Raw genomic sequence first — 144,179 nt, forward strand, 5'->3', positions numbered from 1 at the left:
CAAGTTCAAGGCCAGTCTGAGCTACACCTTCATGCGCTCGGTGCTTAAGAGCAAGGGCCGTGCTTGCAGAGGACCCAGGTTCAGCTCCAGCTCACAACCGCTGTAACTCCAGTTCCAGGGGATCTGATGCCCTCTTCTGGCCTCCACAGACACCAAGCACACACACAGCACACATACGCACATGTAGGCTAATACTCACACACAAAGTAAAGATGAATAAATTGGAAGTGAAAGTGAAACTGTTTTTTTCTACCTGCTCTATCTAAGCTAGAGTCTTCTCGGAAACAAGGTAAGGTGACTGTCAAGGGAGACAACTTCCTATCCCTGGGAGGTATCAGCGTCTGGGTGCTTGTGGCAGTCAGGACCACAGCACACAGAATGCTAGAGCTGATGACCTAATGGCTTCGGTGGTGACATGCATCACTCCCTGGGTGGCCACATCTGCCCAACAGCACTTTTCCATATGTGGAGTTCCAGATGTGGACAGTGTGAGGGACGAGAGGACATGAAGGGCTCCCGTCAACCCTTTCTGACCACCTACGTAGGTCCTCCATGGTCCCGGCGTGCCATGGGGAAGCCCTTATGTTCGAGCGATGCTCCACTCAGAGGCCACTGTGGGGATGCGGTACATCGTCCAGCATCCTTCATGCTTCTTCCAGTGTAAGCCACACCAATGTCTTGTTTCTCGCTGAATAACAAACATGTTTTGAGTCCCTGCTCTTAGAAAGCTAGAGTACATACATTTATAAACATTGTATTGTATACCAAAAATACACATCATTTTAAAAAGGTTTATATGTATTAGCTTTAAGTGCGTGTTCATGCATGTGTGTGCACATGTGGGGGGGCTGTGCACATGAGTGCACAGAGGTCAGAAGAGAGGTCAGAAGAGGTCAAATCCCTGAAGTTCTATGTAGCTATGAGCCCCTTGCTATGGGTGCTGGGACCTGAACCTGTGCCCTCGGGAAGAGCAGAAAGTGTTCTCAACTGCTGAGCCATCTCTCAAACCCCCAACATATATATCATATACTTTGTCACTTAGGAGAAGGATAATAAGAGAGAGCTAGAAGAACACTGTGATTTGGATGTGCCCTGTCAGCGCCCGTGTTGGAAACTTCCCTCCTAAGTGCTTTGAGGAGAGACCTTTCATAGGGTCGAGGCTGCAAGGGCTCCATCTCATGGGGTGGGGGTAGGGTGAGTGCCAACACCATGGGCTTGGGTTACTGTCTTAGTTAGGGTTTCTTATTGCTGTAAAGAGACACCATGACCACAGCAACTCTTATAAGGAAAACAGTTAATTGAGTTTACAATTAAATTAACTGTAAGGAAACCTCCCTTACAGTTTCCGAGGTTCAGACCATTACCCTCGTGGTGGGGAGCATGGCGGTATGCGTGACAGGGACAGCTATGGTGCTGGAGCTGAGAGTGCTGCATCCTGTAGGTAACAGGAAGTCAACTGAGACACTGGGTGATATCCTGAGCATAGAAAACCTCACACCCCCCCACAGTGACATACTTCCCCCAATGAGGCCATACCCACTCCAACAAAGCCATATCTCCTAATAGTGCCATTCCCTATGAGATTAAGGAGTTAATGACATTAGAATTACCACAGTTAGCTACTGTAGGAGTCCCGACATAGGTTAAATCCTGACCATTTACCTTGAGGGTGCCCTCTTACCTTTCAGCCTTCTACCATGGGGGGAAGTAGAAGGAAGGTCTTCGCTTGATGCTGGTCTCTTGACCTTAGATTTCCAAGCCTTCTGAAACATAAGAAAGAAATACTTGTTCTTTACAAATGAGAGAGCTAGAGCTAGAGACAGACAGACAGACAGACAGACAGACAGACAGATGGAGAGCGCGCAAACCAGAGTTGGATTGACTATATATCGAAAAGCATTCCTGATAAATTGGCACAACATTTTGGGTAGTTTCAGTTAAAATTCTTTCTTACTTGGCTGGATGGTGTTGGTGCACACCTTTAATCCCAGCACTCAAGAGGCAGAGACAGGTGGATCAAGGCCAGCTTGGTCTACAGAGTAAGTTCCAGGACAGTTAGGGCTACACAGAGAAACTCTGTCTTAAAGAAACAAAACAAAACAAAAAGAAAGAAAAGAAAAATTCTTCCTTACTCTAAAAATAAAACCTTTCTACTCTTTGGCTCTCTCTATCACGATTGAAAATGTGTACAGCCTTTGGCCAGCAATTTTACCACTAATATTTACTCTCTAGATACAGACCCTGTGGGCTTAAAGGCATGTGCTCAGTCTCTAAGAATGCTATATGCACACAGTGCATAAAGATACAGCGGGAAAAACACCAATGTACATCAAAAAGGACATGCTCGAAGACCTTCATTGCAGTCAAGGCTGGGAATGATTTGAATGCTCAGCCAGCAGATGACGGGATGGAATACCAGGCGGTTGTTCTAAAAGCTCAACCGTTCTTCTGTACTGATGGGGATAAACCTCAAATTCATGCTGATGTGTGTGTGTGTGTGTGAGAGAGAGAGAGAGAGAGAGAGAGAGAGAGAGAGAATAGTAAGCAGTATGTGCAGTATAATCCATTTATGTGCCAGTAGAGACGTGAACATATGGCTCTATTGTTTATTAAGAAAGTACGTGCAAATGGAGGTCTCTGGCTAGGCTGATGGCCAGGGGAGGAAGGGGGTTGTGGAGGTGTGTATACACATAAATTTTTTTAATTTCAAAATTTTAACCTATATATCACTTTAAAAACTTTGAAAAAGAAGACTTCCTAAATACTAATATGGGGTTCTCCTGGATCTCTCTCTCTCTCTTTCTCTCTCTCTCTGAGGTGGGATCAGCAAAGCCATTGCCCCCCTCCAGAGTAGCTGGGATCACAGACAAGTGTCACCATGCTCTGTTTGTTCTACTTTGTAAATTTAATTTTAGTTAAAACTCTTTTAGACTTATTTACTTTCTTTTTAAATGTGTATGAGTGATTTGCCTGCATGTGTGTATATGTACAGGGCATGTAGTATCTGTAGAGACCAAAAGAGGGCGCCAGATATCTTGGCACTAGAGATACAGACAGTTGTGAGCTGGGAACTGAACCTGAGTCCATCTGGAAGAGGTGCTAGCACTCTTGACCACCAAGTCATGTCTTAGTCCCTGGAAATACAGTGTTGGGACTGGAACCCAGAACATATACCATTGATCTTCCCCCTCTTTCTCCCCACACCCTCAGCAACTCCCAACTCTGCTGTCCAGATAGTAAGTGGTACTTCAGCAAAACTGAAGGTGTCCCCCACAAACCAAAGCAGAGAACAGCACAGGGTGGTGAGGGATAGGAGGGGCACGGGGGGGGGGAGCTGCCCTGGGTGACTCTGTGGGGAGGAGGGATGACCACGAGCCATGAGACAAAGGGGCATTTAAAGCAGTGAGTGAAGCTAAAAGGAAGGGGGTGCTGAGGTGTGTGGGGGTGGGGGCTTGGGGGTGGCGTGGGTTGTGTGTGAGAGACTGCAGACCCAGCCTGCAGACTCTAGTCTTGCTGCAAGCTCACTGCCCTCCCTGACTTGGTGGCCTGCTGGCCGAACACAGCCTAGTTTGCTGAACTCAAAGAGATCAAGGAAATCTCTCACAATCACCTGACTATTCCATACTCTCCCAGGTGTCTGACAAAGTAGGTTAAATTAGTTACACACCATAATCCACCAGACAGCCAGGGACCATTTTTCTTACTTAAGTAGGAGATGACCTTGGCTTGCGAAAATGAAGCTCTCCACTGGTCTTCTGGGTTCTTACAGCGTGGACCTGTTCACAGGGTGGGTGGGCAGAGGGACTGTCTCCTCTGAAGGGTGAGAGAACAGCTAAACAGCCCACCCTGGAGAAGCAGTCTCCTCATTACTGTGAGAGTAACGCCTGAACTGGGCCCAGGGCTGGAGCCTCCTTTCGTTAGGGATCCCTTCAAGGCCGGGAACTCGGAGAGCAGCTGGGATGTGGGAAGCTGAGGTTGGAAGCCCCCTGACCACCAAGGTTAAGGACTTTGGGGACCCAGATGCCTCCAGCAAGCCAGGTTAGCATGTTTTAACTCGGGTCTCAGCACGACCCGAGGCCTAACTACTCCGCTGCTGTCGTTTCCCCTAACCTCACAGGGATAACAATCTAGCAGAGTAGAAGGCTTCATGAAGTGTTAGAAACCGGCAGGCAGCCGGTTAGGGAGGAAAGGGGCCTGGCAGAGGGCGGTGGACGGATTCTGCAGGAAGTCGGCGTTGGTTGCAGAGAGCGTTGTTTAAAATACTTAACTGCCGGCCTGCCCAGTCCCAGATCTCCTGCTGAGCGTCGGGAGCTGCTTCCCGAGGCTCCCCTGCTGAGCCGCAGGCTGGACCTCCGGGTGTGCTGGGGAGGTGTGGGGCACTGGTGCTCACGCTAGACTCTGTGGAGAAGGGTCCCCCACCAGCCCCTGCGACGTAAAAAGGCTGTTCTCCCGGGACACAACTGGTCCCCGCGTGGAGTTAGTTGGCCGTGGGAACCTGGGACAGGGGTTCCCCCGCGTGGAGCCGCCGTGGGAAACCAAGGTCAGCGGGGGACTCTTGCAGAAGCTGGGCGCAGCTGGGTTCAGCATTCCGCCGTGCCTGCCCGTGCGGAGGACCCTTCTCCTTTGTCACGCGGTTCCCAGACGCGGGTGCACATCTTTCGGTGGACAGAACAGATGCCTCTCGGCGTGGAGGAATGCTGGGCTCGTCCTCTGGAACCCCAGAACCGCCGACAGGTGTCTGCGGAGGAGGATCCCCACCTGCTGGACCAGCCGCCAGCTTCCTTCCTCTCTCCAGGGCTGAGTCACTAGAGCATCTGCACGCTGCGGTTTCCACTTTCCCCCAAATGCATAGCTGTATGTCATCGGAGGCAGAAGCTAGGCTTCCCCTGGTGCGGAGACCGAGGCTGAGGTGACATGCATTGCCCTGGAGGTTATAGGGTGACTAGCCTGGTGGAGAAGCTACTTTTGGTTCCCACAGCCTGAAAATTCCCGTTCTGGTAAGGCTGGGAGTGGAAGAGTTCACTTCATTATTTTTATGTTTTTTTAAAAAAAATTTTACTCCAAACCCATAGAGGTAGCTTAAAAGTTCACATGTTAAATCTTTCTGAAAATCGCAAGGCTGTGGCTTCCTGGCCCATTCGTACCTCCATCTAGGCGCCCTCAGTGAACCATTGTCTCTGATTTTAGTTGCGCTTCTGGTGTTTGCAGCCCTCATTCGGAAACAATACATTTTAAAAGCTGTGTCATCAGTATCATAATTTTAGATTCTTACTTGTCTTGTTGCTATGGCAGTCAAGGAAAAGCTTTTCACCCTCCTCAGGCCTGCTTACTACTCAGTTTCTGTATTTCTTCCTGTCTTACCTGCCTTCCATCATGAGAGTTAACCTAATTAACAAAAACCATTTTATGCCTAGGCTTACATGTATGTAAGTGCATCATATGCCTGCACTCCCTGTGGAGGCCAGAAGAGGGCGTCGGATTCTAGGGAACTAGAGTTACTCATGGTTGTGAGCAGCCATGTGGGTGCTGGGAAAGGAACCTGGGTCCCATGCAGGAACAGCCAGTGTTCTTAACCTGAATCTTCTCTCTAGTCCTTCAACAATATTTTATGAGGAACTACAAAAGAATAAAAGTGCCCCTAACAAAACTGACAATTAATATTGTTAACTTGATAGGACCTAGAAGAACCTAGGACACCAGCTGCTGGGCATTCCCTGGAAGGGTTGTTTAGATTAGGTTGTGTGCAGTGGAAAAACACCTCACTTGTGGACAGTGGGTGCTGGCCTGAATGAAAGGGATTTTTGCTACAGCAGGGAGACAAGTAATTAATACTACAGTGCATTCTGGTTTCTTAGATGCTAAAATAGAATCGTGAGCCAAGGCTTAGCACATCCGATAAAGTTCACTGCTCAGATTTGCATTTTGACTATGTAAGTATTATCTGTATCCAGCTGGGACTGCATTTACACTCCTGGATATCTTTGCTGTTCTGACATTAATAATCACACACATACATCACACGCATATGCTCTCTCTCACACACAGACATACCATAATACATACATATATACCACATACACTACACACACACCACACACACACTCTCTCTTACACACACCACATACCACACAAACACACACACATGCACACACATACACACAAACACTACATGTGTGTCCTGGCTTTGCACTTGTGGCAATCCTCCTGCCTCTACCTCTTTGTGCGGGTGTCTAGCCAGCATGTTTCGTTTGCTTTATCTTTTGACTTGTGGCGTTTTTTGGTCTTTAGTGAGAATTAACCTCCAAACTCTTCCAATATGACGAACATGCTGAGCCTTCCCCGTGGCCTTTCTCTCTGATGACATCTTCCTTGTGTAGCCGTTCTGCTCTAAAGTCAGACTGGCCTTGTCCCTCCCTTAGCGCTATTAATCGTCCTCTTCTTCTGAGATCCTCATTTCCTGGCGCTTGCATTTTCTTCCTTGGCTTGTTTTAGCCTGGGTGTGGTGCTCACAGCTGCGTTCCCAGTCCTTAGGGAGTGGAGGAGTTCAAGGACATCCTCAGCTAAACAGTGAGTTCAAGACCAGCCTGGGCTAACTGAGAACCAAACCAAATAGGAACAAAACACACCTTTGTTTGGTTGGAGCTCATCCTGAAGGAGCTTTGTGAGAAAGGTAGGTAAATAGTTAGAGGTTTTGCTAATGTTTGTTCTACTCTTGCCGGCTATAGACAAGCATAGTTTGTCTTCACTAAGAGACCTCCCTCAAACTCCCAGCGATGGTTACTGACACTCAGGTGATGGATGAATCCTCCCTGTGGGTGATTCTCAGTGTGGCTCTAAGGGACTTCTGTGCCTGCTCCTGTATTGATCAGCTTCCCGAGCAAATCCTCCGCCATTCACCATGGGGTATAATAAGCTTTACCACTAAGCATCATGGGAGCCAGGAAACTACTTGGGCTCTAAAGTTTCTTTTTTTTTTTTTTTTTTTGGTTTTTCGAGACAGGGTTTCTCTGTGGCTTTGGAGCCTGTCCTGGAACTAGCTCTGTAGACCACGCTGGTCTCGAACTCACAGAGATCCACCTGCCTCTGCCTCCCAAGTGCTGGGATTAAAGGCGTGCGCCACCATCGCCCGGCTTGGGCTCTAAATTTTCAAGCGCACACCTTTCATCTGCTTCCCAAATGTGTGACAGTCCAGCTCTTAGCTGTGCCCACCTTTCTTGGACACAGTGCCTCTGTAATTCAAATTTTCTTCCCAAGGCCAGGCAGGAACAGTGGCACAGGGGCACATAGGAATGAGAAGAAACATAACTGTGTGTGTGTGTGTGTGTAGCACTGACTGTCTTGGAATTCACTCTGTAGACCAAGCTGACCTTGAACTCACAGAGATCCACTTACCTCTGTCTCCCAAGTACTGGGATTGAAGGCACGCATCACCACTGCACTGGGAAACAGACATTCTTAACAGTTTGTTCTCAGCACGTCTGCACCCCTGTGCCGTGGAGAGAGAGCCCTATCCGATTCTGCTAAGGTTCTGGGTTGCAGCTGGTTTGCTACAGACCTCCCTTCTGTGGGTTTAACTTTCAGCCTCATGCATTCTGTTAAATGAATCCCCCACCTGTTGAGGGGGCGAGGGTGGATCTCGTGGCCTTCCCCATGTGAGACAGAGCTCTACCATGGAGTCACACTCCTAGCCCGATTACAGCTCTCTTTCACCTGCATCCTGATTCTCTGGGATATTGTGAGAAATTGCCTCTGCTGCGGCTGGGTCTGGTCTGTTTTTCGGTGTGGGTGATTTACAAAGAAAAGATGCTCAAGTCGGATGTGGCGATGCACACCTATAATCCCTGCCCCAGGAAAGCTGAGACAAGGGGAATGTGAGTACAAGGCTAGCCTGGTCTACACGCGGGAGACCCTGCCTGGAAAAAAGCAAAGAAACCCTTATACCCAAACTCCGAGCAACAGCCAGTGAGCCAAACAAAACAAGACACGTTTTGGGAAGTTCAACGACATCTTGTTGATCCTGTTGACTTTTGGTGAGACCTTTTGCTATTCCGTCCCACAGTGGGCAATCCTGGCTGCTTGGGCTGCAGGGGTGGCAAAGCTTTGGCAGTAGCTGTGCAGGTTAGTTTAGGACACCTCAACACAAACCTGGGAAGAGAGAATCTCAACTGAGAAGTTACCCCATCAGATTGCTCAGTGGCCCATCCGTGGGGCTTTTTCTTGATGGCCGAATGCTATAGGAAGGCCCAGCCCACTGTGGTCCTAGGCGGGTGGGCCTGTGTTATACATAGAGGAAAGGTGGGTGAGCGATTGCTCCTGGTTCCCCTTCTGACTTTCCTGGAGCTCGGAGTTGTAGGCTGAAATGAACCCTTTCCTCCCCAAGTTACCTTGCTTTTCTGTTTCTGTTTTTTCTTTTCCCCTTCCATAGCAACAGGAAACTGAGCTAGAACATAGCTAATCCAGTTGAACTCCTCAGGTCTGCGCCTCTGACCTCAACATCTCTGACCAGGCTCTACCCCCCAACCCTGCCACCATTCTGAGACGTTAGACCTCAAAGCGGATGAGGACAAACAGCACAACGTAGCTTAGACCCAGTACTTTGGGCAGTTATAGGGCAAAGTAAAATTCCGAGAAGAAAAGCGGGGAGAATTCATGCGAGGAGGCCACGACAGAGCGACTGAACTGTGTGCTTGTAGAATGCCTGGCCAACACTGAGCAGGTTACTCAAGCCAGGCATTGTGGAACGGTGGCTACAGCCAGGCCCGAAGGCAGAGGGAGTTAGGCTGGAAGCCAAGCTCCACTTCACTCCCGAAGCATGAGTCCAGGCAAGAGGTTGAATTTCCCACAGTTCGTAGTTTATAGAACTGGAGGACCCCGCGGATAACCTCTACTTGTGTGGCGGTTGGGGGCAGGGACCAGGTGATAGTAACGCAAACTGGTGCGGTCCTTCCTTTCTTCGTAATTCCCGGTACCCTAAGAAATCCAGCTTACAGGGAAATGTTTACAAATCTCGTTCCGGTCAGTGGAAATGAGAGCAACCCCTGGCCCTGTGGTTCTCTCTCTGCTTGGCTGAGGGAAGCAAAAGACAGAGACGCCTCTCAGCCTGAAGAGTGTGGTCTGCGCAGCTCTGCTGAGTCATTGTCTGGGGTGTCTTAACTGATGGTAACGAGGCGCAAGGAATACCCTCCAACTGCAAACCTGTCTGTGTGCCATAGGAAGAATAGTCAGAAAATCCTCTCCCCTCCCTCCTGTGTGTGTGTGTGTGTGTGTGTGGAGATACAGAGAGAGACAGAGACACACAGAGACAGAGAGACAGAGACAGAGCTCATGGATAGACTGGTCTTAAATGTATAATCCTCTTGCCTCAGCCTCCCAAGTGCTGAGTTTGTAGGGGTGTGACACCAAACCCAGAAAAATGTGTTATTTAAAAATGTCATCTATACAGGGCTGGAGAGAAGGTTCAGAGATTGGTGGCACTGGCTACTCTTCCAGAGGTCCTGAGTTCAATTCCCAACAACCACATGGTGGCTTGCAACCATCTGTAATGGGTCTGGTGCCCTCTTCTGGCCTGCAGGTAGAACAATGTATACATAACAAATAAATAAAAGTCAGCTATGATGCTGGAGCAATGGCTCTGTGGTTAAGAGCCCTGACTGCTCTTTCAGAGGACCTGGGTTCAGTTCCCAGCACCCACATGACTTAACTCTAGTTAGAGATGATCCATTATCCTGTTCTGGCCTCCACAGGCACAGCCACTCATATGGCATATGTACATACACGCAGGTACTCATACATATAAAATAAAATAATTTTAAAAATCAGTTATATATTTAAAGTAAAATCTAAATTTTGGCAGAGAGTTAACTGCAATGAAGTATGCTTTTTTATGGTGTCAACCAAATTTGCCACCTATGCATAACGTAGAGAGAAGATGGCTGACTGATTCTCTGTCCTGAGCCTAGACTCAGCTACTTGATGTAGAGTGACCGGAAGTCAATCTGTGCCCCCGTGGCTTCCTTTCCATGTCTGCCCAACCAGGGCATAGGGAAAAGCCCAGGGCTGTGTTTGTCTTTTCCTGGACATTCTTTGTCACATTGGGATGCCTTTTTCCTTTATAAAAAAATCTCCCTGTGGTCGTAGTAGCTCAGGTTACTGGAGTCCTTGTGGCATTCAGATGTGACTACAGCCTTCTTGTGCAGGGAGATGCAAACTCAAAGGGGCCTTCTTCGGCTGGGTGTCTGGGATCACACAGCGATCTGGGGAGTTCATCTCTACCATGTCTGTCATTGGAGAAAGGGAAAACAGAGTTCTCTTTCACCCTCCCCACCCCTTCACATCTGCCCTCTGCTGCCCTGGAAGGATGGAGGCAGAGGAGACCCCAGCAGGTCCAATTAGCCTCTGAAGGCAAGCTGGGTTTGCCTCAGACCTCCAAAGTGGACGAGTGTTGATCTGAGCTTAAGGATCCCAGGATGGACATTCTGCAAGACTAAATTGTCAATGGAAAAACTTAGTTTTCTTCTTATACTGCTAAAGAGCAGGACTTTAAAAAAATGCATACAGCCAAGGATTGAGATCAGGGCCTTGTACTAGGCAAGTACTCCACCTCTGAGCTAGCGTCCCCAGCCCAGTAGTGAAAGCAACATTTTTAAAAATTATTTTTATCTCATTATTTTATGTCTTTAGGTGCTTTGCCTGCATGACCGTCTGTGTACCGTGTGCATGCAGTGCCCGCAGAGTCCAGAAGAGGTCGCCATATCCCTGGAATTGGAGTTACAGATGGTTGTGTGCCATCAGGTGGTGCTGAGATCTGAATCCAGGTCCTCTGTAAGAGCAACAAGTGCTCTTAATCACTGAGCCGTCTCTCAAGCTCTCAAACTGAGAATTCTGATGCCTAAGGTCCTGGGTCTGATATCCACATATCCAAATAAAACATTTACATTTGTGGCAATAGGGATCCACGCTAGAGACTGGGTATTGGAGGCTGGCACTCTACTGTGGGGGCCCATCCTTAGGCCTAAAAATGTTCCTGGTTTTGTTTTCTGGGGTACAAATGATTCTTCTTCCTGCTAAGGTTCTGCATTCGCAAGATCACCCCACAGTTGGACACTTCCAGGAAAGATTGCAGCCCCACCCTGATGCTCTCATGAGCTCCCGGCCTCCGGAGGTGCCACATAGGTCCCCATCAAGGCAGCCTGGGGCTCCCCAGTTCATCTGACATCTATCTGGCAGGCAATGAAGTCTGTCTGTCTGTCTGTCTGTCTGTCTGTCTGTCTGTCTGTTTTAGGGCCTTGAAGTGTCTGTGATGAGATGCTCTCTGACATCAAGGGTTGGCACTTCTGCCCCAGGGGGCAAGCCTGGTCTGTTACCTGTTTCTGTTTAGCCCATGAGCTAAAAGTGCATTTACCTTCACCTTTATTACGTGGTTGGAAAACAAAGCAGAAAGAAGAATGCTAGTTAATGGCATGTAAAAACATACGTGACAAGTGCCAATATAAAGTCCACTGGAACCTAGCCCTGCTAGCCATTTACTTCTGTCGCATTTGATACTATCCATGACTGCCTTCCCCATCTAGTTAGTAGCAGGTGTAGGTGGCTCAGAGGACACTACTTGGCTGGATAATCCTAAAAAAAAGAAATTCCCATGAGGCCCTTCCCAGAACGAGTTTGCCGAACCCTGTCTCAGTTTTGCTGAGGAATAACTTAGACACAATAAACTTCATCCACGTAAGAGTCTGAGCTCTGCCAGCTGTATAGCACCGTGAGACCACACACCAAGAAGCAAACATATCTTTTCCTCCTGAAGAAACCTCTGGAGTCCCTTGCCAGTCTGCCCCCCACACCTGAGCTGATTTGTTGTTTGTTTGATTGTGTGAACATGTCACAGACTGTTTCTCCACTCCCCACTGGTTGTTATTAGACTGTTTCTAGTTTAAGGCCATTGTGAATGAGGCTGCTATGAGCACTGATGGTTGTTTGTGTGGCAGATGCTTCAGTTTCTCCTTCATCAGTGCTGAGAAGTGACATGGTGACATATGTTTGGCTATAGTATCCGGCTAGTCACTGACTTCCCTGTTGTTTTTAAGATGGTGTACTTTGGCTGTCACGTGGGGTTCCCCCTTTTTTATTCTGCATGCGTGTTGGACATCTTGGTCCTACTGTAACCATCACTGGGGTGCTATTCACTCCTTGTAGCCCTTTTTCCTGATAGGAATTCTAGAGTTTTGGAAGTTGCTTACAATGCACTTCCTGTTTACTTAGGTAATATTATATTTTTCTAGAGTCTTTGATAGAATTGAAGCATAGTTATAATTATAGTTTTCCTTAGTTATAATAAAAGATAAAGTAGATATAAATATTGTAAGTATAATTTTTGCTTGATACTGTTTTGTTATATATAATTTTTCTGTGTTAAAGTTAAACCTTCCATTTTATTTGGATAGAAAAGGGGAGGTGATGGGGGATTCCTCTCTGTATTCTGTAAATATGTTTTATTGCCATTGGTTAATAAAGAAGCTGCTTTTAACCAATGGCTTAACAGAATATAACCAACCTGGAAAAGATATGGAGAGAGAGTAGGGGGAGCCAGAGAGAAGCCATGTTGTTGCTGAAAGAGAAAGACACCCTCACCCAAGCCTGCTGGAACTTTGCTGGTAGGCCACAACCTCGTGGTGATTAATGGAGATGGGTTAGCTTAGGATATAAGAGCTAGTTAGAAATACACTTGATAGAAAAAGACAAGATCTCCTGAGTAAATTGGGAGCATGGGGACCTTGGGGGAAGGTTGACAGGGGGTGGGAGAAGCAGGGAGGGGAACAGAGAAAAATGTAGAGCTCAATAAATGTCAATAAAAAAAATAGAAATGAACTTGAACTGTTGGCCAAATAGTATTGCACATTATATAGTTTCTGTGTGATAATTTCAGGTCTGGGCAGCCGGGAATGAACGAACAGCCTCTGCCTACATTCCCCAGCAAGCTCTGTTAGGTGGATAAAGTTCAGCTGCTTCAACTAAGACCATGGATGGAAGCCAAGAAAAATGCAAAGTTGGGAAAGGAGGGAGGTGTCAACTGGGGAGGGAGGTGTCACTGCACCTCCTCCCAATGTGGCCGTGTCATTCAAACCTCCTTTCTTTGCTTTCACAATTACTTGTCTCTTTAGTTGGTTTAGTAACCAAACCGAGATTGTTGGTGTGTGTGTGTGCGCGTATGTGCATGCATGTGTGTGCTGGTGTGTGTGTGTGTGTGTGTGTGTGTGTAAATAGAAAGGTGAACATCAGAGGTGAGGAAGAGCTCTCAAGGGGGAAAGAGAATAAAGGAAGCATGAAGCAAATCACGTGACACAAGCCAGAGGCCTACTTGATGGGAGGAGAGGACAGGAAAGCAGAAAGCAAGCAGGTGGGCTGGGGTAGCGCAGCAGGGAGGAGGATGACCCAGAGCAAAGTCTCCTGACACAGTGAGAACGCCACAGCGAAACTCAGTGCACTGGCTTTCAAAATAAACGAGAAAAGTTGTTCACAGAAGTTTCATGCTATAAAATTGTTACAGAAGCTTTTTGGTGTAGGAGGTCCTTCTGTATTTGTGTTGCTTTCCTTGGTTGAATAAAGAAACTGCCTTGGCCTTTTGATAGGGCAGAGCTGAGGTAGGCAGGGAAGACAGAACAGAATTCTGGGAGGAAGAAAGCAGAGACAGGCAGATGCCATGATTCTCCTGCCCAAGACAGATGGTGGTTAGACTCGTGCTGGTAAGCCACAGTCAATTGGCAATACACATTAATGGAGATGGGTTAAAGTAATATGTGAGAGTTAGCCAATAAGAGGCTAGAGATAATGGGCCAGGCAGTAATTTAATTAACACAATTTCTGTGTGATTATTTCGGGTGCAAGCTAACAGGGCAGCTGGGACAAACAAGGTTTCCCACTCCCTAGTACAACAGCTTTTTTTTTGCGGGGGGGGGGAGTCAAAACCCGGGCCCTGGCGACCCCTACTATCTTTCTTCTTTGGTATGGTCAACTCTTTGGTCCTGGAGTGAGAGGAGGGGGAGACTAAATAACAGTTGGGGATGCTCTGAAACGAGACAGCAAATCCGTTCTAGAAATCTACAGCAGACAGAACTTGCTGGCCGGTACCATGACACCTGCCCTCACACCTACAAGGGTCGAGTGTCAACAGGCGCATTGCCACTCTGAATGAAAATGGGATTCTGATGGAAGGAAGGCAAACCTGGATTAGTACCTTGCCAGACTTGAGAGAGCACACGCAATTGTTCCCTCTCTGACCCTGGCAAAGGCGAGGCATGCAGCAGCCTTCTTTGCGCATCCTGACAGCAGGGGATGCCTCATGGCTCCCTCTTCTTTACGGTCAGGAAATGTAACTGATCATCCCACGCGGCAGCATGTAACCGAGAGGAAATTAATGCCCTGGCTGTGGAATCTGTGGCCCAGTGTGCATTGAGGAGGATGGCGGGGCCTTTTACAGCAGGAAGCCCAGGATGGATGGCAACCCGTAACTGCGACATCAGAGAAATAATCAGTGGCTATCACTTCAATTGGAGAGAGTCCGTTTGCTCGGCTCACTCGGCTCCCATGTCTGCTGGACTCCGAGGAGTAAGTTGTACCAGCCACTTAACGCTGTCAAGTTTTATAGCAATTTCTATGGGTTACGTCTTGGGTTCTCGACTCAGGACAATTCTTGCCTCTTCTGTTTGTTGCATTCCTCATCCTTCCACACCACACTCCCAACGATTCAGCCAGTCAAGAAATGGCAATGGGGCTGAGGCTAGCGGGAGGCAACACCTTGCCACAGTGTGAGCCCCACCTGCCTGAGGGCATTTAGATTAAATAAAAAGGGACATACACTGACGACCAATGAAAGCCGCTGGGCAAATTAAGACAACACTGAAATATTTTGTTTTTGGTTTTTCAAGACAGGGTTTCTCTGTGTAGCTTGGAGTCTGTCCTGGAACTAGCTCTGTAGACCAGGCTGGCCTTGAACTCACAGAGACCCAACTGCCTCTGCCTCCCAAGTGCTGGGATTAAAGGTGTGTGCCACCACCACTGGGCAACACTGTATATTTTTAAAAACTTTATTTTGTGTGTTTAGAGATGAGGCTCAAAGCCCCTGGCCTTGCACGCCACTATTTATCTGCGGTCTACCTCCCAGGCCTGTGGTTTTGAGTCTGCTGATTGAAGTTCTCGCCTGTTCAAACACAACTATTTCAACTTTATTACATTTCAGAAGAAGCTCAGCCTTGGGGCTTGGCTCAGTGGATAAGAGCACTGGCTGCTCTCACAGGGGCCCCAGGTTTGGTTCTCAGCACCCACATGGTGGTTCACGACTGTCTGTAACTCCAGTTCCAGGGAATTCGATGCACTCTCTGTCCGCGGCAGAATAGGATACGATTTTCCTCCTTTGAATTTTTGTAACTCTTATAGTCTGAACTGCTTACACACAGTCGTAACTGTCTTGCATCGCAGGAGTGAGTGTGTGCTGTGTGCTATGTGTGTGTGTGTACGTGTGTACAGAGTCTCATTATGTATCCCAGGCTGTCCTCCTGCCTCCCTTTCCTGAGTGCTGAATCCAAACATTGGCTGATGTGCCCTGCTTGATTTGCAGTTGCATCTAGCGTTTCCTTGGGTCTACGTTCAGTCTCTTAGGTGAAATACAAAATGCTTTGGAGGAGCGACTATGCTGGGAATGGTGTTTGGGTTTGAGGATTGTACATCATTTTTTAAAAAGGACATCTTGAATGTTTAACTAAGCACCTTGGCTTTCCACATAAATGCATTCGCAAATCTGAAAACAGTCTTTTATTAGACCAAACATCTTTTAAAAAACCTTTTCCTTTAGAAGATGTTATTTCTATAGGTGCCAAAAGAAACAGTGTGGTGGTAATAAGGGCAGACACTTGTTGACTTCTGCCTGCGGAGGGAACGCTTTTCTGGTGGCTTTCCCTTGTAATAACTGTTTTCATTCTCCCAACAACTCAGAGAAACCGGACTCATTGCCTCCCTCATCCTACACCTAGGAAAACCAAGGCAGAGAGGTGACGTCATTGCCAAGGTCACAGCGCCAGGTTCAGGTAAGCAGGGCTAGTGTCCAGGGTTTCCCCACCACACACTGCGGCTCATTCACAGGACCGTGGAAGACGCGAGAATAAACAGCAGAACTGTAACTAGAGGCTGGAGGAGGCGACGCGGAGGCCATCTCAGGATTTAGGACCGAGAGGGGCTGATGCGGATCACGTCCTCTGTGAGATGAAGATGCCACATTCTCGTGAGTGTGGGAGGAAGGAGGGTCTGTTATCTGAAGGTCTGTTTTTGGATCTTTATCTTCTGATACTATGAAGAAAACGGTGAAGCCTTCCAATTGTCCTCTCTGTAGATGGGATCTCTGATTGGAATTATTTTTTTTAAGGATGCTCTACTCAAACTTGGATTGATGTAGTTTGCTGAGTTTTTCATTAAAAACTGCATTTTTATACCTAGCAAGCTCTTCATCTCTTTTTATCTCTGCGGCTAGGAACTCTCCCACGGGGGTCTTAACTTCTTTAAATATTTTAGGTTGCCAGTCTTCTTGTGTGGGCTCTCCAGGGAGCCAGTGTTGTTGCTGAGCCCTCAGAGTTGTCCAGTTCTCTCTTCTACCCCTCACTGGATGTCATCACAATGTTGCCTCATTACTGACTTTGTGGTCCCCAGGGGTATTTGTCATAGGCTATTGTGTGTGCTATCAAACCTTCTCAGGTGAGAGAGAAGCCTCTTCACCACTGAAATCTCCAGGCCATGTAGTAGGACCCCTAATCATGTGCAGCCGTATGCAAGGTGGGATCAAATACAATAACTCAGCGTATCCCAAGAGCATCTCGAAAGGGAACAGTGGAGGGGGGTCGTTTGGGATGGTGCCCTTAGGAAGAGCTCCATAAAAGTCAAAGCCCTTTATTGTCTGTTTGTTTGTTTTTTTCATGTTTGATAGGAAGAGAAGCAAATCCCAACATGAGTAGACAAGAAACTGTTCTTAGTTTTGTGGGGCACAAAGCTGAACTAAAGATATAGTTGCCGTCTTGAATTTGAGCTGCATACTTTCTAATAGGGCAACTTTCAATTTTTTTTTAGTAATTTTTTTTTAATCTTCATTTTATGTGTGTAAGTTTGCCTGCATGTCCATGTAAGTGCACCATGTTTGCAGTGCCTGAGGAGGCCAGAAGAGGGCATCAGATTCCCTTGAACTGGAATTTCACATGGTTGTCAACTGCTGGAAACACCTCAGAAGATATGAGTGCTGGAAACTGAACTCTGGTCTTCTGCAAGGGCTGTATGTGCCTTTAACCACAAGGCCATCTCTCAAGCTCTCTTCTTTAGGACAAATTTGAACCCCCACCTCTCTCTTTTGTAGCCTATACTGGACTTGAATTCGCTATGTAGCTAAGGCTGGCCTTGACCTTTTGACCCTGCTGTCTTAATTTTCTAAGTGTTGGGGTTACAGGTGTGTAGTACCATGCCTGGCTAGAAAATATTCTTAAGAAATATAACATTTATATCTGTAATGTACATCAGTGCTTATGTGGATTGTTCCTAAGAGGGAAAAAGAGAGACTGTGTACAATTTACAATACAACAGAGTTCAGTGGGAGACGCTAAGATGAAATACCGAATGACCATTTCTTTATTGTGAGTGGTAGAAATTGTATAACTAGCCACTGTTGGCTCTAGGATTCCAAAAATTTTAAATGAATTCCTAATGTCTTAGGAGCTGGAGAGATGGCTCGGTGGTTAAGAGCAATGGCTGGTTAAGAGCAATGGCTGCTCTTGCAGGGGACTCAAGTTCAGTCCCAGCCCTGGTGGTTTACAACAATGTAACTCCAGTTCCAGGGGATCTGACGCCCTCTTCTGGCTTCCACAGGCACTGCATGAATGTGGTGTACATACTTACAAGCAGGCCAAACATTCATGCACGTAAGATAAATAAATCTAAATCTAAAAAAGTAATTCGACAAGGGAAAGGACGGTGCACGTTGTTGGGAGATGACTGTCGTGGTAAGCACAGCGATGCAGGAGGGGTCTGCACGTCCCCAGACTTTCCACTGTGCTCCCCACTTTATCCATCACATACCAGTCAGCCATGCTTCCCCCCAACAGGGGCAGGTTTGACGGGATAATGAGTGTCCCTCAAAAGTACAGGGATCAAAGCTTGGTCACAAGTCTGTGGCACTGGTGGAATGCTTAGGAGAGGAGACAGGGGGGAAGTTACACTGGGGATGTCTTTGAAGGGAAGACTGGGAAGCTGACCTTTTCTGGTCTGTTGTTGCTTCCTGGATGTTATGAAGCAATATAGGCCTCCCCTGCTACACACTCCACATGCTGAACCAGGCCTACAGCAAAACACCGGAAAACTGTGGCCTGAAACCAGTGAATCCGCGAGTCAGAAAATCTTTCCTCTGTTTATGTTAACATTTCAAGCTTCCAAAAAATTTTTTTTGGGGGGTGCATATACCACTACACACATGTAGAGGCCAGAGGGCAAACTTCAGCCTATACTATTACATACATGTAGAGGCCAGAGAACAAGCTTTCTGAATTGGTTTTCTCCTTCTCTGTGTGAGTTCTGGAATTGAACTCAGATCGTCAGGCATGGCAGAAGTGTTCTTATTGCTGTCTTGCTGGCCCTAGGCCAGGTGTCCTGTCACAGTGGAACGCTGCCCTACATAGAAGGCCTGCTGGATTCTGTGATGGTGAGGTTTTAGGATTACTGGGGTTCAGGCTCAAGGTCCAGTTGCTAGGTGTCTTTCCCAAGTGACCCCAGATATACTGCATCATGTCCTCTGTAGCTACAACAAGGGGATAGATTTTTTCAGAACTACAAGTGATGCTCTTTTGAAATTGAGATCAGTAGCCATGGAAAATGCAAACGTGGTCTCCATAGCAGCAGGCCCTAGCCTAAGCTGCACTTTAGAGTGGACCAGAGAGGAGTGCCAGTTTTTCCCTGACTCAGGACTTAGGCTGTAATAGGTCAGTCTGATGAAGCTGACTTCAATCTGCTAGGACATCAGTAAAGCGCGCCTCTGCGTATGTCTGTGAGGAGATTTTGTCAGGAGAGCTTCCCCATACATGTTTCAGTCCATGGACACAGTTCTGCATGGTAGGGCCTGGGTGGGAGAAGTATGTCACTGGGGGTGTGCCCTTACAGCTAGAGTGCAACCTGGCCCTTTCTTCCATCCCATCTTTTCTGTTTCCTGGTCAGCCATGAAGAAAGCAGCTGTCCCCGTCTCATGCTAGCATCACCATAAGCACACGGAGCTAAAAACTATGAGATGAGCCCTGTGAAACCATGCCAACATCAGTAAGAGCTGGGAGATGGACCAGCGGTTAAAAGCACTTGCTGTTTTACAAGAGGATCTAGGTTTGATTTCTAGAATCTGTAGCAGGTAGCTCATAACCACCTCAACCACTTGTAACTCCAGTCCCAGGGGATCTAGTGCCCTCTTCTGGCCTCCACGGGCACTGCCTGTATGTCCCGCACACAATGCACATACATACATGCAGGCAAACACTCATACACATAAAGAAACAAAGTTAAAAAAAATTATTCATCCTTGCCTTTAAGTTGTTCTAGCAGACATTTTGTCCTGATAGAAGCAAATTATTCAGGGTAGAATCTAGACACCTAGATGCCTGAGGTTCTCTGAGGTCTACAGTAGCAAGGCTCGTGCTGCTGTAAGCCCCCTCCCCCACTGGCCATTGCCAGGGCACCTGTAAAGATGACAGACAGGAGATAGGCAGGTGACAACATGCTGCAAAATGACCGGATGGCCGCCATAAGATGCTTTGCAGGAGCAGCAAGAGGGTAAGTGTTGTGCCCAATAGTTAGGGAAAAGGCTAATACTTGCCTCCTCCGGGTTCCATCTCTGTCACACAGCACCTGGACTCTCCCCACAACTGTGTGCCTCTCCTATAAGCAAAGAAAGGAAGCTGTGGGTGACCGAGTGACAGCCCAAGATCACAGACTCACAGCGAGTAGCCTCGGGGCTAGGATCCAGGTTTCGGGCTGTTATTGCTTCTACAAACTGATGTTTGTGGTGGTCTCTGCAAACACCAGGGCCAGAAGCATGTCGATTCAGGACAGGCAAGGAAATGAGGTCTAATATGACCTCTGCAGTGGGTGCTGGTTCACATTTTGAGAGCCTGACACCAGGTAACTTATTTTAGGCATCTTTAGGCACAGAACAATATAGTGAAACCATTTTCCTGATAACAAACTCAATCCCATGTGCAGAATAAAATTGAAGACAGAATTACAATAAAATTCTTTGTAAAGTACATGTGACATATTCTATAAAGATGGTTTCTGTAGATTGACCGAGAAAAAGAAGTCATGACAAGGGTCTGGGGGAGGATCTGGTATGGTCTTGGCCACACAGATAGTGCAAATGTCATCAGGCTATAAACCACATCTGGCTCCCGGCCTTCTGGGTGGAAAACAGGTTCTATAGATTTCTCCCTTTGAAGAGACAACCCTGTGTGTTTAGCATTCGTGGTCCCCTAGTGCTTAGCGTGAGCACAGCGACCTCTGTACCTCCTACAGATACTAGGACAAATTAGAGTCTCAAGAAGTTCCAGTCATCCATTCTCACGCAGTGGGTCTCATTCACCCCGCTACAAAATGGGGCTAGTACTCCGAGAGCCATGAGGATAGAATGAGAAAAGAACGCATGAAGGAGCGCGGCCCAGTGGAAGCGGAAGCTATGGCTATGGCAGTCAGAGGGAGACCGCACACACAGTCTGAGGGACGCTTCTGTCCCGCTCTCGGGTCCCGGATGACCACAGTGTGAGGTGTCACTGCACACTGTGCTCTGTGGCTGTTTTGGGGCTGGCCTCTTCACCCATTTGCTAGGCTTTGAGGAGTTGACCTCAGCTGACCCAGCTTCCTAGGGTCAAGAAAGTATCTGAGGGGAAGACCCGAGTCTGTTTTGGTTTCAATTGCCTCTCCTCTGCTGCTTTGTGTGTGTGTCGGGGGGACAGTTTCTGGGCACTTCCTTAACACCCTTCAAAGTGCTCAATGTGCCCTCTCACCTCATTTTGGCTGCTTGGGGCTATTTGGAGGACCAGGATTAGCAATGGGGGTGGGGTACTGACTCAATCAATCAATCAATCAATCAAAACCTCAAAGTTCCTCCCTTGTCCTTGACCTAGCCTTCTGTCTTGAGTGTAGACCTGGATTGGCATAGCAATGTCTGCAGTTCCGAAGAGTTGAAAACAGGGAAATAAGTCAGAGTCAGGGTGAATGAAACGAGTTTTTTAATCACCATCCGCGAGACATTCCACCAGGGAAGACGCGTAGTGTTTTAAAATGGGAAGTGCCCACTGAGGCAGAGGTGTTTGAACACTTTGTATCCAGTTGGTGGCGCTGTTCCAGGAGGTGTTGCAGCCTTGCTGGAGGAAGCATGCCACGGAGGTGGGCTTCCAGAGTCTGCATCCTCTCCCCACCCAGATCACTCTCTCTGCTTCCTGCCTGTGGTGCAAGGCCTGATCTCCTAGCTTTCTGCTCTACCTGCCGTATGGACTCTCTCCCTCGGAACCGTAAACTGCAATAAACTCCTTCTTCCTCAAGTTGTCCAGGCATGCGGTGTTTCGTCACAGCAACAGCGACTAATGCAAGATGGCTTTTGAAGGCAGGCTGTTTGGACATATTTCTTATTTAGTACCAAGTGTTGAGGGGAGCTGGGGGCTGCATTCCTGCCACCCAGCTCCTGGCTGCCTGGCTAGCTTATGCCCCAAAATAACAACACACAAACTGTATTCTTTTAAACACTGCCTGGCCCATTATATCTAGCCTCTTCTAGGCTAATTCTCACTTAATGATTTAGCCCATTTCTAATAATCTGCGTAGCACCGCTAGGTGCGCTTACTGGGAAAGATTCAGCATGTCTGACCTGGCGGCTGGCTTCATCGCGTCTGCCCTGGAGAGCAGTGGCCTGGCATCTTACCTCACTTCCTCTTCCTCTCAGCATTCTGTTCTGTTTACTCCACCCACCTATGTTCTAATCTATGAGGGCCAAGCAGTTTCTTTATTGACAAATGACCTTCCTCCATCAATCAAGCGCTCCCCAGCATAATACTGCATAGGCAGTAGATATTCTTTAGATGTTGAGAATTTTGTCTGATATTTATGTTTGTCCATATTATATTTTGAGTTTATGAGTTTATGGCTGACCCTGTGATGGGGCCGAGGGCATGAAATTGTTAAGACATAGTCTTCATTATTAGGTACATATTATTTGACCAGGAAAACAGAGAAATGAGCTGGTAATTAAAATCAGTATATGTTGGGACTGGGGAGATGGCTCAGTGGTTAACAGCATGGACCTGGGTTTGATTCCCAGCACTCACATGGCAGCTCATGATCCTCTGTAACTCCAGTACTAGAGCATCTGAAGCTGTCTCTGGCCTCCATGGGCACTGCATGCATGTGCTGTTCTACATACACAGAGGCAAAACACCCGCCCATAAAACATACGAGAAATAAAACCTTGAGACAACAGTAAAACCCACTAAGTGTTATAAGGAGGATGGGGGAGGCACAGGGCGCTATGGGACGTAAGAAGAAAGACCAGGGGCCATGCAGAGGCAGGGTCCCAACAGAGGCTTTCAAGGCAAAGAGGAGCTGGCCAGGAGAAGCATTCCACTGGGGGAAGATGGGTGTGAGCACACACCAAATATCGGCCACAAGGAATGGGGCTGAGTTCTGTAAGCTGGGAGAAAAGGATGTTAATGAGTACCAAGAAGTCATCTGAAAGCACAAAACTCACAGTCAAACTCAGAAAATTGCTGGGTGGTGGTGGCACATGCCTTTAATCCCAACACTCAGGGGAGGCAGAGGCAGGTGGATCTCTGTGAGTTCTAGATCAGCCTGGTCTACAGGGTGAGTTCCAGGACTGCCAGAGAAACCCTGTTTCGAAAAAAAAAACCAAACCAAACCATAAAACAAAACTTAGAATATCTGAAACTGAGGTGTTGATGTGCACATCAGTTTGTTTTTAGGAAAACCATTAAATATAATAATTGTAACAATAAATAATGATAACACAGGCAGTGTGGCGGTGCACGCCTTTAATCCCAGCACTTGGGAGGCAGAGGCAAAAGGATCTCTAAGTTTGAGGCCAGCCTGGTCTACAGAGTGAGTTCTAGTACAGCCAGGGTGGCTACACAGAGAAACCTTGTCTTGGGGAAAAAATGGTAACAACAAAATAAAACCCTATGGCAAACAAACAAACAAACAAACAAACAAAGCCTACCACTAGAGAAAAACGCTTAACCACAAAGGTAGGAGAGAAAGGAAGGACAAAGAGCCTGCATGGAGAACTAAAAAGTGATTAGCAAAATGGCAGGAGAAAGACCTCGTCCATCAGTGACAGGCTTGAATGTAGAAAAGTATTGTGTGTGTGTGTGTGTATTTGTATGTATTTTCAGCAATTAAAGTTAATGTGCTAAATTTATATTTACCAACATGGGTGAATCTCAAAAAAACAAATGACATTGAACACATAGAAAAGGCAATTTCAAGGAAGCATAATATAAACTGGGCTATAGTGGTATAGCTTTTAATCCCAGCACTTGGGAGGCAGAGGCAGGTGGATCTCTGAGTTTGAAGTCAGTCTGGTCTACAGAGTGAGTCTCAGGCCAACCAGAGCTACCCAGGGAGACTATTTGAGGCCTTATCCCACATTGAGTGCTTTTTAAAATCAAGTGACTCAAGATGCTCAACTTGAACAAGGTGGGGTATGCAAGTTATAATTATAAATAATTAGAAACACAATATATAATTATATAAAGCTTGAAAATGTACAAAACAATATAGAATGCTTATATTATAGCAAACATTATCTTGCAACTGTAAATATGCATGCCACTTTAAGCAGTTTGGTTCTGTGCCACCTAGGAAGAGACTTGGTCAAGAGAACTTCAATCCAACCCAAAGGGCTAAGATGCTTTGCAGCAGATTTATTGATGCTAGTGCCTTAGAAGCAGCTAGTTACTTCATCTTAGCGCCCTATATGAACATCTCCAGCTCGGTGATTGGGATGGAAACCCCACTGGGACTGTTTGCTCAGGCCATCTGGGTACTGTGTGCCACACCGCTCAGCTGCAGCCCTTTGAGCATCTAGTGACTCCAGCACTAATGGCACCAGGGTCTTGGGTCATATGAGTGTGACACAAGACAGTCAACATGAGCAAGGTGGGGTATGAAATACACTAGAATCCTTGGAGGCCCCGGACTAGTTTCCATTTACACACACACACACACACACGTTTCTCAACAACCTTCTTGGGTGTCACACCAGACGATTCTCCCAAGAATTTTGCCGGTGTGCTTGTCTCTAGCATCTTGTGTGGGATGTCCTCCCATCCTTGGTTATCAGGTGAACTTGTGCATCTTTCAGGTGGTTCTGGCTTTCTATTAAGACATCCAGAGGCCCTCATCTGTGTAAAGAAACCTTCACACACCAGCTGGGATCACCATCTCATGACCAACAGTGGGGCCGTGAAGGTCATGGAGGTGGTCTCTGAGGATGCCCAGCTGTCCAGCCTATGGGCACGGGCACTGGTCGTGGGATGCAACAGCTAAGGGACACTGGAGAAAGCACGAGCAAAAACCCAGCACAGAACTGAAAGATCCATGCTTGTCACTTCAGAAGAGCATCCCTGTGCCTAGTGACATGGAGGGGCCGCTACTTTTCTCAGGTCTCTAATTCGTGAGCATTCTCCATGAGCCTCTGACGTCTTCGCTGACCACATCAGCCTGCTGCAAGGCTTTGGGCTGGGCAAATAATATACGTTTCTTAATAGTTTCTGTGATTTTATCCTATCCTCAAAGCTTCCTGTGTTGGCTCTTAGGAGTGGGCCCCTCCACAGGCCAAGCACACTCTCTCTGCAGGCAAAACATCTCCAGCTGGAAGGCAGGTTACGTACCCGGGGGACCCCTACCTGCGGTTACTTTTTCCATAGTGGGGAAATCAAAACAGTGCACTCTGGTAGATACTGACTCCCCTTGGACAACGCTGGTGTCCCTTCCCTGCAAACGTTCACCCATCCATGCCATCCATGTCCTTGATGCTTCTGGGGCTTGCGGTGAATTAAGGTACACTTGACTTTTGTATCTAATACAGTCCAAATGCTAAGGAACCAACGAATCTGCAGTTCAACAGACACCTTCCTTCCCACCCGTTGCCTCATACGCTTGCAGCAACCTTGGCCATCCCTCTAGGCCAACCTTCCAGAGGTTCACAAACACTGCAGTTGGCTTTTGGTCACTTTTTCCCTACTGGCTCTGGCTTTGCACAAATATTGCTGCATTTGTTTTTCGGTGACCTAGATGGGCTCACCCTTTACTTTCCCCTCTCTTGTCCCCTCTTGAGTGTCTTGGCATTTTACAACTTCACTTACAGGCTGGTCTAAATTAAAGATCAGGATCCACACGGGTGGCCTAAGAATCCCAAGGCCCTTGCAAGAATTAGCTTGTTCCTTAGCTCTCCTGCGAACACAGACTATCAGATCTGGTAGACTGAGCATCCAGTACTGCCTCACACACACTCAGTTCCCCTCAGTAATAATGGTCCTTCCCTGACAGGCCTTCAGCCTCGGATATTCATGAGTGCCTCAACCAGTGATAACCAAGAGTCCCTAATGACTCACAAGAGACAGGCCGGCAGAGCCTGGCTTTCTCCACATTGCCTCAGACGATGCAGCCGCTGTCTCGTGCCACTGCTTTCTCCCCTTGCAGCCATTCAGACTGATCCCATCCAGTCCCATATCCCACAGCCTCATCAGCAAGGCCGTAAGAGTCTCACAAGTCTTTCCCAAGATAAGACGTCTGGGTGCCGAGTTTTCCCTGTCATGGTTTCCTGGACTGGGTCTGCCAGGAAGGCCCTGTCTGCCCGATGAATTACGGACTTCTCCTCTTCCTAAAGGGCAGACCTGAGGGGCCTCTTCTATCACTTCCCCTCATTCCCCCTCACTCTTCCTTCCTCCCTGTTCAGTTACTCCCATGGGTTCCACGGTTTTCAGTCCCACAAGGGGCTAGTCAGCACAAATGTAATCTGTGCTTCTAGCTTTCCAACCCCACTTATAACTGGTAGGAGGCGGTAAGCCAACCCCTCCGTCCCGTCCTTCTCTCTTCCCATGTTTCCTGCCAATTCAGAGGCCAGAGGCAGCTTCACACACGCTTTTCTCTTTGCGATGCCTCCTTTATGTGGGCAAGTTCCTAGAGTGCGGACAGCTGAGCTTCTATTGCCTGGTCTCACCACCTACAACAAAGGCCACACAACCTAGGTCACAGCCAGCTTATGAAACTGTCCTAAGGCTGGTTACACTGGGGGATTGCAATCTGTTCTATAACTCACCGGTTGTTGTTAGGGGCAGCCCTATACTCCACAACAGACCCCAGTTATGGAGGAGGGGTGCCACTCGACACAGGGGCTGGCTACCCTGGGGGTCCTCCCCAGGACACTCTGTCTTTCAATGGAACAGCCGTGCAGACCTTCCCAGCCACAGCAGAAACAATTGTTACTACAGAAAGGCCTCACTTGGGTGAGGACACCTCTGCAGACCGTCCACCCTCAGAGGGCTTAGCTTCACTCGAACATCTTACCATCCACGGCAGGGACGAGGGAGCATCCCCTCCCAGACTTATCTGTTGTATCCCTGCTTAGGTATCAGCTGTGGTAGTAACTTTTCCCTATAGGAATACAATCTTGTTCATCCCTGATAGGGCACCAGCAACAGACCAAGGCAATTATTACACTCAAGTCTAGCTTGCGAACCAGAGTTTAACTGGAGCTACATATAGAAACATGGGTGAGGAGTGGCCTGCAGGAGCGGGAACAGCTTAAGACAAGCCACACCACTGAAGACCGCTCCACCCCATCTGTTTTTTTTTGTTGTTGTTGTTGTTGTTGTTTTGTTTTTCGAGACAGGGTTTCTCTGTAGCTTTGGAGCCTGTCCTGGAACTAGCTCATGTACACCAGGCTGGCCTCGAACTCACAGAGATTGGCCTGCCTCTGCCTCTCGAGTGCTGGGATTAAAGGCGCGTACCCCCTTATGTCCTCAGAGAGGAGCAGATCTCCTTGGGCACTGACTTGCCGGTCCTCCTCCCCTCTTGTGATGGAATGTTAGTGGGCCCAATCTTGTGAGGCTTTTCACGGGTACTCAGTTCCTGTCTCAGGACTGCAATGGCCATGTGAGGCTTGGAGGGACCCCACATACATAGCCTGAATAGTATGGAGTTCTAGAAGTTGCCCCTGCTAAATTAATGTTAATGCTGCTTTTGAATTCAGCCGCACTTCAATTTCAGACACAGCTAGAATGCAGCCAGATGCTTTGCCAGATGTAAGAGGAATGATGCTATCCAGCTCCTGACAGAGTTCTAACTCCAGCTTGGGATCCCAGGAGGCCGGCCTCACTGCTCGCATTTCCATCAGCATCCTCGGCTTTTCCACTCTTCACCACCAGAATGTCCCATCAGCTTTGCTCACGGTCTTTTAGGGTTTCTGTAGCTCTCAGTTCCCAGTTCTTCCCTATTTTAGTTCCAAAGACTCACAAACCACACGGTTTGGCTCATCACAGCAACTAGCCTGCTCAGAGTCCATTTTCTCCATTGATGACTTTCCTTGTGGCTATGATGGAATATCTGGCTGAAGCGACCCTTAAAGGGAGGATTTCGGCTCACAGTTTATTTAGTATATGGTCCATGGTGTGGGGAAGGCTTGTGACTGAGCTGCCTGGAGCTTGAGGTGGCTCACACTCATCGTGGTGGCTGACTGAGCGGCACTGTCAGCCTAGAGCGGGGTGCATGGGGGGTGTGTGCATCTAGAACCCTCTAGTCCCATGACTTTAGCCCTCAAAAGGGGAAGCACAGGTGGAGGGTGCATGGAGGGATGGTTGTGCATCTAGAACCCTCTGGTCCTGCCCCTATGCATTCAGACATGCTGGCCTGTGGCAGGCATTGCACACTCAATGGGTAGCACTTTGGGGGACAAATGAAAACAAGGTAGGAAAGTGCCATTTAAATTTTCCACGGCCAGTGAGGGCTTTTGGATGTGCTTTGAGATGGGACTTGAGAAAGGAGCGAGGCAGCCTGGACATAAGGGGAGAACCTCAAAGACAAGAGACCGGTGCACCATTTGCTTGGGTGGTTGTTCACGTTTGGAAACAATTCGCAGGAGCCCACAGTTAGGAGTTTGCATCGTTCTTGTACTTAAACCACTAAGACACAAATCCAGCAGACAGACTAGATCTGAGAAAGGGAAGAGTTTCTTCCCAAACCTATCACTTCAAATTCTTCATAGCTGACATAGAGCAAGACACCAGGACACCGAGACAGCAAAGGCTGTCGGGAGAGGATGCCTGGGTTGGTGTCTTGCTAGAAGGGAAAATAGATGCTCTCAGCTGCATTGAATGGAACCCCAATCTCAAGCTGCTTTTCTGCAACAAGCCACTTAGGCTGGACCAGGCTTCAGTGGATGCACTGAGAGGCGGCATGCTTTTCGGTTCAGTGGGAGAGAGTCTGTGTGTCACAAATTAAGGAACAGTTGCCCACGTTGGTCTGAGGGATGCCTCCACTACTACAGTAGCTTTCTGCAGCATACAAGAGCGCTTCGCTGCTGTCTTCAGTGGAGGGACCGTTACTCCAGCCTTCACAGTCAAATTGGCATTGATCCTGCGAGTTCTATGCCCATGGCACTCCAAAGTTTAGACCTGTTTTAGTTAGGGTTTCCATTGCTGTGAAGGGACACCATGGCTATGGCAACTCTTATAAAGGAAAACATTTAATTGGGGCTGGCTTACAGGTTCAGAGGTGTAGTCTGTTATTGCCATGGAGGGAAGCGTGATGTCACACAGGCAGACATGATGCTGGAGAGGAAGTGGAGAGTTCTACATCCGGACTGGCAGGCGGCAGGAAGAGGGAGAGAGAGGATGTGCGTGACACTGGGTCTGGTTTGAGCATCTGAAACCTCAAAGCCCATTCCCCCGTGACACACTTCCTCCCACAAGGCCACACCTACTCCAACAAGGACATACTCCAATAATGCCACTCCCTATGCGACTGTGGGGGCCATTTCAATCAGACCACTGCAGCAGCCATTTGCTCCTGGGTTTTCTATTCAGAGTTTAAGTTTGCATAAATACAAAGCCATATATAAGGAGACCCCTCATGAACTACCACCAAGAAGATTTTTTTTTAAAGTTTATTTTGGAAATAATTTAAATTCTTACCATGGGAGACAGTTCTCTTGATGGAGAACATATGTCTGAGTTTTGTCTCTGGCAGGCAGAAGAAGAAGCACAGCATGAGGCAGAGCACAATTTTCATTTTGATTGGATAAAGCAGAAATGCAGGAACGAGGTGTTGGGCTGTGCATTCCTTCCTCTTATCTGTTCTCATAATAGCCACAAGAAGCCATAGCGCTGGAGACAAAGCTGCCATTGTAGACATCTCCTTGGTGCACTGTGGTGTGGGTGTGGAGGTCTGAGGAAAGCTTTCAGGAGGCGGCGCTCTCCTTCCGCCTTGCTTTGAGGCAGGACCTCTCTTGCTCCTGCTGTTGTGTGGCGCACACAACCTTCTGGTAGATTTTCCCAGCGCCACCTTCTGGCTACGGGAGTGCTGGGATTACAGGCATACACCACCGTGTCCAGCTTTTTGATATGGACACCAGGAACTGAAAAAGCACCTTTTCTCCGAGTCAGCCCCTGGCCCTCCTTAGCATTTGAAGTCCATCTTCTGTACCCATCATGTCTCACCCCCACGCCCCCTCCCGGGTGCCTGGCTTCCCTGGTTTTCTTATTTGTTCTATTCTTCCTATCTGAAGAGTCGGGATGCTAAGTGTCAGACGAGTGAGGCAAATCAGACTCCACAAGAGTCTCAGAGTTAGTCCAGGCTGGACCACAGGACTATCACAGGACTGGGTCTCATTTGTCATAAATCTGAAGTCTAAAGTGGTCGCCCATGCCAGTTATGGCCCCTGTCTGTCTAAGACACACCCCACACGGCGTTGAAACTGCTTAGACCACTTGGTCTCATGGCATAGAAGAAACCAGAGGATTTCAACAGAATTTTGTGTAAGGAGTTGAGTGAACATGGAAGCTTTTGAAAGGAAGCTAGCTGCATGCAATAATCTCAAGAGGCAGCTGCAGCCTCCAAGGTTGCAGAACCAAGACTGGGAAGGAGTCTGGGTCATCAGAGCACAGAAGCTTGGAGGAGGGGACGAGGCAATGGGACTGGACTGTAGAAAGGAACACTGCCTGGTTGAGCTGATAGCTTGGGGCCAACGGTGGAGATAAAGAATTGTGCTGCAGCCAGGAGACCTGCCATCAGTCATCAGGTTCCCAGGCCCGCCTGGTGGGGTGATACACACTGCTCCCACACCCAGGACCTGCTCTACCAATGGGGAGAAGGTTTGGAGGGGAAAGTACCAAATGGCCCCGAAACTCCAGTTACCTTACCTTTGAGGATGCGCTCTGTACCTTCATTGCACGCCTTTCTGTTTAACTTTATCATGTTTGCAACGTTTGAACTACTAAGATGCTGGGACAGTTGCACACGCTGTAATCCCAGTCTTCATGGAGGCTGAGGCAGGAGGACCACAAGTTTGAGGCTAGTCTGATTCACATAGTTCCAGGCCAGGTACACGAGCTCCATCACATTGATGACCTGTGAGCCGTGGGCAGGCCATGACCCAGTGAGGAAACCGCTCCATCATGGGAGGACACGTAGCTCCAGAGTGGGATGCTTCTTCCTACTGCTTCCTCTCATAGAAACTTGACTTGCCAGGGACCCCTCTGCTGAATGCATGTGGGGACCTATGTCCCCAAGCTCCAAGGATATTTATATTAAAAGGTCACCGATGTTTTGAATACAGTTAATTCCATTTATTCCTGAGTTTGCTTTCTTACATACAGTCAACAAGGTTCACAATATTAAATGGAAAATTCCAGAGACAAAAAGGGGGAGGCGGTATCTCACTATGTAGCCCTAGCTTTCCTAGAACTCACTCTGTGGACCAGACTGGTCTCAAAGGCATAGAGATCTGCCTGCTTCTGCCTCCTAAGGATTAAAGGTGTGGCTCACCAAACCCCAGATCACTTCTAAGTTTTAGGTAACTTCATTATAGTACCATTATTTTAGTCTATACTTATGGTTAACCTCTTTGCATGGCTAATTTATATTCACAGTGTGTCTTTGGGGAAAGACAGCATACATGATTCATTACTGTCCACTGGTGGCCTTTGCACACAATCTTCCACAAACAATGGGAACTGTCATAGTCCCATGGGGAGGTGGTAGAGGAAAAGTGAGGGACCATGGATAAAAATATCCATTGATAAAACGTTTGCTGAACAAGCACAAAGATACAGTTTGAAGAGAGCTGGGTCTGGTGGTATCCTTGTGACCAGCTCTAAGAGGCAGAGACAAGCAGATCTCTGGGGCTCACAGGCTAGCCAGTCCAAACTTCTTGATGAGTTCCAGACCAGCGGGAGACAAGAGACCCTGTCTCAAAGAAACAAGGTGTATGGTACTTGAGGAATGATACTTGAGAGTGAATTTTGGCTCTATATATGCATGTATGCACATGTGCACCCCAATACACATGTCATCTATCTATCTATCTATCTATCTATCTATCTATCTATCTATCATCTATATACCTACCTGCCCATCTTTGATGGCATTGGGGAATACTTAGAAATACACAGAAAAGTTTGAAATATAGCAAGAAGAAAGTACAAAAGCCAATCAATAAGAAAGAGATGAGCTATCACCAGACAGAACAGACAGCAGGTTTTTATTTTATTTTATTTTTTTTTAAAGATTTATTTATTATGTATACAACATTCTGCCTCCATGTATGCTGACACACCAGAAGAGGGCGCCAGATCTCATTACAGATGGTTGTGACCCACCGTGTGGTTGCTGGGAATTGAACTCACGACCTGTGGAAGAACAGCCGGTTGCTTAACCTCTGAGCCATCTCTCCAGCCCTGCAGGTTTTTTGATAGGTGAGCGAGTGGCAGGAGATACCGTGAGTGGAGAGAAGGGGGAGATGATTAGGAGCAGAAGTGATATCTGGGAAGAGTTCCTGGGAAGCCTCAGTTAACGTTTGCAGGACAGGTAGGAGGCCAGTGGTAGCCACACAGGTGAACAGAAGCAAAGGAATCCATCAAGGATGCACAAGGCCTGCTTGGTGGGACCCTGAGAGTTGGGTGTCAGAACCAGAAAGAGAAATCTGCGCAGCTGCAAGAGCTGGGAGGTGAAACCCTGGGAATGGAATGGGTGTGGAGATGAGACCTTTGGAACTGGTAGAGGAGTTTGGGAATAATACAATGGGAAGATAGGAAGCTCTGAAGAGGACAAGGGTCATGGGTCACTACAATGGGTGACTAGCAACATCAAACATCGGAGGCCAAGAAGACCAAGACCCCAAGAGAAACACAGGACTGCATCAGACATGTTATATCTCCTTGTAAGAGTGTTAGATTAATTAACATTAACTTTCCAACTCCAGTTTGGGGTTTAGTTTTGTACAGTGTTAATTATCACTTTAATGACACAGACTGTGGTGGTTTGAATGAAAATGGCCTCCATAGGCTTATTTATTTGAATAGTTGGTCCCCAGTTGGTGAAACTGTTTGGGAAGGATTAGGAGGTGTGGCCTTGTTGGAGGAGGTGTGTCACTGGGGGGTGGGGTCTGAGGTTTCAAAAGCCCACAGCCTCTTAGCTTTCTTTCTCTCTCTCTCTCTCTCTCTCTCTCTCTCTCTCTCTCTCTCTCTCTCCACATAAGCTCTCAGCTACTGCTCCAGTGCCACGCCTGCCTAGCTGCTGCTATGCTTCTGATGGTGATGATCATGAACTAGTAGCCCCTGAAGCTGTAAGCAAGCCCCCAGTTAAATGTTTTCTTTTATAAGTAACCTTGGTCATGGTGTCTCTTCACAGCCATAGAATAGTAACTGAGACACAAAATATCCAGGGAAAACATGAAAAAGTTTCTTGTTGGTCGTTGTTCCTCCAAAGCTCTTTGGGCCTTTGAGGGTGTTTTTGGCTATGCCTCAGTGGCGAAGGGTCTTCATGATCACCCACCCTAGTCCACATGAGCAGCTGTCTGCTGTCTCTGCTGTCACCTGTTCTCAAATGGCTTGTCCCACTACGCTGATTTTTCTGGGATCCTGGCACCAAAAATCAAGGCGCTAGGCATCAGAATCTTGTCTTTGGTGTCCTTTTCATGGCTGCAGGTTGCACTACAACCCTGGCCAGCTGCCTTGCAGAGACAAGTGATGGTCATATGGAAAACTATATGAGGGATGAATGGATTACAAAAACCATGTGTTCAGCTGGGAGCAGATCAGTATCACTTTCTCTAGTAAAAAAGAATACACATGCTCATTACATATGCAGAGCAGTGGAGAAAATGTGACAGGTGACAGGTTCGAGTGTTGCTTCTCTAAAGATGTCATTCTGCTTCGGATTCTGTCCTGGATTTTATGAATTAATGTTGTCACTTCTGCTTTACAAGCTAAACATATACAGAGTTCTGGTTTCATTTCTTTCTCTTTAGAACACATTCTAGTTATTTTCATCTGCTTTCACACTTTTTAAAAATAATTTTTATGTGTATTGGTGTTTTGCTTGCACATATGTCTGTGTGAGAGTGTCGGATTCCCTGGAATAGAAGTTACAGTTGTGAGCTACCATATGTGTGCTGGGAATTGAACCCAGGTCCTCTGCAAGAGCAATTAGTGCTCTTAACCGTTGAGCCATCTCTCCAGCCCCTGACTTGATACTTCTATTAGACAAAGCACTCTCACAGATGTTGTAAAAGTATAATAATTGGTACCACTCTGAAGATAGATACGTCATATGCATATGGACTAAATCAAACCAATAGGGGGATAAAAACAACGATGTGAAAACACCGTGTGCGTGTGTGTGTGTGTGTGCGTGTGCGTGTGTGTGTGTGTATACAAATGCATATGGAGGCCAGAGGTACTGAAACTGCTGTGGCCCAGAACTCCCAGAGTAGGCTAGGCTTGGCCTCCCCTGTGCTGGGATTACAAATTACATTGCCACATCTGGCTTTTTTCTGCCCTATTGCTTCTGGATATTGAATTCAAGACTTTGTCTTGTGTTGTCAAGACAAACACTTTATGGACTGTGCCATCTCCACAGCCCCTGGGGGCAGAGGCAGAAAAACCCTGTAATTCCTGGCACTAGAGTTCCTTTGGGGAGGGAATTTTATCTATGTAGGAAAATACTTTGGTAACCAGGTTAGCCATGGTAGGTGATCATGAAAACACTGGCTGGGAGATGGAAAAATACCGCATAAAGAGAGGACAAAGATTTCTGCAGAAACTGTACTACATAAATGGGGGACAAGGGCAAGTTGTGGCTTCTGCTGAAGGGCTAGGAGTTGGTGGATGAAAATGTCATGGGAGGAAACAAAGGACCTTTAAGGGGAAGGATTTCTAATTTTATGTGTGTGTGTGTTTCATTAAAAACCACCTACTCCAGACCTTCAGAAAAATGTGCTTTGCCAATAAGCAAAGAGAGGAGATTGATTTTCGAGAGGAAGGGGAAGAGAGAGAGAAAGAGAGAGAGAGAGAGAGAGAGAGAGAGAGAGAGAGAGAGAGAGAGAGAGGCAGGTAAGATGTGAGGAAGCTTTAAGTGCTCAGAGAAAGAACTCTGAACTAGAGGTGACCCCGAGACTGTGTACCCCATGGACAGTACAGTCTTAGACTGGGTGTCCCCACAGAGGTGGGCAACGGACTTGAACCAGTTTTAACAAGGCCTCTGTGACAGGCGACTCTGACAAACAGTATTGTGTTTTTTCACCCCCCTTTTCCTTCCTCACCTTTTTGAGACAGTCTCACTTTGTCGCCCAGGTTGACCTCAAATTTGAGGTCTGCCACCTCCCTCAGTCTCCCAAACTCTGAGATCACAGGTAGTTGTGAGCCACTACGCCCAGGTCCACCATAATTTATCTGTCATTTTCTCTCTCTCAGGCTCTCACACATGCTAAGCTGGCCTTTAGCTCTGTGCAGTTGAGGTTGATCCTGAACAGCTGTCCTCCCGCCTCCAGCCTTCTGAGTGCTGGGGTTACAGGCATGTGCCACCACGCTCGGTTCTTGTGGTGCTGGGGATCAAACCCAGATTCGCGCACATTAGATAAAGGCTCTAACAAATGAGTCACATCCAGCCCCAATTTCTCAAAAGGCATTATGAGAAAACATCAAGGCCAGTTATTCGCTTCCCCCTTTTATTAATTTCTTAATTTCCTCATCTATAAAAGCCGGAGACTGGGCCTAGAATACCCTACGATTTCTACTAGAGCCGTCTCGTTACATTCCCTTTGAGGTATACTGTAACCGCCCAGCGGGCCAGTTATTCTAGGGTTGTAACCCGCCTGGCAGGTCAGTTATTCCAGGGTCCCCGAAGAGGCGCTATCTGAAAAGACATGGGCGGGAAAGAGGAAGAAGGCCAAGCAAGACCTGTTGTCAAAGCCTCCGTTTATTAGCGTCATGGTTGTGGCTTATATAGCCCCTGTATGAGGAATTTGGGTTGGGATGGGGGCAGGGGCATGGCCAGGGCAGGAAGGGATCTTGCAGTGATGGTCACAAGCCGACACTTGGTCACAAGCCGGTCACGAGGACACAAGTCCTTGGTCAGGAGGTCACGAGTTGACACACCTAGTGTTCTCTATGCAGGCGGAAGTTCCTTTTGTGATTCCAACCACAAACAGTTCTCTAGATAGTTGGAATGCGGGGCAGGTTCCGCTAACAGATAGCTCTCAAGGTAGTTGGGTGTGGAGTGGGCTCCGCTAACAAAGTCAATACAGTTGGAGTGTAGGCCTCTCTGCAAACATCCCCAGGACAATGGTCCCTGTTACAATCTTTGGGAAAATGGCTCCTGACAGTATACTTGAGTACTGTAAAATGTACAGATCTGAACTGTTCCATTCCATGAGTTCTGACACCTACACACACTTCCCTGACTACATCTCTAACAAGATAAAGCACTTTTTAATCAGTGCAGGACAACTACCCCCTCGGCCAACCCACCTTCAATGGCTAGCCACGTATTTTAACTGGATTAACTAGTATCTAAAAGCTACTAGTGATATGCCAGACCTTGATACTGCTTCATCAGCATTAAAGTTTCTCACAGGAACAGAGGGATATCTCCGTTTTGCAGATTACACGTCGGAGCAAATAGGTAAGGGGCCAGAGTCATCAGTTACCAGTTAGCCAGGACGCTGTGTGAGAAGCCCAGGTTATTAGGCCCACACTACAGTGACGATCGTGGTGAGTGGGCAAAGAACTGCCTAAGGCACATTATATATAGCTTTGAATTAGATGGGTGGGAATCAGGACCATTTACGAGTTCCAAACGAGTCCCGAATTTTCCTACAGGCTGTGTGCACACGCCATCTTTTGCAAAGGCTCGCTCCAACTCCACTACTCGAAAAACGGCAGGAGAGGGCTGAGAGCGGTCCACAAGGCTGGCTCTCAGGAAGGTCGTGTCCTTAGACCGAGGAGCCGCGCGAACGGCCGCCGCACAAGTCCAGTGAGAATGTGGCAGGTGCAGCACGCCCTGCACCGGGTCGCCGGGCTCCTCATCTTTCCAGGCGAGGTCTCTGTGCTCGCAACACCGGCCCCTGAGCATCCTGCCCCACAACTCTTCCTCCCAGGCTCCTCCCAGAGCTGACTCAGCCACACGCCCTCCCCGCAGCGCTGCCACGGCTGCCATGGCAACCGTGAGCCGCCGCCTCTCCTCCCAGGCCGCGAACTAACGGACTCCGGTTGGCAGCTGGCTGGGTACCGCCCCGCCCCATCTCTTTTGACATCCCTGACCTGCAGGATTTAGGTGGTGAGCCCGAGGGGCCGGCGTGACCGGGAGAGCAGGGCAGCGGCGCCCAGGTGGGCAGTCCCTGTCCGCATCCCTTTGGTGGCCCTACACTAGGCCGCTCCTCGGAGGAAAAATCCGGAGAGTCGCGGGGACAGTGGTCCCGATCGCAGGGCATCATGGGACTTGTAGTTCGATGGCTTCTCAGGCTCGCCTCCTGGGTTGGGTGATTCGGTCCCTAGAACTACAAAGCCCAGTTTTTTCGAGCGCGGTGACCGATTGATAAACTGGGAGCGGACCCGAGAGCGTTAATGGGGTTCTTTGTCTGCCGGGGGATTCGGGGTGGTCGCTGAATTGGACGGGGTGCGTTGGGCTGGGGAAGCTCAGGTGAGCCGCGGGCCTCAGTGCTGCGCTCGGGCCCCGCAGCCACAGCACTCGCGGCCCCGCCCCATCGCCACCGCGCGGGGCCTGGGCCTCCTAGGGCGCTGCCCCTTGGGGTGCAGAACTGTGTGTACGGCACAAGGTCTATGCGAGACCCGACGAACCCGTCATTAAAAGGCCTTTTGCCTTTCCCCGTGAATCTCTAGGTATTTCTGCTTATTTTCAAGTAGCTCAGAGCTGTTGGCATATTAAACTCATTCATTAGTGTGCGTTCAGAGGACAGTAATATTTAAATGGATAAGCGTGAGAGCGGATAAACGATGCCTCTGTTATCTGGCGGGTGTCTTTTTTTTTTTTAACCGTTTTGCATTTTCGTTATAAGGTTCAGTATTGTGGAATAACGAGCGCCCCTTCCCCCTCCGCTCCCCATTCATCAGCCTGAACGTTTGTACTTTGAAGTCTAGTTAAACTTTAAATGGTTAGTTAACTTTTAAAGCAAATAGTAAAAATTTTAAAGACCATATGTGGTATTATTTTCCTTAGTTATCCTAAATATTTTTTTCCCCAGAATTTCCTAGGGCCATGTTTTTAAAATAAAACATGCTATGCCACATCTTTTTAAAAAGTATTACTGTTTTAAATGTCGTGCTGTGGAATACAGCTCAACCACAAGAACTGAGTCAAAGGCCTAGTGGGAAGAAAGCTGACAGATCTGGAAAGTAGTCCTCAGTGCATCCTTTAAATTAAGGTTTTTAATAGATAGATAACCTCACATTTGGTATTATATGGGTAAGTTGGGACGTACTTGACACTGTTGTAGACTTATATTATTTTTTGTATGTATATTTTTGTATGTTAGAAATAACAGCAAAAATAAGACAAGGAGCACTAAACTTATTTTCTCTCAATTGTGCTGACATATTTACATTTTAAAGTATTTTTCTTTTTTTTGGATAAGGAGGTAAAATAGTAAGGCTGTAGAGATGGAGGAGAGGTCTTATATAGTGTAGAGATTTGAGGTATTATATTTATTCATTGAAATACATGTAAGACGATTCTACTGCTAGCTAATATGTTAAGTGGCGGAACTAAGGATGTGACTAGAAGGTGGCATCTCGTCCGTGGCATGCATTCATTTCCTCACGGTTGTGCGATGGGAACAGTCATTTCAAGAAGAATGATCCCATGTATTGAATGTGTATACACAGTGGTTTGCATTGAGGTCCTTAGTTAAGCCCTACAAAGAATATGTGAAGCAGTTTTTGTTACTTAGCAATGACGAAAGGGGTTTAGAGAGATTGTCCAAAGTCGTGAACTGGAGACTTCAACCAAGTGTGTCTAACTCATGATCCAACCACTGGTGTGCTTTCCACAACCTCTTAGAAGAGCTTGTTCTCCATGGAGCCCAGGGGAGACCTTTGGTATACAGTGCAGAACTGGTTCAAATGTAAACATTTTGTATCCACAATCATGAGGAATAGTGGCATGGAGTTTTCTTATGTCTGGTTTTAGAATTGATGACAATCTTCAAACATGAGTTGAAAATATTTTTGCCTCTTTCTGGAGAGTGTCTTTTGCTGTGGAATATTAGTTGAAGATGCGTTACATTCATTTATGCGGTGGAACATCTGTTTAATGCTGCAAAGATGTGTTGCATTCTTTTATGCCGTGTTTGTTTAACCCTATGAAATTGTGTTACTTTGCCTGTCTAAAACACCTGATTGCCGTAATAAATGGCTGAACGGCCAATAGCTTGGCAGGAGAGAGAAATAGGTGGGGATGACAGGCAGAAAGAATATATGGGCGGGGGGGGGGGGGGGGGGGGAAGCAAGAGGGATCAAGGAAGGAGGCCGACCAGTAAGATACAGAGAAGAAAAGGAAAAAGCCCAGAGGCAAAAGGTAGCTGATATAATTCAGGAAAAGCTGACTAGAAACAAGCCAAGCAAGACTGGGCATTCATAAGAAAGAATAATGATTTGTTTGGGTTTTGGGTGGCAGGCCCCCCAGAGAACAAAGAGTAAAGAGTAAAAACAACCACCTTTAGGACCCTCTAGGGCTTGCGTGTAGCTGCTGGGTCTGGAGTGGTTTGAGGAGGTCTTAAATAACAGACTCAGTTTCCCCGACTGATACAGGACAGGTGAGGTTACTCTCAGGTTCTCTGGAGTGGCTTTGGTGCATTGTGACCTCACAGATTTGTCTATTTCAGTAAGCTATCTGGTGAAGTTTGCAATGCTAGCCCTCCCTCAGTTCCAATTGGTAATGTTTCTCCCTTTTCCTAGCTAGCTTCACTAGAAGCTGATGAATTTTATTGAACTTTCTGAAAAATCTTTTGGCCACATTGAAGTGTTTTGCATTTTCTCAGTTTTTTTTTTTGTTGTTGTTTTTTCTCTGTGGCTTTGGAGCCTGTCCTGAAACTAGCTCTGTAGACCAGGCTGGTCTCGAACTCACAGAGATCCGCCTGCCTCTGCCTCCCGAGTGCTGGGATTAAAGGCGTGCGCCACCATCGCCCGACTTCTGTTTTTTTTTTTTAAAGTTTTGGTTGCTTTATTCACATTTTATTTAGAGACAGAGTCTCGCTCTAGCTTTGGCTAGCTAGAACTCACTGTATAGACAGGCTGTCCTCGAGACCCAGCTGCTTCAGCCTCAGATGCTGGGATTAAAGCCATTACCCAACTCCCTTGGCACGATTTCTTCTCTTTATTATGTTTTCCCTTTCTGCCTCTTTGGGGTTTAACCCCCCCTGCCCTAAAATGAAAGATGCGTGCGTGAGCAAGCACCAGCAAACTGCAGTCCAGGGGCCAGTACCCATCAGGCTGTTCTTGAATGACCCAAGAACTAGGGATCACTTTTGCCCTTTTCTAGTAGTTGAAGGAAAAAAAAATGATATATTGATCACTCATAGAAATGGAAGGAAATTCAGATTTCAGTATCTGTACAGAAGACCCTACATTGGGATGCAGTCCCACTCCGCTGTTTATGTACCGCTGATGGCTGCCTTTCTCTGCAATGGCAGAGTTGAGTCCTTGTGTCAGAGATCAAGTGGCATTTGCACAGGCCTGCTACAAGTACTTGATAGGCTGCCAGCCAAGTCTTGGTGCTAAACTTGACACCTAAATTATTAGTGCATATTCATTTCAGAACAAGGAAAGGTGGAAAATGCATTTGGAACATTTAGATGGCAGCGAGTCAGAGCACGAAGCAGTCTGCTTATGCAGTGACCCGGGGGCCATCAGTACACACCACTGTCACCAGAGTAAGCCAACCCAATATAGCCAAGCTGCATAAGACAGTCAAGGCCGGTTGAACCAGCAGGCTTTTACATGAATACCCGCTTCCAGGAGAATCTCTTCACAGAATTGCAAAGTGGAAATGAAGCCGCGCTGCCGGTCATTTACAAATGGCGCATTTGTTAGTCAAGCAAATCAGGGACCTTTGGGGAGCTGGATTGCAGTAGGCATAGAATTGTGTCTGGAGAAAATAAACTTGTTTAAAATGATTAGCCTTTTGGCATGAACGGTTGCTCGAAGCATTGAGGGCACCATTAATTAATTAAAAACCCAAGAAAATGATTTGGAGTGGTTTTCGTTGGCTCTTGATGAGATGGCAGATGTTAGCAACATTGCTCCGTTGTTTATTTGGGAAGTCAACGCTGAACTTGAAGTGATTAAAAAGTGAGTTTGCACAAACATTGTGTGTTGGGGGGCATCGAGGACACATACAGAGTTTTCAAGACATCAAAACATTTCCATACAACCTGGATCTTTGAAGATACATCATTGGAAGGGTGATTGTGAACAGCTGTGTCGAATGGAGATGAACTCCAGTGGACATGGTTATGAGGCAGGAAAATGTGTGCTAGATTAAACTTGTGGTCATTTGTCATTCATTCTTTGGTGTTTCGCAGATAATATTTATATCTTCCCATAGTCAAGGTCGGAATTCCCTTATGGAATTAGCTGTGTCAGGTCCATAAGTTTATGTCACGAGTAGGAGCAACACCTTCCCTTGCCTTAGCTGCACAGCCGCCTGCTGGCTTAGCGATAGTTAGGTTTTGAGTTTCGGGTGGAGGTGGGAAGTTGTCAGAATGAGAGGGACTACCCTCAGCCACTCTTACTGGATGCTATGTGGCTTGCTTTTTGCCATAAATTCAGTAATATTTCTTAATGAGTTCACCCTACACGTTCTAAGACAGAGCAGGTGCTTATATCAAAACCAAGACCGCAATAAAAATTATTGCTGTGCCAGTTAGTGTTTCTGCACACTCTCTGTGCTGTTCAGCTCTCCATATAGTCAGAAGACAAACAAGTACAGCTCCATTCTGCTCTCCTACCCCAAGGGTTTCTCCCTGTAGTCCTGGCTGTCCTGGAACTCTCTCAGTAGATCAGGGGGCTGGCCTCGAACTCAGAGATCCTGAGTGTGGGGATAAAGGCATGTGCTACCACTGTCTGGCTGACATCTCCATTCTTACAGTGGCTGTCAGTATTCTTCTGAGCTCAGACGGGTTTTAGCATCGTTTTCCAGACTGAGGCAAATTTTCATATTAGATATCCATTTAACTATGATATTGAAGTTCCTTTCAGCTTCCTCTTTAATCGGTCTTGAATAATCTGCAGAATGCATTGTTTAAATACTCTCTGAACAGTGCCTGTGCTGACTGGAAGTCACGTGGCTGCAGTTGCTAGCGCGATGTGGGAGGACCACACTGTCTTTCATGGCGTCGTTTAAGAACAGATGAAACATACAGCAGTATTAAAAACCAGCGCTGGTGGCATGCTGCTTGTGATGGATAACGGGGAGCACTAACTCAGTTCGAAGCTTTGGAGACAGTTGATCCTTTTCATTAGGAGGCCTGCTTTACAGAGTCACTGCTATCTATCGCTTTTAGTTTTATCACCAGAGAATATAGAAAGTTTTACCTTATAATTCTTTGCATAGTGTCCTCTATTTTGCTTGCTAGTCCTTAGAACTTAAATGCTTGTTTGAACCTTTATAAAAAGGGATGCCAGCCCTTTTGTTATATCAAAATATTTTCCCTACAAAATGGTATGTCTGTATATATTAGCAGAAATAATATAATTTGCCAGACAGCAACCTTAGAAGAACATAATTTATGGAGGACTTTGTGTGTACAGGTTTATTCACTGAGGCTAAGCTAGCCATAAAGCAAGAGTCTAGACTGTTGTGACAGATAGGAATGACTCATAGCCTAAAGGAAGAAGCCTCTGTTTGACTCCCACGATTTTGGGGTTTTGTCGATGGTAGGCTGGCTCCAGGCTTCCGGTCCTAACTACTAGTGAATTAGGGCGGAAGGGCATGGTGACAGAGCTGTGGCACCCAGAGAGCAAAGAGAAGACGCGTGCTTTTCTGTCTGGGTCCCTAGCCTGTGAGATGCTGCTACCCACATTCTGGGCAGGCCTTATCTCCAAGGCTGATTTTTCTTTGGAAGCATTCTCCTGGATAGACAGAGAGAAGTAATTTACTGATCTCCTGGGCGCTTCTTAAAATTTTTTTAAATGTATGTATGTGGTGTGAATGCATGTGTGTATGCATGTCTCTGGGTGCACATGTGTGTGTAGGTGCAATGGCATGGCTGTGAACAAATCGTGGTGGTCAGAGAGTGACATCAGGGTTCCCCTCTTTTGCTTTTTACCGTAAATGTTGAGGCATGGTCTCTCACTTGGGCCCAGAGCTTGCTGATTCCACTGTCTACTTTGGGAAAGTCAGGCTACCCAAACCAAAGCGTAATTTCCTAGGAAGGCAAGAAGAAATATTTCTATTTCCCCTATTAGACATTTAATTGGCTTGCTGTTCCAGGATAGTAGGGTGATTTGTACTTTTTCTAGGGCCCCTCCTCTGTCTTTCAGGAGTTTCTGTGCTTATGGTCTTGTGTAGAAAGTGTCTTTGCTAAGAAGCCTTGGGTGACTAGGAGACTCTGGAAAAGTCTAGAGAAGAGCCAGCGTTGCCTAGCTGAAGGACTGGCCTAGAAACCGGAGGCTCCGAGGTCATTCCGTGCATCAGAAGGATGGAGCCAGTAGGATAGCGTCAAACAGGATGGAGAGATGGCTCAATGGTGCAAGTAGAGTCAACTCATGAAAGTTATCTGGCCTCCTCTCCCTTATACAAAACAAATACACATTGAAGGAGAAGGACAGATTGAGATGCAGAAGTCTCTCACAGTTTAATTTATACTTCACTCTGTTGTGTGATGCAGTCATGGCAGCTGGATGATGATGACTTATAGGCTGTCCTCCGAAGTATAACCTCAAGTGGGGCTGAGGGTCTCAGCAAAGCAGCAAAAGTTAAGCTAACTTCACAGTATTCACATACGTCTTTGGACGTCATAAAGAAGTAGCGGGCAGAAAAGAATCTCGTGGACATATGGGATGAGTTGGTGGCAGTTAGAAATGGGCAGCACTCAGGTCCTCATCTCCAGTTGTCTGTCACCTCGGTGGCGCTCCCTGTTATCCCCTGGATGTTCTGTGACCTCCTGAGTACTTAGAGAACTGGAAATGTAGCGCAGTCTCAAGACTGTTTGACTCTGAACCAGTTCGATGCACATGTCACAAAATTGATAACTGTTTTAAAACCTTAAAAAACGCATTGCATTTTATTGTTCAGGTATCTGAAGGAAGATGAATTTGGCAGAGATCTGTGACAATGCCAAAAAAGGGCGAGAATATGCGCTTCTGGGCAATTATGACTCTTCGATGGTGTACTATCAGGGGGTGGTCCAGCAGATCCAGAGACACTGCCAGTCAGTGAGAGACCCGGCCGTCAAAGGGAAGTGGCATCAGGTAGGACGGCGCGCGACTGTTCCCTACACCATGGCGGCCGTGTTCTGTTAACATGAGGCAGCAGAGTTGGGAAATTACCAGAGAATTCACACGTTCTGTTATTGGTCTGAATACTGAACTACATCTCACATTTAATTCTATGTGCGGTTCTGATATCTACTCAATAGTCTGTGTATTTCTGACCACGCATTTTAATCTTTGAGGACACATAATTGTAGCTGAAGGTTTTCTTAATTTTTGAAAATGTTTGTGCTCAATTGTATCTGACAGCAAATTTTTAGAATTAGGTGTTTCTTGTTGCTGTCTATCCTTTCATTTTTTTCTTTGTAGTTTTGACCTATTTCATAAAAGTTTTCCTTGAAAGTGCCCTTACAAACACAAATGAGTTGGTAATCTAATCAAGGCATTAACATCGTTTCTGTCTTTTTGACTGTACAACTTGATTATATAATAGTACAGTTAATGCAAACTTGAATTATAATTTCCACAATTACTGTTGTAACTTAAAATCCTTTTAAAATTAAAAGTACAAAGTCTGACAGCACTTTGAAGTTTCCGTTTCCTTTGGTGTGTTTCCAGAGCCGCCCCTCATTTCTCTACCCGTCAGAAGTTAGTGCTCCCTAAGTTTTGAGGGAAAATGGGCTTGTTTTCCAACAGAAAATTCACCAGTTGCATTGAGTAAGAACGCCACACTAGCTGTGACTTGGGCTGAAATTCTTGGGTCTCAGGTTTTCTTGCCCTCCCAGGCAGGGTGCTTGTGTTTTGTGGTGGGGAGTGTTTCTCTGGAGAGATTCTCGTGCGCACTTTACGCGGGTCCAGCATGTAATGTCCTGTATATTGTGTCTTATGGCCACACATGCTGGCGGTCCCCTCCACTGGGGGTCTGCTTTTGTTCTGCAGCTCCTCGTGGCTCTTTTCAGTATACTGTTCCAGGGAATTTTTTTTCTGCTCTGCTTTGGAGTTAAGTGTGCTTTCTGGTTAAAAATTGCTCTAATTGTTAAAAAAGGAGTTTATAGGTACAACTTTTCCAGTCGTTGTTTGCTCTTGAGAGTTAGCATGGGTGCCAAGTTTGAAGACAGGACTTTCCACATGGTAGGTACTCAGTTATGTTTTTCAAATGTAGGGAAAGTCTTGACTTAAACTTTATCCAGGACTCAGAAGAGGTGAAGGCCCAAAGAGGCTGAGGTGAAGGGGTCATAAATAAGGGTGGGTGCTGTGTGGTCCTTAGCAGTGACCCCCAGTGACCAGTCTCTCAGGGCAAGCATTTCATCCTTGGTGACAGGGGCAGTGGGGGATGGGGATGACAATTTTGACCAATTTTATTTTAATCTCTAAGAATATTGAAAGATTTAGCATAGTATCTTCAATGTCTTGGGTGAATAACTTGTTCCTGATGCAAATGCTTGTTTTCAGTTATATTAATAATCAGCACATTCTTTACTAGACACAGTCTTCCCTTTTGTGAAGGGGCGTGCAGTGCAGCCCCGGCTCTCACCGCGCTCTGCGCCTGCCGCTCTGAATAGCTGTTTATAACGCATCTGTGACTCATTTGAACACTTTGACTAGTGCTAAGGAAGTTTACCCTCTGCAGTAATTTATTTGCACTTTGTGTGAACTTTGAACGGCTTCTAATGTAACGGCTCCTTTCTTAAGGTCCGGCAGGAACTGTTGGAAGAATACGAACAAGTTAAGAGTATTGTCAACACATTAGAAAGCTTTAAAGTCGACAAGCCCCCGGACTTCCCTGTGTCTTGTCAAGATGAGCCATTTAGAGATCCGGCAGTTTGGCCACCCCCTGTCCCTGCAGAACACAGGTAAGTGAGACTCGGTCGATAGGAGCTTCTAGATAGCCATGCTCAGAGTAAGCTTTATTTGAACAGTTTTGCAGAAGCATTTTGGGGGCTTATAGATTTAATATGCTTATCATGTTTGTTCCTTGTAGGGGTCCAGAGTTTGTGTTGGTAAAAGAAGAGGCAAATCCGTGTCATGCCCTTGCTTTCCATGGCCTTACGGTTGTCACTGTAACAGGTGCCTGACAGCGGTTAAGAGATGTCTTTTAGATTAGCACCACACCTTGGTGTTTGTTTGAGAGGACTGACCCCTTCCAGTGAGTGTGGGGAGACTGGATTCATCTGGTTTGACTGCCAGAGTCTTAGTGTGGATGGGACACCTGTAATTTTCAGTGGCCTATCATTGCTTAAAGTTCAGACTCCTCAGGGTGGCAAGGAAGGCTTTTGTTCCCACCAAAAGTTTTGTTTTGCTTCTTTGACCCTCTCCATCTGATTGCTCTCCTCCTCCTGTTTCCTGTTTGCTGTCTCTGCATGGGTTCTTTCTCCAAGGAACCCAGTAATTCATACCTCTAAGCTGCTCATGGTCCTCAGGGCCTGTCAACTGGCTGCAGCATGGGCTTGCAGCTGTCATGTTGCATTTTCTTGTCTCTCAGGATGAGAGAGCAAGTGATGGAAGGCAAGGGCCAAGACTGCGTTTGCTTAAAAACTGCACAGTAAATGTTCTTTGCTAACACAGAGGCTTGCCCATGGTAGGAGTTCAACACTGGCTGAGGAACTCCATGAAGTTCACCAGTTAGGAGACTGAGCCCTGGGGGAATTGGATGTGTGAGTTAGGTTAGACTGGGATCTGAGATCAGGTCTTTGGGCTTTCCTTGTGTCTCTTGCTGTGAAGTGGTTCTGTGGGCAGAGTGTTGTTCTATAGGAAACACATCTTCCTTTGCCAGTAGCTGAGGTCATCTGTTCAACTGACTGCTCTCTTGAAGTTTTCCAAAACATTTAAAGGATTGTGAAAAATGGTTAATATTTTTGTTGTTTTGTTTTACGACAGGGCCTTGCTATGTAGACCAGGCTGTCCTAGAACTTGTCATGTAGCCCAGGTTGGCCTCTACCTGTGAATCTTTTGAATTAACTCCTGAGTGCCAGGATTGCCTTCTGCACCATCGCAAACACCTAAATTCTTCCGGAATTCGCCTACCGAGTTCTGGTGTTTGTGATTCCCTAGTAAAGGCAGGCACTAGGTGAAGATTTATTTTTCAGAACAATGATGCATTTTTGGCCTAGGTAGCCCTCACTCCTCAGAGCGCACCATTTGAGAAATCATGACTGTTCTCTGGGAAACTCCAGAGTAAATACTGAAAAGAAAGGAGGGAAGAAAAGGAAAGAAGGAAGGAAAGAAGGAAGGGACGGTCGTCTGTCAGAGCATCACATTGTCCCTGTACACGCAGTTAATGGAATGCTTCACTTTTCCTGGAAGTCATTAATTCCAAAATCTACTTCTGGCTTAAAGCTAAGAGTTACTAGTAAATTGATATTTTAGAGCTCATGTTCTGAATTGTTAGGTCGCCTTCATTAATTTCAGGAGGCAACTCTAACATTTGTGACTCAATGATGAAAATTGTGGCTAACAATCTCCCGTTGATGATTGCCGACCTGGAAACTGTCACTTATTACCAGCTCCTAACTCAGCTTTCTCCTGCTGTTTGTCCTTCTGCCATGCCTATGACTTAGGTTGCATTTATGTCTATACTTATTTTCAATCCTATTTTTTAAATGATGAAAATAAAAGATAAACACACAGCAGACTTTCTCCACATTAAATTAAAAAAAATTTTTTTTCCTATGTGGGTGCTGGAGAGATGGCTCCGTGGGTGCTGTCTTGCAGAGGACCCAGGCTGGGTACCCAACATCCACACTGGGCGACTCATAGTCACCTCCAAACTGCAGCTCCAGGGGATCTTCTGGCCTCCAAGGCACGTGCACACATAAGGGAAAACGAAGTCTAAAGCACTTCCGTCACGTATAGCCCTTGTTCGCGGCGTGTGTCTCTGGTTCTCTGTGGATTAGAGACAGTGAATATGAACACGACAATCTGAGCATGCGTGCCACCTGGGAGAGAGGCTCTCGTTTCCACATTGTATTACTTTTGTGTCAGTACAAATACCTGATGGGAGCAATGAAGAAAGGCTCAGTGTTCAGGGCTTCGGGGGCTGGAGTCCAAGGCCACTGGGCGCTGTGCTTTGGGCAGAAGGCTTGTGTGGAGGAAGTACCTGGCGGAGGAGCGCCTCTGCTCGCCTAGAGACTGGAAGCAGAGGGGCAGCAGAGACGCCGGGGACAAGATCACAGTACACACTCCAAGATCACAGTACACGCTCCAAGATCACAGTACACGCTCCAAGATCACAGTACACGCTCCAAGATCACAGTACATGCTGGCCCTACTGGTGAAGGGTCCACATGGCCCTGTGCCTGGGACCCAGTGTATAACACATGAACCCATCTGGACGTTTCACGTTCAGACCTTTATCACACCTGTTAGTGACCACAGGAAAACACGGGACAACTCAAGAGGTTGTATGGTGGGGTTGGAGGTTGGGGGTGTGGAATGTTTATTATCTAAGTACTAATGTGGGTCATAATTTAAGACTCCAGGAACAGGCTCTGCCTGTAAACAAGCGGCAGTGGCCTGCCACGGTGGAGAATGCTTTAGTGACGTGCATGCAAGGCATGCGTTACTGAACCAACTCAGTCTGGTGCATTGAACGTGCGCAAAGATGACCAGGTCATCGTGTACTCTCAGTTAAAGGCCGTGGGAAGCTGGAATTGAACACCGTTTTATCACTTTAAACCTTGTGTTTCTTCTCCAAGTCATGAAACAAAAACTCCACCTGGAGATGATGGCTGCCTGGCAAGCTTCTTTAAAAAGACAGCTGCCGTCCCCTCCTGGGTCTGAGCAGCGTGACTGATGCCCACCTGCTCTGGCGCCATAGTTACTTTAACTCTGGACATTGATTTCAGCCTCTTCTATAGCGGAGTCTCTCCCTCACGGGATCAAATAAGAGAACTCAGTGATGATGACCAAGAGGTATAAGTTAAAGTCAATGGTCAGCTTTGGAAAAAGGAGCTATGGTATTCTTTCAGATAAATAATAAAAGAATGATGTAATTAACAATTATCTCATTCAGAAAAACTTCTAGTAATTGTATTTTCTCCTTAAAAATTCTGCATAAATCTTTAGTTTCTGGACCATGTTGGATAACGCCGGCAGAGAACATGCTGGGCTTTCACTGTTGACCCATGAAGTTGGTGTTCATTTTCAGGGGACCGGGTCCACTAAGTACGCACTGGCCTCTTGCTATCTCTAAGTGGTCTCTGACTTAAGTCCTCCAGCGACCCCACCACATATGGACTGTTCTAGCATGCTCATTTATTGCTGAGACCCTGATGTCCAGACAATGATAGTGACGCTAAGCTTGTTATTTTTCCAGAGTCGGAATTTGAACCTAGACTTTCCCAGTGCCAGCGGTCATATTTGTATCCATTTTGCTCTGTGATTTCAGCACACACATCCAGTGGCATTTGTGGCTACATTTTGATATATAGTCTGTGTCCTAATGTCTACTTGTTAAATTCTTACTAGTAGTGCTAGAATGAAGAAATTGAAAATGCTTAATGAAATAAAAATTAATAATTTAAATGTAATTAAAACATGTGCCTGTGGGAGCACCACACTGAAATAATTATTTTAGTCAATAGAGAAATATAATTTACTGTTTTCCTACAAAGCCTTTCAAAGTTGAAGTTGATGAGCTTGGCCTTGGCTGCTAAGCTGGCCAGCCGGTCTGACTTGGGTCTGGTTCAGTTTATGGAACTGCAGTCCAGAACTTGCTCTCCGCCTTCCAGTTTCGCGTCACAGTCGTGCGCACATGGCAGCTTCTGTCAGTGGTTTTGCCATGTTTTCTGCAGTTAGACTTTATGTGTCATGGATTTGTTGAGTTTAATCACGATCATGTTTTAACTCACCAGCAGCTACTTAGATAAATCAAAGCAGTCTTTTGAATAAATTAGATACATTGCCTTAAATCTGAGAAAATTGAGTTGTGAAAGTAGGGTCATGATGGGAGGTCAAAGCAATGGTAGAGTTAAACTCTAAAACAGAGAAGCCTTCAGATTATGTCCTTTGTAAGTAGGTTTCTTATATTAATGAAATGATTCCAATAACATTTTACATCTAGGCTTAGTGAGTGCATCCTCTGCAACAAGGTTTTCTCTTCTCGTGAGGCCTTAGACTGAGGTTGTCTGTAGCTAGGACTGGTATAGTCAGTAAAATACATTTTATTTCTTTTTGTGTATATGTCCGTGTGTGAGTGAATATACACACGTATGTCCGTGTGTGTGTGTGTGTGTATGTGAGAATGTGTGTGTTTGAATGTGTGTGTGTGAGTGTGTGTCCTTGTCTGTGTGAGTGCAGGTATAGAGGTGAGACAAGGACACTGCTCCCTCTGTGTGTGAGTGTGTGTGTGAGTGTGTGTGTGAGTGTGTGTGAGTGTGTGTCCTTGTCTGTGTGAGTGCAGGTACAGAGGTGAGACAAAGACACTGCTCCCTCACTCTGTGTGTGTGAGTGAGTGTGTGTGTGAGTGTGTGTGAGTGTGTGTCCATGTCTGTGTGAGTGCAGGTACAGAGGTGAGACAAGGACACTGCTCCCTCACTCTGTGTGTGAGTGTGTGTGTGAGTGTGTGTGAGTGTGTGAGTGTGTGCCCATGTCTGTGTGAGTGCAGGTACAGAGGTGAGACAAAGACACTGCTCCCTCACTCTGTGTGTGTGTGAGTGTGTGTGTGAGTGTGTGTGAGTGTGTGTCCATGTCTGTGTGAGTGCAGGTACAGAGGTGAGACAAGGACACTGCTCCCTCACTCTGTGTGTGAGTGTGTGTGTGAGTGTGTGTGAGTGTGTGTGAGTGTGTGTGAGTGTGTGTGAGCCCATGTCTGTGTGAGTGCAGGTACAGAGGTGAGACAAAGACACTGCTCCCTCACTCTGTGTGTGTGTGAGTGTGTGTGAATGTGTGTGTCCATGTCTGTGTGAGTGCAGGTACAGAGGTGAGACAAAGACACTGCTCCCTCACTCTGTGTGTGTGTGTGAGTGTGTGTGAGTGTGTGTCCATGTCTGTGTGAGTGCAGGTACAGAGGTGAGACAAGGACACTGCTCCCCCACTCTGCCTTACTGCTTTGAGACAAGGTCTTTCACTGAAGCTGGAGCTGGGCTGGGGGCCAGTGAGCCCCAGTGATGCTCCTGCCTCTGTTACATGACTACAGTCGCAGGCACGCGCGGAGCCATGGGGTTCAAACTCAGGTCCGCTTGCTTACATAGCAGATGTTACCCTCAGACCCACTGCTCTAGCCCTTAAATATTCTCTATTCATCTTAAAAAGTAAATATGGCAGATCTTCCTCCCAGCCTCCCTGAAGCAGAATTTGTATTTATTTATAATGATTGGATTCCATTGTGAAATACTGACCATAGTTAAACTCACTTCACCTCACATAATCTGCCTTTTTTTTTTTTCTTTTTGTAGTGAGAACACAAGGCTCTGCCTTAGCAGAATTCAAGTATGTAGTACAGATGGCTGGCTGTGGTCACCTTCACATGTGCTAACTGTCCAGAATTGACAGTGTCAGCTGCTCTGTGGTCTGGGTGTCTGCCAGAGCTCGTGTGTTGGCAGCGTATTCCCCAGGGCAGCATACTGGGAGGCTGGAACTCTGAGGAGGGATTGGCTCCTGAGGCGGGGCCCCGGGGTGGAAGGTGGAGTGCCCTCATGGTATAGCCGCTCATGCTGCGCCTTTCATCAGGGAGCCAGGCCGCACGAATGTCCTTGCGGGTGTGGGCCGCTCAGACCTAGCCTCTCAGCGCCCAGCTATGGAGAAAGCCATGTCTGCTCATTCTGAATTATCCAGTCTTAGACATTCTGTCAAAGTGGCACCTACTGGGCTGAGAAACCGTCTCCCTGTCCTTCAGCCCCCGGAGCCGCCATTCTCTTCCGCAGTCCTGTGAGCTGACTGTTTTAGATGGCGTATGTGCATGAGATCCCACACTTGTCTTTCTGCACAACGTCCTCTAAGTTCATCTATGTTTTTGCAAATAAAAGAACGCTCTGTTTTTATTAAATTTTTTCATTTGCTTTACATACCAATGATAGTTTCCTGTCCCCCTTTTTCCTTCTGTCCCCCTACCTCCCGTCCATCTCCCCGTCCACTCCTCCTCCTCCTCAGTCCTCTCTTTGTTAAAGCTGAATAACAGTCCACCTTTTGCTCAGCACATTTCCTGACCATCCCTCTGAGCTGTGTATGTGTCCTGCTGCTATGAGTAGGATTGAGGCAGACACAGGATTTCATGTCCCTTCCACGCCCCCATCCAGTTTACTTAGATACAGGCTCACAAGTAGGACTCCTTGGTCTTACAGTAGTTCTAGTTTTAATTTTTAAAATTTTTATTTTTGTTGTTTGTGTGTAGATGTTTTGTGCTGTAGGAAGACCTGCAGCTTGTAAGTACCCGCCTATTGGTGCGTGGCCTCTTATACTATATATGCCGATATAAAATCTGCGTCTGTCCCCTTTTTCCTTCCTCCTTTCCGCCGGATGCTCCTTTTGGAATGCAGGATTCAACTGGTCAAAAGGAGGATTCTGATTTGTGAGTTTACCCCCAAATAAATAACTGTTTCTCAATTCTGAGCTAGTATAGGATTTCTGTTCACGGCTTCACCTGGTGGGTTCCCCGCGACACCTGGAGCCCATGTGGGTTTAAACTCCACACCCACTGGGTGAACGGCTTGGTCCTTCCACGGCCCAGACAGGCTTGCGGTTGTCTAAGCGGTTTTTTGTAAAATCCCCGTCACAGCGGCGTTTGTAGCTGTCCTGTTTTACCACAATTAAAACATTTGGCAGTCTAATGTCTCCTCAGTACTTTGGAAATTGCTTCTCCTACCCAAGATTCAGCATTGTAGTCAAATGTCTCAACATTCATTGTATGCTGAATCCATTCATCTATAGGTGCTGATCTAAACCTTAAAGGCCCAATTATCTTTTTGCATTCTAAGTTTGCATTTTCAAAAGCCTGAGATTCAAGAAGTAGTCGTCTAGCTTCTGGGTCTGCTACTCCCCGTGATCCCATATGTGCAGTGCCCGCAGAAGTCAAAAGAGGGCGCTGGATTCTCTGGAACTAGAGTTAAAGACAGTTGTGAGCCACATGTCAATGCTGGGACTCAAACCCAGGTCCTCTACACTAGCTGCCAGCGCTCTTAACAGCTGAGCCATCTCCAGCCCCTGTTTTTAATTTTTGAGTGTCTATTGGTGTTGTTTATGATGGATATACAGATTATATGTCCATGTGGTAGATTTTAACCAGCCATGCCTTGTGGGGGACGGGCAAATGACATTGTATATGTGACTCTGAAGTTCCTGAGTCAGTTTGTTCTGTATAGGTCATTTTGTGATTAAAGCCCTAGTAGACCTTCTAATGCTATTTCCTCAAGACTTGGAGGGAGGGGCTGGGAAGAGAGCTGTGTGTAAAGGGCTTCCTTTGTAAGGATGGCGACAAGAGATTGAATCCCCAGCTCCCACCTACGACCTGGGTCCAGAGGAAGCACCCACAATCCATTGCTGGGAGCAGAGGTAGAAGAGCCAGCCGGCCTAGCTCAGTCAGTGAGCCACTCTGGAATCCACTGGACCTCTGGTGTGTGTGTGTGTGTGTGCACGAGCTTGGGGAGATGGCACAATATGTCTCCATGCACACTTAGGAGACTAGTTTTCTTTAAGTCCCTGCCCGAGTTCTTACAGATTTAATGTCAAGGCCGTTAGCACGTTCCCCTGGGTTCCCTGCTATCTTAAGTAACTGTCAACATTCAAAACAAAAGAAAAGAAAAAGCCCAGTTAGTAATGGAAAGGCTCCGCTAAGGCCACAGTCAAGAACTGAGAGGAAACTGCTGTTTCCTGTTGGCAAGTCCTTCGCCTCTGCTCTGACTCAGTTGTTTTCCTGGCATGGGGTGGAAGAGGCGGTTTGCTGTAGCACTGATCCGGTCACCCTCCAAGCTCGCCCAGTGTGAGGGGTGCATCACAGTGAGCATGCTCTGCAGCCCTGCATCAAACCTCGGGAAGAAGAGGGCTGCAGGAGCCATCTGCCACGAGCTTTGTAAACATCCCTCGTATGCCAGGCATTTATCTTTGGCGTGCAGGCAATATAGTTAACTCTCAGAGCCTGGCCTCAGGGAGGCTGGCATCTTCAGCGGGGCTGCACCAGGCACTGTGCACACCGGATGGAATGCGCGAGCGGGTATGGCTCCTGCCCTGGAAGCATTTGGTCTTGTAGGTGGGTGTAGAGCATGCTGGGTAAAATGGACTAACGTTGGTGACTGAGGTGACGGGGAGAATGAGAGCAAAGGGACCCGATAATTGAGAGTCCAGGCCAGGCTGCTGACTAGGAGCTAGAGGGAAGAACAGACCGTGGGGGAAGAATGTCAGTTACCCGAGAGTGTCAGCCAAGGGGAACACAGACAATTTAAGGTTGTTCTTCATATGATGAAGTAGGTTATTGCCTAACGCTGGGCCCAGCCTGGGATGGAGTTACACTATCGGCTGGAATATGGGACAGTCTCTGATTTCAGAGTGTGAGGAGACTGTAGGGAGCAGGGTGATTTGTCTCTGTAATAAATGGCATTTACTGAGTTCTTTACCTGGCTTAGAATTTAGTCTTCACAACCTCCCGTGACCACAGCCACTATAGGACAAGGGCTGGGAGTCAGATGGAATTTACCAGCAGGAGCTCACCTGCGGCTCAGCGCACAGCTTCAAAACCACATATCCTATTTGGATAGCTGAAGCATGCTCTGCTCTGGAGCCTGGGCCGATCTCAGGCTCGTGGCCTGTCTGGCTCGGTTCCCAGGCCTGAGACTTCATCTTGTCCCACTGCTGCACAGTTGGAGTGGACTGGCAGAGAGTGAGAGGCCGGACCCAGGAGGGAGACAGTGGATGACCCACTGTCAGGGAGCGGCCGCTGAGTGGCGGTTATGGGAAGCCCTAGAGTTATTTGCAGAGGGCAGATGCCTGGACAGCCTGCAGCGCTGTGCTGGAGGCTGTGTGGACAGATGATGCTTGGCTGAGAAGCACTGCTGCAGGGCCAGTGTCGGGTCTCAGGAGCAGTGGCTGGTGCAGCAGTGGGGACAGAAAGCTCAGTGGGGGCAGGCTGGCAGGTGTGGAGAAAGGGTTCCCTCCTGCGGGTACTGTGGTCACTTCACAGGAAGGGAGCACCTAGGAAGACTGTGTGAAGATGAGGGGCCAGGTGTCCTAACGGGTAGGGCATTCTGTTGGGCTTTGTTCTTGATTTTTAGGGTTTCATTCTTCCATATATATATATATATATATATATATATATATATATATATATATATAAGCGCACCGTAGGAAACATCTGTCTCTTGCTACAAAATACAGTGGTCACCTGAATTTTGAATTTTGGAAATCTAGGTATTTACTACAGTGACTGCCTAAAATATTTTATTAAGATTTATTGTAGAGATAGATATGGGGTTTAACCTGAAGGTCAGAAAAGTAAAATAGCCAGCCACTGGCTCTTATCTCTACCTCAGTCTGAAATGGTGATCTTGCCTCCAGGAATCTCAGAATGAGTCTGTGTGTGAGAGCTGTCTTCTCCCATTTTATATCCCTCTCTAGTACTGGGATTAAAGGTGTGCATCACTACCACCCAGTTTCTATGGCAAACTAGTGTGGCTAGTGGGATTAAAGGTGTGTGTCACCATTGCCTGGTCTATAAGGCTAATCAGTGTGACTGTTTTATTCTTTGAACTTATTTATTAAAATACAAATGAAATATCACTGCAATTTATTTTATGTGTGTGAATGCTTTGCCTACTTGTATGTCTGTGTACCACATGTGTGCCTCTTGCCTGTGGTGGCCAGAAGAGGGCATCAGATCTCCTGAGACTGGAATTACAGATGGTTGCGAGCTGCCGTGTGTGCTGGGAACTGAACCCAGGTCCTCTGCAAGAGCAGCTGTTCTCTTAACCACTCGCTGAGCCATCTTTCCATCCCCCTGAACTTGGTATTTCTATGTTTTAGAAAAGGCAGCTGAAAGTGGACTCTGCAATTTCTTAAGAGACCAATGAAGGCGTGAAGACAAGATAGCAGTGTCAGAACAAAACCATAACACATTTACACTTGGGCTGAAAAATCTTTGTCTTGCTCTCCTTTCCTGGCAAACTGCTGTCTGCTGTAGAGTGTAACCATCTCCCCTTCTCCTTAGTTACTAAGAATCCCACATCCCAGTCAGTGCAGCGCTGGGGCTGAGCTCCTCTAGACCACTCCTCCCCTTTTGTGACACTTCCCCTCTTCTAGCGCCTGTGACTTTTACACGGCCCCGCCCTTCTCCCTAGTCTCTAGTCCCCAGTTCCTGTGCCCCCGATGCAGTTCTCTTGACCGCAGTGGTACCCTCTGGAAGCTGACAACAAGACTGGGTCCTTGCCATGCAGCATCTTCTGCTCTAGGAGGGCTGCTGCCTTTGCAGAGACCAATTGCCGGCTCTGGGGGAGAGGTGTTTCCTCTCAGCTCTGCCACCCAGTGGCCCAGGGAAGCTAGCAGCTTCCTCCTCATTTTCCTCCCCTGTAATTGAGATCAGTGTGGCAGTTGCCTCTTGCGGTGCTTGTGAGAATGAAGCTGAGTAGTTGTATGGAGAGTATGAAGAGCAGCCTGGCCGGGCGGGGTGTGCGGCCAGGTTTGCAGCTTCCACCTGACTCCAACGACTGACCCTTACCTGTCTTTATCACGTGACTCCGAGAGGCCAACCTTGGACTTGAACCACTTGTACTTACTGCTACCAGACTGCACATGTGCTTATTGTTCACGGCCCCAGGTCATGTGATCTGAAGAACGGGGGCCTTGGACTTGATCAGTGCCGCACCCCCCAGCACCAAGAAGAACGTGTGACACAGTGTAGATGTTCCAGAAGCATTTCTCTCTGTTCCCTGTTCATCTTTCTGCTTTAGTTTCATCCTGGCTGATGTATATTAGTGGGTCTCACAGTGAAGGTCCCTTTAGTGGTAAGCTGCCAGATTTTATTTTAGAACATCTGTCTCTTCCTGGCGCTCTTATATGGTAGTCCAGGGCAGAATAGCCGGCTGGTATTTATTCACTGTGCTCTGATGACTAGCTAGCTGCTCTCCGCGTTTGTAAAGCTGTATGCGAGCACAGTGTAAGTCCCTGTTTGACCATCAGGGCCGAGGGCAGTGGTGCTGCGCCCCAACTGAAGTCTCGTGAGCTTGCTGCTCACACGGCCTGGAAGTTGTCACAGCCCCCACAGTGAAGCATGACACTGTGCAGTGATGTGGAAACGGACAAAGAAGCACAGAGCGGAATCAAGGCTGTCCTTGGGGACGCTGACAGAGTCTGTTACACATGTCCTATCCAGCTGCAGTGAGGTGGAACTGAAGACAGAGAGCACAGGCCTCCTTCCCAAAGGCTACCTACAGCTTGTTGAGCACTTTATTCAGGCCCTCTAGGAGCCCATCTGAATAGTGCGTGGCAGGACGAGCTGGGGGCAGCCCTGGAAGGCAGCCTGCGAGCCAGCTTAGAAGGAATCCTGTGACATAGCCACCAAGGCAGATGTGTGCACAGAGTCAACTGCGGTAGGGCAAGAGCCGCTGCTGAGTAGCAAGTTGAGAGTCAGAACTGTCTCAGGATTCATGGCCAGGCCTCATGGGCGAGTCTGGCGATTGCAGAGAGCTTGCGCACAGCTGTAAGGGCTAGCCTTGGGGATGGTGAGCAGAGGTCTCATGGGCGAGTCTGGTGATTGCAGAGAGCCTGCGCACAGCTATAAGGGCTAGCTTTGGGGATGGTGAGCAGAGGCCTCATGCTGGAGTAGAGTCTAAAAAGCTGGACCACGACGACAGTCATCTAGATAGCAAGCACAGCTGCTAGCAACAGGAGGCACTCGACGTGTGCTAAGCGGAGAGATAGTCTCAACTCATTTTCTCTGCCTGTGCCCTTGACTGCCGCAGGAAAGACATTTCTGCACGCACAAACACACAAACACACAAATCCATAGAGCAGAACTGTGCTCGACCACTGTCTGTCTCTTCCACAAAACAGAAACCTAAGTAAAACAGACCTGCCCTGTCCCAACAACGGCAGAAGCACTGCACTGGGAGACTAAAGGTTTGAGCTTTTGTTTTCTGTGCTAGATGGTGGACCCAGGTCTTGGTGCATGCTGGGCAAGCGGTCTACTACTGAACCGTGGCCCCTGACCTGTGTACTCTAGACAGCAATTGACCGTGTTAGTTCTCATTCTTCACTGTCTTTTCATGTTTTTATTTCGCGAACGTTTAAATGACTAAGAATGCCCTAGAACCAATAAGGTGACAAAACCAATTTCCAAAGTGTCTGTTGGTCATTTTGCAGTGACCGTTCTTCCCCAGTTCCTTTCCTGTGGACCCTGTCACACTATTGTTTGCTTATCTCTGTCTTCTCCTGGTGCCGGCCGGTGTTGTCATTAGCTGTATGCTAAAAATGGCTGCTCAGTGACTGCTGAGCTGGACCACATTCTGAGGATGAAGATGGGCATGCAAGAAGCCTGACAGACAGCTGTGCAGCTCTCGCAGCCGTTCCTCGTCCTAGCAGGTCCCAGCAGTGTGAGCTGGACCACACTCTGAGGATGAAGATGGGCATGCAAGAAGCCGACAGACAGCTGTGCGGCTCTAGCATCCGTTCCTCGTCCTAGCAGGTCCCACAATGTGAATATGCTGTATGCAGCGGCTGCTCTTCTCGCGGCTGTGACAGAATCCTGATGAAGAAGGCCTGATTTTGACTCAGTGATGTCACTTCATCATGAAAGTAAAATGTGGCAGTGGGAGGGGGAGAGGTAGGCAGAAGTATGAGGCGGCTGCTCATTTGGCTGAACAAGAAGCAGAGATGGCACAGGGCTGGGCTCTACCCCATCAAACCGCTGCGCCAGCCAGACCTCACTTCTTAAAGGTCTACAACCTTCCAAAGCCAAACCGCCAACCAGAGACCGAGTGAGACGGCAACCTGTGGGTGTCATTTTACATCAACCACAGCACTATAGTGGAACCGCAGCATCACAGGACTTCACTGTTTTCCCCTAGTGTATGGATCCTCAGCCATTTTCCTGTCTTGTCAAATTCGCTATTATTTTGTGCTAGCCTCTATGATACCAGGAAGGGAACTCTGGTGAGCAGGTGAATTCAGACCTCAAGCCTGCAGAGTACATTGCAGACGAAAGGTAGGAAGGATGCGAGAGCTGAAGGGAGGTCGGGAGCACTGTGCACTGCTCACTTCCAGGCGTGGCGTGTGCCCATGAACTCGTAGCATCCGTGATTCTGTGCACGAGATCTTCACAAGGTTGACCCTTTGGCACCTCGTCATGGAAGGGGGTGCTCATAGGGCTCCACATTTCCCTGATGGGGGACGAAGAGGCCTTTTCAGTGGTGTTAACAGGCGGACGCAGGCTGTGTTGCCCGTTGTTGGTGGTTAATAGTTACCCTCGTCAGAGTAATGGCTCTGAATGTGTCACCTGTATTTAATAATTGTACCAACCATTACACATTAGAGAAAACGGTGACAACTTCTTGAGTAAGATGGTATTGAACTACTTGCCTTTGATTAGTTCTTATTTTCCTGTCTTTCTGTTGTCAGAGCTCCACCTCAGATCAGACGTCCCAACCGAGAAGTGAGGCCTCTGAGGAAAGACATGGGAGCCGGAGCCCGAGGACTCGTGGGCCGAGCACACCCGATATCCAAGAGCGACAAGCCTACAAGTAGGGACAAGGACTGCAGAGCCCGAGGGAGAGACGACAAGGCAAGGCTGCGATTTGTGCCCTCAGTCGAGGCTTTGGCGGATGTTGTAATTGGTGTTGAGTTTGCAGGGTTCCTTAGGGTTTTTATATTCCGAAAGCCATGTGTAGTAAATGTACACAAACACATACACACACACACACACACGAACACGTAAGCACACACGCACGCACGTGTGCGCGCACACACACACACAGACACACACGCGCGGGGAGGGGGGTATAGATGCATTAGTAAATTAGACCTTATACAGCTGTATTACACCAAAGAAAGGAACACCAGGAGTAACCCTGGCTGAGGGTTACTGGAAGGCTCTAGGCACCTACTCCCCTTTTCAGAGTAAGAACCTAAGGGACAGGGCACTTCAGTTCTCTCAGGGTCAAGGTGGCATCTGAAGATCTCCCCTTCCCCTACCCCACTCATCATTAATGTCTGGATTTGATTTGAGGAAAAAAACCCACAGCTGAATAAATCTCGGGTTGTAAACGTGAGGACACGGTGATCAAGTCACAGCTGTCAGACGTTCACCCTGTTCCTCCGGACGTTATATATGGCTTTTCATCTGCAGTGTTCTGAGTAACTACCTGAGTCTTACTCTGCCATTGACATGCTAAGTACTCAGCCTATCCCTGAAGAGCTAGCCTGTCTCATTTCTGTGCTTGGTGAGGAGGTGGAAGAGAGACTCCGAGTCTCCGCCATGTTAAAGAGACGAATACGAACGTGTCAGGGTAGCTCGTAGTTGTCTCTGACCTGATCACCACGCCGTGCAAGCTTTAGCAGACATGAATTCTCTGGACTAAGGCTGACTTGACAGTGGTGACAGAGGATCACAGGGTATTTAGACTCCTTTGGAAAACATTTGGTTGGTGTATTGCAACATGCTTGATAAAAAAGAAATAAAGTAGTTCAGAACAATCAGGCTGTATGCCTATAATAAAGGTAGTAATTATCTTGAAAATATTTAGTTAAGTAAGTGTATAAGCATTCAGTTAGAGGCGCTCCTGTTTGGCAAGGAGTCTGGCCTTGTGGCCTGATGAGGTGTCTTATGACAAAGCTGTTTAGAGAACTTGTAACGAGGAGGTGAAGGGACCAAAGTGTATCTGCTTTTTGTTCCTTTGTGTTGGTTTCTACCTATCTCTCCATTAAGATCCCAGTTTTAGGCTCAGTGTGGTGGCACACACCTTTGGTCCAGCACTCGGGAGGCGAAGGCAGGCAGATCTCTATGAGTTCAAGGCCAGCCTGGTCTACATAGTAACTTGAGACCCTGCCACAAAAATAAAATTATTTATAAATATGTGCTTGTGTGTTCTCATAATCTAGTACATTTATTACTTTGTATATAGAATTCTGAAAGCCTTTTATATTCCAGACTTCATTGATATAAAAAGTGAGAATAAGAGGAATTTATTTTGGGCCCATGAAATGGCTCAGCAGGTAAAGGAATTTGTAATAAAGGCTTGGCAAGGGCTCCTAGTATATTTACCTTTTAGCTTTGTGTGTAGGATTGAGGGATGGAACAGCACATAGCAGTAGGAGAAACAGTGCTCTCCCTGAGTGCTAGGAACTTTGTTGTTTGCAGCCTGTGCTGGGTTCTTCGATCCTGTCTGAGTATAGCCCCACCTCCTGCTCAGTCTGAAGGTGTGTGGGACTGGGCTGCAGAGGCTCAGGACTGTACACCTGAGCTTTAAATCATGATGTGAACAGTGTCAAAGTCTTCCTTATTTTAAAAATTTTTTAATTAATTTTTCTGTCATAAGAAAACACTTTATAAAAAAATTCTGGTAAAATTTGTGAGAGACTGCATCCTTTTTCCCCCCATCTCTTTTAAAGCTTCTGATAGGCTTCAGACTAGGTCTGAGTTTAAAATGCTGGTTTTAAGCAAGCACCAATGATTTTGCATAATAATTTGTGGTTGAGGCTGTGTTTCTTTTTAATCCTGAAGGTCATGGGTTTGAATGGCAGTGTGTACCTTAATTTATTTAGTACACTTTTACTAGGTATGTGCTTTGTGTTAGTCATAAATATAAACTAATAAAGTGTACCTGCTATAATACTAACACTCAGGAGGCTGAGACAGGATAGTCACGAGTTTGGTGCCCACGGGCTTCATAGTGAGACTGTCTTAAAAAAAAAAAAAGGACCTCTGACTGATATCTGGCTATTTCTCATGGCTGACAGGCATGTCAGGAACAGCTAAGCCATGCTGTTGGCATCATTTGAATGTACTAGGTGTCAGTCTGTTTGGGATGCCGTCCCAAACACCAGGTCATTTTCTAGGCAGTGGAACCTCAGGCAGTGTCTGGTGAAGACATCTACAAGGCCCCACCTCTTAATGGCAGTATACCCTGGCCTGGCTTTTGATGTGACATTGGGAGGAACCAACGTCATGGGTTGGGTCTCTATAGCCCATGGAAAATGGAATTTTACTGTTTTGCCATTTAAGCATAGAGTCAGTATAGAAGTGTGCTGAGAAACATAAGCTGTCCTGCTCTAACCTGTGTTCTGTTTGAAAGGATGTATAACGTTAGTCATGAGACAGGAGCACTGGTCTCCAAGAGCTAACTAACCATACTCGAGAACTAGAGGTTTATGTAGAAATAATAAATGCTTTAAAAAAAATTAGAGAGAGCGGGCAGTGGTGGCGCACGCCTTTAATCCCAGCACTCGGGAGGCAGAGGCAGGCAGATCTCTGTGAGTTCGAGGCCAGCCTGGTCTACAAGAGCTAGTTCCAGGACAGGAACCAAAAGCTACGGAGAAACCCTGTCTCGAAAAAAAAAAAAGAAAAAAAAATTAAGAGAGGATATACTGAAAGTAAATATGAGGGAGTAGAAGGAATGGTTTTATATTATAATAAAAATAAGTTTAAGTCAGAAAACGACGATTCTCAAATTGTCGGCTAGCTGTGTTGGCTTAACTAATTTGTGGTTAATGGGCAGTTTCTGCATGACCCCTTTATTCTGGCTGCATGTGATTCTAAATAGAGGGCAGGTTCTACTCCTGAACTCACTGCTCAGTTCTCCAGCCTGAAGTGCTTTGTCTCGTTCTACATAGCAAACGGCCGTGGCGAACGCTGTCCTCATGGTTAGCCCAGGCGCAGGAATGCAGAGATGTGGGAAAGAGGACTGGGGTATTCTGCTGATGCCTGTGATTGATGACTGCACAGATGAGCAGGGGCTTCAGAGAGTGCATAAATCATAATGGAGTTGTATTATGAATGATAATCTCACATGGGATACTGATGTGTGTTTAAGAATCCCTTTTCCGGAAAAATAAATGTTCACATGTAATTCGTGCACATGTGCAGATTTGAATATCAACATAAGGCATGCTCATAATTTAGAAATAACAATCCTCCAGTGCTCCTTATAGACTTCATAGAACGCTTCCGCCAATTCGGGCCCACTCTCCTCTGTTTGGCCTGTGATTGCACTGATGGAGGAATGCACTGTAGACGTGAATGGTGGTTGATAATTGTTTTCATCAGTAAGACAGTAGTAAGGCCGTGAAAAATAAAACATCGTGGAATTTTACTAATTCGCCCACGACTTTTGTGACATTAACAAAGGATAATTTTCAAATATTGGAAGAATATTCACTTTTTGTGTTTTTATAATGTAAAACAACAGAAATGACATATGTGTATGCATGCATGTATGTGTATGATGTATGCACATATATACACATGTGTTTGTATAGGTGTGTGTGCCTATGCACGTTTGCACCAATGCATGCATGTATGGAGGTCAGAGGTTGACAGCAGGTGTCTCTGTCATTCTTCACCTTATCTTTTGAGACAGGCTTGTGTGGAATATTACTTTATGTAAAGATGTATTTCCAGCACGCAGAGGTTTGATTTTTAGTATTAAATGTTTCACAACTGACTTATAAAGTTCTTGAAAATTTAATAATTGTCTATCATAAGCCAAAAAGGAGCAGTTTCTGTAGTGACCCTTGTAGCTTCCTCGCCATGAGTGTGTCCATCCCAGGTCAGGAAAGAACACTGGCCCCTCGGAAGTCAGATGTCATGGTCCTTCTCTCTCAGTCTCTGACACTCCCCATTCCTCAGAGGAACCAGCATTCTGCCTTAGGATGCCCTTTAGTTGCACCTTGTTTGCAGCTACCTGTTCTTTTGAATGGGATTTTTGTTTTTAGCCTTCCTTCCTTCCTTCCTTCCTTCCTTCCTTCCTTCCTTCCTTCCTTCCTTCCTTCCTTCCTTCTTCCTCCCTCCCTCCCTTCTTCCCTCCCTCCCTTTTTCCTTCCTCCCCTTCCTTATTCTTTTCTTCCTTTGATTAATGTATGTTTGTGGGATTATTCTCATAGCTACATGCCATTGTGTACAGTTAAATGTTTTCTTATAAGTAGATTTTTGGGCTATCTAGTCTGGAACTGTTGAATAGTGCCAGTTTGGGTAGATTTTTTGTCTTCTTTGTGTATGGGCATCCATTTTTAGTGAGTGCACACTGGGGGTGGAGGGTGGGCTCATAGGAGATTGTAGGTTAGACATTGGGAGGTCACGTCAGATAGTTTTGCAAGCAGGTGTTAGCAGTTTGCACTGTAATTGGCAGAATGGGAGTTGCAGGTCTCCACTGGTGCCTGCACTCAGTGTTGCTGGTCTCTAGAAGGTGTGTTGTATAAATACTTTGTAACTTTGGAGACCAAATCCGTTCTTACGTGTATTGGTTACACGTCAGTGATGTGTTTTAAGAACTGTCTTATTCTGGCTTTCAGACATTAAACCATCCATCCAATTTTCAGTCTCACATCAGCTAATGTGCAGTGCTGTGGGGTTTCATTTTTGTAATCTTGCAACATTTTTATCTCTTTAACTGTGACTGAATTGCACATATGTAGGAATTGGTGCTATCTTTTTTAAAATCCACAGTGGTTTTCTTTGCCCATTTGTTATCATCTTAGTCTATGAGAGATGCGCTCTTACAATATGGGAAGGGTGTATCTCATCAGTGGGCTTTCCTCAGGGTGAGTTCATTTCTTTACTTCAGCCTTGCTCAGCGGCTGTTCTTCAACCTCTTGATTTTAGAATTTGTGCATTCTTATTGAGCTAAATTTTTCTCAGTGTCAAGGCCATCAAGCTGCCAAGGTTTGTGAGTTCTTGTTTAAATGTGGTATTTTATAAATAGGGAAATTGAATGTGGAATCTTAGTAACCATACTTAATTTTTTTCTCCTTTGTCAGAGACCCCTACTCAGGCTACCCGTTCTGTACACTACAGAAAGTGTAAGCCAGAACCAGGGAAGCTATTGCTCCTGGTCGGTTGGTCCTCAGCAGTCCAGGACACAGCTCATGTTCTCTGCTCAAAACCTTCCACTGACTCCCCCTTAGATTAGCAGCCAGTGTCCTTCTCCCAGCGCATACAAGCCCCGGACAGCCTGACTGCTGTTAGGACCTCTGTGACTGTGTCCTCAGCCCACTGCATGCCATGCTTCTGTCTGCCCCTGTTCTTGGAACTTGTGAACACAACCCTTGCCCATCTTCTGTGAATGTTCTAACCCTAAATACTTGACTATGTTTGTGTCCTGTATTCTTTGTGCCTAGAATTGAGTCTGGCACACTAAACATTGTAGTATGAGGAGTGGGCGGCTTCCCGCTGCCAGGCTGTCTTATACCCGGACTGGCAGGCTGCTTGTCATGCTGACCACCTGGCTAGTTTATGCCCGAAATAATCACACGGAAATCTGTATTAATTAAAATACTGCCTGGCCCATTGTTTCTAGTCTCTTATTGGCTAACTCTCACATCTTGATTAACCCATTTCTATTAATCTGTATTTCACCACAATGTCGTGGCTCACGGGGAAAGATTCAGCATGTCTGACCTGGCGGCTGGCTCCATGGCGGCTCTCTCTGACTCTGCTTTCTTCCTCCAAGAATTCTATTCTGTCTACTCTGCCCACCTAATTTTCTGCCCTATCAAAAGGCCAAGGCAGTCTCTTTATTTAATCAATGAAAGTAACACATAGACAGAAGACCCTCCTACCCCAAAACATGCTCATGAGTATCATGTAAAGAACATGCATATTGGTAAGCCTACAGCTTGCTGTGGATTGATTGTTATGATCTTGGTGTCCTGATAGCACAGTGCAGGGCACAGTGAGTGCTATTTTGCATTTATCTGCCTGCCTTACTTTGTGGAACAGTAGGGCTAGGTGGGCTGCAGTTTGGGGGACTTGTCTAACATTTCCTGTGTTTGCTTCTGCTGCTGGATGGAAGCAGCCCCCATATGCAGCAGCATTCCCTGTGAACAAAGTGACCACAAGCACTGGCCTGCAGCTGGAGTGCCCAGGCTGCTGTTCACGTGTAGACAGGCTGCTGATTTTGTTTCCCAGCTTTCTTATCTGGGAGATGGAAGAAAGAATAATTCATACTTCTTTCAGAATGAATATGCTGATATGTGCTAAGTCCCCAGGACACTGACACAGAGAGCAGAGGCTGGCTGTTAAGTTAACACGACAGTGGTAGGCTAGAAACGACATGAAAAAGATTGTACAACATTCATATTTTATAGAAGAGATACAGGGCTGAGAGATGACTCAGTGGCTAAGAACACATATTACTCTCCTAAAGGACTTGGGTTTGGGAACTTCAACTCAAAGAGGATCTGATGCCTCTGGCTTCCTCAAGCATCCGTGCACCTGCGCACCACATTTAAAAATAAAAATTTATAATTTAAAAATAAAAATATATAGTTGGCTGGGCAATAGTGGCACACACCTTTAATCCCAGTCTTTGGAGGCAGAGGCAGGCATATTGCTGTGACTTCAAGGCCAACCTGGTCTACAGAATGAGTGCCAGGACAAGCTTCAAAACTACACAGAGGAACACTGTCTTGAAAAAAAAACCCAATATGTATGTATGTATATATGTATGTATATATTTGATATAGCGAGACTGAGACTATAGTTCTGTGTTAAGAGTGCTTGCCCAGCATTTATAAGGCCATGGATTTGACCCTCAGATCCAAAAGAAAGAGGGAGGGAGAGAGAGGGAAGGAAGAAAGGAAAAAAGGAAAAAAGGAAAGGAATAATGAAGTATTCAAGAAATTCTGCACCTGTTTTTTGTCCTTGGAGCCAGGCAGTTGAGCAGGGTAAACTGGACATGGGAGCAATCACGTTACAGAATGAACCACAGGCCATCTACAGCTCAACTAAGATGTCCTTCTGACTGTATGTCATTCACTGCCTGACAAAAATGTTGGTGTCTTTGTTGAACAGGACCCATTGTTAGAAACTCCTGTGCTGGTCTGAAATCCACCTCCCCTGTGGCTCCATGCTGGTCCTGGCTTCTCGCCTGTGGAACAGCTGGTGGGTGGTATTGCTCCAGTAGCATCTCCTCAGATTACGTGACACACGTTTCCTGGATCCTCCATACGGTGTGACGTGTGAGGCATTTATCATCTGGTCTTCATTCCTCGGTGTAGCTCATTCAGCAGTGTCTCTGTAAAACGCACAACACAGATGCGGGATCTCAGTCACTTAGTCCCACAGTGTGAGGCGCTGCTAAGGCAAAAGCAGGCACTGTTTGCGTTTGAGGACGGCGGCATCAGTCATTGACTGCGAGCTATGAATACTTGATTCATCACCTGGAGCCTCATTTTCGTCAGACGGAATGACGAGGCATTACTCAGAAAAAATCCTCAAGGAAGTTGTCTTGATATGAATAATGTAGAAATCAGTAAAAAGAAGCCGTTTTGCTTATTGAAAAAAATGTGTATGCCAGCCTCCACACTGTCACAGTCTTGTTAATTCTGAGCTTAACGACGAGTGCGCAAGTCTAAGGAAAGAGTTCAGAGCTCACCCTGTGACAGTCCAGCCTATAAGTCACAACATCCCAAGTGATAGTTTTATTCCTTGAACACCGTCCATTTCATTAAAGTAGTGCAGTTAATTGGCTACTCCTACTCAGGCACACAGTGTTTATATTGCCTACCCTATTCTAATTCATGTTTGTTATGTGGACAGTTGTCTGCTTTTCCAGGTGATTGCATTGTGGCTTCACTAGGTTTCCCTTTCTCTCACTTCAGCATCTTGACTTGATTCGGTCCTCACTGGGGGAGCTGATCTCTGTGGTCCTCACTGGGGGAGTCATCTCTGTGATCCTCCCTGGGGAGTCGATCCCTGTGGTCCTCACTGGAGGAGTCTATCTCTGTGGTCCTCCCTGGGGAGTCAATCTCTGTGGTCCTCCCCGGGCAGTCGATCTCTGTGGGGATGTGTCGGGCAGGTCCTTCTGTGTTTCACACCCATGCTTTCTCCTCTGTAGTGGAAGGCATTTACCTCCATGGTTCCTTTCCTCTACCCCAGCGTTCTTCCCCACAGTAGCAGGTAGGGTCATCTAAAATGCAGGTCATATTATGCTATCCCATGCTTTTTTTTTTTTTTTTTTTAATTTAAAAACCAAACTCACTGCTGGCCATTTCTCCAACCTCTTCATTCAGTCACATTGATGACTTGTCCCCCCTCTCCTGGACTAGAGGCTCAGAGAGGGCAACACGTGCATCTTCATCCCTGCCCTGAAGCCACACTGCTTAGAGCTCCTTTCTTAGGATTCTGCAATTCCTGTTTCTTTGAGACAGTGATGGGACATTCCCTTGCTCTTGGCGTGTGTGTGTGTGTGTGTGTGTGTGTGTGTGTGTGAAGTCTCCCTGTCATGTGGACACTCATGGGAAATTAAAATTTAAACTGAATTTTAATTTGGCAAGTCTTAAATACAAAGGCTTGTGAAGGCTTGGTGGGAGTCAGATAGGTTTGTTTCTGTTGATGCCTGTTGCTGATTTGTTTCTAGAATACTCTGAAATGATCACAGAGTTCCTGGGGATTGGCTTGAATGCGGCTTGTAGCTGTGGCCTAGCTGTGTCGTAAAATGTGATCTGAGACAGAGCTTGTTTGAAATTCGTTGAGGTTGTTTGTTGTGTCGGTATGCCAGAAGTTTGCTCATTTTCAGAGCCCTTTTCAACACGTGCTATTTGAACTGCAGGGATATTGCTAAACATGCGCCCTAGCCTTGCTGTTAGACTGCCCAAGTAAGCCAATCTTTGTGATCAGGTCACCAGAACACTGTTTGGCTGTTTACCTAGTGGCTCAAAGACCAGAGCATCTGCCAAAGGAGCCATTTGGTTCCCTTTTGGTACTGACTGTGCCTTTCTGTTTTTCTCTGAAGTGGAATCTGAGAAGTCCATCATGTTCTCTTGTCTCCTCATCATGACCCTTTGCCTTTCATTTCTAGATCAGACGGAAAGGGGTACGGCTCTACTTGTTAAAGCTATTCTTGTGGTTGAAATCTGAGAAACGAGAGCATTTCTACATTCACCTCCTCTGCACCGAATGGATCCTGGCAGAACCCAGTAGAGCCGGAATTCTTACTTTTTTTTAAAGCTACAATATTAATAAAAGAATTTAGGATAGATCAAACATTTCCTTAGGTCTCAATACTATGATCGAAACGGGTCCTCTGGGCAGTGTGTCTGATAGGTACTGAGCAGGAGGAAGAGGCAGAGAGACGAGAGGGAGTTCGGATGTTGTAACAGTGTGGGGTGCTGTGGTGAGTAATTCTGTGACAGGGTCAAGAGAGCTGTACTGAAGGAGACCATCGAGTCCTGAGTGGCGACCTACAGTGGCCAGGGAAAGCTCTGGAAGCACAAAAGCCCCAGGTCCATCTCGCCTGGCCCCTCTATCCTGGCTGCTTGGGGATCAGCACTGAGGTGTTAAGCAGCTCAGTCTCTGTGAGATAGGAGAGCCATGGAAAGGCGTTGTTGTAGGGAGACAGGAAGGCTTGAGCTGTGTTTCCTTTCCCCACATTTGCTGGTGAGTTGAGTCTGACTTAACCTTTACACTTAACTAGCCAAAAGGCCGAGAAGCATTTAGCTACTTGGCTTTTTTGAGGCCCATTTTCCTTATCCATAAAAAAGGAAAAGCAGTCTGTGGTGTGGGGCTGGTACATCCAATGAGACACTGTGTGAGATATTCTATTTATTTATTTATTTATTTATTTATTTATTTTATTCTTTTTTAATTAAAATTTCCGCCTCCTCCCCGTTTCCCATTTCCCTCCCCCTCCTCCCACATATTGCCCTCTCCCCCCATGTTGAGATATTCTATCATAAGGCAAGGCTCACTAATTAATTCTCTTCTTGCAAATCAGTTATCTGTTTTCTAGCAGAGGGGCAGATCCTTTGTATCCAGTAAGTCAGAGGCAGGCTTCTCCAGACCGCCGGATCCAGTAAGGGTTAGCGGAGTCTTCCCTGCAGCTGTCCCTCAAGAACGGAGATGTGAGGGCGGCCACATAGGTTGACCAGTTGATCAGCTTCTGGTGAATTAATTAGGGTAGGATGGCATCTAAGCAACCAGAAGATATGGTTTTAAATAGTAAGATATGTATGTATGTATGTATGTATGTATGTATGTATGTATGTAGACAGAGTTTCTCTGTATAATAGCCCTGGCTCTGCTGGAACTCTCTCTGTAGACCAGGCTGACCTTGAACTCACAGAGATCTGCCTGCCTCAGCTTCCTGAGTGCTGGGATTATAAGTGTGCCCCACCCCGCCCTTCATAAGAAAATATTTTAAAAGAGATTACTCTGGACTGGGAAGATAGCTCAGTCCTAAGGTGCTTGCCCAGCTCTGCTTCCTGCTCTATGCTTATATAGACACCTAAACACATGGACACACGTGCACATGTGCGTACACACATATATACACGTATACACATGTACACATGTGCGCACACAGACAATTAATTCTATGTTGACAACTTAATGATATCAATTAAAGTTGTTTTGTTGCTAACCATACTTTTTTATTCATACCTCCAGGGAAGGAAAAACGTGCAGGATAGTGCGAGTGATGGTGAGATCCCCAAATTTGATGGTGCTGGATACGATAAGGATCTGGTGGAAGCCCTGGAGAGGGACATTGTGTCAAGGAACCCTAGCATTCACTGGTGAGATTCTTGAATTATAGTAGAGAAGAAAAGAGATCATAAGGGCAGGTTACTATGATTTGTCTCGCGCTGCCCCCATTTCTTGATAATGCCTTTGTCTGCAATAACAGCTCTGTCAGAATCTAACAAAGGAAACTTTACATGTTAATTTACTGTTGACATGCTGACAAAGTTTGCTAACTGCATAGCATGTTAAATTAGTAACCCAGTATGTTTTTACTGGTCATTCTTAATAGTAAGTATTAGAATACAGTTTTAATATAAGAATAATTTTGTAAGTAAATGAATTTGAAGTAATTAGCTTTGACCATAAATCAGAGGTGTCCCTCGAGTGATCATGCACCTGTTCTCTTCTCTCGAAGGGATGATATAGCTGATCTGGAGGAAGCTAAGAAATTGCTCCGGGAAGCTGTTGTCCTTCCTATGTGGATGCCTGACTTTTTCAAGGGGATTAGAAGGCCATGGAAGGTGAGTGGTCTGAGAGACTTGAAGTGGGGATGCTTGCATACCGAAGGGCAGCCCTGCTGCGGATCAGTGTGCATTGGACAGCTCACATTCCCCTCCACTCCTGGGTGTGAATTTGTAGTTGAGATGCGCTGCAGCCACACGGAAAGAGAGATGGGCTTAGAGCTGCCACACTGCCACCTTCAAAGTCGTGCGTTTTAGGTGCTGAGCTGGAGGTTAATTTAAAAAACATTTGGATGTCTCTTTCTGTAAATAAAAGTTAAGCAGATTGTGTGTCCCCCTCCCCCCCGCCCCATGTGTGTACAGGTATGTGCATGTGAGTGCAGGTGCTTCTAGAGATCAAAAGAGGGCACTGGATTCCCTGAAGCTGGAGATAAAGGGGGTTGTGAGATGCCCTCTGTGGATGCTGGGAACTGAGCTCAGGTCCTCTGCAAGAGTGCCACATTCTCTTTACCACTGAGCCATCTTCCCAACCCAGAAGGGTCACTCTAAACACTCCACAGAATTACAGGAATGGTTCCCGTTGGGTTCAAGAAAGGCTCTTTCTGAATGTATGAGAAGGCTCTTTGCTGCCAAGGTGATCATTTTCTCCTCCCTTTCTTCCTTCTCCTTCCTCCTTGCTCCTTACCTTTTGTTTTAGCAGACAGTGTCTTCTCTGTCGTCCAAGCTAGTCTCCAACTGTGCACACTGCCCATGTGCCAGGATTATGGGCGTGAGCCACCGTTGCTGCTCAGCCTGTCTTTTATGAGCTTATCTCTGGCCACTGCTGACCTGAAACACCTGGAGAAATCATTTTCATCATTTTCTTATTCCTCTTGCTAAGTGCACTGATCTCACCATGACAACTGAGTGTATATTTTAGGGGTATCCTTGTGTACAACCGCATTGACAGTTGACGCTAGTTTATGGGAAACATTTAAATCTAGTATGTTGCTTACTTTGCCTTTGTATTTTCAGGGTGTGCTGATGGTTGGACCTCCAGGGACTGGGAAGACTATGCTAGCCAAAGCAGTTGCCACTGAATGTGGGACGACCTTTTTCAACGTCTCCTCCTCTACACTGACATCTAAATACAGAGGCGAATCAGAGAAGTTGGTCCGTCTGTTGTTTGAGATGGTAAATGTACCATGTTTTCATTTCCAAATGCTGTTTGTCTGTCTGGGCCTATGATTCCTCATATCCAGGTCTTTGCACCTTGTGATCTGAACGAGCAGTGTGGGTATTGTTCTGGCTGGGATCCTTGGTGTGTCTGCAACATGTCTTTCTCTATGAGATGAAAACAGGCTCTTTGGTACCCTGTCCAGGGAAGGTGATTGGCAGTTTGGATGTCTAGTGTACTGATGGGATAGAAGACTTGAAGAAACCTAGCTAGAGACAGATCTGACATTAGATACTGATTTATTTAAAATTGCTTCCAATAAAGCCCCCCCTCCCAGTGAAAATTTCTAATCATAAAACTAGAAAGAATTGTCGGGTGTGGTAGTGTATGCCTTGGGAGGCAGACAGGTGGATCACTTGAGTTTGAGGCCAGTCTGGTCTATATTGCTAGTTCCAGGTCAGTCAGGGTTACATAGTGAAATCTGTCTCAAAATAATAATAAATAAAAAGTAGAAAAAAGCAATAACTGTCTATGTATCTTTCACCCAGCATCACCAACTATGTGAGTTTTATCTTTGGGCTGCTTTTTCCTGAAATGATTGTCAGCAATAAGATTGTGGGAGCAATTTGATGGACAAAAATTGTTGCTTTCATTTGCCACTGTCTTAGAATGCAACAGTTTCTTTAAAAATACAGAGTGCTTTATGAGCTCGCTGAATGATTACTTTAAAATGTTTCCACCAAGGCTAGGTTCTACGCCCCCACCACGATCTTCATTGATGAAATAGACTCCATCTGCAGTCGAAGAGGAACGTCTGACGAGCATGAAGCGAGTCGCAGAGTCAAGTCTGAGCTCCTCGTCCAGATGGACGGTAACTGACATTAAAGACTGACTCCACCATCACCCCCTTTCAGCCATGGCTGGACTCAGTGAGCCAGCAGGAGGCAGCTGGGGTTTATTTTTAATCACTTGCTTTTCACCCACTTGTTCATGCTTCTTAAGGACTTGTTAATCATGCACCAGTTCAGGTTCTAGGTTATGGAGCAAAGGACTACTCTGGCCACTAAGGAGTTTGCTGGTAGAGCCAAGGCTCTGAAGGTGTGACTGGGAGTCTCTGGGCCTTTAGACCGCAGTAATAACAAGGCATATTTACTGGCTTTGCTTTAATTTTCTCACAAGTGTGTAGTAGGGCCCACAAACCCTGGGGGAATGCAGATATTCTCTTATCTACTCATTTACTTACTTATAAGTCTTCCAGGACAGGCAGTAGTGGCCCATGCCTTTAATCCCAGTACTCAGGAGGCAGAGGCAGGCGGATCTCTGAGTTTGCCAGTCTAGTCTGTAAAGCGAATTCTAGGACAGCCAGGGCTACACAGAGAAACCCTGTCTGGAAAAACCAAAACAAACCAAAACAAAAGTCTTCTAACTAAGACTTGGGAGGTTTTGAAAACTATGTTTATTTTTCATTAAACATACCGTTTATCTTAATTTGATGAGTCATGGAGTCTTATGTTTACAATGAGTTAATACTTTGAACATTCTGTCTACTGATATATCTACTTATGGTGCTGAGACCAGAACTTGGAGCTTTGTGTCTGATAGACGAGCCCCACTGAGCCAATACCCCGGTCTTTCTGTGTTTTGATTTCTAATGGAAAATACGGATAGACATACTCCACACAATGATGGCTCTTTAGAGTTCCAGGGATTTCTAAGAGCATCAAATGTCTTGAGACCAAAACCTTTGAGATCAGCTGCTACACCAGAGGCAGAGCACTGACCAGAAGTCACACAGTGGTTCCTCTGCAGCAGAAGGGAACTCTGGGTGTGGAGTCACAGTGGTCAGGGTGGGAGGACTGCAAAGCTGGAGGCAGAGAGGCTTTGACACATGGCTAGAATTGCCCAAAGAGGAAAAGCATTTGGGGAGCCATGAAGAAGAGTTAGGGGCCTAGCACTTCTTTAGAAACAGCTCAGTCTGGTATTTGTGTGGCAGACAACAGGCAATTTAAGCAATCCACAGAGAAGATAAAAATGTGTCTAAAATATCCAGCAAGTGTTGTTTCTTATCATCTACCAGCTGTGGACTCAGTGGCTTAGTCACTGTTCTGTTGCTGCGAAGAGACACCACTAGCAAGACAACTTACAGAAGAAAGCATCTGACTGTGGGCTTGCTAGCGGTGCCACAGGGCTAGTCAGTATCATCATGGTGGGGAACCTGACAGGCATAGTGCTGGGGAAACAGAGAGGGAGGAAGGGAGGAAGGGAGGAAGGGAGGAAGGGAGAGAGAGAGAGAGAGAGAGAGAGAGAGAGAGAGAGAGAGAGAGAGGAGGGAGTTGTTGTAGGGAGAGGGCCGCTTGTTTGTCCCGGCTGCCCAACTAGCTTACACCCAAAATAACCATACAGAAACTGTATTAATTAAAACACTACTTGGCCATTAGCTCTAACTTCTTATTGGCTAACTCTTACATATTAGTTTAACCTGTCTCCATTAATCTGTGTATTGCGACATGGCTGTGGCTTACCGGCAAGATTCTAACTGGTGTCCATCTGGGGCAGAGGAGGATCCATGGCTTCTCTGACTCTGCTTTTCTTCCTCCCAGCATTCAGTTCTCTTTTCTCCACCTACCTATGTTCTGCCCTATCAACTAGGCCAAAGCAGTTTCTTTATTCATTAACCAGTGAAAGCAACACACAAACAGAAGGAACTCCTACACCAGCGAGTGGCTGAGACTGCCTGGGGTGGGCTTTGGAAACCTCAAAGCCCACCCCCAGTGACACACCTTCTCTAGCAAGGCCACACCTCCTAATCCTTCCCAAAAAGTTCCACTAACTGAGGCCCAAGCATTCAAACATAGGAGCCTATAGGGGCCATTTTCATTCAAAACACTTTACTTAGGATGGGTCCATAACATCACATGGAACACAATGCTAGGCACTGAGAGACCAGTAATGGCACTGTGTGCGAGGAGACCTGTCCCCCAGTCGGTGCACCATTTCAACTCTCGCTTATATATGAAAGGAAGGAATATGTTTTACTTGGGAGGAAAGCACAGCACACAACATTAAGTGTTTAAAATTGGGGCCAGGGCATCACTGAATACACATTCAGCCAGCAGGAGTTTATTGAACAGTGTCATGACTGCTTGTTAGTTGGACAGCTTTATTCCTCCTAAGAATGATTTTAAAAGGCATTTAGTAATAATTTATTTATTATGCATGTTGAACTGGGTTGCTCAAATTATGCTACTTTGATAGCCAATCATGTTTGTGAGCTCATGCATCAATGATATTTCACGGTGTATTGCCCAGAGCCAGTTACACACTCTCAAAGGTTTTGTTGTCGTTGTTTTGCTTTTTTGAGACAGGTTCTCTTTATTTTGTAATTCCTGCTGTTCTTGAGCTCATTACATAGACCAGGCTAGCCTTGAATTCACAGTGATTTACCTGCCCCTGCCCACCACATGCTAGGATCATGCCCAGATACAGTTTTTAATCTTTTTAATCCTATCATTTTCATTGTGAAGAAGCAAAACACTACAGTGTGTCAGCTGGCCTCACTTCCTCAGAAAGCCAACTAAGTTAAACCCAAAACTAAGAGGAAGAAAACAGCAGAGGCAGTTTGCAGTGGGAACATCAACAGACTAAGTGGACTGCAGTCTGAATTTCAGAAGCAATATGCACTCTGTCCTTACATAAAGATGGGAAGATCCCTGCCCTAGGTTATCAAATTCTCTAGCTCCTTTGCTTTGTTCTGTGTTGCTGTCTGGATTTGCCACTCCATCAGGGTTCCAGAGATGGTGAAGTTGTTTCAGTGAGGTTCATCAAGAGCTATGGCTGACACTTAGAGAGGCTGACTGAGGGAAAGGATCAAAGTGTCCGTCATACCACTGACAGCCTGTTCCCTTCTCCCTGTGCCCAGGAGTTGGAGGAGCCTTAGAAAATGATGATCCGTCCAAAATGGTGATGGTTCTGGCAGCCACTAACTTCCCGTGGGACATCGATGAAGCTTTGCGAAGGAGACTAGAGAAGAGGATCTACATCCCCCTCCCGACAGGTAAGATGTCTTCCCTTTACTGAACCCTGAACTCTGTCATTTCCTGTTAACCCTTTCCTATTTATTTATCTTTGTCTCACTGTTGCTTTGTTTGAAGGGCTTGGTGGCATTAGGAGGCCAAGCCGAGTGATGGAGGCAGAGGCCTTGCGAAGTCCTTTGCATTTCAGAGAAACCTTTAGCCCAGAGCAGTATCTGTGTTAAGTTTGATGGTGCTTGGGTTCTTACTCTAAAACTGCATTTCATAAACCCTGTTTTAAAAATTATGATTTTCTCATGAGTGTTGAAATTCTTTTAAGTTGTTTTCATTTTTTCCTTTGAGATGAATGTATACGTAGTGAGAGGTGTGTATGTCGAGTGTATTTTGACTGGATGAGTTCTCTGAAGTGTGTGGGTCAGTGTGGTATCCTAGACAGGATGTGGGAACTTTCTGCCACCTCAGAAGACTTCTGGGTGCCTCAGCAGTTCATCGAAATCTCTATTGCATAAGCGATTCGCCTGGTTCTCCACCACCACCGACTAGTTTTCTCTCCTGCTAAGCTTTGTGTAAACAGCACAGCGACAGTGAAGAGTGGGTGTCTGCTGATGCCCGCCTTGCAGAATGTCTTTCTCCATGCAATGAGGTCACTGCGCGTTGATTCCCCTGTTGATGGTGATGGGAGTTGCTTCTAGTTTGGGGCTGTTATAAGTAGAGCTATATGCCTTATACATATTTTTATAGTTGATGTTGTTATGACTTTAGCTAATATAAATAGGATAGATTAGTCATAGGGGAGGTATGTGTTTAACTTTATGAGTCTGATGCTCTGCCCACTTCTAACAAGGCACCTGTACTTAACCTTACAAGAAATACTCGCTGTCTTTCTGAGTGGTTGTACATGTTATATTTTCATCATCACCATCAGCAAACGGGAAGACCAACGCAGCAGCCCTACCTATAGTCGCTGTTGTCAGTGTTTCCATCTTACTTGCTCTGGTTGGAGTGAAATGACATCTCATTATGGTTAATCTGCGTTCCTCTGACGACTTCTATCTTGAGCACCTTTCCATGAACTTATGTAGTGTGTCCCTCATTTTGTAATATTTAATGTTTTATTAATGCTGTATATAAACTCTCTTACATTTTTATAATTTTTCCTTCCAGTTTGTAGTTTAGTTTTCAATTTCCTTAATGTTATTTCTTGATAGAGTATTTTAATTTGTAAAGACCTTTCCCCCAGGTTTTTTGTTTTGTTTTTTCTTAGTAGGAGTTCCTGTATCTTAGGAAATATCTGCTTACCCCTAGGCTGTAAGGCTTTTTTCTTCTGTTTACTTTTAGGAACTATATTTATCTCTGTGATTTTTCTTGAATTAATTGTATGCATGGTAGTGGGGTGGGCTTTTATTTTTCCCATATGCATATTCAGTTCTAGTACCAATTGCTGAAAGAAATTTTTTCAATTCAATAAAAATGTTAAAACCTGCCATCTTGCAGAATATATTCTCAATAGTAATGGAATTGAGTTAGGAACCAACAATGAGGTATCTAGACCATCTCCAATATTTTGCTACTAAACAAGTTAGCTCTGAATAACAGAAGGGCCAAAGAAAATTTGAAAAATTAAAAATATTTTTATCTTGGTAGAAAAAAATGTGTCACACTAAATATTGTGATATGAAGCCAATATAGTGTTTTAAGGTCTGTAAATGTGTACATTAAAAAGACTTGAGTAGATACTATTTTAGCTTTTGAAACAGAAATTAGTCTCAGTATGTAGGGGAAATAAATTAGAAAATAAGTGAAATATGAAATAGAATATTAATAAGGAAATATTTGTTTTTTTTAAATTAATATAACCAAGAACAGGAGATAAATTACCAATATTAGGAATGAAGGAGTCACCACTACAGCTCCTACAGACAGTAAAGGAAGATGAAGCGTGTAACTCTAGAGACCTCAACTAGGTGAAGTGGAGTCTCCCTAAATTTTCTTCATTGCATATTTCTGATAGTGCAAACCATGGAAGTCATTGTGTGTTAGATATTCACAGCTGCTAACATTTGCCCTTAAAAAGGAAGAAAGGCTTCAACTTGGTCCTCTGTCTCGCCTTTCAGAAAAGGAGAAAGTTAAACTCAAAGGATAAACTTTATCTGCACCACAGTCTGGTGAGCTGGACATTGGTGCCCCAGGCAGTTTTCCTGAGTGCCAGAGTGTTAGACACAGACACTTGCTCCGCTTTCCTCTTTCCTCCCAGGGGAATCGCTGGACACTTTCTCCAGCCCTGAGGGGTGTGCAAGCTTTTATTCAAGGTGCCATAGGTTCTGGTGCAGGAACTGCTGCTGAGATCTGTTCCTGGCAGCCCTCAGGCCAAGGTGTGCTGATTGGTCCTCTGTGCTTGGAGACTGACCCAGCAGAGTCAAGTCCCTTGGCAATGCTGTGGAAGCTGGAATGTGGGGCACATGCCTCTCTCTTCTCATTCCCTCCCAAAGGGAAGCTACTAGTTGGCCTTTTCCTGCCGGTCTCTAGGAGCTGTGTCAGCTTGGTGAAGAAGTGACTACAGGGCCAAGCAGCTTTTCTTACCCATTTCCACGAAGTTCACAGGATGAGCATACCTGCTTCTGTGACTTGCTAGGGGACTTCTGAGCCATGGTGAGGTTACACCATCGTCTTCCCACCATCAGGAGGAGCAGCATCAGGGGCCTCCTACTCCCTGTGCTGCTGCCGCCACTCTGAGCCTCTCTTTTATGTGATGTCATCTGTCATTAATATCATTGTCCCCTTGTGTGTTGAGGTATGTCCTCTCTGGTTAATTCTTTGCTTTTAAAATCAGTTTTACTGAGGAATAACTTAGACACAATAAACTTCGTTCACGTAAGAGTCTGAGCTCTGGTAGCTGTATAGCACCGTGAGACCACACACCAAGAAGCAAACATACCTTTTCCTCCTGAAGAGTCTTCTGGAGTCCCTTGCCAGTCTGCCCCCCACACCTGAGCTGACTTGTTGTTTGTTTGTTTGATTGTGTGAACATGTCACAGACTGTTTCTTCACTCCCCATTGGTTGTTATTAGGCTGTTTCTAGTTTAAGGCCATTGTGAATGAGGCTGCTATGAGCACTGATGGTTGTTTGTGTGGCAGATGCTTCAGTTTCTCCTTCATCAGTGCTGAGAAGTGACATGGTGACATATGTTTGGCTATAGTGTCCGGCTAGTCACTGACTTCCCTGTTGTTTTTAAGGTGGTGCACTTTGGCTGTCACGTGGGGTTCCCCCTTTTTTATTCTGCATGCGTGTTGGACATCTTGGTCCTACTGTAACCATCACTGGGGTGCTATTCACTCCTTCTAACCCTTTTGCCTGATAGGCATCATCTGTCTTTGTTCACTGACCCCTGCCTCTGTCATCTCTTTTCTGCTTTATATCTGTCCTGTGAGTTTTCATTTTAGGTCTGTTTTGCAAATCTGTCATTTCCAGTTTTCAAATAGTTTCAATGAGTTTCTTCTAGAATGACTGGTGTAGCCCTGGAGTACAATCTCATGAGATACTTTCTGCCTAGTTAGCTTCACCTGTCAACTTGACACAGCCTAGAGGTGCCTGAGAAGGGAGTCTTTATTTATTATTGTTTTTATTGAGCTATATATTTTTCTTTACCCCTCCTTCCTCCCCATTCTCCTATTATCCCCACATTCCCAATTTACTCAGGAGATCTTGTCTTTTTCTACTTCCCATGTAGATTAGATCCATGTATATCTCTCTTAGGGTCCTCTTTGTTGTCTATGTTTGATGTAGGAAGTCCTTTTGTATATATTTGTTGCTTTTATTGGTGCTCCATCATGTGCTTGCTAAATCCACATAAAACCTGAGAGATTGAAAAGGAATTCTAGACACAAAAAAGCCCAGAGTTTAAAACAGCTTCTTGCTGTTTGCTGGTGGCATGCTGCAGCTCCTTTAAGAGAGCTTTTCCTGATTCAATGGTAGCAGAAAAAAAGCCATGTGGTTTTGAAACGGCAGTTTTCTGGGCCATGCTGCCAGCGCAAACTTTGGCTCCTTCAGGAGGTGGAACATTTAAATGGGGTTTCTGGGCAGTGTGCTGCAAGTTACTTAGTGGCAGCTTGGGCCAACTGGTTATCAGAGTTGATGTGGTGAGGACGGCTTCTACCTGGCAGTGAATGGACTTCTGCCATGTTGGACTGGGTGGAGCAAGCAGGCAGGGCCATATTTGCTCTAGCAGTGCTGCAGCTTAGGTTTTTAAGAAGTGCTTAGCATTTTAAGAAGAGCTCCTGGACAGAAGATAATTACAGATACATACACAATAAAGACAGATTCAGATAAAAAAAAAGACCTCTAAATTGTTGGATAAATGTACATAGACTTGGGAGAGAAAAGAAAAAGAATATAGATAGTTATAAGAAGGAGTAAATGGTTTTAAAAAAGGTAAAATCTTTAAAGAGAGTACAGACAGCCATAGATTAGCCTGGATTATGTATATTATTGTGTTTTCTTTGAATTTTTTTGACTGTGAAGGAGCTAAGTAACCAATATATATACTTTAAAGGTATCTTGTCTTCAAAATTTGGATCTAAGGATATGTTGCTTTGGCAAAGAGGTTCTGCTTTTGTTTCCACAGAAGATGAGAACCTGTGAATTAATTCTAGACTAATGTGGTTTGATGGACCAAGATCCCTCAAAAGGTTGCTGTGAACACCCCCCAAAAATTACTTTGCCCAACAAAAAGCAGGAAGCAACTTGGCGAGAACTATGTTCAAATTCCCAAAAGATTATTTATAAATGTTTGTTTACATTTAAAGGGGGATATGCTATAGAAATTTGCATTGGTATGGATCTTGGTTTATTGATACAAATTTAAGGTCAATTTTGTTTTATATATAAATACACACACACACATATATATATATTCCTGCTCTTGATTAAGGTATTGTGTTTGTACAGCTCATTTAAAAATGTAATGTATAATTAAGAAATATAGGTTAATAAAGAGTCATCTATGATAGTCAAGCTCGTAGTCATGTTAATTAGATTTTCTAGATGTACATAATAGATGTATTTTGGATGGATAGGCATTCTTCAAACCTTTCAAAGACTACAGAATATGGCATTTAAAATGTTTAAGAACTTAGAACTTTTCATGACATGAGACACATCTGCTCCTGGCAGCACCAAGCTACTTCAAGAGGAAGATGGGCATTGAAAAGGCTCCTCATGAAGTTTGTTAGCCATTTGGGCAAGAAACTGCTCTAGCTTGGACTGCTTGATATTATGCTGAATAAACTGGATATGCAGGACCCACAGAGAAATGACTGCTGAAGTTACCTAAAGAAGGTGAAACAGTCTTTCAGGGTTCCTGCTTCATGAAAGAGTCTGTCAGATATTCTGCAGGACACAGAAGAAAATGACTGACAAACTACCATTATAGGCAGAACTGTCTTTGAAATTTCCTGCTTCATGAAAAGGTCTGCTGGATACTATGGGCCTGTAGGCTGAAGATGGATGCTCCAATGATACAGAAGAACTTTGGGTCACTGTCCAGGCAGTGAGATGTTTCTATCAACTCTAGAGTTTTGGAATTTGCTTACAATGCACTTCCTATTACTTAGGTAATATTATATCCTTCTGTAGTCTTTGATGAAGTTGAAGAATAGATAGTTATAATTATAGTTCTCCTTAGTTATGATAAAAGATAAAGTAGATGTAAATATTGTAACTATAATTCTTGCTTGATACCTGTTTTGTTATATGTAATTTTTCTGTGTTAAAGTTAAAACCTTCCTTTTGTATATGTGTTGCTTTTATTGGTTAATGAATAAAGAAACTGGGTTGGCCTGATAGGGAAAACTAAACTGAATGCTGGGAGAAAGAAGGCGGAGTCAGAGAGAAGCCATGTAGCCCTGTTGGAGACATATGCTGGAATTTTACCCGCTAAGCCACAGCCTCAGGTGATACACAGATTAATGGAGATGGGTTAATTTACAATATGAGTTGGCCAAAAATAACGCTTAAGCTATTGGCCAAACAGTATTGCAAATAATATAGTTTCTGTGTGATTATTTCGGGGCTGAGGAGCCACAAACAAACAAGCACCTCCTACAACATAGGTTCTCTGGGGTTATGAATTGTAGGCTTGTTTTCTTTGCTTTATGTCTAAAAGCCACTTGTGAGTGAGTACATGTTATATTTGTCTTTCTGGGTGTGGGTTACTTCACTCAATATGATTTTTTCTGGATCCATCCATTTGCCCACAGATTTCAAGATGTCATTGTTTTTTTTTCTGCTGTGCAGTACTCCATTGTGTAAATGTACCTCATTTTCTATATCCATTCTTCAGTTGAGAGGCATTTAGATTGTTTTCAGGTTATGGCTATGAAAAATAATGCTGTTATGAACATAGTTGAGCACATGCCCTTGTGATATGATGAGCATCCTTTGGGTATATACCCAAAAGTGGTATTCCTGGGCCTTGAGGTAGGTTGTTTCCTAATTTTCTGAGAAATCGCCATTCTGATTTCCAAAGTGGCTGTACCAGTTTGCATTACCACCAGCAATGAAGGAGTGTTCTCTTTACCTCACATCTTCTCCAGCATAAGCTGTCATCAGTGTTTTTGATCTTGGCCATTCTGACAGGTGTAAGATAGAATCTCAGAGTTATTTTGATTTGCATTTGACAAGGGAGTCTTAATGGATGCCTACATCAGATTGGCCTATGAGCATGTCCATGGGGAATTGTCTTATTAGTTGATGTGGAGGAGGTAGTCTACTGTGGGTAGCACCATCCTATACATTTGGGCCTGAACTATATAGGAAAGCTAGCTAAGCAGGAGTCTGTGAGCCAGCAAGCAGCATCCTCCATCTTCTGCTCTGCTTCCTTGGCTGTGAGTGAGTTCACAGGTTAGAGGTGGAGTCACAGGTTAGAGGTGCATGGAGTGGCCAGCAGTCCTGCCTGCAGGTTCCTGCTTGAGTTCCTGCTCTGACTTTCCCCAGTGAAGGATGTGAGCCAAATAAACCCGTCCTCCTGATAAGTCACTTCGGCCAGAATATGTTATCACAGCAGCAGAAAGAAACCAAGTCATCTTCTATTAGGGCTGGACAGAGAGAAAGAACCTTTAGAGTCCATCTCTCTGTCTGTGCTGGAGGCATGAAATGAGAAAGAAGAGGAGACAAGAAGAGAGAAAGATACTGATGGATGGAATAATTTCAGGGTATGGCTCCTGTAACCACGGAGGCTGGCAAGTCATGGTGTGCAGGGTTAGCTGCCACGGCAGAGACCCAGGAAGAGCTGATGTCACAGGCAGTTAAGCCAGACAGCTGCCGGCCTCCGGGTTCCCTTTTCCTGGGGGAGGCTCAGCCACATCATGGGGCAGCTGGTCTTCCGTCCTCAAAGTCCACCAGTTTAAATACTGAGCTCCAGGATATAGTTGGACATAAAATTTGGGCACCGTGTTCTAGCCAAGTTGAACAAATGAATAGCCAGCGAAACCCCAAGCCAGAACTCTCTAGATAAGCTGCTTCCAGATTCTGATTCTCAGAAACTATGGAACTAAAACATTACTTTAAGCCTCTGAACTTTAATGTTTTCTCAGAAATAGACTGCTACTTCTCACTTAATTAACCCATGCTAGCTTTTAGACCACCTGTTTCTATTGTCTGGTTTTTCTTGATTTATTTGCATTTTCTGTTTATTAATATGTCTAGTGATTTATATCATATGCTTTATATTCTAGGGAGTCTGGGTATTGCTTTCCTCTAAAGGGTAAAACTCAGAAAAACCTATCTTAAAATTCTTAGGTCTGGAAAGATGGCCAGTGGTTAAGAGCATTGGCTGCTTTTGAGAGGGCCCAGCACCAACATGGCAGCTCACAGCCATTTGTAACTTGAGTCCCAGGGGCTCCAGCGCCATCTTCTGGCTATGCAGGCATTGCATACACAGGGTACATAGCTGTACAGGCAGGCAAATGCCCATGCATGAAAACACTTGGCCTCATGATTTTATCTAAGTTTATAGTTTGCCACAGGAGGGCTGGTCTGGTATCAGTTACTTCTCTGTGCCTAGAAAGGGAAGCCTTGCCTATGAATCTTGACTGTATTTTATAGCATATGATTTGATCGTGCTGTGGCTTGGCCTCCAGGCTATGAAATATAATTAATTGGTAGAATCTCAGCTTCAGGCTCTGCCTCGTGGCACCTTTGCTGGCTGTTAGTCTCCGTTCTGCCTCTTTGACAATCCCATGGCTCACAAACATTGCTTTTTCATACAGTGGTACTTAATTACTAGCTGAGCAGTGAAATGGTCTCAGCTACAGCAGTAGCTGAAGTGACTCAGCCATCCCGCACTGTCACACCGTGTTGGAGCTCTGCGCCAGTGACTCGAACACGTCTGTCCCAAAGACCGCAGGCTCATTTTCATCTCCAGAACACTCTATCTTCAGGGGAAGATTTCCAAGTTGTGCGCTCCTTTTTTTTTTTTTTTTCTGGAAAACTTCAAACAATGCCTGCCCGTTGTCTTCCCGCTGTAACTACTCTTCTGTGTTGTGCGCGTGAACAACCCAGGGCAGGCTCGTTTATTAGCATTCTCAGCTTAGTCAATAGCTGGCAAGTCAAATACTCTTGTCCCTACTTCTAGGAAAGAGACAGACAGGACGTCCTCAGAACGCAGCAGCTCCACAGTGTCCTCGCTAGCACACTCTCTTCCTGACTGACTGCTAACCGCTGTCATTCCTTTTATGGAAGTCATTTATTGTTTTTCCTTGTAATTTTATCACTTAATGTATTTCCAAACAGCTTTATTTCTTTGGAAATTTTATATAAATTCATTCACAAAATGGTGTCTCTTTGCCTTGCTGCTTTTTCTCAGTGTGTTTTTAGAGACTCTGCGTTACCACATACAGATATAGTTGTAGTTCCTTCCTGGTGCCATGTGGTGCTCTACTGTGCTTGAATTTTTAGAGGTGCTACTGCAAGCACCAAAACCTAGTTGCATCTAACAACAGAAATACGCTGATTCATAGCTGTGTAAGTCACAAAGTTCAGGCTGCAGGTGTAATGGACCCGGGTATGGTGCATGTGGAGATTTCTCCGAGACGTCGGTGCTGGGGATACAGAAAAGTGTCATCAGCAATGGGAGGATGGGGAAGAGGAAACTGCCTGAAGCCAGCTTCTGTACGACAGAGAGATGCTTCTGGATGCAAGAAGGAGTGACAAAGGAGAGAGGAGCATCCACGCTCCTCCTGGGCACAGGCAGAGGCCATCCAGAGCACAGGTGCCACCTTCCTCCTTCCATTGATGGTCAGTGTGCCTTTACCTTGAAGAGATGAGAGGCTAGGCGCCTCAGTCAGATTAACCCTGAATTATGGTTCCAGATAAAATATTTTTCTAGAAATCAACCTGCTTCTGTGCAGGGTGAGTGGAATCTGCCCAGAGGGGAAGCCAGCCAGGAGGACAGACAGACACAGGATGCCAGACCTTCTCATCCTGTCCTAGCCATGGGCCATCTGTGGAGCCAAGGGAAAACAGAGTTTCCTTCTAAGGTGGCTGTCGAGTCTCTAGGAGAGGAGCAGAAGCCACTGTCCTCAGGAGTACAGAGCACAGCGGCTCTCCAGCAAGGCTGCTGTCACCTGAGCAAGTGAGGAGAAAGGGCTCTGATTCCTTAGGATCAGGGCTGTGTAGGCATCTTTCACTCTGAGGCCCCTCTCTTTGCCTGGTAGATGCCATCCTCCCCTGGTGTCAACACATGGCCTTCCTCCTGAATACGTGTGTGTCCTAACCTTTTAATGAGAACATTGGTGATACTGGGTTAGGGCAGACTCATGTGACCTCAGTGTATCTTTTTAAAAACCTCTGTCACCAAGTGCAGCCATATTCCAAAGGACCTGGAGTTAGGACTTCAGCGTAAGAATATTTGGGGACGCCGGGCGGTGGTGGCACACGCCTTTAATCCCAGCACTTGGGAGGCAGAGGCAGGCGGATCTCTGTGAGTTTGAGACCAGCCTGGTCTACAAGAGCTAGTTCCAGGACAGGCTCCAAAACCACAGAGAAACCCTGTCTCGAAAAACCAAAAAAAAAAAAAAAAAAAAAAGAATATTTGGGGACATGGTTCTTGTGATAATTAGGACTAATTATTCAAGCATTATCTTTTCCTCCACACCTTTGTTGTGTGTCGTGTGTGTGTCACGTGTGGCATGCATGTAGACCTGTGTGCAGGCGTGCTGTGCACGAGATCAGTGTTGGGATCCTCATCTCTCACTCCTGTCTCCTACAAATCCAAGCTCATTGACTGAGTAGACTTGCTGGAATGAGCCTTCAGGACCTCAGTTCTGCCTCCTTTCTTCAGGACCCTGGTTCTGCCCCCTCCTTCAGGACCCCGGTTCTGCCTCTTCCTTCAGGACCCCGGTTCTGCCTCCTCCTTCAGGACCTCAGTTCTGCCTCCCAGTTCTGCCTCCTCCTTCAGGACCCCAGTTCCGTATTGCCTGACCCACCTGTTATAACCCGGAGTCTGATGTCCCCCTCACTCCTGTTTCTGTCCACTGATGTGTTTGTCTCCACAGCATCCCACTGGCAGAAACTGTGGCTTTTCAGGCCGTCTTATAAACTGTTAGCAGCTATTCTCCCACCTTGCTGTTCCTCTAGAACATCTTGGTGGTGCTTGGTTCTTCCCATATGCATTCGTGTTGTAGAATCTGCCACGAGATTCTGTAAACAGACCTCTTCAAACATTCGTGGGCATGCTTTGATGTTCTGAATCGGGGAAAGAATTGTGTCATGAAAGTTAAAACTAACAAAACAGACTTGTAGGGTCTGACTTGAATGGGAGACGCGAATGAGACAGGGTGTGAGTGCAGGGTGCGACAGTTAGCAGCCACCAGGCCGGGCAGACAGGGGCAGTCACCTTGAGTTGTGCTTCAGCTACTGCTTAGGTCCTGCTGCTGTCTTTCTGAGTTAATGAAGAATATGGATCTGTTTTTGTTCTCAGGAGATGCTGCTCATGAATGTGTGGGTATGATGTTACCTGCATCCAGCTCGCAATTCACAAGTGTCCGTGGAGGGGAGAAATAAGAAGCTAGAGCGGTGCTGCTAGCAACCAGTGGATTAAAATAACAGTTGAGGAAAATTAAATTTCTTTTGTGTCTTAGGGAACAGAGACCAAGGCAAACCTGTTATGGTCTGTCATAGCGCCTTGTTCAAGCAGGTCCGCCACCAAGTGCGGCAGTAAAATGCCAAGTAGCTCAGTAGGCAGCCCCATCAGCACCAGCACTGGGAGGAAACCGTGGTGGCAGCAAGTGGCGCTGGACTAACTTTCTAAGTAGCAACTTCACTAATGAGCTGTTTGTGCTCACTGCTAAGTCCTAGGAGCCTTTCGGACCCACTGACGAGGGTTCCATAAATCTGTCATCCTAACATGTGAGCCGAGCCGCTTATAGGAGTTACTTCGTTCAGTTGTATTTGATAAAGTAGGCCAAATCGTTTTCAATTGTAAAATGAATTTTATGTGTATAGTATTTTGTCAGAAGGTATTATACCACATGCATGCAGTGTCTATGGAGCCCAGAATATGGTGTCAGATCCCCGGAACTGGAGATAGTTACAGATGGTGTGAGCCCCCTGTGGGTGCTGGGAACTGAACTCAATTCTTCTGCAAGAGCAGCCAGTGCTCTAGACTGCTGAGCTGCCCCCCCCCGCCCCCCCCCCCGCGTGCGCCATGCTTTACTCAGAAGCTGTTCTGGCGTTTGAATACAGTGTTTGTCTGTCATGGAGAGTTCAGGTCTTCAGTTCACATAGCAGGCCTTGGATCTGTAATGGGAATGAAGTCCCTGCAGTTCTCAGTGGTGGCATAGAGAGGAGAATGCCTCTGCATTGTGCGGCAGATCCAAGTGCTGGGGGACTATCTGGAGCACTGGGGGACTGTCGGGAGCACTGGGGGACTGTCGGGAGCACTGGGGGACTATCCGGAGCACTGGGGGACTATCCAGAGCACTGGGGGACTATCTGGAGATCTGGGGGACTATCTGGAACACTGGGGGACTGTCCAGAGAGCTGGGGACTATCCGGAGCACTGGGGGACTATCTGGAGTACTGGAGGACTATCAGGAGCACTGGGGGACTATCTGGAGCACTGGGGGACTATCCGGAGAGCTGGGGACTCACCGTCTTTGACTCTTCTTCTTCTCTTGACCTGGATGTTGTATGTGATTCCTCAGCAAAATGATCTGTAAATTTACACAAACCATTTTGTCTTCCAACAGCAAAAGGAAGAGCCGAGCTTCTGAAGATCAGCCTTCGGGAGGTGGAGCTGGATCCTGACATTCGCCTGGAGGACATCGCGGACAAGATTGAGGGCTATTCCGGTGCCGACATAACTAACGTCTGCAGGTGTGTCTTTGTGACCTGTGACTGCGTCAGCTTTAGTTTTATAGAACAGCTAGTCTCTAGGTCAGTGGAATAGTCCCAGACAGAAGGCAGTAGCCCCTTCTCTTGAGAGGCTTTCCCGCTGGTGCACTAGCTTCTTCTTTTTAACGAGCTTTACTTTCTTCTACAAAAAAAAAAAAAAAAAAAAAAAGGTTATCATATAATTACATCATTCTCCTTTTCCTCTTCTTCCCCAGTGACTGCCCAAACGTGAACTATCTAACAGTAGACATGCTGATAGGGAGGTGGCCAAGCTCAGGAGGCCTCAACCCTAGACAAGGAACTGTAGGCAAAGGAATACTAAGAGCAGGAGAAATCGTCTTCCCCATGGTGCAGCCACCAGATAGTTATCTAGTGCCAAATGGTCAGCCCTGGAAACCTGCATCCACCTAATACTATACAGAAGTTGTCCCCTTGACACATGCCTTCGTTGGTTGTTAGACAGTCAGGTTCATAGTATGATGATTTTTGCTCTCTTCTGCTCTTGATACCAGATCCTCTTGTCCAGAGTGTAAATTCATGGTCCTCCTGCCTCTGTCTCAGGAGTGCTAGGATTACAGACGCTCACTTAGGGCTTGGGATTTTCCCCCTTGTGGTGCTGGACACAAACACAGGGTGTTGTACATGCCGGGCAAGTGCTCTCTACCCAGGTGAGCTCCAGCATCGCTCCTCACTTAGACTTTTGATTATCCCGAGAATCGCTGTGTCTTACTTGGCAATAACAGCCGAGCAGCCTCTGGCTAGTTAACTCTAGGCTGGAGCCCAGCTATTCTGCTGGAGGCAATTTGTGTGCTTTATCGGGCAGATTTGGATCACATGCAGATGAATGAAGTTGACCCGTTTCATTGGTGGAGGAAACACACGTTTTCTTTCCCTTTCATTTTAGGGTTTCATAAGTTTTAGACACATCACCCGATAAAGAGAATTTTTTGTTCTTATATGGAGAAGTCTGCGTAATTGGTCTCAGCAGTTTTCCCTGGAAGCGTTGGTGCCTGTTTTTCCCATGTTTTCTGCTAGTGTTTTTCTAGGTGTGTCTGAGTCCAAAGGCCCAACGCCCACTATCGTTTTCACAGTCTCCAGTAAAACCCTGGCAATCCTGAAGGTGTGGCTGGCTTGTCCTTCCAAGTAGGTCTTGATGAGAACTTAGCCGCTTCTTCTAAACCTTCCTTTTTATTTATAGTTGGGCAAAGGGGCTGAATGAAGTCAGATGCCCGAGTTTCTCCTGCCGGCTTCCCACAAACATCCCATGTAGGGAACACTCTCCAGTGTGTGGATATGCGCATGCCCCGCCTTTCACTCCTGCTGCTCGCGCTGTGGACTGACTCACACAGCTCGAATTATTTTCACATTAGCCATATGCTCATTCCAGTATGCAGCTCTGGATTCCAAAATTGGACTTCCTCTTCCTAAACTTCCTGGCTGTTTTTGAGGCACAGAGAATAAAGAGGACTGAGTGCTAGCTGAGTTTGCCCCAGGCTTCTGTGATAAATTCACCTCTTCCTATCGTGTGTGTGTGTGTGTGTGTGTGTGTGTGTGTGTGTGTGCGCGCGTGCAGGGACGTGGATGTGTCCAGATACCTGTGCACATGTGTGTACACGCATGTTGGAGGTCAGATGTCAATCTTGGGCTTTGTTTCTCAGGCGCTGGCCACTGGTTTTCTGTGTATGGTATCTATGGGTTTCTTTTGCTTTTTCTTTTTTTTGCAGGGTCTCACTGTGTATCTCTCGCTGGCTATGTAAACCAGGCTAGCCCCAAACTCGTAAAGGTCTGTTGTAATAAGAGCTGTGGGGCTATGTTCCTCCACCCGGCTGCCCACATGGCTAGCTTTACCCGAAATAATTACACGGAAACTGTATTTTTTTAATCACTGCCTGGCCCATTAGTTCCAGCCTCTTATTGGCTAGCTCTTACATATTGATCTTAACCCATTTTTAATATTTTGTGTAGCACCACGAGCTGGCTTACCAGGAAAGATCTTAACCTGCGTCTGTCTGGAGTGAAAGAATCATGGCGACTCCTTACTGGGCTTCTTTCTCCCAGCATTCTGTTCTGTTTACTCCACCCACCTAAGGGCTGGCCTATAAATGGGCCAAGGCAGTTTCTTTATTAAATGAAAGTAACTCCTCCATCAAAGGTCTTCCTGCTTCTGCCTCCTGGTTACTAGGACTAAATGTGGCCACCTGCCCCCCCCCCTTTCTTTGAGACAGAGTCTCTCAGTGGCCTGAGGTTTGTCAAGTAGGCTAGGCTAGCTAGCCAACAAGTCCTATAGAAATCTGTTTTCACCTTCTCAACCCTAAGACTACCAGCATGTGCCAATATACCCAGCATTTTGGAGGGTGAGGTGGGAATTGAACCCCTGGTCCTTTGTGCTTACATAGCCAGCAGTTCCAACCGAGCCACCTCCCCAGCTATGTATGAGTTTTTAACCTCTTCTGAAATTTCAGGACGAAGGGTAACTTTCTGAGTGGCATCCTAAGAGCACATACATATACAATAGCCCTTGGCACGTTTGTCATAACTTTGTAATAGCTAGACGTGTTGATAGCACATGCGGGTCCAGCTACTGACTGCTCTGCCTGGTTCCAGGGACGCGTCTCTGATGGCAATGAGGCGGCGCATCAGCGGCTTGAGTCCAGAAGAGATCAGGGCCCTGTCCAAGGAGGAGCTGCAGATGCCTGTCACCAGGGGGGACTTTGAGCTGGCGCTGAAGAAAATTGCCAAGTCTGTCTCCGCTGCAGACTTGGAGAAGTATGAGAAGTGGATGGTTGAATTTGGATCTGCGTGATTTTTGTCAGCTCTTTCATTCCTGGTATTTTTGCCTATAAAGTGTGAAGAAATTCCTTAAATTTAAAAAAAAAATCTGGAATTTTTCATCAGAGAAAATTTCACTTAAACGCCAAAGCAAAGCAAAATATCTAGAGCTACAGAGAAAGGCAGTTGAGAAATGAGATGTCTGTAATCTGCTGGCTTCCAGCTAACAAACCTCGTCCTCAGGCCATAGAGCTCGCAAGCCGGTGGGCGGGGCTGATGGGTGGGGCTGCGCTGGAGGGCCTGCTAACAGAGCCTTGGCAAATGTTCTTGCTTACTTGCATTCATTGTCTGTTTTTCCAGTTCTATGTTCTCCGATCATAAAAGACACATATGTGAACCAGGTGCGAGTGCACACACACACACACACACACACACACACAGAGCAAAACTCGGTTTCTGTCAGATTTATTAATTGTCATTTTGAGAATGATAGATAGTAAATTCTGAAAGAAATAATGAATTTTAAATCTGTAGAACTTAATACTTACTGTTAGGATCTAGTCTGTAGTTAGCATTTTCACTTCTCTGCCGGTTCTTCTTAGCTGCTGCCTTCTGTCTATCAAGGAATAGTCTGTGATCTATGATTTTTCCCCTGGCGTTTAGTCATTTTTTGCTAGTGCCTCTCCTACGTCATTTGGGAAGATGGGAAGAATCTTACTTTGTTAGCAGTGCGTCTTCACCCTACTGTCCAGAGTTCTTGCTTTTCTTTCCGTATGCTCAAATCAATAGAACGACTGTTTCTTCTCACTTCCAACACTGCTTTTTTGTTGAGTTTGACTTTCGTGTTTAAGATAAGTACCCTGAGTTCTAAACAAGCCTAGCCTCTAGGCCAATGCAAAGCAAACATTTCTTTTTCTTTCCTATGCTAGTATTTTGACAGTTCGTATGTCTGTTTACTACATGTGTTGTAGTTCCCGAGGAGGCCAGAAGAAGGCATTGGATCCCCTGGAATTGAAGTTACAGGGAGTTGGGAGTCACCATAAGGATGGTGGGAATAGAACCCAGGTCCTCTTCAAAAGCACTCAGTGCTCTTAATGGCTGAGCCATCTCCCCAGCCCCACAAATAAAACCTCTTATGGTTCTCAGACAGCTTGTTTTGCAAACAGTATACAATACTCATTAAAAACAGTGAACAATACTCAATAAATAGAAAGTTTTCCTTCTAAGAACCTGTGTATTAGAATAGAAATCCGACATGCTCATTAGATGTGCAATTAGACAGTAGGAAGATCCCAGAAAGGGAGCTGCATGGTTCCAGTCAAGCCCTCGGTCCTCATGCTGATTCTCTGTAATTAATTATGTCCATTCATTTGATCATCAGGCAATCCATGCTTTCAGAGTCAACTTAAAAAGCGTGTCTGTGATGACATCCTGAAATCTTGATTCTCAAGCCTACTATTTTAAAACTATGTACATCCTATAGGCACTTTCAGAATCTCTCACTGTGATGCTTAAGATATTTGATCTCTTTTCCTTACTCAAACCTGTTGTGTTCTTTTCAGTAATCTAAATCTGACTCTCCGAGCTCCTGGGTTCATCTCATTCTTAGAAAGTGTCCTCTTTCTTCTGAGACACCCATTATGCATTTCAAATCGGAAGCCATGATCTTATCATGATGGGACTAATTATTGAAGAGTTAGGATGAGAGAGAGAAGAGCAAACTTGCGCTTACTTGTGTATCTTGAGGAAGGGTCTCACGTGGTTGTCTGAGCTGCTCTTCCGCTCTTGGGCTCAGATGATCTTCCTGTTTCAGCTTTGTGAGCAGCTGGGACTCCAGCCCCACCCCAGGTTATTTATTTATTTATCTATCTATTTATTTATTTATTGGCTTGCGAATAGTTTTGTTTGTTTAATGTCATCTGAAAAGAATTTCTCTACAAAGAAGTGAGACACAAGGAAGCATTGGTTCAGCGCTGATGAATCCACACAGTTAGGACTTCAGAAGGAGTAGGCCACCTAAACATTTTTAAAAATTGGAACCTGCAAACAAAATAATCTGATAAAATCTATTAACACTTCTGAAGAGTTATGAGATTCTTGCTTTTTTTTTTTTTCTTGAATGAGAGAGCTCCAGCCAGTTGTTCAAGGGTTCCTCATAGGCATAGGAAGAAAAAAAGATAATAGCCTGACCAGTCTCCATGTTGGTTAAGTATGCTCCCTGGCCCACATGTCATAGCATCTTATTGAAGCAGGCCTGTGACCGCATCACCTGCAGGAAGATGGCAGTTGTCAGTATCATGGCCTCTAGCACCATCCCTTAGGGAAGCCTACGCCCAGCACTTCAGCTGAATCTAGGAACACTACAGTGACTGTGAATCTGGGCTAAAATGATAAGAAAATGACTGAGGGACAAAAGAACTTTTTTTTTTTTTTAAATTAGTAACTTGATCCATTCAGTGTACTTCAAAAGGTGCAATGCGCTTTTTCATTTATCAATGAAAGAAGGAACCCATCCCCAAATCAGCAAACGGCAAACAAACACCCTTGAAGGTCACAGTCACACACGTGGTGCATCCTAGAACGGGGGCAGGACAGCCTCCATCCACCTTTGTGAGTTTCCCCCAAGTCCGATCCACTCAAGGGTGGAGAGAAACGGCGGCTTCCAAGGAGCATGTTACTAAACGAGGCATTTCTAAGTGCCTTCCTAAGAGCTCGGGGGTGGGGGGACACATTTGTAGAATGTGGGAATAACCTGTCTTCCTCCTTAAGTGCTGTCCACTGGTTAACAGCTTTGAAAAAACAAGACTAAGAACCCCATGCACACTCCAAAAGGAGAGAAGGGCTGGGGGTAAGGAGGTTCCTAAGATGCCCCAGATAACTCTCCAAAATGGAACCAGGGAGAAGCAGGGCAACCAGATTAGTCCGTCACAGTCAGCACAGACATGCCTTGCCTTCAAACAAAACAAAACGGTGGTGGGATTTTGTTGTTGTTTTTAAAAAACAAGGAAACAAAAACCTGCACTCATCACTTTTCAGACAATACACAATTATTCAAAATTAACTCGCTGGAAGGGGGCATACCAAAGGGCCTTGTCTCAACGTGAGTGCGTGTGGGGAGGTGCAGGGCGTCTGTCATTATTGCAGAAATGACTTTTGATTTTTAACCCTTAGTTTGATTAGACATTGCCGTTAGTGTGATGACAGCAGCGGCTGTGTGGAAAGGCTCTGGAGAGGCCTGGCGTGGCCGCACACACCCGCAGTCCTGAGGCTGCAGGACAGCCAAGAATGCTCCACCCGCAGTTCCTTAGGCCTTTCCGTGTGAGGGCGGAGCCTTCGCTTACAGCCTTCCAATCCCGGGCCAGATCTTCAGCAGTCCCTCAGTGATAGGCTTCTGTGGGTTCCTGGCAAGTTTCCCAATAGTAGAGGGGTCATCTCTGAGATCAGTTTGGGTTCCAACAAGCATGAAAGGAGTCTTTGGACAGTCGTGAGCTATCTCAGGCCCCTGCTTTTCTTTCACATTTTCAAATGAGGACGGAGAAACCACTGGAAAACATACTAGAAAAATGTCTGTCTGTGGGTGACTCAGCCGTCACAGTCTATCATAATCCGCTTGCCCTGCAGTATCAAAAAGTCCTAGAGCACATGGCTCTCTACCAGTCCTAACTGTGACTGCACAGCTGTCGAAACAGCTGGACCTGCTCCAGTGGAGACTTTGTTGTATAAGCTATCAGGAGGCATGTTCTATCATCAGCACCATCACCGGCAACAACACACTTAGTATCTGTGCTGTGGAAATAGTTTTGTGTCTACTTTTAATATTTCAAATTAGATGTTGACCTCAGCTTCTCCATCAGGGCATTGGCAGCACTCTCCAGATAATTTATAAACGTTTTAAATGAGCAGCTAACGTGGAAGGCAAGGCAGGAGAATCACAAGGAAATGGAAAGACCCAATGTCCTCCAGCCGATGAATGGGTAGTGAAAATGCGGCACATCTGACTTCCGTGCCCCAGGCACACTAACATACATGTAGTCTGAATCCAGCCTGCGCGGCATAGCAAGGCCTTATCTCCAAAAACAAACAGAAGTAAATAACCCCACTCAAATTCTCTTGCAAACCATCACCATCTAATAGTGTTGTTCATAAACAAATAAACAAAACAAACACAAAGAGACCTCTCTGTAACCCCGGTCAGTAGCCTTTTCTGGATTTTGCATTACTTCCCTTTGCATCAATCTAATTTTTCTTAATCCTTCATATAATTCCACGCAGCATTTGCGCATCCATCCTAGGGTAGGTGGTGTTTGCTGCAGCTGAGTTAGGTGGGTGAGTCAGATGTCTCTACAGCTCTCCTGTCCCTTTTTGCTGTCAATGGACGGCTTTGCATGGCTTAAACCCTTGGAAGGGTCTGGCACAGGCCCCTCCAGATGTCTCTCATCCCTGTCTTGGCTGCAGGAGACCTTTGTTTGCTTCTCAGTTGTAAGGCAGATGTGTTATCCCAGCAGAGGTGGTTGGTTCTGTCCTTTGAAAGCAGGAGCATTTGGGGGGCCACAGCGCAGTGACTGGTGTGTGTAGGATTCCTTCACGGGAGCCATGGACAGTCCCTTCTTGAGCACACTGTGCTGGTCACTCTCTGTGCACAGGACAGTGGATGGAGGCTGTGCAGCTTGCAAAGCTGCTTCAGACAGTGAAGCTCTGGCTGGACATTTTATTTTGATAACTGTCACTCCTGGCTTCTGCGGCTAAAGCACAGTTTCGCTCATGAATGGAGAGACACAGTGATCTCTGTGTTTGGGAAAGAGAATATACAAAAAGACTTTCCTCTCTCCTCTTTGGCCTTTGATTTGTTTTAAAATGAAAAGTTCTAAATAGTAGAAAGGAATTAAAGATCTATTGCAGTGCACCCATTTTCATTTTCCCATGCCACAGTTACACATGTAATTATGATAAGATGTGCCCATGCAATGTGTTTGCTGTAATGTTTTGCTTCCATAATTCTTTTTTTTTTTAAAGAAAGTAAATTAATATTGGTGAATTGCCCCAGACAAATGGCTTGGAAAGCTCCAGCCTGGAAATGCAGTGACATCACAGCCCTTTCAGCGGTGACCCAGACACACTGGGCTCTGACTTCTGTTACCAGAAAGCCTCAGACACTGCAGGGCCCCTGCCATGGGCGTCCCAGGAGCACCTGTGTCACAGTTTCCTCAAATAGCTGTTTAACCTCCAGACAGCTCAGAGAGTGGAGGGGGTGGGGCAGCACCCAGAAGAAGGCGGGCAAGTGCGCGGGCTCTAAAACCAGCAGCTGTCCGGGAAGGTTCACACAAGGCCAGCTCACAGTGTTGCCTGTTGCTCGTGTGTCTTTCCGTGTCGTGACTCTGTAGGAATGAGTGGTCTCCTTAGGGCTGAGGCAACTAAGGTCATGCACCGCAGGACCCCGAATCTGCCCGAGCATAGACAAGCTGACCTCCCCTTCCTCATCCACTTGTGGTGGAAGTGAAGAGCTGCTCAAGTCATTTGCACAGTGCGTCTGGCTTTGGCTTCCCTAGTGCTGTCTTCTTCAGTCTTTTTTTCCCCATAATGATGCATTTCCACTGTTATGTTATTAAATATAGGTCACTCTACAGTGTGCCCCGTGCTTTGGTGTAAAATGGTAGGTGGGATGTGACCTTTTCCAAGTAAAGGTCATTTAACTCGGTATGAAGAAAGAATCAGGAATATTCCAACTTTTTTGTATCTTTGTTTTGTCTCTTAATGTTTTGAATGTATGATATTAAATTTGTGGTGCACATGACATTTATGTGACTCTTGGAGTCGGTCACAACAGAAGCAGGAAGACACAGTTGAAGGACACATCAGGATAGACTATGAAACCTTACTATTTAATTCTCATCTTCACCAATTATTTTGTAGTTTTCTACTTTGTTTGAATTACTACATGTTTACTTATTTATAATTTTAATTTAGGCTTTTCATACTTATTTATTTAATTTTTGGATTGTTTGCTTTTGATATTGTTTCTTAACATGAAACTGAGTAAAAAATTAAATCTGTATGATAATATATTTTTGCATATTTACTTAATAGTAATTCTTTGAATTTTTATTAGTTTTTTTCCTCTGAAAGCTCTAATTTTGATGATATTTCTCATTTCAGGTGCCTTGTTAATAAAACTATATTAAGATGATGCTACAAAATTATTTTTGCTTTGCTTTTCTCAGGCCTTGAGAAAACTAAAAACAAAACCTAAAACCTAAATATTGGCTTATCAGTAGTGGCATGGGATTGGTACGGTTGGCACCACATGGGGATCGATGCAGGGATTTCTGCTATGAACGGGCGAACGCAAAGCCTGCTCCCCCACCCTCAGTGGGCCGAGCATGCTCGCCCTCGGGAGGGAGCCAAGGGCTCAGTCTCTCCACTTAGTCTCCCTCTCCCTGCAGGTCTGTTTTTTCAGGCACCATCTTCTCTGCTGCTCTGGCCTCCTCCTGTTAACTTTCAAATTTTAAACTAGAATTTTAATTTTTAAAAATTTTTAAAATTATTATTTATTATTTTGAGGCAAGATCTCGCCATGTAGCACTGGCTGTCCTGGAACCACAATGTAGACCAGGCGGGCCTTGAACTCACAGAGATCCTCCTGCCTCTGTCTTCCAAGTGTTGGGGTTAAAGGTGTGTGCCACATACCCAGTTTAACTTGAATTTTGTTTTTAAACACATTTTGCCATTCCTCCTCTGGCAAAGCCAGGTTCTCCAAATGACCCTTCTGTGAAGCCTAGAGGTTGCTTCTCCCCTTGAGGGACCGGCTTCTTTCTTTGAGTGTATCTCATCCTACGGAGCAGATCCACACACAGGTCATGCTCTGCTAGCTTCTCAGATTTCTGCAAATCCAAATCCACATGCTGATCTTAAACATCTGGAGCCCTGAAGTACCCCTGTCCACCCTCTGAAACCTTCAGACTTTAGGAAAACCCTCCTGCTCACACGGCCGTGTGACTGGTGAGCATTCATTGTCCTCGGTGGCCACTGTGTGGACACAGTGTCCACGGGACCCCTACGTATCAGAATGGCTTGGAGGTGTGCCACTAAGATTTTGGTTCCAGTGTTTGTCATCCAGTATTTGAAACTAATGAATAAAAGAGGTTTCTCAGTCATCTCTTTAAATGCTGCTTCCTCCACTTTCCGCGTTGCTGTCTGCTATGTTTGGGTGTGAGCTGTGATGTCGGGATAAACGTTTACAGAGCTGGCTGTCGGTGGCGTCTCATGTGGCTTGCTGTGGATGGGACATGGGCTTCCTGCTGCTACAGGGACAGCATACTCCCCCCAGCTGACAGTGACCTTTGTTTGGACTTTCCTCAGGAAGTCACATGTTTGGCCACTTGATATTTTGTTTTCTGTGAAATGTACTAATAAATTTAAGGTTGATGTAGTTAGTAATGTGTGTAGTTTTCCAATTAACTATTTTAATAAATATTTATGTGATGCTGTTGCATAATGGACGTTCTGTATGGTGAATTTTCTAGATCGTGAGTCTTGTTTGATGACACCCCAAAAGCCATTTCCTGAATTATTGGACTTTAGTTTTTAGAGACCTTTTAGGAAAACGGGAGCAGACATGGTTCGAGCCCCTCCTCGCTCACCAATACCCTAGCTCTTCTTGACTACCATGCTGCACTGAAACTGCTCTGGCGTGGAAGTCCATAGCTTGCAGTGGGCTTCGCTCTGCGTAGAGTTACGGATTTTGACAAGAGTACAATGCACGCACCTACCAAAACTGTTTCATGGACAATCATTTCTCTGCGCATTTTCCCCGCCACCTCCCAGGCCCTTGAGCCATACTCCTGTCTCCGTAGTTTCGCCTTTTCCAGATCTCAGACTTTGAACCAGAATACGTAGCTTTTCAGACTTCTGTGCATCACCCGCGAATCAGTTGCACCTTTAACTTTTCTCTGTTTGTACCGAAAGATGTCTCAGTGACTTCTAACTTCTGCAATTATGAATAAAATGGCTGTAAACCATGCTTCATATTTACAGTGTTCATGTGCGGTGGTGGGGGGAGGGGTTGTGTAAGGTGGTACTAAATTCTTCAACTCCTTCTAGTCAATACCTCCAGCTGTGCTCCCTGAGCATCCTAAGAGAAGTTTCATAAGAAACGACAGCACTGTCTTCCTGTGTGGCCAAGACCATCTTGCATGTGTACTAGCAGAGGATGTGTGACCCCCTTGCTCCAAACCCTTACCAGTGGTGGTGGTGGTGGTTTGGATTTCACCATTATGGTGAGTGTGTAATAGTTGCTTTAATTTCTTGTTCCCAATCACAACCGATGTTGAGCATCTTTTCATATGCTCATTAATTTTAAAACTACTATTTTATTTTTATGTAAAGAGTTTTGTCTGCGTTTCTGTATGTGTATTACATTCATACACTCCTGCAGAGACCAGAAGAGGGTGTTGGATCTCCTGAAACTGGAGTTATGGATGGTTGTGTGCCATCATGTGGGTGCAGAGAATTGGAAACTAAGTTCTCTGGGAGAGCAACCAGGGCTCTTCACCGCTGAGTCATCTCTACAACCCCCACCCAGTAATTTTAATGAGATTTAATTGGAGCCTAGACATAACACACTGTTGCTCTAGGTTCCGAAGTAAGAGATTTAATTTTTTGATTTTCTTCGTGGTACAGAATTATGGGCTCCAAACACCTTTTTGACATTTGTTTTCCAAATATTGCTACCGCTCTGTAGCACATGAGTGGCCTCTCTTCCTCCACTGAGAATCATGGCGGATGAGTACAAGCTGTCTGGGGACAGGGAAGAGGGGAATTCTGGTGTGTGAGCTGTGTTGTCTCTCTTCCCTGGATTCTCTATGATTCTTCCTAGTGGTTCGTGTTCATCGCCATCCTGACAGGATCTGCAGTCACCTAGGGGACAAGCCTCTGGCACACCCATGAGGAACGGTGGAGATTGAGGTTAGCCTCTGAGAATGTCCGAGACATTGTACCTTAACTGTGGGCTGGTCCCTTCCCTGCCTGGGATCCTGGGCTCTGGGATGGAGAGAGCCAGTGGCAAGCGTCCACTGTTCTGGTTGTGGATACAATGTGACCCGTCACATGGCGTTCCTGCCACCTCAACCTGTTACTGTGAAGGTCTGTACTTTGAGCTGTAAGCCGGAATCAACCTTTCTCCTTTAAGTGGCTTTTGTCAGTATTTTAATTAAAGCCACAGAAAAGAAACTAAGACACTTGGTTCCCAGAAGAGCTCTGGGTAGACCAAGCGTGAAGCTGGGGTTTGCTCGCAACTACAATGTGCACACTGGGTCGTATTTGCAGCTTGGAAGGTACCTGGAAGCAGTTTAGTTTACTTCCTGTGACCACAAGTGACCTTTTGTCCTTCTGGCAAGTGATACCAAACTAGAAGAGGCCAGGGAGGGCCAGCTTGTCCCACTCCGCCCCCATAAGCCCTTTGACCTTTGTCCAGGGCTGAGGGCCAGAGCAGTCTGGAGCTGTGAGGTAGATTGGGGGCAGAGTGGTGTTCACTGCTGGGGTTTCCCCAGAGAAACCAGGAGTTAACCAAGAAACCGAGAAAGCTGAGCATGGCCTGGTCCTCTCGTCCCTTACCTCCTCTACTTCCTTCCAGTGAACAGACAGAGGAACGGGGATTCCCTGTCTCCCCTGGCTGGTTCCAGCTCTCACTCCTCACAGCCCTTGCTCCTACCGCACCCTACACAGGTGGGAAAGGAAGCAATCGTACCTCTCCCAATATTACCTTCTATGGATGTGCCAAGTGGCTCAACATCACTCAGAGCTGAAGTTAGGAGCCAGTGGCGGCGCAAACATCTCTCTCTGAGCTGAAAAGCTGGCCAGAGATTTCAAGTGATCTTCTGATCTAGGGACCGATGCATGTGTGCTTCTCACTGTGAAGCGGTCTGCCAAAGGTGGAAAGCAAGGCAGCAAGTCAGAGAGCAAAGTGCTTGCTATATGCACAGCTCGAGTATTCCTTGTCCAGTGTGCTGGGGGCCCGAAGTGCTTAAGAGTCTGGCCACTTTGGGACTTAGGAATATTTGTGTATATCTTAGGTCTGGGATGGAAGTCTAAACCCAGATCCTATGTTTTGTACATATTTTATAGATGAAGGCTGGGGGCAATCTTGCAGATTATAGTTCTTTTACTATACCTTTGTTTAAGCCGTGCCCTGTCATGAGGCTTGCTGTAGTGGGCTCTGCTTGGGGCATCTTGTCTAGCATTCTGATTCTGGAGCATTTTGGATTGGGGATGCCCCGCTGATTGACTCAGGTGGACAATAGTTAAGAAATACAAGACACTGGCCTTGAAGAACCGAAGATGCCATCTGCAATGCTGAGTCTCTTCGAGACACGTTTATTGTCATCAGATTTCTGCTCAGCCTCCTGCAGCCGAGGAGGCTGTAGGGCAACCTGCTGAAGGTACATGGCACTCGTGCAGGAGGATTGGAACCTAGCCTAGCTCAGGTTAGGCTCTGGATTACTCTGAGCAAAGTCAAATATACACAATAAGTACTTCCCAAGTTTGCCCTGCTTTCTGAGATTCGTAACCGCTCACCTTCCCCTACTGGCAGGGCTGTTTGACCAGGACATTTTTTGAGAAGACCATCTTAACACATCCTGTTGCTTTTCATATTAGCGATGGGGGTGGGGGAAGCAGGAGCTCCAGTGTCGTGAGATGTGAATGCACCTGGGGCTGTTGCTGCCATTCGCTGTGTCCGAGGGCAGGTGGAAGGTGGATGTTTCTTTTTCTTTTCTTTTCTTTCTTTTTTTTTTTTTTGCAAGGCTTTATGGAATAAACTAAGCCTCCTGAGAGTTTCAAAGAATGCATTTGGAGCATCATGGAGGCGGCACGGCTCTCCAGCCCTCGGCCGTGCAGCCTCATTCTCCGGCTGTATGTATGGTTGTCATTAGCTACGGGGCACTATCGACGCTCCGCTCCACAGCCCAGCTTAGTGCTGCATGCTTGAGATGGCCTCAGCTCGCACATCTTCAATAATTCCTTACACACATAGCTGACCACAGTATGACTGCTCTTCTATAACATAAATCTTGGGTTGTGGTACTCACATTTCATATGCAGTTAGGGGCAGATGAACTATTGTGCCCCATCTGAGGTTTGCCAGCTACCTCGGGCTCTTTTTCAAGCATTTTGAAATCTATTTTGTAACCCTTCTCAGACACACTTTGCAAACACATTCCCTCTAGTGTTTAAACTCTCGCGCATCTTTAGGGAAATATAACCCATATGTTTCTCATTCATTCTGCACTTAACTCATCAAAGTTGTTTTTAAAGAGCAGTTTGTTTTCTAAGAAGTCGTAAGAACCCTTTTTCATGAATTCTGCTAGCTTTGAAAATCCTTCCCCTCATTGTAACTTTTCCTCTGATGATGGATGAGGATGCAATGCTTTAGTTCCGTTGCAGCTGCCAAGCCTGACATCTAAGCTAGCCCCCGACTGACGATAATGAATTAGTCTGATTTCACGGTGAGAATCGGCTTCATTCACTGTTTTCCCAAGCAAATGCCAGCAAAGGATGTACAAAATGTGCGTGTGAAGGCCCAGAACACTCGCTGCCTTGTCACACTCAGTGGAGGTAAACTGTTCAAGCGCACACATTGAGTGTGTAACCCAGCAATCGCACACTGGGGTGTGTTCGTTGTCCCATGTACCAGAAAACAGTTCACTTCAGCTGGGTAGAACGCTTGCTTAGCATGTCTGAAGCCCCGTTTTAGTTCCCTAACACTCCAAGGAAACAGGTCTGAGATCCCGGAATTCAGAAGGTAGAGGAGGCAAGCTGGCCACCCTCAGCTACAAATAAGTCTGAGTGAGGCCAGCCTACATTACCTGAGATCCTGGCTTCTAAAGAAACGACATGAATTCTGATAGGTCAACTTGGGTTTTGCCTGTGTAGGTTGTCTATCCCTTACCAGAGATGCTCAGGACCAAAGGTGCTTCAGCGTTTGGAGTTGTTTGGATTTGGGGACATTTGCAGAGATTTTACTAACTGAGCACATCCCGTCAGAAACTTTGAAATCCAAAATGACCCGGAATCTGAGAGGAGTATCATGTCGGTGCCTAAGTTCGTGAATTCCAAGATTTCGATTCTCATCTTTTCCTGAGATTTTTTTTTCTTTTACAAGATATTATTCTCAACCAAATTAACAATTTAGTGAAGTTGCAATAGTTGATCTGATCTGTATTTTAGAAATATTTTCCACTGGAGATTTAGTTGAGCGGGTTCCCGTTGCCCCGCAGCTTGCCGACAGCTAATTGGACAGAATGTCATAAGCCACAGTGACTCGGGGAAGATCTGCAGAGGCATAGTGACGAAGAAAGGGGCTTGCTGGAGGCAGCTGGACACCACTCAGAGACGAACCTGGGGAGCGGTACTGTCTGTCAGAGCCTGGTAGGGAATTGCGTGCATCCACTTAGCACAAGAACACACCCAACTCCCTCCCGGAAATAACTAGTTTCCTAGGATCTATTTGGTCGAGGCATCTTTTCTGCGCCTTTTGGGGGTAACTCGACTTCTCACAGGCTCACTAGTTTGTGCCCCAAAAGGGGATCTTGATATTTCAGGGAAGCTATAGTGATAGACGAATTTAAAAATTAGCCTAAGACACTTGGTTGAAACTAAGATAATATCAACTTTTCCTTAGTTAGATTTTTTTCTTTTGCAGTCTACTATGTATTTTTTTCCATGTGTTTTTTTTTTTTTCTTTTTTGGTTTTTTTGAGACAAGGTTTCTCTGTAGTTTTGGAGCCTGTCCTGGAACTAACTCTTGTAGACCAGGCTGGTCTCAAACTCACAGAGATTCGCCTGCCTCTGCCTCCCGAGTGCTGGGATTAAAGGCGTGTGCCATCACTGCCCGGCTCCATGTGATTTCTTTACAAAAGAAACACACACAATTTAAGGTATAAGAACACAGTAGAAGCCCGGTCAGCGACTTAGTCCTTCCTCGCAGCTATGGCTGTCAGTACACTCTTCCCCTTAACTGCTGGGGCTGCATCATGCCAGCCTCTTCGCTAACCTACGACAGTCTGCCCCCAGCTTTGACGGTGCCAGCATGTGAGCTGTAGCCAGGCATGCTTGGTGTGCCCCTGTGATGTGAGCTTTCAGAGCTGGACAGAGGATCATGAGTTCAAGGCTTGCTTGCACTACATAGGAAGTTCCAGGAAAGAATACAGGACTGCACAGCGAGTCCTTGGGGAGTGTAGCTCTGGAGTTGGGGGGGGGGTGGTGTAGCTCTGGAGGTGATGCTTGTCTTCAAGTGCAAGGTCCCGGCTTTGCCCACACAGCGCAGCACCCAACACACATAGGCGTTTACCACTGGCCACTCTTTGATGACTTTATAGAACATTTGTAACTGACAGCATTTGTATAAATATCTAAAAGCCCAATGTAGAACTTTTAAAGATGAGATTTGTGAACGCAGAAAACCTTATTGGCACAAAATCTTTACAAAAATGCCAAACGATTTGTGTTGAAAGCCATGAGGTTAAATGTGTTTCACTGGCTTTTCTGGGGGCAGGGAAGGATAACAATTTGGGGACACTGGTTTTGCTTTTCCTCCTTACCCTCGGTAGCTGTCACTGCTCACAGAGCTGTTTTATAGCAGTGCAGAGGTCCGCACAGAAATCGCTGGCTGCAATTTTAAGTCCGAAACATTTCCCAGCATTTCCTTGTGTCAGGAGCATCGGAGTCCTCTTGGCTAGTCACCGTGAAGTCACGCAGTTAGCTGTGGTTATGCTTGCAGGCTATATGGAACCTGCCATGCTATTCCCCTTGCCCAGCCTTGCACCCACACCCTCTAGCCGTCTTCTTGCACCCTTCCCTCCCCCAGGGTCTTTGCTGCACTTACCCTCTCGGGAAAGCTGTTTCAGCGCGCACTTCCGTGTGAGATCAACTTCTTAATGAGCTGCATTGTGAACCGTGCCCACTAATTATGCAGGAGTTTTTGTTTAACTTTCGAGTTTTTTCTTGAAGCTTCTCAGTCCCTTCACGTTAATTGGAAGGTCGCAGTTTTGTATTAACAGTGCAAAATCCACCAAACCTCTTCCTTTCAAACTTATTTTTTTTTTAACAAATCAGAAAATTGCTTCAAATACAAGTTGCCCATATTAAGAGTTTTAACAAGAGACTCAATGCCTTTGGCAGCAAAACCCTGTAGCAATGGGGATGTTTCTCAACATCAGTCTCCGTCTGACAAATTCCTTTTAAAATGATCATTATTTCCTCATTTTAAGAGAATCAATTATAGATAACTGAGATGCGCATTTTATTGTACGGGGATGCGTTTATATGTGTAGCAAAAGTTTAATCCAAACCAGTATCTGCTTCTACCATGTGTGAGGCACAGCAATACTCTCCAATGAATTCCTTTCATAAAGCTGCCTGATCTGGTGTAGGAAACTGGCTACCCTTCCAGCTAGCCCCTGGATGCACACCCCGCCCCCACAGCACATTGGTGCTAGATCCTCTAGCCCATTCTGGAAGTGGGCTGGGGAGTAGCAAAGACCCATGTCCCTGCCTGTATGCACCATGCTGTTCCCAAGCGGCCATTAGGAACAGATTTATCATTTAAGCTCCCACAGCTTGTCAAGGTGACATCCTAGGCATCTGTCCCCTAGTTACTTGCTCCGGACTTCTTCAGCCCAGTCCTTGTTGTCTTTGGGTGACCGGGGCAAAATTTTTGTTCTTGTTTTTATTTATTTTTAGTTTTATGTGTATGCATGTTTTACCTGCATATCTGTGTAACATACGCATGCCTGGTGCCTGCAGAGGGTAGAGGAGGATGTTGAATCCCCTGGAACTGGAGTTGCAGGCGGTTGTGAGCTGCCATGTGAGTCGTCTGGAAGGGCAGCCAGTGCTCTTAACCTCTGAACCATCTCTCCAGCCCATACCTGGGAGAAGTTGATTCCTGATTGAACGTCCATTTCTCCACAATCATAAACTCCTGACATCCAGACGGACATGGAGATGTCATCAAGATTGCTTCAGTGTTCAGAAACCAGTCAGCAATTGGTAACCCTTGTGCTGATGTTTGTGCTTCTCCATATCGTGCGAATGTCCCCTGGGAAGGTGACAACGTGGAACGTTAGACGCGTGCTTGCTGGCCTTTGCTGATCGCGAACAGAAACGGCGCTTTCGGTTGCCTAGCCTGCAGTCATTCAAGGGAATTCTGTTAATCACCCCTATCAAGAATCCAACCACTACCAGAGTTTAAAGCTGAATTTGAAGCAAGCTTTAATTAAATACTGGCCAGGTTATGGATGGACTCTGGCCAGGTCCATGGCCAGGTTCCCAGAAAATAGCCCAGAATCTAGTATGGCAAGGGTTTAAGAATCTGAACCCATAATTCATTGTATTTCCCATCAGGTCCAATCAGGGGCAAGCATACATCCTGACATATTTCCTGCTCCCATACCTCCCACCCACATGGTGCAGACGGGTCAAACAAACTTGTTTAGGGGGGTGAAACCATGTGGCTGTTATCTCCCATAAGCGACAGTCTCCTGCATTCAGGAACTCTCTGTCCTTGGGCAGGGGGCTTGCAGGTCAGAGGTATTTTTGTTTCACAGATCTCGAAGGCATAGTAATTAAAAGTTAAAAATGTAACTTTGGCTCTCATGAGTCCAAGAGTGGCAGAGACCTTTACTAATAACAAACTGTGGGGGTGTAGCTGGGAGTTAAAAAAGGGAGTTTTTAAGCAGGATGGTGGGATGCACTCTGTGACTGGGCAGGCAAGGTCTAAGGGATGTGTGGATGTTTGGTCTTCTGCAGGCTGCCTCCCTGTCCGCAGAGCTATCCCTGCTCCTCCTTGAGATGTCTATCGCATCCATCAGAGAGCAAGAGGCACTGGCATCGTGAGAACGTCAGCTCTGGAACCAGACCTGGATTCTAACTCCAGCTCCACCACTTCCAAGCTGTGAGGTTTTGGGCAAGTGACTTACCCTCTCTGTGCCTTTTATTTCACCTGAAAATGGAGATACACGTAACCATCATTTCTGATATCTCTGCTGAGGTTAAGTGAGGTGCTCGACAGGCAGGAGACTATCGGCTCTGATGCCGCAGTGGCCTCTCATAAGAGTCCGCGGCTGTGGTGTGCTAGTCCTGGTGTGGACGAGGCCAGAGCATCCAGCATGGGGGAGCAGAGGCCAGCGCAGAGTCCCAGGAGGGCTCCTTAACCAGCATGCTGCTGTCTGCTACATCCTGACCACCTCGCAGCTCTGTCGCCTGGAACAAGCAGATGTGATAACGAACTGACTATCGCTGAACTTGGACTTGTGGATGAACGACTGCCTCGGCAGCTGTCAAAACCAGGGCTCCTCTGTATTTGCCGTCACAGAAGCTGTAGGACAAGAGTTAAGTGGCTGCTCCTCCGCGTTCCCTGCCAAAACTTAGGCTATCCCACACTGCTCTTGGCCTTTCCTCAAGGGAGGTGGTTCACAGCTGAGGCACACGGTCTCAGCAGCCACAGGCACACACGCGTGTTCTGCTGAGCTGTTTTCCCAGCAATGGCCAGGAGGAGGCGAGAAGAGAGAATCTGCTCTCCCTGGTCCCCAGTCTCTCCTGAACCTCAGGCTGCACACAGCAGGGCATCAATAAAGAGGAATGGTAGGGTGATCACAGACATCACGCTTTTCCTTATTGTAGACCTGGCACATGTCCTTTAACGAGAATCTGGCTGATTTCTGCGTACTTCGCTTAAGAGGCACACTAGAGTGACATGTCCCATTGCATGACAGTGGAGTGTCTCGGGTCCCATGGGACTTTCCCCAAAGTCTCTCACCAGGAAGTTTAATGTGTAAGTTCTGGGATGTTACACAAGAGTCTGGAGGCTTGAGCCTGGACTTATTTTCCCGTCTATTCTACTTTGAATCTTGATGTAAGTCCATAATTTGGATTTGTGTAAGATCAGTTTGATGTACTGATTCCCTGACGGCTCGAGACCTGGCCCCGGCCCTCACAGCTTGGCGTAGTAGAGAAGCCATGTCAGCCAGAGAATACTGGTTGTGTTGGATGGGTGAGCATGTGGCTGGGAGACCGTCTAGAAGAGGACAGAGAAAGCTTTGTGTGAGAAACAGGTTACTCCAGCCATGTGAAGTCTGCGGTCGGCTTACGGGCTACAGAGGGAGGGGACATCCATCCAGCAGACGTTACTGACCGTGTCTCAATGGTTTTGTGCTATGGAGGCCTCTCAGTAGTTATTCTGGTTGTGAGGGCTGAGGCAGCCTCTTCTACAACCGCCCCGCGGGTCTGAAGATCACTGGTACTTACTCGCCAATCTGTCCTCGCACGTGAAAGTCTCTTCCTTGTAAGCTAAGACACTTCCCCGCAGAAATGTCACCATAGCAAAGTCTTGGATTTGACCTTCTCTGGGGTGGAAAGCTCAGAGTTAAACCCATTGTCCGGCCGTGGCTGGGCCTGGCCAGCTACAGGAAATCATTTCCTTTCATTGCGATATGGCTTAAAGGGAACTTTGGGATGGCTGGCCATGGGCTCATCAGGACACTGTGCTTATGTAGAGGGAGGGGACCACCGTCCCCAGAGCCACGCAGCCCTGCCACCGCATAGCTTTTACAAGCTGTTGGATTCTGAGCCTTCTCCACGTGTCGGGCTCTTTCCAGCTCTCTGACACTGCCCCTCTCTCTCCCCAGTCTCCAGAGTTGTCAGTGGGGTAGAAAATTTTCCACCTGTGAACCTAGCCTACTTTGGAACGCAAAAGGCACTTCCCAATTTACAGTTGTATATTAAATTCACACATTTCAGATAGGAATTCGCACAATCTATTTTGCGTTACTCACACTTAATGGTAATTTCTCTTGCCCGTTGCCCCCAGGCTGCAGAGAAAGGGAGAAAATGGATTTGAGATCTTTATTTTGACTTTGTTCCCAGATTGTAAATCTAATTATCTGTATATGTTGTGCCTTGTTTTCTTTTTCTGTTTTCTTCAGCATAGACACTGCTCTCCAAACACCTGCGAAACGAGGGGTCCCCATCGAAAACCAGAGTCACCTACGTTATCCGACAATTCACTTGGAAAATTCTTTTTTTTGTCCGGCCTAGTTTGATGCATTAAGTTGATGCGTGCCTCTAAAAGACATGGCGTCTGCCCATGAAGGGTGAGGCTTGTGTCCAGACCACACAACACTCTCATCTTCTGTTCAGTACTACACAGACTAAGCTAGAATCATTTGTTCTGTGAGGGTGATAAACACTGCACCTTCAATGTGATGAACAACCACAAATTTTCTCTGTGTACACACATACACACACCACATACACGTGTGCACAGTCTGGGCCATGGGAATGACCTCTGGATAAGGAATCACTATGTTTCTAAGGATACTCAGCTGATCTCCAAAGTAGACTCTGGAGGGGTTAGGGAATGAGCTGGGGCTCTGGATGACAAGAGCAGTGTCCTCTGCTGATGTGGGAGTCTTCTGCTTTATGTTGATTTCATTGGTTAATAAAGAAACTGCCTTGGCCCTTTAATAGGACAGAAAATTAGGTAGGCGGAGTAGACAGAACAGAATGCTGGAAGAAAGAAGCCGAGTCAGTCAGTCGCCATGATTCTCCCACTCCAGACAGACGCAGGTTAAGATCTTTCCTGGTAAGCCAGCTCGTGGTGCTACACAGAATATTAGAAATGGGTTAGATCAATATGTAAGAGCTAGCCAATAAGAGGCTGAAACTAATGGGCCAGACAGTGTTTAAAAGAATACAGTTTCCATGTAATTATTTCGGGTATAAAGCTAGTGCGGGCGGCCGGGTGCCAGGAACGTAGCCCGCTGCTCCTATTACTACACTCTGCCTTCACGTGGACTCCAGCTGGAGATAGGAGGGATTAGGGTATGGTCCTGATGGCTTCACCATGCTGGCTCCCACTTCCCACGGCAGGCCGCTGGCACTACACCTTGGCATGGCCTTACCTCTCGGTGTTCACAGCATTATTGTTCTTGAAGTTTCTGCTGCCGGGGGCGTCTGTCTGGAAGCCTGTGTTCGCCGAGGTCTGCACCTTGTATGGGGTAACAGATCATTCCCCAATAACAAGATGTGTTTTTTGGTTGTGTGTGTATGTGTTGGCCATGATTTCATTCCTACTCGTGCCCCCTTAGCCACAGCGAGCCATGGGGCCAAGCTCACTGTCCCCAAAGCCACAGTGCCCTCTGTGCTGTCAGTCGACAGTTCTCCCAGAGAGGGAGGCTTAACAGATGGACACTGTGGTGGATTGAATAGGAACGTCCGTCATAGGCTCATATGTCTGAGAGCTTAGTCATAGGAGTGACACCTCTTCAGAAGGATTAGGAGGTGTGGCCTTGTTGGAGGAAGTGTGTCACTGGGGGTGGGCTTTGAGGTTTCAGAAGTCCAAGCCAGGCCCAGTGATTCTCTTTCTCTCTCTCTCTGCTGTCTGCATATTTGGATGTAGGCCTATCAGCTTCTTCTTCAGTACCAAGTCTACCTGCATGCAGCCATACTTCCTGCCATGACAATGGGCCAAACCTCTGAATTGTAAGCCAGCTCCACAGCTCCAATTAAATGCTTTTTTTTTTTTAATAAGATTTGCCATGGTCCTGGTGTCTCTTCATAGCAACAGAACACCAAGACAGGCAGAATAGCACACTCAGCCGCAGGTTCATGCTATAGTACTCCTTATTTAGGACCCTGACAACTGGGATTATTCTGGGTAACTTAAAGTTTTCTTTTACATTTAGTGCGGTGTCCTCAAGTGTGTGTGTGGAGATCAGAGAACAATTGAGAAGAGTCAGTTTTCTGTTCTACCATGTTGGACCCTGGGGATCAAACTCAGGTTAGCAGGTGTAAGTGGAGTTTTCCTGTGCTGGCTACTGCTCCCAAATAATCACTCAAAAATGTAATATTAACTGTAAATGCTCAGCCAATAGCTCAGGTTTGTGACTGGCTAACTCTTACACTTAAAACCAACCCATATTTCATATCTATGCTTTGCCACGTGGCTTGATACCTTTTCTCAGTATGGCATGTCCGTCTTGCTTCTCTCTGCATCTGCAGGGGAATCCCCAGCTCCGCCCTTCTTTCTCCCCAGCTCCACCCTTCTTTCTCCCAGCATTCTTAGTTTGGATTTCCTGTCTAACCTTATTCTGTTCAACTACTGGCCAGTTGACTTCTTTATTAAACCAGTCTGAGCGACCAGTTTTCACAGTGGCAAGAGCAACCAGGCTTGAGGGCAAACCCCTGCACTGACTGAGCGGCTGCCCCAGCTCCCATGAACTTTGTTTCTCAAAGTCACGTTTTCTTCTTTGGAAGTTTAAAGGCTGGAACATCAGAAAGTTCTAGAGCTGGGTGCAGGGACATTTTGTTTATGTTTTAACCAATGAGGCTTGTCTGAAGATCAGAGTGCAGCGTTTAATCCCAGCACCAGGGAGGTGGAGACAGGAGTGATGCGACTGGACAGGGAGAGGAGTATGGGGCAGAAAGAGACAGGAGCTCAGTGCAGTCTGAGGTTTGGTAGAGACAGATGGAGTCTGGAGATGCAGTCTGAGGACAGGATCGCCTCTTCGGTCTGAGCACCGGTAGAGGTAAAAGAACTCTCCAGTGGCTGGTCTTTTCTGCTTCTCTGATCTTCAGCATTAACCCCTATCTGACTCTGGGTTTTTATTATTAAGACCAACTAGAATTTGTGCTACAGCTGGGTGAACATTGTTGTGTTTCTACGAGGACATGTGAGGTCACGGGAGCAAATGAGTCCCTCATCATATCAACTTGGGGAAGTGTCACCAAAGAACATGGGTTGTTGTTCCTGAAGCTATGCCTCTGGGAGACAGAAACAGAAAACAGAAGCTGCAGGGTCCCTTTGGGAATGAAGCCTAGCTTGGTTTTCTATTCACACCCCTGCTCCCAGTCACATTTGTGTGACAAGAAACTCACGTAAAGGTGGTGTGTAGCATCAGCACGGCACCAGGAACTGTATCATACTTTAATAAGGTCACAGTTCATGCCAGGGCAGATCGCATCATTATTTTGCAAATAACTGGCACAGTGTGCCAATTTGACTTCAATTATAATGTGTACAGAGCTTGGGCTGTTTCCCCCAGTTTCCAGGCGGTGTTGGGGGTGGCGACACTGGTGACATTCGCCCATGCGAGTACTCAGGCGTCTCCTATGAGCTGCTTCTCTTTTCATGGTCTTCATCTGAAAGAAACAGTAAGAATGACATAAGCTTGCACGGCCGGCGTGAAATATGGCTGCCTTTGGTCCAGTCTCTGACTTTGCCAACGCTCACCTGGTGGTTGCCACAGACTTCAAGTTCTGAGGTTACTGACTGATGGAAGAGGGTGGGTACCGCAGAGTGGAAGACAGGCAGAGTCAACGTGGGACCTGTCACTGCTGTGGGAGGAGGTGGCAGACAGAGAAGCGCCTAACACTGGGATGTGAGGCCTCCAGGTAAGAAGAAACTTGAGTGGTGATTACCACATGTCTCAACAGTAGCGTGTGATCTCTTTCTCTGAGGGAAGCCCCTGGACGAGCACTCACTGATACCTCTTAGCCACTAAACGTGATGTTCTAAGGTCTGTCACTGTGGTGGTTTGAATGGAAATGGTCCCTGTAGACTCATGTTTGAAGGCTTGGCCGTAGAGTGTGGCACTGTTAGGAGGTGTGACCTTGTTGGAATAAGTGTAGTCTTTGGGAGGAAGTGTGTCACTGTGGCAGCACTGGCTTATACATTTTGCATGCATGCATGTCTGTGCACACGTTTGTCTGGAGCCACTCCACATTGGGCTGCCATATGTCAGGAGCCGCCTTAATGTCCAAAACATCAAGTAACTACACTCTAGGTCAGGGTGTATAGCCACAATTGTTAATAACATTGAATAAGCTCAGACTCCCTGACCTTCAGAAAAGGTGGAATAGGCTCACATTTTGGGGCCTCCACACACGTGTATGCAGTACCCACAAAGGCCAGAAGAGGGCATTTGATCCCCTGGAACTGGAGTTAGAGATGGATGTAAGCCACCATGTGGTTGCTGGGAACTGAATCCAGGTCCTTAGGAAGAGCAGCTGGTGCACTTAACTTTCTGAAATTTTGGCTGGCATCCCCCTCTCCCTGGATGATTGAATGACTTCCTTGACAAGAGTTCCTGTCTAAGGTGCCCCCCCTCTTCCCCTAATCTAAGATCTTCCCCCTCTTAGATGAGGGGGAAGAGGAGGACCACTTGCTCTGCATGTGAACGCCTTGAGAACATCAGATCCAGCTTCCCGGAAAGTAGTTCTTGCTTCCAGAATTCCCAGCGGCTGTCCCCAGACTGCTCCCCTGCTCGGGTTCCTTGGTTTTCAGTTCCACTGCCTCCAGGGACTGAAAGCCATTGGACAGTGGGGAGTATGGTGGCCCTTGGAGATGCTTGGCCTCAGGAAGTGCAAACGGCACCTGTAAAGATGATCATGTCTGTGTCCCTAGTTTGATTTCCTAGACCTTGATCCCTTTTTTCTCATTCCTCTCCTCACCCAGGTTGTGCCCTGGGGCCTTTGACTGAAGGACTTCAGCTTCTGTTGAGTCCGTTACCCTTCCTATCTGATTACCACACGGCACCATCATGACTGTGTGAGTCATCAATATGGATTAGGTTCATGTCGTTCTGTTTTATTAATTACTAACATTGGACTCTGTTGTATGACTTAGATATCATGCCCGTCTGCTCACAGATGAACAAAACAGGGGGACAGCTGCCTAGTCCTGTTTCACGTGTGTTGGACAATTTGCTATCACACTGCAAAGCTCACCATAAAGCTCAGCCTGAGGTTGGCGGCATGGCTAGAGAGCCGGGGAGTGTGATTTTGTAGCTTTGATTTTAAAGCTATTGTGATTTTTCTTGACTTTTAGAAAAGGGATATTTATTTTTATTTTATGTGTATGGGGTATGTAAGTGTTTTGCCTGCATGTATGTATGTGTGTCATTTATGTGCCTCATGCTCAAGGAGGCAAGAAGAAGGGATTACACGGTCTGGAACTGGAATTACGGATGATGTGAGTGTGCTCAGTCATCTCTCTCACCCCTCTGTTTTTTTTTCTGTCAATATCTGTGTGTGCGTGTATATGTGCATGTATTTATGTATGTACATGTATGCATGCATGCACATGGGTGTATATGGATAAGCATGTATGTGCATATATGTGTGTGTCTGCATGTATGTGTGCGTGTGTGCACGTATGCATGCATGTGGAGATCAGAGGAGAATCTTGAGAATGCTGTCCACCTTATTTTTTGAGACATGACCTATCGTTAGCCTGGAGCTATTGGGCTAGACTGGGGTCAGTAAGCCCCAGGGACCCTCCTGTCTCCGCTTCCTCCTTGGTTGGTGTAAGTCCTTGTGCTTGCACGGCAATGACTGAGCCGCCCTCTGCTCCAGCCTCCGAGGATGGTGTTTTCCTTGCAGATGGCTCTATAGGGTCAGGGAAAAGCTGAGTTGGGATGAGTAAAGCAAAATGTAAGGGAATGAAATGGGGGGGAGGGGGGAACCACTGAATGTGCTAGATTGGGAACCCGGTCTTATAACGAAGGTGTCCCTCCCATGTGTCACCAGAGAAGTCCTGGGAGGTCAACGGAACTGGAAGGGGCCACGGTGAGGGGCAGCCGGGTCACCCACAGCCGCCCTGTCAGCCACCAGCCACAGCACTTGGACCGTCTGCCTCCCCAATCCAGCAGTTAAGCACTGTGCTCTACAGTTGGATAATTTATGGCTCCGTCTCGACGCCTAAATTGTCAGCAACTCTAGAGTTTGAACCATTTCCTACTTACACTCCTGGGGACACAGCGCCAGCCCAGAGAGGAGTCCCCACGGGCAGCCGCTTTTGTCCAGCTGCTTACTCACGGCTGTACCCACACACTGAGGACAATGCTCGGGCTGAGTCAGTCCCAGTACATATTTGTTGAAAGAATGAGTGACGAAGACGCTCGGTAAATCTCAGCCCTTCCCTCTCAGGACCGCACACGTCCTGTTAATAGGCGACAGCAGCGTGGCTGCTCCACAGGCAGCTGCTTCGCATTCACTTTCCTCTGGATTTAGGCTCTTACTGTGCTCCCTGCTATGACGAAGGCATGGGTTTAGACAAAACCGCAGTGGTTTGGTTTAGGTAACAACTCATCCGACTTGAGCAGGAAATTAACAGCTGACAGCTGATGGTTCTGGATTCAGATCCTGGCTTGGACAGAGAGTTACAACTTGGGGACAAGTCTTGCTCTTTTTATTTATTTATTTATTTTTTTGAAAGCTTTTGGTTTCCTCGTAAACAGCTAAAACACTCCTGTGTCACTGTGTGTAACACAAAGTCCTGTCTCTGTAGATGTAAATATGATTAAGGCCCTGCCAGCGGAGCTACAGGTCCAGAGGGCACAAACTCTCCCGGAAAACTCAAGGAAAAAGAGATCAGAAATTGCTGAAGGCTTGCCCTCAAGGCTTAATTCTCTTGCTAGTCAAAGCACAGGCTCTTATTAGCCAGGCAAGCTCCTCAGAGCAGGGAGGTAGAGGCCCTGCACTGTGGAAGGAGCGCTGGTCTCCATGGCAACGGCACATTAGCTTCTGATGCAGGCGCACCTGGCATTCTCAGGTTACCTCACCATATGGTATCTCATCTATTTCATCAAGAAAAAAAAATCTCTACATTGACCTCCCCACTATCACGTGCAAAAATTCACAGTACACATACATGCGCGCACACAGACACACACACACACACACACATGCATGCACTCATGCCTCATGCAATTCACAACCCACTCAAGCTATGCAAGCTTCTGACAGAGACCAGAAACAGCACCGAAACTGATCAGTCAATGGATCACAAGTTGTTTTTATCCCTCAAAGTAGCCCTGCAGATTCCCCCCCACATTTAAATGCTTGGCTTTGAACTTGTTTAAAAGGCAAAAGAGAGGAGAGAGAGAGAGAGAGAGAGAGAGAGAGAGAGAGAGAGAGAGAGAGAGAGAGAGAGAGAGACAAGCTGCAGCTGCCCACATGACACCCCAGAAGCCGTAGCTGCCACACGACACCCAGAAGCACCATGGCTGCTTGGAGACTTCCTGCTCAGCCTCGGAAATAGATGCTTAGAAATTTCATGTTGAAAGAGATGTCAGAAACTGGGGACAAAAGTCATTTGTTTCTCGCCTTATTGACTTGGTCTTCCCCCGAGCCCTGCCTGCCCATATTTCCCAGAAAGCCCATTAGAATTACCCATGCTCGCTGCTCTGGCATGCTTGAGTGTTGCCGTGGTGCCCCGTGTGTGTGTTATGTTCCGTGAAGAGCCTTTGAGGACAATGACTTGAAAGCCCATAGTGAAGAAATGGTAGAGGCAGAAAAGTCTAGAGGGCTCGCCTTACCTTTGACACCAAGGGTGTTTTTCTTTGAAGCACCTTAAGTAGCTCTCTGAGGAATGAACAATAATAACTAAACGTGTCTGACCAGCATGAGCAAAGCTGTTGGGTCCTGTGGTTGCACAAATAACGGGGAGCAGACCACCGAAGTCTGTTAACCAGAAGCAACTTTATTAAAAACACCACGGGGATTAAAAAAGGAAAGAGTGATTTGGCTCTCTGACCGCAAGAAGGGGCTAGGCTATAGGCATATAATTCCTCCTATTCCTGGGCTCTTCAAAGCGAGCCATGTCCTGCGAAGTTTATACATTATGTTTTGAAATGGGGTCCTCACACAAGTTCCCAGATCAGCATTTGTGGAAGAGACCCTCTGCTGAGAGCAATTTAAAAAAACCAGAATCTCTTCCCTCCATGTCATAGCAACTTTTGGGCCAGATCATTGGATCTTTCTCTCAGCCCCTTCTCCATCCCATTCCATCATAAGGAACCTCGGCGATGTCCCTGTAACCCCAAAAGGTCTCCTGAAGCACCTCCGGCCTTCCCCAGACATGCCAAGCAGAGTCAGACTTTGGGTTCCAATTCTTAGAAGAGTCAAGGTGACACAAGAAAGAAACATTAGCCAGCTCTGAAGGGAGGAACGAGCTCAATGTCTTTCCTAGAGTCCTCACATCTAGGGGACCGTGGTGGTGACTCCTGGGCATTTCTTATTCTCGACAGGACTCCAGTAGAACCTCGGACAAGTGTGTCCAAGCAGCCAGGATTTCCCCACCCGGCACCTGTCCACTCATACCCTCATTGGCCTCACCACAGAAACTCTTCCTGGCCCCTCTTGACAGCCTCCAATCAGTGATTCTCAACCTGTGGGTCCTGACCCCTTTGTGGGATGAACGACCCTTTCGTAGGGGTCATCTAACACGGTTGGAAAGCGCAGATATTTACATGACTGTTGCAGGCTGTTTACTCACACTGTGAACCCTGAGATTGGGCTCATTAAATAAAAACCTGAGGTCGGAGAGGTTGAGGAGCAGCCAGTTGACCTTCCTCCTCAGCCGGCATCTCAGAGAGAGAGGGAGAGCTTTTGCCGCTGCTCCAATCCAAACGAACTTCCAAATTCCCTGTCCCTCCCTTCTATTTCTTGTGTGCTTCCCTGTTTTCCTGATTCTCTCATTGCCCTCTATGGCTACTTCCTGTCAGCTAGCTGCTGGCTCTGCCTCCTGATCTCAGGTTTTTCTCCAGTTAACACAATCTCAGGTTCACAGTGAGATCAAATATCCCACAATGCATTACGATTCATGACAGTAACAAAATTACAGTTGTGAGGTAGCAACGAAAATAATTTCGTAGTCGGGGTCACCACAACGCGCAGAACTGTATTAAAGGGCCGTAGTGTTAGGATGGTTGAGAAGCCTGCTCAGCTGAAGAACAATCGCATCCCTTGCGTCTCCACGGAGATGAGGAGGGCACAAGGGCAGTCGAGGCGTCCTCTCTCCCCTCTGGCATGGTGAGCTAAGTGACGGTCACAGTGGTCAACTGTCCCACCCTCTGCTCTGAGGAACCCAGGAATGCTCTGACGACCCTGCCAGGGGATGTTTATGGAATACAGAGGTACGGTAGTTTTCTTGTTGCTGTGACCAGATACCGCGGAAGCAGCTTAAGGAAGGAAAGGGTAGTTTCTGTTCACAGTTCTGGAAGGTATAGCCATCCCACCTCGGTCGGGGAGGCGTGCCAGCCGGTGCTGCTAAGTCCATGGCAGCGGCGCTAGCTTGCAGCCCAGTTCATTCACAGATATGAAGATCAGGAAGAGAGGAGGAGTAGATCCCTCAAAGGGCCAGCCCCTGTGACCTCCTGACCCTGTGACACCCCCCTCACCTGCTGGGACCTACCTCCTAAGGGTTTCATGGCCTACCCAACTGCATCATTAGCTGGGACCAGGTGTCTGGACACACAAGCCTGTGGGGCATCTCGGACTCAAGTCACAGAGAGGAGATCTCCAAGTCCTATACTTAGCTGGCGTCAGAGTCCAAGGAAGGAGCTGAGCACCCATCCTAACCCTGCAGCAGGAAGCGGTATGAGCACTCCCCTCCCCCTGCCCCCGCCCCACTCCTGGATGTCAATGGGAGGGGGAGTTGGGGGGGAGCCAAGTTCACACCCACCCTCGTTGGCAGTGAGGCCATGTAGATGGATGATTCTGCTTTTCCTAGGGAGGTATTCATGGAGTGGAGAAAGAAATATGAAGCGGTTAGAGAAATGCAGAAGAGTTAAACCCAGAAGATGTGCAATCCATACCAAAACACAGCAGCACTGAGCTTTTTGAAGACATAGACTACAAACCAAAATAAAACAAAAGCAAGTTCTTGTATTTATTTATTTATATTTATATTTACTTTTAGCAGGAAACAGCTACAAAGATACCTTAGTTAAGGGGAACTCAGGTTTGAGTGGCAGGAGACTTTCCATCTGAAACCACACCAGGCGGAGCTTGTAAGCCTTTTCAAGTACTAGAAGAAAAGACCAACCAGGCTGAAGAGATAGTTCAGCACTCACTTCTTTTTTTTTTTCATAACAAAGCTCAAGGGTTTATTAAGAATTAAAAATACTGTAAATAAGCCATACAGTTTATTTCACAGTAAACTAACAAACCTTGTTTTTCTTTACAGCTTTTTCTTTTTTTAAAATTTTTTCTTTCCTTTTTTTTGGGGGGTGGGTGGGGGATGGGAAGGGCAAGGCAGCCAGAGACAAAGCAGCCCAAGGGGCAAGGGTACCACCAAGAACAAGACAGAGATGCAACACACGTCATCCTCACTGACAGATGGGGTCAGGTGACGGAGACCTCTTGATGAAATAAAGGATCTGGCCCCCATCTCCCATGGAGAAAGTACAGCTCAGACATCACAACACAAAGGTGTCTCCTCTAGGACTCCAAACTCACCTGGTTACCCCTCCCAAAGTGCTGACACAGGTGGGTCACCAGGAACAGAAGGGCCCTGGGCCTCAGGAGCACTCACTTCTTCTGCAGAGAACCCAAGTCCAGTTCCCAGCACTCACATCAGAAGGTTTCCAAATGCCTAGAACTCCAGCTCCAGGGTGGCATCTGATGCCCCTTCTGGCCTTTCTAAGTACTGCATGTGCACATACCTACATACACACATAAAAATGCAAAAAACATCTGTTAGAAATGAATGGCTTACCACAAATTCCATAGCCAGAAGAAATACCTTTCCGCTGTGGAGGGGGGAGGTAAATAAAGACATTATCAGACACATTAAAAAGGCAGATGTCTAGCCAGCAATCCTGTCTCTTCAGAACAGCTAAGTCAGTGGTTCTCAGCCTTCCTAACACTGTGACCTTTAACACAGTTCTTCATGTTGTGGTGACTCCAACCATAAAGTTACTTTCGCTGCCACTTCATAGCTGTAACTTTGATATTGTACTGAATTTTAATGTAAATGTCTGATATGCAGGAAATGTGATATGAAAGAATTGTTCAACCTCAAGGTGATCGTCACCCACAGGTTAGAACCACCAGGCTAAGAGATGTTCTCTATTTACAGATATACCATCTAAATGTTTAAAGAGAGACAAGAGTCTGCTACTAAGTGGTAGAGACCAGACCAAAGAAAATTACTGGAGATAAGGTGGGCTTTTCATAAGTCAAGAATACAAAAGAATCTGCTTGAAAAGAAGAATTATATTCTTAATTTACATGTATGAGTGTTTTGCCCGCGTTTAAGCAAGTGTACGGGTACCATGTTTACGCATTGCTCGTGGCAGCCAGCAGAGGGTGTCTGATCCCTTGGAAAGGGGTTACACATGGTGGTGAGTCCCCACGTGGGTGCTGGGAACTGAGCCTGGGTCCTCTGCAAGAGCAGCCATCTCTCCAGCACCTGCTGCTCTGGTTTTGATGGTATTTCTCTTCCTCTTTGGACTACGGGTTTTTGTGGGCACAGGGAGCTTGCTCTCTCATACTGCCTGCCCCATGAAATGCTCAGGATGTGGTTGTATCCAAAACTAGTGGGAGTAGATCGTAGCTGTCCTCTGACTGACAAACACCACATCCCTTCTCCTGGGGCAGAGCTCAGAGGGAGGAGTGGGTATTCATAGCACCGTGCTAGACTAATAACTGAGAGGCCCTCAGACATGGAGCCAGCAGCAACCCGCTCACTCTTGACTTGAGGTGCGGTGAAGATGGGGTTCCCCAGTATCCAGAGTGCTTTAGACAGAGTCCCCAGAGCTTTGGGTAACTGAGCCCTCCCCGTGGTGAGTCTGCCCTGTTCTCTTTATAATCCTCTAAAGGACCCGACCAGTTCTTATGCAAATAACCGCCCAGCTCTTCTGAGAACCGTATGCAGATTAGGCCCCGCGGTGACCCTACCCAAGAAACCACGTCCATAAATAACCCCACTTCAAGACCCACGGGGTCAACCCGGCCAACCATCTGATTAAGCACTCACTGAAGAGGTCCCTGTGACAATGGGATGTAAATCTAAGCGCCTGGTTAGGAACACAGAAAGTTTCCCTGGTCACATTGCTCCATGGTGGCAGAGGAAGAAGTTCTTTATTTGGAAAATAGCAGGGACATGAAATTGGTGGCGATTTCTTTGTTTTCACCCTCTAGTTATTTTGGCCTTCAGTGCCCCAGATTGGCAGGCTGTGGCGTGATGTGGCGTTCGGTGTGTGACCCCAGTGACCCTAAGGCCAGACTGTGCACACGCATAGAGCAGGCCAGCGAGCGAGGCCAGCGCAGACCAGGTGTGACTGCAGAAGGAGGATTTCCTCTGGGACTTTTAGGCAGAGTGCTGGATCCCAACTTCCCAGGCCCGCAGGAACTCAGAGGCCCCCTCAAATATTTCCTCTCATCATACTCCCACGAGTCCATCCTGGTTCAGCTTTCTAGGGGGCTTAGAGCTCTGAAGTCATTTCACCCTGACCCCCCTCCCCGAACCCAGGCCTCCCCATCATGGCCTGCCTCACCCCATGGTCTCAGGTGGCTGCATTGTCCCTGCAGCAGGAGTCCGTGTTGGAGCCCCCCATCCCTTTCCACGTGGGATGTCTCCTTGCTCGTTACCCAGGGTTCTCTGGGCCCTGTACCGGTTCACACCTTTGTCAAACCCTTCAGCTTTGGGATTTTCCATGACTTCCGCTTGTCTCATTTATTATATTTAGTTCTTACTATTTTTTTTTAATCATTGATGTGACAGAAGTAACTTAATGGCTCATGGTATCAGAGGGTGCAGTCCATCACAACAGGGAAGATGTGGAGTGGCCTGCTGGGAGCTTGTGGCATGGCTCCGCTTGTGACAGACAGACCAGGAAGTAGAGAGAGTTAGACTCTGTCCAGAAGTGGGTGTGGCCTCCAAAGTTGAGTCTCTTGTGGCCTTCAGACCCTAAAACAGCAACGCCTGCTTGGGACCTAGTACTCAAAACATAAGTCTGGAAGGGACGGTCCAGCATCAAATGGTAACATCTGTCTTTGACAGCCTGTTTGGTGATCCATGTTGGCTGCCCAGTTATCCCTGGTCTTCAGCTACCCTTAGACCTGGTCCCCACTGGATACCCCAGCTTCCGTCTCATCATTCCTTCTCATCACTCATCCTCCGTCATCCATGGTTACCCCCAAATCCAATTTAACTTTTGTGTAACCCCAGAAGATAGGACCGGTGCCCCCTTCTGAACTTCATGTCTTCCTATGTGGTCCTTACACTGAGGGGCACAAGGGATGAAAGGTAGAGCCCAGTGCCACCCAGTTCATCCTCAGCCTTCCTCCTTCTTCTCCATGCGACCTTGGGCAAATTAGCAAGCCAGTCTGCTGACTTGTGCTTATCTATAACATTGGGATTATTATTGTATTTGAGGCAGGGTCTCACCATGCCGTCCTGACCGACAGGAAACTTACTATGCTGGGCAGTGGTTCGCAGCCTTCCTGACGCTGCAGCTCTTGAATACAGTTCCTCACGTTGTGCTGAGCCCAACCATAAAATGGTTTCATTGCTACTCCATAACCATAATTTTGCTACAGTTATGAATTATAATGTAAATATCTGATATGCAACATATCTGATACGTGACCCCTGTGGGAATCATGACCTACACGTTGTAAACTGCTGATGTAGACCAAACTGGCGTTGAACTCACAGAGCCCCACCTGCCTCTGCATCCCAAGTCCTGGGAATAAAGGCGTGTGCTGCTGCACCAAGCCTAAAACTGGGATCTTAACGAAGGGACAGGTAGGAACCAACACAGAGGGATGAAAAGCAGATACACTCTGGGCCCTTTGAACAGCTTTGTCATAAGACACCTGCTTAGACCACGAGGCCGGAATATTGATCAAGTGTCTGTAACTAAGGCCAAGTGAAAATCGATGGGGTTTAAGATGGCAACACAAACGACAAGGGAGAATTGCCACCAAAGACAAACCTAAATAAGTCTCCTAGCTTGGCTTGGTCTATATTAACTTAAAAATCACTGCCTTGAAGGTCATTGTCCCCCACACCAGCTTGCTGGAGGCTGCACCCATGGGCAACGAAAGCAGTTGCTCAGGTCAGTTGGCAAACTCTTGCGGCCACTTTTGCTGAAAACAGTAACTCATGTCAGCTCCCAGATGCCTGACGAGTAATTGACATGGGGTAAAAGTCTTGTCACACTGTGCCTGTCCTAGCCCTTGGTTAGATTCTCCCTGCTTCTGCATGTAGACATGTTAGTCTTTTAAGAAATGTTTTCTCCAAGACATAAGGAGTTGGGATTTCGGCCGATGAGCTGCAGGTTGGGCCGTGGCTGGTGGGACTGGCGTATTTCTCCTGCCCCATCCTTGTGCTTCCTTGTAGCTCAAGCACCTACAGCCACTCGTCCTTTTCAGACTCACACCTTCCCAGGGACCTGAGGGTTTCTCAAGGCCATGAGTTGAGGAGCTCGCAGCCTCTGGGTTGTTTCTGCCTGCTAGTCTGCAATGCCAGAATGCTTGTGTGGCAATTCATTGCCCAATGTACCCATAGGACCTGGAATTTGAATTCTTGAACCTTAGTTTGTGGTGCTGTTTGGGCAGGTTTAGGAGGTGTGGCGTAGCTGGAGGAAAGGTGTCACTGGAGTGGGATATGAGAGCTTAAAAGCCTCATCCTGTTTCCAGTGTGCGCTCTCAGCTTTGGACTTGTAGTTGAGGATGTGAGCTCTCAGCTTCCTTTCCTGCAGCCATGCTTGCTGATCGCCATGCCTGCTGCATGCCATGCCTGCTCCTACCTCCATGCCTGTTGCATGCCATGCCTGCTCCTACCTCCATGCCTGGTGTATGTCATGCCTGCTCCTACCTCCAAGCCTGCTGCATGCCGTGCCTGCTGTATGTCATGCCTGCTCCTACCTCCATACTTGTTGCCTGCCATGCCTGCTCCTACCTCCATGCCTGCTGCATGCCATGCCTGCTGCATGTCACGCCTGCTCCTACTTCCATGCCTGCTGTTGCCTTGCCTGTTGCACGCCATTCCTACTTCTTACCATGCCTGCTGCATGCCATGAATCATGGCGGGAATAGGGGCCTTGGATGCTCCTCTAAGATCTGAAAAGTAAGTTCTGTGAAATAGTTGAACTCAACAAAGGCTAGGAGACAAATGACCCCTGAACGACTTTTAATGGCAGGAACGCTTTGTCAAGGTAGGTGTCGCACTGTCTAACTCTCGTTTCTCTTAGCTCCACAGGGACCTTAGCGCGATGCTCTTCCATGCTGCACACTGCCATTGCCACAGCTCTGAGCGCCTTGTTCCCTGGGATGAATCATCGTATCATCTTCCTAGCCAAGGGAGGCTCCTCCACCCTGCCAAGGCCACTGGGTGTTCCTTGCAGGGGAGACTTTCCCTTTCTCTAGCTGAAGCAGGGAGAAAGAAATGATTCAAAGCTGTCTGTCATCTTGGGGACCGGACTTATCCCCAGAGAGTATTGGAAGCCATAGCAGGTGGCCACCACACCTGGCTACCACCCCTGTTTCCTTGATGACCTAGATTTCGTGGGGCCACACGGTTCTCCCTCCAAGTGCCAGCTGCGCTATGCCCTGATGGCGCTGCCTCTGGCCAGGCTTTGGATGAACTATTTTGTGTGATACTGAAAGAGCCTGCTCCTTATCCTGAGTGTCCCGGGATCACTGTGGAATGATGGGTTCTGGGATGGAATCCAAGAAGGGGTGGGCAGAGCTCCTGGGAACTGGGGGCAGTGAGACATTGATGGAGGAAGGTCATTGGTTAATTAATAAAAAAACTGCTTGGCCTCATAGATTAGAACATAGGTGGGTGGAGTAAACAGAACAGAATGCTGGGAGGAAGAGGAAGTTAGCTCAGATGCAGGGCAGTTCCTCTTAGAACCAGACGCGATGCAGCCAGCCGCCAGGTCAGACATGCTGAATCTTTCACCGTAAGCGCACTTAGTGGTGCTACGCAGATTATTAGAAATGGGCTAAATTAATACGTGAGAATTAGCCATTAAGAGGCTAGAACTAATGGGCCAAGCAGTGTTTAAAAGAATACAGTTTCCATGTAGTTATATTGGGGCATGAACTAGCCAGGCGGCCAGGAGCTGGGAAGCAGCCCACAGCTCCCACAACAAGACATAGTCAAAGGAAGTGTCTCCAGAAAACTAAGACCTGACCCCAGTTTCCACATTGACGTGTTTGTGTACGTATGTGTGTGTATTTATGTGTGTAGGTGTGTGTGTGCATATGTGTGTATGTATGTGTGTGTGTATGTGTGTGTGTGTGTAATTGTAACTAGGAACAAGCATCTGCAGAGGTGTGGAGAAGCTCAGGCTAGGGCAGAGGAAAGGAATCAGGAAGAACTCAGTAAGCAGCACCCAGGGTTCCCAGCTCTCCCCAGGGGCTCATCCTAACCCTAAAGGAAGTTCAGCCCCTAGAGAAAGCTGATTGGCTCTGATTTGTCTAATAGCCAATCATCTCTTGGTAAAGCTCAAGGAGTGTCCTCCATGGGGCTGAGCTCTTAGCCTCCAGGCTCCAGAGAGACATTGGTTAGTATCCTCAGAGGCATCCTGTCCTGGGGAGGACCCCGGAGGCCCTTTCAGGGGACAGCTAGGAACTAGAAAAGGCAGAGCTCTGGAAGGACGTGTGACAAGGGTCTGCAGTTTAAGTCACACTGACCTGACCCTAGAGTAGGCTAGACCCAACTAGAGGTAGCTTCTCCCACACAAGGTTTCCAGTGTCATCCTGAATATTCTCTGGCAGTGGAAAATTACCCATTGTAATTAGTTAGGCATTCATATTAGATTTAATTAATTAAGCATTTATTAGGTGGCCTTTCTGTGGCATTTCACACCCACAGGGAATGTAAAGCCGTAGAAACCCCGACCCAGCCCTCCAGGATCTCGTGGTAGGACAGGAGGGTTCGTAAATCAGTTCCACAGGCACAGCGTGAAACGTGCCTTCGGTGGCTAGAGTGTGGTGGTACGCACCTTTAATCCCAGCCCTCCAGAGGCTGAGGCACATGGCTGCTTTAAGTTCAAGGCCAGCCAGGGTACAATGATGATGATGATGATGATGATGATGATGATGATGATGGTGGTGGTGGTGATGGTGATGATGATGATGGTGATAATGGTGATGGTGATGATGATGGTGATAATGGTAATGATGGTGGTGATGGTGATGGTGGTAATGGTGATGATGATGGTGATGATGATGATGATGATGGTGATGATGATGATGATGATGGTGATGATGGCAATGATGGTGATGATGATGATGATGATGGGGTGGTGGTCGTGGTGATGATGATGGTGATGATGTTGATGGTGATGATGGTGGTGATGATGATGATGGTGGTGATGGTGATGGTGGTGATGATGATGGTGGTGATGGTGGTGATGGTGGTGATGATGGTGATGATGATGATGATGGTGGTGGTGATGGTGATGGTGGTGATGGTGGTGATGATGATGATGGTGGTAATGGTGATGGTGGTGATGATGATGATGGTGGTGATGGTGATGGTGGTGATGATGATGATGGTGATGGTGATGATGATGGTGATGGTGGTGATGGTGGTGATGATGATGATGATGATGATGATGATAGTGATGATGATAGACGAAAGGAAGGAAATAGCTCTTACTGGCCAGTGGCCATGGTTGGGAAAACTCCATGGTCCTTCTTGTCAGTTTGATTGGATTGTGAGGCCTGGGATATTAATAACACATAGTTCTGTGGGGGTGGATACTCTGCAAACCTTTCCAGGAAGTTCAGGCCATAGGAGTTTAGTACAGCAGAACTGGGGACTGCCATTCCCAAGACTTGGTTTCTTGTTCCTTGGTTGAGCAGGAGTTCCAACAGTTCTGAGGCAGCGTAGGAGAACTGTGGGGGTCAGACTAGAGCTCCCTTCCTCTATAGCCTCTTCTGGCTGTATGCCAGCATGACTGTCTATCAGTCAACACAACACACCTTACCGACATCTGTTGGGGGGTGGGGGCCCTCAGAGTTTCCACACACCCTCTCCTGTATTTATTTCCTCTCCAGATTCAGACACACTTCTCTTGCACACTGGCGATTTCTCCACAAGTGACTCTGGGCAAGTCTTTATGCTCTCATCAACACCATCGCCTCTCTCCATTAAGCACAGGCCTAAAACTCATAATTTGATAGATCATGTGAAAAGCAAGTCATTGGAGGCATAATTACTGTAGGATGTGCCACTGCTACACTCAGCTGAACTTATGGAAGAAAGGAAGGAAGAAGGAAGGAAGAAGGAAGGAAGGAAGAAGGAAAGAGGAAGAAAGAAGGAAGGAAGGAAATGTTGGATAAATGATACATGATGAAAGCAGTTTCTAGAAGGACCCCAAGATCTTTCTGTCATAGAGGAAGTGAAACCTGGAAGAACAGAGCCTAAAAATGAGGTGGACTAAAGTCCCATGCAGTAGCCAACTTTATTCAGAGCATTGGTTAAGAGGAATCACGTTAGTAATGTGTTCAGTCACAAGGACAAGCTGTGCACGCTTTCCCATAACGGCATATAACCAAATAAGAATCGCTGGTTGTAATGAGTGACCTAAAGTGAACTCACTCCTATCCGCTAAATCTGGGAAGGGCACAAAAACATTCCAGGAACAATCCTGTGCTTTTGAAGAAACTGAGGTGATAAGACTCTTGTCTGAGTTTTCTCACAAGCACTCGGGTATCTTCTTCCACGGCTCCATTCTTGGACCCTGTTGTGACACAGCTGACCTCCCTCTGATACGGGATTCCCCTCTGTATGCTGTGAACTCTGTTAATGGATAAAGAAAGCTGGCTTGGCCTGATAGGGTAGAACAGAGTTAGGTGGGGTAGGGGGTGGAGTGAACTAAACTGAATGCTGGGAGAAGGAAGGCGGAGTCAGGGAGAAGCCATGTAGCTCCACCAGAGACAGATGCTGGGAACTTTGCCTGGTAAGCCACAGCCTCGTGGCGATACATGGATTCATAGAAATGGGTTAAATTAAGATATAAGTGTTAGCCAATAAAAAGCTAGAGCTAATGGGCCAAGCAGTGATTTAATTGATATAGTTTCTGTGTGCTTATTTTGGGGCTCAGCTGCTGAGCAGCCAGGAACCAACAAACAACACCCCTCCCTTGATGGCCGTTGGAAGTGAGGGTGCATGTTCCTCCACAGGGCTGGATTCCACCATCCTGTGCTGTGAAGAGCAGCTCTCAAGTTCATCATCTAAATCTGTTTCTGCAAAATGGAAACTATTCTGCCACTTCTTTTAAAAAACGTGTGTATTTGTGTTTTTATGTGTATGAGTGTTTGGCTGAATGTATATGTGTGCACCACACCTGCAGTACCTGCAGAGGCCAGAAAATGTCAGACGCCCTGGAGCTGGAATGACAGGCAATTGTCAGCAACCATGTGGGTACTGGGAATGGGACCTTGACCCCTGACAAATGCAGCCAGAGCTCTTACCCGCTGAGCTGGCTATAATTCACACCCATAATCCCAATACTTGGGAATTTAGGGTTACTGAGAGTTCAAGGCCAGTCTAGCTACAACATGGGCACCTGTCTCAAAACAAAACACAAACAAACAAACAAAAACAACCAAATCAATAAAACCAATTAATGAATATTTTATGCACTCTTTTATTTAAAAAAAAAACTAAAGGTATATCCCCACCACATGCAACTTACATTCTTTCCTCCCTTTTTCTTCTCTCTCTCTCTCTCTCTCTCTCTCTCTCTCTCTCTCTCTCTCTCTCTCTCCTCTCTCTCTCTCTCCCTCCCTCCATCCATCCATTCCCTCCTTTTTTTCTATTGTTGTTGGTAATGTATGTGGTATGTGTTTGTATGTAGCATTGAGGGGTGTATACATATGCATAGAACCTTATTTTTTGAGACAGGGTCTGTCATGAAACTTAGATCAGGTCACTTTGGCTGGGCTGTCTGTCCAGTGAACTTCAGAGATCTGTCTGTCCAGGGTCTGAGATTAGAGACCTGGGCCACACATGGACTCACCTGCTTGTACAGAAAGCACTTCATTGACTGAGCCATCTCCCCAGCCCTCTAATCATTAAAAAAAATGCTGATTTTCTTCACCTGCGTCCTTCTTTGGAGTAGAGAAGTGGATGGCATTTCCTATTAATGATTTTCCGGGAATAATTTCACACTCTGGCTTCTGTCTTATTACATAATGAATTATCAAAAGGTACCCTTTAATCATAAAATTTCAGGACATCTATAATAACTTGAAAAACAGCTGTGCATGCAGATCTCATTACCCCACCCCAACAAAGCAGCAACCTTAAAATATCCAAAGAGACTGGCTATATGAGCAATATTTTAAAGAAAATGTGCTCTCACACAGAGGCAGTTCTTTTTAAAGGAGCCTTGACATTCATTCCTTTGCATACAGTATTTCCCCACTGATCACAAATGTCCTAATTGGCTTTCTGCTGCTGGGATAAACAGCCTGACTAAAAGCAGCCTGGGGAGAAGAGGATTCCCTTGGCTTCCGGACATCCAGATCAGGGTCCATCTCCCCGGCAAGAGAGGACAGGAACTCAAGCAGAAGCAGAGAAGGAACTATGAGGGAAAGGAATGCTGCTCACTGGCTTGTGTCTCCACGGCTCACTCACTCGCTTGCCTTGTTACACAACACAGGACCACCTCTCCAAGGGTTGGATGGCCCTTCCATCAATTAGCATTTAAGAAAATACCCACAAACTTGTGTCCAGGCCAGTTGGACGGAGGCAGCTGTGCAGCGGAGGTTCCTTCTTCCTAGAGAACCTTGATTTGTAATAAGTTAACAAAAACCAGCCAGTGCTATCAAGAAGAGCCGAAACCACAGCGATTAGTGCTCAGCACTGGGGGCTGGTGTGCTCCGGTGCCAGGCCTCATCACCAAACCTTCCTACAAGGATTAATTTGTAAAGAAATTGTCTAACCTGTTTCATGGATGAAGAAACTGGGGTTCATGAAGACCAGACGCCTTGGCTATAGAAAATCATTTATGTCGAGTGTCCCCGCAAGGTTTCCATTGCTGTGATGAGCACCACGATCAAAAGCCTACAACTTACAGCCCATCATCAGGCGATGTCAGGCAGGGACTGGAAGCGATAATGGAAGCAAAGATGACAGAGGAAAGCCGCTTGCTGCTTATTTGCTCTGCTTTGCCCAGCCACAGGTCCACCTCCGCAGGGATGGCATTGCCCACAGTGGGCTGGGCCCTCGCCTATAAATTAACAGCCTAGAAAATACCCCACAGGCCAGTTTGATGGAGGCCCGTCCTCAGCTGAGGTTCCCTCCTCCTAGACGTCTCTAGTTTGTGCCAAGCTGATAAAACCAAATCAGCACACTGGGCAATTGTAGCGCTAGAGAGGCCAGGGTGGGAGAATTCAGAGTTGGAAACCAGCATGGACTAACATAGCGAGGCCCTATGTCAAACAAATGAACGCACAAATAAAGCCCTTTAGTAGCCCAGTTATAACATTTTACATCACTTTTGCAAAACTCACCCACTGGGTCTGAGAAGAGGCTTAGTAGTCAAGTGACCTTTGCAAACACTGGTAGACTTGCAGGGCACACATGCGTGTGTGCACGTGTGAGTGTGTTCCCTGTGTGTGTGTGTCGCATGTGTGTGTGTACATTGTAAGATAGCTTTAGAAGATCTACTTAGTGTCTCTTGGTTCATGGTCCTACTCCAAACTGTTTCCCTAACCTTCTTGTCTAAACTTCGAATGAGGCGGTAGGAGCTCAGACTGTGTCTGCCACACCCATCTCCCTTCCTCTCACCTGGCCCTTTTGTACCTTTGGTGTTGGCATTCCTGACGGAGGATGTCTTGTTTCTAGGCGGCATTCTTGAGTTAAGAGCAGACCAACAAACATGTGAGTTTCTCATGAGGCAAGAAGTTGTTTGGTTTTAATTTTGGGGTGGTGGGGGTAGCTTAGTCCTGTGTTTAACCATCCTAACCTAATTGTCTTTTTCAGCCCAAATAACCTATTTCCTCTCAGACCCGAGACCTCTCAGGCTTTGAAGATAAAAGGACAAGCTGTCTCTCATCTCAGATCTTTCCACACGCTGCTGAGACCGGAAGGGAATTTGCAATCCTCCCTGTGTCCTAAGACATTCGTGCTGGAGAGAGGTTCCACCTCGGCAGCTGTCACCTGCTTCCCCGATGGGTGAGGGACCCAGAGGGGAGCACACAATGGGGGCCTGCAGGGGACCCCAGCTCTTCCACTGGATGAGGCCACATGGAGGCTGCCGGGATGCCACTCACTGCCCAGCCTCCATGACCTCTTCAAGCCAAGGGCAGCATCTGGCTGGAAAATGAACACTCATATTGGCCAACGAAAAAGCACCAATTAAAGACCTCATGTGGGAAAACTTGATTAAAACACAAAATTTAATATATCGATGTTTTATCTTCCCGATGAGGAGCGAGAAGTGACGGCCTGCTCATTTGTCACGCTCAGCAGAGCCTTGAGGGAGGTCAACACAGAGCAGTAAACTTCATTTGTTAGCCACATTTCACAATACCAAGCAAAGGGAAGCATTAGCAAACAAAGAGAGTGGGCTCCCCCACCCCCCACCAGTTTATTTTCATAATCAAACTACACTGTAGCTCTGCAAGGGCAAAGAGACAAAGTTAAAGGCTCTTAAAACACACTTAGGCTACAAAGGGCTTTGCTTCTTGCAAAACCTTGTCTTAGGTCTGCCCATCCCAAGGTCAGGTTGGAATACCACTACAAGACTGTGAAGCCTCACGGTCAGGCCAGGTCAGGTCCTTCAGAATCTTCTGGAGGCCTGCAGAGATACGACTGGATGGAAGATTTGAGTTTTTGAGGGCTATTGGCCACCAGCAAGAACTTACCAGTTACAAGCAAGCCACTTTGAAAATGGTTGAGGCTGCTTCCAAGGGAGGCCTGCTGTCTGACTCAGGAGGACAGAGAGACCCAGATCCTGGCCCTGTATGTTAAAAAACAACCCTCCCAGACCCTCCCATGCCCTCATTATTTTCCTGCACACGGTCTGTGCCCTCACCTGCTCTTCCCTAGCTCCTCCTGCAGGGCCACCTCTCCCTCTTTGCAGGGTCCCCTGTCCGAAGCCCTTAGCCCCCTGGAGCACCTGGGCTGCTTCCTCGACCTGACTGGAGGCTCCAGGAGGTGACAGGTGTCACCTCCTTCTTCGTGCCCTTGCCACTTTTCTCACCCAACTCCTGAGTTCCTTAGGGACAGGGGCTGTGTTCAAAGCCTCTCAGAAGTTTTAATGCCAATCTGGGGCTCAGGGAGAGAGCAGAGGCTGGCTCCATTCCTGAGAGGTGCCGAGGGGCAGATTGCAGCTGGACTACAATGACAGGAAGGGACTGCTTGTTCACTTTCCTTTCTGAGCATGTCTGAAACGGAACTTTCTCCTTTTTCTTTAGATTCATTTCACTCTAAATGCTGCTTTTACACAGGGGGCGTCCCCCTCAGGATTCAGGTGAGATGATCAAATTTAGCTCTGGAATCGATCACAGTTCAGGAATGACCCCTCCCATCCCTCTCAGCAAGAGCTGATGTGTCCTGAGAGTTAGAGAACCCAGGTAGGTGCTGGGACCACAGTCTCCATCTTCCAGGACGGGAGCGAGGCAGACATGAAGTAGACAGTCCTCTCTCCAGCCCCAGAGCTGAAGGCTGGTGGAGGCCGCTGGTGATTTTCCAGGGAAGTCATGAGGTGGGAATTTTCCAGGATGAGATTGCATAGGCAGGAGAGAGGTGCAGCAAAAGCCGGCAGAGAAGGGTGTGGCTTCTTTTTAGAGATGGAACTGATAGCTGAATTCAAAACCCTTCACAATGGTGGGGTGGAGGTCAGAGCCCAGGTTACCGAAGACCTTAATCTCACAAGGGCAGTTTTTGCAGGCGGCTTCAGAGAGAGAATTGTGTTGAGCAGAATCGCTTTTTTCGTTTGCTGGAAGCGTGTCTGAAGGATTCATGGTAATTTTTCAAACACTTTTCACAATATCTTTATTTACCGCAGGCTTACTCAGGTTTTCTTTCTTCTGGAGTCAGTTCAGTAGCTTGTTTCTTCAAATTCGTGCTTTTCATCTGGCTTATGAATTTGTCGGCACACCACGCTTGGCACTGTTTCCTGGTAAGTCTTTGTGCTGTTGAAAGTTCAGTACCTGATTGAATAACTGGAATTTTCTCTTTTCTCCTGGTGGGCTGGATGAAATGTTTCCCAATCGTTGATCCTTTGGTTTTATTTGTTTGTTTGCTTTCTTATTCTTGGGTTCCTTTTCTGTATTCTTTGTTCGTTCCTTTCTTCTGCTCAATTTTGGATTTCTTTCCCTTCCTTCAACTTTCTTAATGTGGAATGCTAAGTTATTGGTCTGAGATTTTTTTAAAAAAAAGTGTGTGTGTGTGTGTGTGTGTGTGAGAGAGAGAGAGAGAGAGGTGCGGCTGCTTTTCATCCTGCCTGGCTCCCAGCCTCCTGGCTAGCTTATACCCCAAAATAACAATACACAAATTATATTCATTTAAACACTGCCTGGGCATTAGTTCTAGCATCTTATCGGCTAACTTTCACATCTTGATTCAACCTATTTCTAATAATCTGTATGTCACCACGAGCTCGTGGCTTACCGGGAAAGATTCAGCATGTCTGACCTGGCAGCTTCATGTCGGGCGGCTCTCTGCCTGCCTTCTTCCTCCCAGCATTCAGGTCTTTTTCCCCCACTTATCTACATTTTTCCCTATCAAAAGGCCAAGGCGGTTTCTTTATTTGACCAAAGAAAGCAACACATAGAAAGAAGACCCTCCCACACCAATTTTAAAAATGTTAAAACCACATTTATAAAACCCCAGTGCCTTGTTCAAAGTCACATAGCTACCTTCTGATTCAGATATAAAACTCTTGACCACCTCTCCAGCACAGGGTCTGCCTGTGTGCCACCATGCTTCCCGCCATGATGACAATGAACTAGACTTCTGAACTGTAAGTCAGCTCCAATTAAATGTTTTCCTTTGTAAGAGTGGCTGTGATCATGGGGTCTCTTCACAGCAATAGAAACCCTAACTAAGACACTCCCCACGTTGCCTTTGGTCAGAATGTGTTAATACGTCATCAATGGCACCTTTGTCACCAGCCAGGATCCGATCATGATCTCACTAACCCAAGTCCACCCGTCATTGAGAGCTACCCAGTGTTCCCCTAATGCCAACGTATAACTGATTGTAAAGTCTATGATCCTACTTGTCCCACGTAATGTTTGATCCTGATTGTCATTCAGGGGACACACCTCTGGGCCTGTCTGGGATGGGGAGTCTCCCTTGGAGAGGCTGAGGTAGGAAGAACCAGCCTTTAAGGTGGGCAGCACCAGTCTGTGGGGCGAGGTCCCAGACTGAATAAAAAGGGAGGGAGGGAGAGAGAGGTGGCATCGATGCAGATGTGATGAGCCGCCTCACGTCCTTGCCGCCATGTCTTCCCTGCCATGAAGAACTGCACTCTCAAACTGTGGGCTGTGAACAAAAACCCCTCTTTCTCTCCTGAAGTTGCTGGTGTAGGCGTTTTGTTATGACACTGAGTAACAAATCCAGCCTACAGTTTTAGAAGCCGGCCATGACTGCAGTAAAGGTGCAGTATTCCTTCATAAGGTCTTTATTGTTGACCTCCTGGGTGCCAGCTACTCTTCTAGGGACTGGAGTTCAATAGTGAACAAGACAGAAAATGTAGAATGGGTGTGGGTTCAGGCAGGTCCACGGAGAGAAGCCAGGGCTGCTCTAGGGATGAATCTAGCCTTCCAGCTGCAGGGGGCTCAACCTCACAGCCACTGAGACACTCTCCCTTAGTCAAGGGCTTTTTGTTGGTATCCATTTTACACCTTTAGCAAGTTTGTTTCTATATCCCCAAACCGCTGACCTAAGCCTCTCAAAGGGAGAATGGCACAAAGTCACCATCAAGGAATACCGGAGTTTTCCCAAACAAGTCTGGCAAAGGCTTGGACCTTTGGGAAACTCTCAGACATTATTTATGTATTTCAAAGAGAAGGCGGATTAAAGCTAGGAGCCAACATTCCAGAATCAAGCCTGCCACAGCTCTGTAGGAGTTCTCCCTGCAAGGAAATTCCCATTTTCACGGAATTGCTGTGCTCACTGGTGAAGACAGAAAAGGACACATGAACAAACTATCATGTTTGGGTAGTGTGTCAAGACAGGGTAAAAACAGAAAGAAAGGGGGGATTGGGTAGGTGGTATGGGGTGCACCATGGTTGTTAACTTGACTGCTTCTGGAATCAACCAAAAGTCAAGTAGCTAGGTACACCTCAGGCAGGTTTTGTTGACTGAGCCGTTTGAGGGGGGAACCCACCCCAAATCTGGTGGCAACTTATGTGAAGGACATGGAAGAAGGAATCATTGCTTGTGCCTGCTTGCCCTCCCTCTCCCTGGTAAGGTCATCTGTCCAGCTCACGGGGCAGCGGCCTGAGAACCGACTTCTTTGGGATGCAAATATAGACTGAACACAGCAGCTCGAGGACTTCAGCCTCATGGAGGGAACAACTATGGAATTCTCAGCCTTTCTTTGGTTTGGTGGGGAGCAGCCACGGTTGGATTCACGCACGCAAGCAAGCGAACACGCATGCGCAAGGAGCACTGATTCGATCAGGTCTGTTCCTTTAGAGAAGCCCGATACAGGTAGGTAGTGAGGAAGATGCTTAAACAAAGTGCCCAGGAAATTGCTCAGGAGAGAAATGACACCCGAGTGGCACCCGGAGCCCAGGTGGGATCTGGAGCTAATCCAGGTGGGCGCCACTGTAAACAGAGGAAAGGACAATGGCAGAGCCCCTGGGGACAGAACTGTCAGTGACCCTGAAAGCTGACTGAGATGAGGCCCAAGGAGCAAAGAGCATCTGGCTACAGGGCCCTTACAGGTCTCTGCCGGGAGAGCAGGGATTTGAGTAGCAGTGAGGCAGGAGCCTGGGAAGCCGATGTAGTGGCTGGGAGCTAGTAATAGGTAAACTGGCCTCCGAGTGTATTTTAAAGGTAAGGATACAGATCACATGGGCAAGAGAGGGAGGAGTGAAAATTCCCAGATGTGGAAAGGAAGGAGTTGCCCTTGCTGGGTTGGGTGCGAAGAGTCGGGAGAGGAAGTCTGGCTTGGCAGACTTGGTGCTGAAACTGAGATCTCGTGGTTTGGATCCACTGCCCTTGTGAGGTAGATAAATAAGTCTGTCTCCCAGGAAAGGCCTGGGCATATGGATGGTGTTTAAAGCCACAAGCTTAGATGAGCACGAGTGGGTAAAAGAAATGGCCAGTAGTAACCTCGTGGTAGAGTGGTGAGGACGGAATTCACAGATGTGCACAGTGGGCTGGCAGTCTACAAATCTCATGGTGTCTCTCCCTTAGCAATATCTTCACTTACCCAACGGTAAGCTAACAAGACAACCAGCAGGGGGTGTTGCTGGGCACCCACGCTGTGCCCCTGTGCTCTGCTCATACAGGGACGGTCTCTTGACAGAAAGGGAGCAGGGAATTGCAAAACCTCTCTCTTACATAAATAAGCTCTAAGTGAACGGCGCTTGCAGTTTGAACGGCCAAGCTTCAGTTTTTGCTCCAATGAATTCATGTGGCTTAGCTCTTCCCCTGGGATGTTGGGCAAGCGAGTTTTCACTGTGTGTTTGTCCAAGCGAAATGAAAGAGGGGTCCTGGGAGCAGAACTCCTTCAAACCCTTTGTTGAAGGGATCAAGGCCACTCGGCAGTGGTGCAGACCCCAGCCCGACACTGCAGTCTGCCAGACAGAGTCCCCACCCACCCACCCCGCGTTTCCCATCCGCCCTCCCTCTCCCCACTCCCGCTTGCACTACCGGTGGGAGAAGCCTTTGTTCCTTGAGCGCTTTTAGCGTGGTCCTGCCCTCCCAGAGAGCCAGCTCTTCAAGCAGTTGCCCAACCCAATCACGCTTCCCTGCAATCTGTGGTCACAGATTTGAAAGACTTAATAGACGGCCAGCCGTGTTTGTCTCTCCTGAGTAAGGAAATGAAGATTTCCACTTGGCCCCCGTTGCTGCCATCGTGTTTTTGTTGTCCTAAAGATGGAGCAGAAAATCGCTTTCCTATTGCCCAACTGCCCTCGCCACTTCCAGTCCTTGGGAAGAAAATCAATTGGATTTTTTTTTTTTTTGCAAATTTTATTCAGACATTTTGGGCTATTATTTGCTGAAACCGTCCCCATCCTCCCCCTCCCTGACCAATCATGGTTTTGCTATGGAAAAATAAACTATCCCCAATATCAATGAACATCAGTGGCCATTGTCTTCCTTCCATTATACAAAAGAACCGAGTTATGAATGACGAGGTGCTCAGATGGTTTTCAATGCCTTCACTGTTCCTAAGTTTGTCCATGCAGATATTGCTGCATCCCATCTGCACAGCAAGCCAGCGAGGAAGCTGTTTCCAATCCCAGTTGACTGATAAGGCCCCATACAAGCCTAGTTCAGAGGCTCCTGCTTTCCCCTAGTGTCTGCAGCCCTCCTAAGACCAACGTCACCTTGTTTCTTAGAGTCTGTGCACAACAATCATAATTTCAATCAAAGCACAGCGCTTTTGTCAGAGTTGTAACCCAGCGTGCTAACTGTGTGAAGGAAGTGTAAGTACATATGTGTGCCATTTGTTACAAGGAGAGACTCGGGCTTCCGGGGGTGGTGAGGCTTAGAACCCCTTTAAAAGGCTGATTTTGCAGACCAGAGGCCCTGACCACTTTTGAAACCCCTTGATAATTTGGTGCCGTGCAATAACAAGTGTGATCTTCTTTGCCTTCCTCTTGCTTTGATAGAACACGCTGACCACAAACAGCTCTGGGAGAAGAGGGGTTATTCCATCTTACGCTTCTAAGAATCACTCCATCCTTGAGGGAAGTTGGGGCAGGAACCTGGGGCAGGAACTGAAGCAGAGAGCATGGAGGAACACTGCTTACTGACTTGCTTCCTCTGAGTAGCTCAGCGGCCCAAGATATGAGTAGCAGGTTTAAAAAAAAAGTCTCCTTTGCTCTCAAGGACGACTGCGTTTCCCGTTTTATTAGCAGTTGACCCAAGCTGATCCAGTTCTAAGCTGTAGGAGCAACGTACATTAGTGGTCTTCCTAGCGGTCCTTCTGTAGTGTCCTTGGGAGATAAAATATGTGAAGGAGCATGTTTGTCTGTTCTCTGGGCAGATAGTGAGGCTTGGACCGAGGTGGAGCTGGCCTGTACCCCAGTTCTGAGTGGACTTAGGGAAGTGACCAGAGGAATGTAGGAGCTGTTGTCATACTGAAGAGGTTCAATTTGTGCATACAAGTGTGCACGCATGTGCCTGTGCTCGTGTGCACACACACAAACACCACTACCACCTTTACCAACACCACCACCTCCACCACCACCTCCATCACCACCACCTCCACCACCACCTCCACCCCCACCCCACCACCACCTCTACCCCCACCCCTACCCCCACCACCACCTCCATCACCACCTCCACCACCTCCACCTCCATCACCACCTCCACCACCACCACCTCCACCACCACCACCTCCATCACCTCCACCACCTCCACCACCACCACCACCACCACCACCTCCACCACCTCCACCTCCTCCACCACCTCCACCACCTCCACCACCTCCACCACCTCCACCACCACCACCTCCATCACCTCCACCACCTCCACCACCACTACCTCCACCACCTCCACCACCACCACCTCCACCACCTCCACCACCTCCACCACCACCACCTCCACCACCTCCACCTCCTCCACCACCACCACCTCCACCACCTCCACCACCTCCACCACCTCCACCACCTCCACCACCACCACCTCCATCACCTCCACCACCACCACCTCCACCACCTCCACCACCACCACCTCCATCACCTCCACCACCTCTACCACCACCACCTCCACCACCTCCACCACCACCACCACCTCCACCACTCGACCACCACCTCCACCACCACCACCTCCACCACCTCCACCACCTCCACCACCTCCACCACCTCCACCTCCACCACCTCCACCACCACCACCTCTACCACCTCCACCACCACCACCTTCACCACCTCCATCACCTCCACCACCTCCACCTCCATCACTACCACCTCCACCACCACCACCTCCACCACCTCCACCACCACCACCTCCACCACCTCTACCACCACCACTACTAAGAACATCAACAACAAAAACTCCACTCTTTTGACCTCAGCATGGTTCCTGACTCTCCATGACATGACAGCCGCTGTTCTAGTTTCTTCCCTTTGATCCTCACACCCGCCGTTTCCGTGTCTCTACCTAGAGAGGTAATATTCCTGCTGTCCCACAGACCTGGTAGGTGTGTGGGGAAGGCAGAGTTAGAAATTAGGACAGTCTGGTTCAGGGTGACCAAGGTTTCATATCTGGTGTGGGAGGTCTTTCTGTCTGTGTCTTCTTGGTTAATAAATAAAGAAACTACCTTGGCCCGTTGATAGCGCAGAACTTAGGTAGGCAGGGAAGATGGAACTGAATTCTGGGAGGAAGAAGGGCAGAGTCAAGGAAATGCCATGGATTCACCACTGGAGATAGACATGCTAGAACTTTGCTGGGAGGCCACAACCTCATGGTGATACACAGATTAATAGAAATGGGTTAAATTAAGATGTAAGAGTTAGCCAATAAGAAGCTAGAGCTAATGGGCCAAGTGGTGATTTAATGATTCAGTTTCTGTGTGATTATTTCAGTTCTGGGTGGCCGGGACAAGCAGGCCCTCCTCCTACAAATAAATGTCATGATCTGATAGTTCTAACAACTATTTCTAGTTGCTATTTTCTAGTATCTTTCCTTGCCTCTCTTCCATGAATTAGGAAGTATCTCCCCAGTCCCCTGGAAATGTGCTTCTAATTAAGTTGGGCTGGTGGTGCACAGGAGGTAATTAGTGGCCATGGCCAGCTTCCTCTGGTAATCTTGACTCACGCTGACATAGTTTCTCAGAGACAAGTTTGGGTGGAATATACCCTCAAAGACTCATTTACTAAAGGCTTGGTCCTCCTTAAACTGTCACTGAAAGGTGCAGAAGGATTTGAGAGGCAAGGGCATTGGTGAGGGTATAAACCTGAAGGGCATTATGGGACCCCCACATCCCCCTCTTCCTTTTTTTGATTCTAGGCTGTAAGGTGGTTCTGCCGTGTTGCACATCCCTGCCTTGATGTGTTACTTCATCACAGACCCAAAGCAACTGGGCCTAGAGATCATGGTAGCACCTCTCAGACTATGGCGATGATGGTAGATCTTGATTGCTAGCTTGATTGGATCCGGAATCACCTTAGGGCTGCCCCTCTGGGTGTGTCTCTGAGGGGGATTTCCTGGAAGGGTTACCTGACAGAGAAGACATTTTCCAGAGTGGTTAGCACTATCTAGGGTGGTCCAGATATGAAGGAATCTGAGGAGAAGCCATTGTTCTGCTTGCTCATCTTTAACCCTCGCTTGTGCACCCATCTCACGTACCTACACATTGGCACATCTTTCACCGCCATTGGGATCCATCTTCTTCAACCTTGCAAAATCAACTCTGTGAATCCTCCAGGGATTGAGGAGGCCTCCAGTCTCATGGCCTGAGCAGCCCCCAGCTTCACAGACTCTCTGGCATACAAATAACCCCGGTGAGATTCCTCAGCCCACACTGCATAAACCCACCTAACCCATCTTCTTTGTCATACGTTTTCATCTCATGGATTTTGTTTAAGGAAACCTGACTAATATCATGAGCCAAAAGGAGCCTCTCTCAGGTGTTGCAAGATATTTGATTACACTGTGTAAAGATATGTCACTGTGATTGGTTTAATAAGAAACTAAATGGCCAATAGCTAGGCAGGAGGCATAGCAGGGACTTCTGGACAGAGAGAGCTCTGGGAAAAGGAAAGGCAGAGTCGCCAGCTGGACACAGACGGAACAAGACATGCAGAGGAGAGGTCAATACCACAAGCCACATGGCAACGGGTAGATGAGTAGAAATGGGTTAATTTAAGTCATAAGAGCTAGGGGACACGCCTAAGCTGTAAGCTGAGCTTTTATAATTAATAGCAAGTCTCCATATCGTATTTTGTGAGCTGGAGGCCCAAAGGAAAATCTGTCTGCACTCAGGCATACTGTCTTATTGGTAGGAAGCTGACTAGCACAGGGGCTATGTCTCACTCCACTGGGGGTGTGTGATATTTGCCAGCATGGATTTGTCCAACCACAATGTGCCAGAGTTGTTTTTGGACTCAACATAGGCCTGTTGGGTGTTGACAGGCTTAAGACCTGACAGTACTGGGAGATTAGTATGGGCTTTGACACTTTCCATAGACCTCACCTTGGGCTACCGCATCAGGATCACCAGTCCATCCTGGAAGATTTGTCCCTTGATTAGAATGGAGGAGGAGTCAGGTCTCGGCTCTGCCTGCCCTCCCTGTTTTAGGAGAGGAGAAAGCCTTGGGTGATTTTGATTGGTGTCTGAGTGAGCCTGGCTAACCAGGCTTAGCACTCCCTCAAACTCCTCCTTTGGGTTTATTTGACAACAGATAACAGCTTCTTAGCCTGGAACTGAATGCAACCAGACCCTGCAGAATCTTCCTAGACCTCTAACACAGTTATGTCCCTAATAAACCCACCATAAGAGAAACTATCAGAAGTTGAAAATTCACTTAATATGCTTGAGTTACCAAGTGTTACGGTTTGGCCTGCCTTAAATGCCCTCAGATCAGTTCCGTTAGCCAACATGTGGCCAAATGATTGATTACAGAGCCCGTTTCCTAGTAAAGTGTTGACTATCTTGTGTGATTTCCTAAGTATTGAGAGTGACGAGTGGAATGATTGCATGGGTAATCAATCCTCAGACCACTGTGTGAGTGGGACCACAGTACGTGGGGACCATCTGCGTGCTGGGCTTTGCTCTTGCAAACCCACTGTCCTAGTTACCGTCTGTTGCTGTGATAGAGATACCATGAACAAAAGCAATGTAGGGGCGAAAAGGTTTCTTTGGCTTACACATCTCAACCACAGTCCATCACGGTGGGAAGCCTAGGGACCTGGAACTGAAGCAGAGACCAGTAGGCAGCATGCATTACCCGAGGAGGCCAGAAGAGGGCGCTGGATCATATGGAAGTAGAGTTGCAGGAGCTGTAAGCCTTCATGTGGGCTGCTGGAACCAAACCAGGATCCTCTGTGAGAGCAGGAAGTTTTCCTAACGGCAGAGCCATTTCTGCAGCCGCTTTATTTCTTTTGGGATAGGATCACACTGCAGCTGTCTTAGGGTTCCTTCAGTTGCAATGAAACACCATCACCAAAAAGCAGGCTGGGGAGGACCAGCCATTAGTCCAGACAAAAGCCCACAGATCTGCCCACAGGCCATTAAGATGGAGGCATTTTCTCAATTGAGGCTCCTCTTCTCAGATGACTCTCATTTGTGTCAAGTTGACAGAAAACTAACTCTCACACTGACCTCTGCTAAGGTTTAATTTATTAAGGCAATAAGAAATTAATAACAATAAGTAATAGGAAAAGATGGCAACATGACAGTTTGTTTGTGTTAGTGAGGGTTTCTGTTGCTGTGAAGACACACCATGACCACAGCAACTCTTTTTTTTTTTTTTTTGGTTTTTTGAGACAGGGCTTCTCTGTGGTTTTGGAGCCTGTCCTGGAACTAGCTCTTGTAGACCAGGCTGGTCTTGAACTCACAGAGATCCGCCTGCCTCTGCCTCCCGAGTGCTGGGATTAAAGGCGTGCGCCACCACCGCCCGGCCACAGCAACTCTTATAAAAGAAAACATTTATTTGGGGTGGCATCTTATAGTTCAGAGGTTCAGTCCATTATCGTCATGCCAGGAAGCAAGGCAGCATGCAGGCAGGCGTGGTGCTGGAGCTGAGAGTCCTTACATCTTGATTCGCAGGCAACAGGAAGTGGCCTGAGACACTGGGTGTGGCTTGAGCATATATGAGACCTCAAAACCCACCTCCACAGAGACACACTTCCTTCAACAAGGCCACACCTACTGCAACGAAGCCACGCCTCTAACTGTTGCTCCCTGTGAGCTTACCGGGACCAGTTACAACAACATACAACTGGACTGTGGTGTTTGGTTAGAGTCAAGACAACTACACTGATATTTTGGGCCACGCTTAATTAAGCTAATTGAAAATACAGAAAGTGAGATGGTGGAGGGAGTGGGGGATTATTATAGGAGAAGCAGCCAGGTGAAGTGCTTTGCAGTGGGCGGATCTACGGGAGGCAGTCCTTGGAAGCAGGCCTGCATGGCGAGGCGACTGTGCTAGCGGCAGTGGCTATGTGTGTGGGCTGGACACCAGGCTCTCGTTTCCTCCACACAATAGCCCCAGAGTGTATGTAAAGCTCTCATTTTACGTATGAGAAAATGGGCAGAAAGATTGAACCTGTGTCCCCCATGAGATGATCCCGTTCATGAAGGTTTTGGGGATCATGTGGAGGTGATATGGGCCTGTGGTTTAGTACCTGGCTTAAGGTCTAGAAGGAAACTCAGTTTTCAGGTCCTGCAGAGGTCGCCATCTACAGGTTTTGCAGAGGCAGGACACACACAGGGACAGACAGAACATTACGTCATAACTGGCTTCCAACCGTCGAGTCGGCACAGAGCTTGCTAAGTCCAGTGATAATCACCCCCCAACGTGGGGCTTCTTTCAGCCTTCTCGGAGGCTTGTGCCTTCTCGGAGGCTTGCATGGAAGGTGAAGAGATACCTCCATATTTGTGGGGGGCTCCACAAGCAGAGCCCCACCCCACTAGGGGTCTCTGCAGCTGGTTTCTTAGGCGTATGACCCGGAAGCCCTAGCTAGCTGCTCAAGGAGGCCCTACTCAGCTCCTGGAGAACATCTAATTCCGGGAGCTGGAGGGTGAGCATGTTTGGGGAAAGGAGGAAGCTAGCCCTACAAAAGCTTCCATATCGACACTGCTCTGGCTCCAACTTGCTGCACTTTGA

General features: G+C 46.8%; 1 protein-coding gene and 1 pseudogene across 4 annotated transcripts; one reads left to right on the forward strand and one right to left on the reverse strand.

Annotated features, from left to right (window-relative positions):
• The first annotated feature begins 36,647 nt into the window (after positions 1–36,647).
• On the forward strand, positions 36,648–99,403 carry Katnal1 (katanin catalytic subunit A1 like 1). Of its 4 annotated transcripts, none has more exons than XM_057764344.1 (11): positions 36,648–36,947; positions 43,873–44,048; positions 45,702–45,862; positions 59,544–59,706; positions 70,525–70,652; positions 71,015–71,120; positions 72,075–72,233; positions 72,961–73,087; positions 76,136–76,270; positions 88,494–88,620; positions 91,243–99,403. In XM_057764344.1, the coding sequence occupies exons 2-11, from the start codon at positions 43,887–43,889 to the stop codon at positions 91,439–91,441; spliced, it is 1,467 nt and encodes a 488-aa protein (XP_057620327.1). In that variant the 5' UTR covers positions 36,648–36,947; positions 43,873–43,886; the 3' UTR covers positions 91,442–99,403. The 4 variants fall into 4 exon arrangements, with proteins under 4 accessions (XP_057620327.1, XP_057620329.1, XP_057620330.1 ...); XM_057764346.1 differs by having other exon boundaries at positions 36,648–36,897; XM_057764347.1 differs by lacking the exon at positions 36,648–36,947 and adding an exon at positions 37,172–37,260.
• Positions 94,584–101,846, reverse strand: LOC130871354 (cell division control protein 42 homolog; annotated as a pseudogene).
• Positions 101,847–144,179: the final 42,333 nt, after the last annotated feature.

This window comes from Chionomys nivalis, chromosome 3 (genome assembly GCF_950005125.1).
Source record: "Chionomys nivalis chromosome 3, mChiNiv1.1, whole genome shotgun sequence".
Lineage (NCBI taxonomy): Eukaryota > Metazoa > Chordata > Mammalia > Rodentia > Cricetidae > Chionomys > Chionomys nivalis.

Excerpts from the sequence above, each read along its gene's own strand:
- Katnal1 (XM_057764344.1), top strand. The coding sequence starts at position 43,887 with ATGAATTTGGCAGAGATCTGTGACAATGCCAAAAAAGGGCGAGAATAT. Across the intron at positions 59,707-70,524 it reads CCCGAGGGAGAGACGACAAG|GGAAGGAAAAACGTGCAGGA; the intron begins GCAAGGCTGCGA and ends TCATACCTCCAG. Across the intron at positions 72,234-72,960 it reads TCCGTCTGTTGTTTGAGATG|GCTAGGTTCTACGCCCCCAC; the intron begins GTAAATGTACCA and ends GTTTCCACCAAG.